The sequence below is a fragment of the Saccopteryx leptura genome, chromosome 1, assembly GCF_036850995.1.
Source record: "Saccopteryx leptura isolate mSacLep1 chromosome 1, mSacLep1_pri_phased_curated, whole genome shotgun sequence".
NCBI lineage: Eukaryota > Metazoa > Chordata > Mammalia > Chiroptera > Emballonuridae > Saccopteryx > Saccopteryx leptura.
Genome location: NC_089503.1, coordinates 185,282,584 through 185,426,762, shown reverse-complemented (window position 1 = coordinate 185,426,762; position 144,179 = coordinate 185,282,584). Strand labels below are relative to the sequence as shown.

Genomic DNA, 144,179 nt, shown 5'->3' with positions numbered 1-144,179 from the left:
GCTCAAATCCAGAATACATAAAGAACTCCAACAGGGAGAGACAAGATGGTGCTGGAGTAGGCGGACGTACCAACTTCCACCTCCCAGAACCAAAGTGGATTACAAACTAATTTTAAGAACCATCATCTGGAAAAACCAACTTTGGACTAAACTAAGAGGACTCTTCAACCAAGGAACACTGAAGAAGCCACACTGAGACTGGTAGGAAAAGCAGAAACACGGAGAGGGCTGCCCAGATCCCCAGAGTGAACAGAAGCCGGGAGAGACTAGCGTGGCGCGAAGTGAGTTTAGCAGAGAGGGGAGGGTCCTAAGTCCCAGGAAAAAAGACCCAGCCTGCAGCCCCAGAGCCTAGAAGAGGTGTATGGACAGTATTTAGCTGGAAACAAGTCAGGATACTGTTTGTGAGAAAGAGACTGATTTCCCAGACCCAGGATTCTTCTTAAAGGGACCGCGCAGAAAACCTCTCTCACAACCACTCACCTGGGGCTCTGGGGGATGGGGAGAGAGGAGAGGACCGGAGTAGCAGAAAGAGAGTGTAATCGAGGAGGCACAGGGAGAAACAATTTGAGAGACAGCGACCCTAACCACTGGGTTGAGTCATTTTCCAAATCTAAAGTGAATATTTCCCCTGGAACCAGCAATACCAGCAAAGAGAAGCAAGACACCAGCCAAACAAGCTCTCCTGCGGCACCCAGAGCAGAGTTGCTTAGAAAGAGGGAGCTTCTGGGACTACAGTAGTGAGTGTTAGGGTCTGAGCTGCAGCACCCTCACCCATGGACTGAGGGCTCGCTGGAGGGTGGGCGGTGGTGGGACGCAGAAGCGCGGTTCTGTGGGCAAGGGCAGAAGCCAGCTGGTCACCACTGAGGCCCAGGTGTGAGCTCAGTCATGCCTGGCTGGGGAGGAAGGGATGTGCAAAAGTAGTCAAGCCCAGCTGCAGGCCGCCTGTAATCCAGCCTGTGGGGGAAGGGTGGGAACCACGAAAGGGGCGGAGACCTGCCCTTGAGCAAGGGTGCAGGAGCACAGCCCTGCCCCACCTGCGAAACTGAGGCTTATGGCCTGACTTGGGAGCCCAAAGCCCAGAACAGACGGAGTACTGCTACTCAGCGTGGGCAGGCAGTCCCGCCTGGCCTGTGGAGCCAAGGCTTGCAGCTGTCCCACGAGCGAGCGGGCTCCTCCTACAGGGGCGGGGTGAAAGCCCGGAATCAGGTGGAGACCCACAGCAGAGCAGAGGTGATCACCTCTGTCCTCAGGGCTGAGCATAACACTACCCACGGAGGTGGGGCAAAGGCCAAGTCCACCGAGGCTTGTATACCCCAGCACGTGATCACAGCCACTCCAGTGAAGGAGAGGGGGAAACCACAGTAACAGCCCTAGGGGGCAGGCACTGGAAACGTCCATACCTGAACGCCCTAGGCAGCAACAGCAGAGGGTGTAGTGGGCCTGCAGACAGACCACATCTAGGGAACACAGAGGATACACCCAGTGGACTCCAGAGGCCAAAACCTTCCTTTACACGGACAAAATGAGAAAGCAGAGAAATGCAACACAAATGAATCAAGATAAATCCCCAGAAAAGGACCTGAATGAGTCAGATATAACCAAATTACCAGATGCAGAGTTTAAAATAGCAATTGTTAGGATATTCAAAGATATTAGAACAACCATAGATGGCCATTACGAAAACCTAAATAAAGAGATAGCAAATATAAAAAGGACATTGAAATAATAAAAAAGAATCAGTCAGAAATGACAAATACAATATCAGAAATGAAGAACACAATGGAAGTAATTAAAAGCAGGATGGATGAAGCTGAGAATAGAATCAGCGAATTAGAGGACAAGATAAATAAAGGCATGGAAGCAGAGCAGAAAAAAGAAAAGAGACTCAAAAAGTCTGAGAAAACTCTAAGAGAGCTCTGTGACAACATGAAGAGAAATAACATCCGTATCATAGGGGTTCCTGAAGAAGAAGAGAAAGAACAAGGGATAGAGACTTTGTTCAAACATATCATAGCTGAAAACTTCCCTCAATTAAGGCAGGAAAACATCTCACAAGTTCAAGAAGCACAGAGAACTCCATTAAAGAGAAACCCAAAGAAATCTACACCAAGACACATCATAATTAAAATATCAAAGCTAAGTGATAAAGAGAAAATATTAAAAGCTGCTAGAAAAAAAAGACTATCACCTACAAAGGAGCCCCCATAAGGATGACTTCTGACTTCTCAACAGAAACACTTGAGGCCAGAAGGGAATGGCAAGAAATATTCAAAGTAATACAGAACAAGAACCTACAACCAAGACTACTTTATCCAGCAAGGCTATCGTTTAAAATTGAAGGAGAAATAAAAAGCATTCCAGACAAAAAAACCTCAAGGAATTCACTATAAACAAACCAAGGCTGCAAGAAATACTAAGGGGCCTGTTATAAACAGATCAAAGGAGAAAAAGAATATAGCAAGAGAGAAATACAGTTTTAAAGAATAAAATGGCAATAAACAATTACATATCAATAATAACCTTAAACATAAATGGATTAAATGATCCGATCAAAAGACATAGGGTAGCTGCATGGATAAGAAAACAGGATCCATACATATGCTGTCTACAAGAGACACACCTTAAAACAAAAGATGCACATAGACTGAAGATAAAAGGATGGAAAAAAATATTTCACGGAAATGGAAATGAAAAAAAAGCTGGGGTAGCAATACTTATATCAGACAAAATGGACTTTAAAACAAAGACTATAGTAAGAGATAAAGAAGGTCACTACGTAATGATAAAGGGAACAATCCAACAGGAAGATATAACCGTTATAAATATCTACACACCTAATATAGGAGCACCTAAATATATAAAGCAGACTTTGATGGATTTAAAGGGCAAGATCAACAGGAATACTATAATAGTAGGGGATTTCAATACCCCACTAACATCACTAGATAGATCCTCAAGAAAGAAAATTAACAAAGAAACAGCAGACTTAAAGGACATACTAGATCAACTCGATTTAATAGATATTTTCAGAACCTTTCACCCTAAAGCAGCAGAATATACATTCTTTTCAAGTGCTCATGGTACATTCTCTAGGATAGAATACACGTTAGAGCACGAAAAAGGCCTCAACAAATTTAAGAAGATTGAAATCATATCGAGCACTTTCTCTGATCACAATGGCATGAAACTAGAAATCAACCACAACAGAAAAATTAAAAAATACTCAAACACTTGGAAACTAAATAGCATGTTATTAAATAATGAATGGGTTAACAATGAGATCAAAGAAGAAATTAAAAATTTCCTAGAAACAAATGATAACGAGTATACATCAACTCAAAATTTATGGGACACAGCAAAAGCAGTCCTGAGAGGAAAGTTCATAGCATTACAGGCATACCTCAAGAAACTAGAAAAAGCTCAAATAAACAACTTGACCCTGCATTTAAAAGAATTAGAAAAACAACAGCAAGTAAAGCCCAGAGCTAGTAGAAGGAAGGAAATAATAAAGATCAGAGCAGAAATAAATGACATAGAGGCTAAAGAAACAATACAGAGGATCAATGAAACCAGGAGCTGGTTCTTTGAAAAGGTAAACAAGATCGATGAACCTTTAACCAGATTCAGGAAGAAAAAAAGAGAGAAGACTCAAATAAATAAAATTAGAAATGAGAGTGGAGAAATAACAACTGACACAACAGAAATACAAAATATTGTAAGAAAATACTATTTAGAACTGTACGCCAAAAAACTAAACAACCTAGATGAAATGGACAAATTCCGTGAAACATATTATCTTCCAAATATTAATCTAGAAGAATCAGAAAACTTAAACAACTGATTACAACAAATGAGACTGAAACAGTTATCAAAAAATTCCTAAAAAAGAAAAGTCCTGGGCCTGATGGCTTCATAAGTGAATTCTACCAAATATTCAAAGAAGAACTAACTCTTATCCTTCTCAAGCTATTTCAAAAAATTCAAGAGGAAGGAAGACTTCCAAGCTCCTTTTATGAGGCGAGTATAATTCTGATTCCAAAACCAGGCAAAGACAACACAAAGAAAGAAAATTATAGGCCAATATCCCTGATGAATTTAGATGCTAAAATCCTCAACAAAATATTAGCAAATCGGATCCAGCAATATATGAAAAAAATCATACACCATGATCAAGTGAGATTTATTCTTGGGAGGCAAGGCTGGTACAATATTCGCAAATCAATCAATGTGATTCATCACATAAACAAAAGGAAGGAGAAAAACCACATGATAATTTCAATAGATGCAGAAAAAGCATTTGATAAAATCCAGCACCCATTCATGATCAAAACTCTCAGCAAAGTGGGAATTCAGGGAACAAACCTCAACATGATAAAGGCCATCTATGACAAACCCACAGCCAACATCACACTCAAATGGCAAAAATTAAAAGCAATCCCTTAAGATCAGAAACAAGGCAGGGATGCACCCTTTCACCACTCTTATTCATCATAGTCCTGGAAGTCCTAGCCACAGCAATCAGACAAGAAGAAGAAATAAAAGGCATCCAAATTGGAAAAGAAGTAAAACTATCATTATTTGCAGATGATATGATACTGTATATAGAAAACACTAAAGTCTCAGTCAAAAAACTACTAGACCTGATAAATGAATTCAGCAAGGTGGCAGAATATAAAATTAATACTCAGAAATCAGAGGCATTTTTATACACTAACAATGAACTGTCAGAAAGAGAAATTAAGGAAGCAACCCCCTTTTCCATTGCAACCAAAAAAACAAAGTACCTAGGAATGAATTTAACCAGGGAGATTAAAGACTTGTACTCGGAAAATTATAAAACATTGACAAAAAAAATCAGGGAAGATACAAACAAGTGGAAGCATATACCGTGCTCATGGTTAGGAAGAATAAACATCATTAAAATGTCTATATTACCCAAAGCAATTTATAAATTCAATGCAATACCGATTAAAATACCAATGACATATTTCAAAGATATAGAACACATATTCCAAAACTTTATATGGAACCAAAAGAGAACACGAATAGCCTCAGCAATCTTGAAAGGGAATAATAAAGCAGGAGGTATCACACTTCTGGATATCAAGTTATACTACAAGTCCATTGTACTCAAAACAGCCTGGTACTGGCATAAGAACAGGCATATAGATCAATGGAACAGAACAGAGAACCCAGAAATAAACCCACAGCTCTATGGACAACTGATATTTGACAAAGGAGGTAAGATCATACAATGAAGTAAAGACAGCCTTTTTAATAAATGGTGTTGGGAAAATTGGACAGCTACCTGCAAAGAAATGAAACTAGACCACCAACTTACACCATTCACAAAAATAAACTCAAAATGGATAAAAGACTTAAATGTAAGCCGTGAAACCATAAGTATCTTAGAAGAAAACATAGACAGTAAGCTCTCCGACATCTCTCCCAGCAATATATTTGCTGATTTATCTCCATGGGCAAGTGAAATAAAAGACAGGATAAACAAATGGGACTATATCAAACTAAAAAGCTTCTGCACAGCTAAAGACAATCAGAATAAAAAGACAAACTACACAATGGGAGAATATATTTGACAACACATCTGATAAGGAGTTAATACCAAAATTTATAAAGAACTTGTAAAAATACCAGGAGGACAAACAATCCAATCAAAAAATGGGTGAAAGAAATGAATAGACACTTCTCCAAAGAGGACATACAGATGGCCAATAAGCATATGAAAAAATGTTCAACATCACTAATCATTAGAGAAATGTAAGTTAAAACCACAATGAAATATCACCTCACACCAGTCAGAATGGCGCTCATCAACAAAACAACACAGAATAAGTGCTGGCGAGGATGTGGAGAAAAGGGAACCCTCCTGCACTGCTGGTGGGAATTCAGACTGGTGCAGCCACTGTGGAAAACAGTATGGAGATTTCTCAAGAAATTAAAAATCGAACTGCCTTTTGACCCAGTTATACTATTTTTAGGAATATATCCCAAGAACACCATAGCACTGTTTGAAAAGAAGAAATGTACCCCCATTTATGGCAGCATTGTTCACAATAGCGAAGATCTGGAAACAGCCCAAGTGTCCATCAGGGGACGAGTGGATTAAAAAGCTTTGGTACATATATACTATGGAATACTACTCAGCCATAAGAAAGGGTGACATTGGATCATTTACAACAACATGGATGGACCTTGATAACATTATACTGAGTGAAATAAGTAAATCAGAAAAAACTAAGAACTGTATGATTCCATACAGAGGTGGGACATAAAAATGAGATCAATGAAATAAAAGTTGGTTTTGCATCTCAAAAAAAAAAAAGAAAAAAAAAGAACTCCTACAATTCAACAACAAAAAACAAACAATGAACAGATATTTCTCTTAAGAAGTAAATGTAATGGTCAACAAGTATATAAAAAGATGCTTAACATCACTTATCATAGGGAGATGCAAATTAGAAATCATGAAGAGATACCATTTCATTACAATTAGGATGGCTATTATATATAGTTTTTAAAAAAGAAAATAATAAGTATTAGTGAGGTTGTGGAGAAACTGAAACTCTGTGCATTGTTAGTGGGGATGTAAAATGGCGCAGCCACTATAGAAAACAATACGAGCGTTCTCAAATAATTAAAAATATAATTACCACAGAAGCCAGTGATTCTACTTTTGTTAATACATAGAGATAATTGAAAGCACAGATTTGAACAGATATTTGCACATCTATGTCCAAAAAGCAGAAGCAACCCAAGGGGCCATCAATGTATGAATGGGTGACCAAATGTCGTATATATACGAAATGAAATATTACTCAGCCTTAAAAAGGAAGAAAATTCTGACACCTGCCACAACACGGATGAACCTTGAAACATTATTCTGAGTGGAACAGGCCAGTCACAAAAGGACAAATACTGTATGATTCCACTAATATGAGGTACACAGAGGAGTCAAATTCAGAGACTGAGAGTAGAATGGTGTTGCCAGGGGCTAGGGGAAGAGTAAAATGGGGAATTATAGTTTAATGGAGACAGAGTTTAAGTATTGCAAAGACTCCTGTGGATGGGTGGATGGTGTTAACGTTGCACAACCATATGAATGTGCTTAATGCTACTGAATTGTATACTTAAAAAGTGATTAATTTTAGTACAGGGGGATAGACTGTAGTCCAGTTTCATTCTTTTGCATGTGGCTTTCCAGTTTTCCCAGCACCATTTATTGAAGAGGCTTTCTTTTCTCCATTGTGTGTTTTTGTCCCCTTTATCAAAATTGCTCAGCAAGAGAAACTGATAACAAAATATACAGACAGCCAACTAAATGGGAAATGATATTTTCAAACAACAGCTCAGATAAGGGCCTAATATCCAAAATATACAAAGAACTCATAAAACTCAACAGTAAACAAACAAAGAATCCAATAAAAAAATGGGAAGAGGACATGAACAGACACTTGGAAGAAATACAAATGGCCAACAGATATATGAAAAGATGCTCATCTTCGTTAGTTATTAGAGAAATGCAAATCAAAACTGCAATGATATACCACCTCACACCTGTTAGATTAGCTATTATTAACAAGACAGGTAATAGCAAATGTTGGAGAGGCTGTAGAGAAAAAGGAACCCTCATCCACTGTTGGTGGGAATGTAAAGTAGTACAACCATTATGGAAGAAAGTATGGTGGTTCCTCAAAAAACTGAAAATAGAATTACCTTATGACCCAGCAATCCCTCTACTGGGTATATACCCCAAAAACTCAGAAACATTGATACGTAAAGACACAATGCAGCCCCATGTTCATTGCAGCATTGTTCACAGTGGCCAGGACATGGAAACAACCAAAGAGCCCATCAATGGATGACTGGATAAAGAAGAAGTGGCACATATACACTATGGAATACTACTCAGCCATAAGAAATGATGACATCGGATCATTTGCAGCAAAATGGTGGGATCTTGATAACATTATATGAGGTGAAGTAAGTAAATCAGAAAAAACCAGGAACTGCATTATTCCATACGTAGGTGGGACTTAAAGGTGAAACTAAGAGACATTGATAAGAGTATGGTGGTTACGGGGGGAGGGGGGAGAGGGCGAGGGAAAGGGGGAGGGGGAGGGGCACAAAGAAAACTAGATAGAAGGTGACAGAGGACAATGTGACTTTGGGTGATGGGTATGCAACATAAGTGAACAACAAGATAACCTGGAGTTGTTATCTTTGAATATATGTATCCTGATTTACTGATGTCGCCCCATTAAAAATAAAATTATTAAAAAAAAAAGTGATTAAGATGGCAAATGTTATATTTTGTGTATTTTACTACAACTTAAGAATGTATTAAAGTAGCCTGACCAGGGGGTGGCACAGTGGATATAGCATTGGACTGGGACATGGAGGACCCAAGTTTGAAACCCTGAGGTCACTGGCTTGAGCATGGGCTCATCCGGCTTGAGCATGGGCTCACCAGCTTGAGCGCAGGGTCACTGGCTTGAGCATGGGATCATAGACATGATCCCATGGTCTCTGGCTTGAGCCCAAGGTTGCTGGCTTGAGTAAGGGGTCACTCGGTCTGCTGTAGCGCACCCGTCAAGGCACATATGAGAAAGCAATTAACGAACAACTAAGGTGCCTCAACAAAAAAGTGATGCTTCTCATTTCTCTCCCTTCCTGTCTGTCTGTCCCTCTCTCTGTCAAAAAAAAAAAAAGGCATTAAAGTATATTATCAAATTTAAAAAAGCAAGAGGCAGGTAATACATAAAGGTAGTATAATCTCATGTTTAACCTAAACCAGAACCCACATGTGCACACGTGCCTGCATGTATGTTGGTGCCGACAGGCGTGGTACAGAAGGACACAGTGGCTTACCCACTGCGACTGGAAGAAGAGGGGAGAGGCTAGCCAAACCATCTTCTTTGAACATACCGGTATTGTTAAAATCATCCCAGTGCCGATTTCCATTTTCACACTGAAAGGAAGTAGAGGATAATGCGTACCCACTCCTGCTGCTATGACTGGCACAGGCAAATCATAGTTGAATAAGAGGAAGGACAACATCAGAAAGTCGATGTAACTCCGATGACTGGGCAGCAGAACCACCGGATGCTCCTGGATGGCTCGTTGTAGCTTTAAAATAAATAAATGCGACTGTTGAACAATTTTAATTTTCATATTATTAAGATCATATCTCAAATCATAACACAGAGGAATGTGTGTGTGTGTGTTTAGAGAAACACTAACACTGTTTTTCTGCCTCCCCTACTACAAACATGATACTTATTTTCAGAGTTCTAGCTAAACAATCTCACATAAATCAAAATGTGAAAAATGGGAAATTTATGGATCACAAGGATAACAGTGATGATCACTAATGTATGTTAGTTGGGCACCATATTAAGCGTTTTATGTGCTAACCATTTTTTACACTTTGTTTAATACCACATATTTATGACTAGCCATAGCTTGTCTGTGACACGATCACGTAGCTAATACATGGAGGAGCTGGGAACAGAACTGAAGTCAGTCTGAATTAAACAGTCAGCTGTGAACTGCTGTGCCAGACTCACTGTCCACAGTGAGAGAGAACAAGCTTCTCTCGTGGAGATGAAAAACAAAATCTATGAATTTTAGGACAAATGGGAGGAATAGTATTGCTAGGGTAATGGGTGCCATGGAGCTGGGAAGGCTGCGTTTGAGCTTCAGAAACGTTCCTAAGGCTGTTAACCTCAGCAGTGTTCACTGGTATCAACGTGTATCTGTTTTTCTGAAATCTACGTATGACTAATGGAGGCAAGGTCATTTGAGATCAGCTGAGACACGGCCAGCCAACATGCCCTGGCCCCAGCACTGTGTCAAACATCCTTTGCCACAGATCCAGAGAGTAAGTCAGCAATCTAAAAACAGTCACAGGAGGAGAAAGTTGAGTAAAAAGTCTTCATAGGAAAGTTTTTACTTAGAGGAAAAAGCAAACTATTAAGGAATTAGAAAAATCACCATTTGGCAATTGTTATAGTAACAACTGATTCAGGCAAAAATTAGTGAATGTAAAAATAGTGAAGGAAATTACTATGAAAAACAGAACACTTACTCATTCTCCAAGTATCTCTCCACAAGATACCCATTAATTACCCAGGGAAAATAGTAACTTGACAGTGAAGAAAGCTGGTGAATACCCAATACTGTTGTGTAACCAACTGATGCAAGTGACCCGCAGTGGGACAACAGATACCTTGGGGCCCTGATCTGAGAAGGTCACATGTCATTTCTGAGGTGCGCTGGCCAGGAGGACACAGCCAAGTCTAATACTGAGAAAACATCACTCTCCAGGCGTCCCCAAACTGCGGCCCCCTGAGGCAATTTATCCAGCCCCCACTGCACTTCTGGAAGGGGCACCTCTTTCACTGGTGGTCAGTGAGAGGACCACTGTATTTGGCAGCCCTCCAATGGTCTGAGGGACGGTGAACTGGCCCCCTGTGTAAAAAGTTTGGAGACCCCTGCTCTAACCCTAAGTAAGGTACGCTGAAAAAGCTGGCCTGTTTTCTTCAAAAATGAAATTGTCCCAGGATCCAGATTAAAGGTCCACAGTGACATGGAAGCTGACAGTGACATGTGATGTGGGGTTTCCTTTTGCTGTACAAGATATAATGGGGACCACCATGAGATATGGGCAAGGCTGTATTGTTAGTGCTGCATCCATATTACTTTGCTTACTTTGACAACTGTACCATAAAAGAAGGTCCTGTTTATAGAAAGGACACATGGGAACACTGAGGAGAGGATAAAGGACATGTGGGGAACCAGGTGGAGGAGCACACACAGAATGACTTGTGTTACTTGTGTAGTTTGTGAACACCCGACATGAGCTTAGTCTGTGAGTCTCACCTCAGTAAGTTAGTCTGAAGTCTGTAGGTCTGAAAGTCGAAGGAGAAAGCAGCACCCTGCAGAGAGGCAGAGTCTCTCCTGCCAGACGGTGCCCAGTGACTAGGCCTGCCAATTTAGTGCAGGGGAAAGTCTTGAAGCTGACCAAATAGTGAGGGACTGAAGAAGAAACTTTTTTAACAAGCAATACTCACTTTCTGAATACCTTCTTCATTTACACACACTTTTGAGAAAATTTGTTTAAATATTTTGCTCAGGGCAAAAGCAAAAAATCGGATGGCTCCCAGACGTAGTTTGTGGCTCATTTCATCCAAGATCTCGCCAGCTTCCTCTCGGAGGGCGTCCTCGGACTGGAGTGTTTCCTTGGAAAGCTGAAAGGAACAAGAAAATGGGGATACATTTCTGGAAAGAAAAAAAAAGCCAGAGTTCTTTTTACTCAAATCAGTTCCCAATGACACGTTCTAAGTGGGCCAATATTGTGGAACTCAAAAAATGGTATGTGGGTCCTGGTTTGTTGGTTCAGTGGTCAAGTGTTGGCCTGGCGCGTGGATGTCTCTGGTTCGATTCCCACTCAGGGCATACAAGAGAGGTGACCATCTGCTTCTCCACCCCTCCCCCCCTCTTTTTTCCCCTCCTGCAACCATGGCTTGATTGGAGTGAGCTAGCTTTGGGTGCTGAGGATGGCTTCATGGCCTCTACCTCAGGTACTAAAAAGAGCTCCGTTGCTGAGCAACAGAGCAATGCCCCAGATGGGCAGAGCATCATCCCCTGGTGGGCATACGAGGTGGATCCTGGTCAGGGTTTATGCGGGAGTTTGTCTCTGCCTCCCCTCCTCTCACTGAATAAAAAAAAAAAGTGTATGTGTTCTCCTTAATTTAAGTAAACATAGTTTATTTCCCAACAAAACAAAAGTAGATAAATTATTCTGTTTAGACAAGTTTAAAGACTAGAAATTCAGAGAACCGGCTTTGCAGGACAGCATTTTGGACCTAGGAGAACACCGTTCCTTGCCATCTTATGTGTTAGTAAGCCGCCAGTAGCCAGCACCCCTGAACACAGGCAGTGGGACCTTTCAGTGGACGGTCGCAGCACTGCAACCGCCTGCTCAATGTCATTGCCAGACAAGGTAAAAAAACAAGACTACACTGCAACACTATCAGACTACATCAGATATATAAGACACCGGTACAAAATCCCCAAACAAGCAAAGAATAATTAGTGAAATCAACAACCTCACAAGGGAACTCTCAATAAAGCCAAATTTAAACTTTTTAACTTTCCCCAAACAAGCACTTTGAATAGAAGTGAAATCTCTGTTTTACTTAACATTTACCCAGAATGCTCTGCTTTAGGAAGAGGCACAGGTCAGAGGATGGGATGCTAGATCCCCAAATCTCCTGACTACATGCCATGACAAAGTAGCTTATCTTTTCCCCAATACTAAGGTGCAATGAATATAACATGAAATTAGCCATTTTTTTAAACTTTCTTTTTTTAAAAATTTTTATTTTTATTTATTCATTTTAGAGAGGAGAGAGAGAGAGAGACAGAGAGACAGAGAGAGAAAGGGGGGAGGAGCTGGAAGCATCAACTCCCATACGTGCCTTGACCAGGCAATCTCAGGGTTTCAAACCGGCGACCTCAGCATTTCCAGGTTGACGCTTTATCCCACTGTGCCTCCACAGGTCAGGTGAAATTAGCCATTTTAAAGTCAGCTATCAGTGGCAGTTGGGACATTCACCAATGTTGTGCAATCATCCTCCAACTCACTCCATAGCTTATCTTTTTGAGGGCACAAATCAACACTCACAAGTGTGGATCTAGGATAAACTGTTTCCTTTTAACCTGTATTCCTCTATTTTTCTCTGAAAGAGTAACATGGCAAGAAAGGTTTAGTACCCAGTCAGGAGAACCCATACTGAATATAAAGGGACTGAAGATGCAATGACTATAGAAATATTAGCTAAAAGATTTAAATAAGAGAGAGAAGAGGGAGAAAAACAAAACACTCTCCCAAGCGGGAAAACCTTGGGACTTGCTTTTTTACAACCATCTTGTTTTTTAAAATTATGATAAAAAATATACACAAAATTTACATTTTAAAGTGTACAGTGCAAGTGGCCTTGGACCTGTTTATTGAATACAGTGAGAAGTCAATTGGGAAAGAAAAGCTGATGATGGAGAGGAAGGTGAGGACGACCATCAGAGGTCTGTCTAAAACTGAACTCAGCTTCCCCCACTCCTCTAAGTTCCCTTGCTCAGAGAATGGCTGAATCATCCTTGCTCCTTTCCTTCACCTAATAATGTTTACTTTGCTCTGACTGGTGGTGGCACAGTGGATAGAGTGTTGACCCTGGACACTGAGGTTCCGGGTTCAAAACCCAGAGGTTGCCAGCTTGAGCACGAGATCACTGACATGATCCCAAGGTTGCTGACTTGAGCAAGGGGTCACTGACTCAGCTTGAGCACCCCCCCCCCCCTCTGCCCCACCACTTCAAGGCACATATAAGCAGCAATCAGTGAATAACTAAAGTGAAGGAACTATGAGTTGATGCTTCTTATCCCTCTACTCCTCTCTCTCTTTCTAAAAAAAATGTCTACTTTACCTCTCAAAGTTCTTTTCTATTTTTTTTTGTTTAAAGATTTTATTTATTGATTTTAAAGAGAGGAGAGAGAGACGGGGGGAGGAGCAGGAAGCATCAATTCCCACATGTGCCTTGGCCGAGCAAGCATGGAGTTTTGAACCAGTGACCTGAGTTTTCCAGGTTGACACCTTTTCTACTGCACCACCACGGGTCAGTCTTTTCCTCCCTCCCTCCCTCCCTCCCTCCCTCCCTCCCTCCCTCCCTCCCTCCCTCCCTCCCTCCCTCCCTCTCCCCCTTCTTCCCTCTCCCCTCCCTTTCCTTCCCTTCCCTTCTCTCTCTCTTCCTTCCTCCCTCCCTCCCTCCCTCTCTTTCTTTTTTTACAGAGACAGGGAGAGTCAGAGAGAGAAATAGGGATAGACAGACAGGAATGGAGAGAGATGAAAATCATTAATCATCAGTTTTTCTTTGTGGCACTTTTTTAGTTGTTCATTGATTACTTTCTCATATGTGCCTTGACCGTGGGCTTTCAGCAGACCACCGTGGGCTTTCAGCAGACCGAGTAACCCCTTGCTCAAGCCAGCGACCTTGGGTCCAAGCTGGTGAGCTTTTGCTCAAACCAGATGAGCCCACGCTCAGGCTGGCGACCTTGGGGTCTCGAACCTGGGTCTTCTACATCCCAGTCTGACGCTCTATCCACTGTGCCATTGCCTGGTCAAGCTCTTTATTTTTTATAAAAAAAAAACTTTTATTCATTTTTGATCAGGGAAAGGATAATTTCAGTGTTGACTTCTCACCTAATCATGAACTTGGACTTATAGGATTCACTATCATAAAAACACTGCGCCTATTGACTTTGACAATATAACTTAAAATATAAATATCCTTTCTGTTCCCTAGGGCTGTATATTTAAAGAATAAACAGATCTCTTGCAATAGCCAACACTGGTACTCGGCCTAAGTGTAAGATCAATATTGGAAAACAGGAGCAAAATAAGGCCAAGAGCATTGCAACTTGATAGCCCAGCAAGGACAAACATCACTGGAACAAAGCTGCAGGCACCAGATAAAACAGGCAGGTTCATCAGCCTAAAAGTTTGCACTTTAAGGTGAGGCCAACTATTCCACCTGTGACTATGTATGCTAATCCTACAGGTTTACATGGAACCGTTAAAGCAAAACTTAAGCCTGACCTGTGGTGGTACAGTGGATAAAGTGCTGACCTGGAATGCTGAGGCCGCCAGTTCGAAGCCCCTGGCTAACCTAGTCAAGGAACATACGGGAAGCAACTATTATAAGCTGATGCTTCTCACTCCTGCCCCCTCTTTTCTCTCTCCTCTCTCTCTAAAATAAATAAATAAAATCTTTAAAAAAACAAACCACCATTAAATCCAATAACTACACTTAATATAAAATTCAAAGCTTAGATTTACCCAGGAAATCCTCCAAAATCTAGGGGTAACACTGCCTCTTTTTAATGCGCCAGGAAGATGTAATGATGTGACTTGCATTAACAGAAGACTTAGAGCATACTGTTTTGACACTATTCCTTCCCAAGTCTGAATATGGCTATACTTAGCTACTCAGCTCAGCCATGGCCTACGTTAAAAAATGAAATACCAACAGAATACAACTAATTTACTCAGCTACTACTTCAAATACCTTAATCTAACTGTTGTTCTATTTTCAACAACCCCAAATTTACCTGCCACAATCCTTGTGTGATAATGTAACTATTTCTGATACTCTCAAACAGTAGCTCCTGGCAGTTTAACAGTGCTTTCCCTAGGGTATATATGGACTTTTGATCAAGGGAACAATTAAAGTCACAGTATTATGATTAATCAAAAGTCTTTCTAAGAGACCACTAGTAAGTTAGAAATATTGGGTTGGGGAATAAGTTCGTAGCGTTTTTACCAAAGACTTTTATTTAAACAAAAAACAATAATTATATCAATAAGTTAATCAATTATATATTCGCCGTTGCTGTTTACAACCTCTTCCCACCTCTCGACCAATTTGTTGATGCCGTTCCACCAAAAATCGCCTGGTCTGGTGTCAAAGAAGTTGTTGAGCCAGTTTTTAAGGACCTCTTTGTTATCGAAGGTAATGCCCTTCATATGGTTTGACAGGGAGCGGAAAAGATGGTAATCGGTCGGTGCAAGGTCCGGAGAATACGGCGGATGCTGAAGGACCTCCCATTCGAGATCTTGGAGTGCGGCTTTGACGACTTGTGCAACATGGGGCCTGGCGTTGTCGTGAAGGAGTATGGTTTGACCATGTCGATCAGGTCTTTTCAGTGGAATAGCCTCATTCACGCGGTGTAGCTGGGCAATGTAGAGTTCCTTGTTGACCGTGGCATTCTTTTCGAGCATTTCCCAGTTCTTCATCGAATTCAGAAGGCCTTCCACTGAGGCACGTGTCATCAATGTCAAAGTCGCCATTTTTGAACTTTGCAAACCATTTTCGTGCTGTAGACTCGCTTATGACACCTTCTCCATACACGTCGCAAATGTCCCGGGCTGCTTCGGCAGCTTTTTGACCTCGATGAAAAGCAAAGAAGAGCAGGTGTCGAAAATGTTGATTTTTGCCTCCTGGGTATTCCATTTCTAAGCCTCAAAACTAATAAAAAATTAAATAACTCAAAAATACAATTAACATAGTTTTGTAGAGCAGAAAGAGTTTTATCGAACGAATACTTACCCTTTGCCAAACAGCAAACAAATCGTTGTAAAATAAAATATAAAAACGCTACGAACTTATTCCCCAACCCAATATTTAGCAAATCCTAACAAATGGTTTTCCAGAAACAGAAACAAAGCAAAATCTCTTCTATTCATAAGAGGAGCTACAGACATGCTTTGTGCCGTTGAAGGGGTACTTTTCTTCAGATTGTAATCCTTAGAGCATGCATGGTCTACTAGAAAGCTTCCACTAATCACAACACTGACTCCAACATGGAGACTTCCATGACAACATCTCCAGATACACAGAGAGGAAAGACATTTCTCAGCACTGTAGGAAAAGGCTCAGTGAACAGGAAAATGAAGACTGGGAGCACAGAGGACAGCTAACAAAAATGGGGAACAGGATGACACTGTGGCTCGTCAGAAGGCCCATAGTTTCCCACAATGGACCAATATACTCCTTAAAAATAAACTGCTTTAATTGTTGCTTAAAATTACACTTTTACAGAGCTATTTATACCTGATACAGAAAAATAATCACAAGGAGAAGCACTTATTTGATGTTTAATATGAAATCATACAAATAAAATTTGTATAAACACACCGAATCATTACACAGATAGCAAAAGACAAAGTAAAAACAAAGAAAACTAACTGGCAGCTATATTCAATTGTACAAAGTTCTGTCTTGCACACTAGTCTTTTACAAAATAATCATCTTAGAGCAACAGAACCAATCTTCAATGTCATCTGGCAAGATGGGTTACTTTAGTAAGCTCCTCCTGTTTTCTCCAATGGCTAGTAATTGTTTTGGTGATTGCCCCTAGAGACAACCTTGCTGTAAGGACTCTGTTGGCCCCTGTAAGCCTGCATATCCCTCTCCACATGTAGTTCCCATAGTTATACACTCTAGTTTTGATCACCACCATAGGAACTATTGTAATGTCCATACCCTTGATCGTAATAATATTAGCTATTGAATGCTCAGTTCCCATTATGACCCTGACCTCTGCCCCGACCCCTAGGACCACCTCCTCCTCCTTTTGGTTGTTGTTGTTGCTGCAACTTTAATTTCACACTTCCCAAAACTAACCTGATAGATCAGCTTTCTAACAATTCCTTTACTAGTTTCTCATCTATACACGTGATAAAACAAAAACCTCTTCATTTGTTTTTATATCCATGGGAAGCTCAATATTTTCAATCTCTCCAAAGCCTCCAAAATATTCTTTAATTTGTTCTTCAGAAATATCTGGGTTCGACCCACCCACAAAAACCTTTGGGGGGCCTTCCCTTTTAAAGCTTTGGCCCTTTGGGGGTCTTATCAACACTAGCAGCATCTTTGAAAAGTACAAATCCAAATCTTGATTTTCTGGTGACCAGGTCTGTTTTTTGTTTTTGTTTTTTGTTTTTTTTTGTTTTTTTCATTTTTCTGAAGCTGGAAACGGGGAGAGACAGACAGACTCCCGCATGCGCCCGACCGGGATCCACCCGGCACGCCCACCATGGGGCGACGCTCTGCCCACCAGGGGGCGATGCTCTGCCCCTCCGGGGCGTCGCCATATTGCGACCAGAGCCACTCTAGCGCCTGGGGCAGAGGCCACAGAGCCATCCCCAGCGCCCGGGCCATCTTTGCTCCAATGGAGCCTTGGCTGCGGGAGGGGAAGAGAGAGACAGAGAGGAAAGTGCGGCGGAGGGGTGGAGAAGCAAATGGGCGCTTCTCCCGTGTGCCCTGGCCGGGAATCGAACCCGGGTCCTCCGCATGCTAGGCAGACGCTCTACCGCTGAGCCAACCGGCCAGGGCCCCAGGTCTGTTTTAATTGGGCAGTCTACAACTTCCCTAAGTCGACACAAATATTCAGTTAGATCTTTCTTGCTTATATCCCACTCAAGCCTCCTAAAAACATTTTACTGTCAACCTGCTGATTCTTGCTTGCCTTGGTCCTGGATCCCTCTGCTATGCACAGTGGACTCCTACTAGTGATTCTGTATCATAACTGATTGTACAACTGCCACCATTCCCTAGGAGATTATACACTTAAGAGGTCAGGAACTCTGCTTAACTTGCTCACTGCTAGATGCCCAGTGTCTAGCACACATTATGGCTATGACAAACATTTGATAAGTGTGCTGAATACAGCTAAACCTAAAAAAATACTTTAAAGACAGCAAAATAAACTTGTAGAATCAAGAAGAGAAAGAACTTGTTGACAATGAGCAAATCTGGCTGTAGTAGAATAGGGAGTCACTTACCTGTTTAATGACATAGTAAATCTCTTCAGAATTGAGAACACTATATTTAATATCACTTGGCTTGCATGGAATAAGTCCCTTATACAGAAGAGGTGTATAGCATTTCATTGCAAATTTCAAGTCACTGACATGCCTCCTTTCCTCTAAAGTATCTTCAAATTCGTCCCACTTTTTAAGCTCCTTCTGTGGAGAAGAATGAAAGTAATGCACATATTGTAAAATAAATTAGGACAGATTAGGGCTATACTTGTAACACTTCATTCTTACCAAAATTTTTATTCTCTGACATATGAACAAGAGCAGAGTAATCTGATGTTAGATGTTCATAGACCATGAAAAAAATTTAATTAGGAACAATAAATTGATATTAAACTATCCTAATATTTTACTTTTATATTTTTGAATGCTTTGTAAAGCCAAGACCCCTTTTGAAAAGTTAACAAATAGAAAAGGTGAGACATTAAGGTGCAGAATAACCTGATCAATTTTACAAGGTTTCATCATCACATTGATAAATTTGTTTTGTCTGCTTCTTCCACTTAGCTTTAAAAATTAAATTAAAGCATACCTTAGAAACTTAAAATGATGCCAAATCAAATAAAACTACATGGGTGCAAACAAAAGGAAAATTCACTCAAGAAAAATGTGCTTCTACCAAAGCTACTATTAGGCAGTCTACTAGTTGTGATTATTCTTTTTTAACTGATTGCTTTTAGAAAGACAAGAGAGAGGAGGAGGGGAGGAAGAGAGAGAGAGAGAGAGAGATGGAAAGAGAGAAAAGAAGAGAGAGGTATTCATCTGTTATTCCACTTAGTTGTACACTCACTGTGTGCCCTGACTGGGGATCAAACCTGCAACCTTGGCATTTCTGGATGACACTCTAACCGACTGGGTTACCCGGCCAGGGCAGTAATTACTTTTTTATTTCAACTCACTGCAATTCAGCTTCTATCTACCAGCTCCTGAAAGTGCCGTTTATTAAGCTACCAATAACTTCTGCACTGTTAATTCTTAAGATTTTTTTTTTTAAAGACTTTATTTATTCAATTTTCAGAGAGGAGAGAGAGAGAGAGAGGAGGAACAGGAAGCATCAACTTCCTATATATGCCTTGACCAGGCAAGCCCAGGGTTTCGAACCGGCGACCTCAGTGTTCCAGATCGAGGCTTTATCCCACTGTGCCATCACAGGTCAGGCTGCACTGTTAATTCTTAAAAGGTTTTTTGATTATAAAAGTTGTGATAGTAATAATAGCTAACATGAATAGTTGCTTACTAAATGTCAGGCACTATTCTAAGAACTCATCATCCCATTAAGGAACAATCCTATTTTTAAGTGCTATATGTATTTTTAAAAGGAACAATCCTCCCAACAAATCTATGAAAGCTATGAAGCAGTTTTTTTTTTTTTTAAAGTTTTATTTTGCAAGTGTGTGTGATTCTTTTTTTTTTTTTTTTTTTTTTTTTTAATTTTTTATTTATTCATTTCAGAGAGGAGAGGCAGAGAGGAGAGAGAGACAGAGAGAGAGAAGGGGGGAGGAGCTGGAAGCATCAACTCCCATATGTGCCTTGACCAGGCAAGCCCAGGGTTTCGAACCAGCGACCTCAGCATTTCCAGGTCGACGCTTTATCCACTGCGCCACCACAGGTCAGGCTATGAAGCAGTTTTGATCGTTACCGTCATTGTACAACGGGGAAACCAAGGCAGAGAGAAGTGAAATAACTCACGCAAGGTGCACAGCTTGCAAAGGGTAGAGACAAGCTTTAAACTCAAGCCTAATGACTTCACAGACCTTATTCCTACTCACTACACCATTTATCACTCATAATTACAGAATAGTTGGAAACATGAAAACATGTAAGCAAGTAAAAATTACCCACAATTTTATACCCCAGGAATAATTACTTAAAAATATATTTTTTCCCCATTAATTTGAGAGAGAGAGAAAAGCATCAACTCATTTCACTTAGTTGTTCCATTTAGTTGTGCACTCATTGATTGCTTCTTATATGTGCCCTGACCGGGGGGTCAAACCTGAAACCTCTAGTGTGCAGAGTCAACGCTTTATCCACTGAACCACCTGGCCAGGGCTGGGTACAACCACTCTTAACACCTGTTTCCTTATTTTTTTCATTCATAGTTGTAGAAATACATTTTTTTTTTGCATGTGACAGAAACAGAGAGAGAGAGAGACAGAGAGGGACAGACAAGAAGAGAGAGATGAGAAGCATCAATTCCTCATTGCAGCACCTTAGTTGTTCACTGATTGCTTTCTCATATGTGCCTTGACCCAGGGGCCACAGCAGACCGAGTGACCCCTTGCTCAAGCCAGTGACCTTGGGCTCAAGCTGCTGGTGAGCTGTGCTCAAACCAGATGACCCCGTGCTCAAGCCGGCAACCTTGGGGTTTTGAACTTGGGTCCTCTGAGTCCCAGTCTGACGCTCCATCCATTGCGCCACCACCTGGTCAGGCAGAAATACATATTTTTAAAGTTCAAAACATGGATTATACCAAATATAGTTTATTTTGCCTGTAGAATTATATTGAATATTTCCCTGTATTAAATATTTTTTTAACACTTTTTAAAATTAAAGAAAAAAAATTTTTTAATTGAGACTGGGGGGATACCAAAATGGACTCCCATATGCGCCCTGACCGGGATCTACTCAGCAACCCTGTCTGGGGCTGATGCTCTGCCCATCTGGGGCTGCTCCCAACTGAGCTATTTTTAGCACCTGAGTGGAGGCTCCACAGAGCCATCCTCAGTGCCTGGGGTCTGTGTGCTCAAATCAATTGAGCCATAGCTGTGGAAGGGGAAGCAAGAGAGAGAGACACACACACACACACACACACACACACACACACACACAAAGGAGGGGTGGAGAAGCAGATGGGTGCTTCTCCTGTGTATCCTGACCAAGAATCGAACCCAGGACATCCACATGCCAGGTTGATTTTCTACCACTGAGCCAACTGGCCAGGGCCTGTTCATAAACATTTTGGCAGCTACATAATCACCTTTATGTTCCCTAACTTTTTAAAGTAATTTTTTCTTGATTACAAAAGAGATATATGTTCGTTATAAAATTTTGGGAGATACAGTAAAGCACAAAAAAGAAAATTAAAATTGCCCCTCCTCCTGTGACCCAGAGGCCATTTTGGTGCACAGTGTTTCTCTGCTTGTAGACATGTCCCTCCCCACCACACGTACATCTTATTTGCCACCTGAGTTTTTGCTTACTGCCATAACCCCTTGTCATTTAAATTTCTTCCACATCATTATTTTAATGTTGGATATTTGAATTATTTTCCATTCATCACTATTATAAAAAAGTGCATCAAATGCTATCATTTCTTTTGAATTTAATCATTAAGCCCTGGCCTCTTTTAAGTCTTCATTCTCCTAGACCTATCTCGACGGCATGACACCTCTCTCAAGCGCTCCCTCCCGTTCCAACCTCCAATCATCCTAAATTTTTCCTGTTTTAGTAGGTTTTCAATTCAAGACTGTCTCCTTTTGTAGCAGAAAACCCAGCCTATTTCTCCAATCCAGATTTCTAACTTGGGGAAAAATTTCTCCCAAAACTACAAACATGTCATTGTCACCTCCACTTCCTTTATTATGTTAACATCCTCAAACCTCTCCTTCACTCCACACGTGCTGAGTACTGCCACCTACTCAACTGGTTTAAAATGCTACTTGCTTCTGTTTCTGATATCTTTTGCCCTGGCCTCTTCTCTCATCTGAGCTCCTCATGTACATATTTAGTTGCAAATACATCACACTTGGCCTTTCTAAAACTGAACTCATTTTTCTTTTGCACTATCCTACAACCTGATTATTTCCCTGAAATCTTAATCAACTGCCATGCTATCCACACAGCATTTCTATCATTCTAGACCCTCCTCCCCCACCGTTTACCTTTCAAAAATCCAGTCCATCCAACCCTGTTATTGTGGCCTTCGAGACTGTATCACAACAGCCTCCTTACTTGGCCTTCGAGACTGTATCACAAGTCTCCTTACTTGTCTTCTAGCCTGGTTTGCCGTCCATCATGCTGCCAGGTCCTCTACTGAACATATAATTCTGACCACATTGGTCCCTGTTTGTGAAGTACTTAAATGACTCCCCACCTTCAGAATAAGATCTACGCCAGTTCTCATGTCATCTGAGAACCTCTATGATGTAGCCTCTCCTTTCCTCTCCAGACTCATTCCCCATGCCATGTTACATAGTTCACTGAACAGCAAGTGATTTGCACTCACCCAACATAATTCATTACCGACATGCCTCTGGGCCTTTGCACATGCTCTTCTCACTGTCTGGAATTTCTTTCTGTGCCTCTGTCATCTTGCTTTAGGCATCATGGTTTGGTGTAAACTTTACTTGCATTCCTCAGGTGGAATTACTGTCTTACTCATTAGGACTTTTTTTTTACCTACTACATATGCCTACTATGGTATGCATCCCGTAGCATTGTAATCATTTGCACAACTGTCTCCTGCTCAAATGCAATTATTTGAGGACAGGACAGTTTGCACCCTCCTTGTATTTCCAACATTGAGCTATGTTTGGAATATACATATTTGGTCATTGGTCTAACTGAGTGACTAAATGCTGTAGTAACAGAAAAGAAATACAGATTGTTAAACTGAGACCAGGATTAGGCATGAGTATAAATAAAAGCAAAGAACACTTATCAATTTTTTATAAAATAGTAGCATGTGAAAAAAAATAGCATGTGAAATACACAAATGTGAACCTTTTAATGCCCACATATACAAAGTACAGAGAATATATAAGAGAAAAATCTAACTGCTGGTGTTCTGGCATAAAACTGTAGTCCTAACATATCACACACTCGTTTAGAAGGCTGCAGAACCTTCTCGAATTTCATATTTCTCATTAATAAAATAATATACAGTTATATAGGCTCAGACTTGGTAGAATGTAACAAACTACCATTATAAATGATATGTTTTTTGGAGATAAAAGGAAGCTTAGAAATATCTCATTTAGTGATCCTGAGGGTGGGAAGAAAAAGGATCAGAATCAGCTGGCGATTATCTATCTATCAAGCCAGAGAGGGAGTCCAAAAGGAGGGATAAAAACCCAAGGGAGAGCTGCAGGCATGCATATTTTGAAAAGTTTGTCCAATAACATCTACAATCTTTTCTTGGTTCTGTTACCTGCAGGATTGCATCCACAATTCTAGCACAGGAACCCACCCCACCCTGCTTAGCCTTCCCTTTGTTCCAACAGTCCAACTATACAAAGACATGCAGCTCGCTAAACAAGCTGCTACCTCTAAGAGTAACTCTCATTGTCAAATATTTATATTTGAACACCTATTATATGCTTGGCATTCTGGTATGTGTTGGGTTATAGTGGTGATTAAGATGAATTCAGCCTGTATTTTGAGTAACCAGGTGCACGGTGGTACCAGTTATGAGATAAGGCATTTACGAATGGCCTGTCTTGCTGTTCATCTGGGAAATACTTAGTCTTCAACTACAGCTCCTGTTCACCTACTCTGTGTACCATTTTCTGAATCTCCCCCAAACCCAGACTGAACTGGTCATCTTCTCCTTTCAGTTCTTCCAGAACCTTCAATACATTTCCATGACAGCACCTAAAGGAGTCATTAAACTGGTATGTAGTGTCTTCCCTACGAGATGGTGAACTTCTTGTCTGGGTAGGTAATGTGTCTTACACATTTTTGTATTCTCAGTTCCCAGTAGGAACTCCATCATTGCAGAATGAAAAGATAAATTACTGAGTGAAACCACTTTTAAACCCTGTTAATGGTTTCCCAATATTCACAGGCTAAAGTTCAAACTTCTGCTCATCTGGCCCTAACACAATGTCCAATCCAATGGTTTTTAACCCAGGTTGCACAATTAAATAACCTGGGACACTTAAAATGCTGATACCCAGGCCCCCTAGAGATTCTTGATTTGGTCTGTGAGTGGTACTTGGGAATCAGAATTATTTCTGAAAGTACTACAAGTGATTCCTACACACAGGTTGATTATTAATTAATTGTACTTCTTTATAACATGCTGGGGAAGTATTTACCATGATACAATTAATATATTTACACGCTACTCACCCAGGAGCACCATACAGAGGAGCCCAAGTAAGAAGACTTAGGTGAAGTCTTCCCTCCTGTTGTTGTCGTCCCTATCTTAATGACCTTATCCAGACCTCTCCTTGCACTGCCTTTTCTAGGACTCTGTAGAGTCCATTCATTCACCAGATGACTGAGAGCCTGCGATGTACCACACTGTTCTACAGGCTGAGAATACAGCATGAACAAGGTGGACAAGGAAGGCGCTCTGAGGGAGCTTACATTCCCTAAGGAAAGACGGACAACAAATAAACAAGGCACGTTCACCTGGGGATTCCACCACTGGTAGCGTGCTGGTAAACCTTGGACTATGGGAGAGCCCTCCCACCACACAGAAGTCTAGCTACTAGTACAACCTCACTGAACACAGGGTTGGGGAGAGATGCACAAAGCCTATTATACATGCTTCCCACCTTACAGTATGATAAATAGACATACAGAACCTCAAAATCATAGATAATAGTAAACTTTAGTAAAATAATTAAGAAGTGCTGAGTTCTGAGTATATATTACCTTTGTTTTTAGCAGGATTTATTTAATCGCAAATTTATAACTTCACCTTAGATTCTGGGGGCGGGTATTTTTCTGAAGCTGGAAACGGGGAGGCAGTCAGACAGACTCCTGCATGCGCCCGACTGGGATCCACCCGGCACGCCCACCAGGGGGCGATGCTCTGCCCATCCGGGGCATCACTCTGTTGTGACCAGAGCCATTCTAGCGCCTGAGGCAGAGGCCATGGAGCCATCCTCAGCGCCCGGGCCAACTTTGCTCCAATGGAGTCTTGGCTGCGGGAGGGGAAGAGAGAGACAGAGAGGAAGAAGAGGGGGAGGGGTGGAGAAGCAGATGGGCGCTTCTCCTGTGTGCCCTGGCCGGGAATCGAACCCGGGGCTTCTGCACGCCAGGCCGACGCTCTACCACAGAGCCAACCAGCCAGGGCCTTCACCTTTGATTTTTAAATAATGGCTGTGTTTCAACAATGGGCTTATAAACTTCAGGAAAATTTAACAATCAGCTTTGACACCAAGTACAAGACTGCTGTAGCCAGCACTGGAAAGATAGAGTCACTAATGAGAAAGAGTTAGTGATGCGCTACTTCAGATTGAACAGTTGGCGAAGGCTTCTCTGAGGTGGGGATACTTGTGCTGGGATCTCAGCAATGCTGGGAAAACATCGCATGTCACCCAGAGAGAACTGCGAGCACTCTGAGGGAAGAACACACTTACTGTCTGAGATACCGCAGAGCACTGTGACTGAAGCTCAATAAAGATGAGCAAAATCAGAGGTTGCAGTTGCTTGAGTATGTGCTGTTGCAGCATGTTGTAAAGAGTCAAGATTTTTTATCTTATTTATTGATTTAAGTGAGTGAGTGAGAGAGAGGCACACACAGACAAACATGGATTTGTTGTTCTACTTATTTATGTATTAATTGGTTGATTCTTCTATGTGCCCTGACTGGGAATTGAGCCCTCAACCATGGCATATTGAGTACTATGCTCTAACAAACTGAGCTACCTGGCCAGGGCCCCCTGTCTTCTTTTCATTCTGTGGTCTCATTGAAAGATGTCAAGCAGACTTGTGGCTTTGGATACAACCTACTTGCTGATGGTTGTCAAGACCACATATATAGACCAGACCTTCCTTTTTTGCTCTGCTACCATATTTCTAACTCTATTGAATGTCTCCTAAGCTGCTTATGCTGTATTTAGTCCATACATAACAATCCATAACAATTAAAAATCATTACCTCTGCCTCTCACATCGCAGACTGAACACAACCCTAATTAGGACGTCACTCTGACTAAACCTGCTTCTCTCCCGTATTTCCTGTTTGCGAAACAGGGATCCAGGTGGACAAGGAAGGCGCTCTGAGGGAGCTTACATTCCCTAAGGAAAGACAGACAAATAAACAAGGCACGTTCACCTGGGGATTCCACCACTGGTAGCGTGCTGGTAAACCTTGGGATCATCATCTACCCAGTTGCCAAATTACAGACACCAGGAGTCACTTCAGACTGCCTCCTTTTCTGTAGCCAACACAATCAGCTGTTCTAAATATCCCACAAACTCCCTCTATCCCACTCTTCTCCCCAGACTCACTGCCACTGCCTTACTCCACACTGGCTTCCCTTCTCTGGATTACTACAAAGACAACCTGATCAATCTCCACGATCATGGCATCAAATTCCCTCCCCAAACAGATTCCACAGTGTCTACTTAAGTAGAGTAAAAGAGATTATTCATACAAACAATAATATCAGACACCAAGCAGTTCTCTTAGACTTTCAATGTACAAATATGATCATCCTTAAACAACACCCTATAAAGTTAAGATTTTACCCTTAAGAGTGTATAAACATGATAAAATAAAATTCCTTCAGGAAATATAATCTGCCTACTTCCTTAGTTTCATTTCTCACGTCCCCTCTATTCTACCCTTACATGCAAGGGAGTAGTTTTCTTACACAGGTGCCTAGAACAGTCTTCCACTCCCTCATGTTCTATTTACATCTCAAAACTCAGCTCAGGTTTCACCTTCTCTTCGAGTCCCCAAACATATCAGGTGCTCCTTTTCATTACTCCCACAACTTCCTACTCTGCATGCTTTAACCACTGCCCTTATCTCATGCCACTGTAATTATTTACTTTTATGATTTCCTTTGAAGTCATGGGCTGGATCTTTAACTTCTCTATCCTGGACATTGAGAATAATGGCTAAGAACACTGTATATGCATTGCTGCAATGTCTGTTAAAAAGAGCAGTATTTAAAATATCTCAATACCACTCTCAGATTAGATGGAGCATTGCACAACCATACTGTGGCTGAGGAAACAAGGACAGCCTCAAATAGTAAGAAAAAATTCAGGTTATGATGAGAGTAAAAACTGTGTTCATAAGAAGTATGCAGCATCATCAGAATAGAAAAAGCTCATATACAACTTCACATGAGAAGTTGACAAATCTTAGCAATAAAGAATCATTGGTGAATGAGGAAGTAAAATACCAACTCTTTCCTTTAATACACATAGAAAAGTGTACTTAAGTCACAGACCTACTGCATACCAGAGTAGCACAGCAACCGTTTCCTACATTCCTTACATACTGCCTCTGAAGTAGCAGAGTTAGGGGGTCTCACCCCACAGTTTCACCACAGAACTGTGGGGTGAGAAGGCCCACGAGGAGACAGGTTAAAGCGATAAGCCTTACAGAAGGGGACAGTTAACAGCAATTAAGTGCTCTTGACTGCAACAAAATGGAAAATTCCTCATATTCCAAAGAATACTGATTTCTCAATCTGAAGGGAGCCACAGATACACACATATCCTCTTTTGAAACTGGTTTTTTTTTAAATTTACCTTGCTATTTTTGTTTTTCCTGTTTTGACCTTCCTGCACAAATGAACATTACATTTAAGTCCGAAACTGACACCAACCGCTAGGACATGCATGGTAGCATACTTTTAAAATACATTATTCTATTTCCTCCTAAAGTAGATAAAAATTAATCTAGTGGTTAAAAAAGAAAAGTTCAGTTACCCAAGGATTGTGCAACCCTGAGAGCTACAAAGCTCTCATGAAAATTGTGAGTGGTCAACAAACCTTTCGTTGGCAAAAAAAAGGAGGGGTTAAAATCAGGAGAGAGGCCCTGGCCGGTTGGCTCAGTGGTAGAGCGTCGGCCTGGCGTGCAGAAGTCCCGGGTTCGATTCCCGGCCAGGACACACAGGAGACGCGCCCATCTGCTTCTCCACCCCTCCCCCTCTCCTTCCTCTCTGTCTCTCTCTTTCCCTCCCGCAGCCGAGGCTCCATTGGAGCAAAGATGGCCCGGGCGCTGGGGATGGCTCCTTGGCCTCTGCCCCAGGCGGCTAAAGTGGCTCTGGTCGCGACAGAGCGACGTCCCGGAGGGGCAGAGCATCGCTGCCTGGTGGGCGTGCCGGGTGGATCCCAGTCGGACGCATGTGGGAGTCTGTCTGACTGTCTCTCCACGTTTCCAGCTTCAGAAAAAAAAAAAAAAGATGGTCCGGGTGCTGGGGATGGCTCCTTGGCCTCTGCCCCAGGCGCTGGAGTGGGTCTGGTTGCAACAGAGCGACCCCCCCCCCCCCCGAGGGGCAGAGCATCGCCCCCTGGTGGGCGTGGGGATCCCGGTCGGGCACATGAGGGAGTCTGTCGGACTGCTTCAGAAAAATACAAAAAAAAAAAAAAAAAAAAAAAAAAAATCAGGAGAGAGAGAGAGGCGGCCCGGGGTGAAGAGGGGAGTTGGAGAGAGTCTAGGTGGCGTTGTCTTCCAAAGTGACTTGTAGGAAAAGTACAATGTCGGATGGAAGTCAAAAACAGGCACTAAAAATGCCCAGAAGTTCCAAATCTTACTAGATTAAAGAGACTTTAGACGTAGAAAATTAATGCCCACAAGTGAGCTCAATACTTTTCTGCCAGGGACGCAGGAGCAGCACAGGGCGGGGTGGGAGCCCCGGGCCAGTACCCCGCGCCGGGAGGGCCCGCAGGTTTCTCAGGTTTGCCCAGAGGGAGCCACACGCCCTGCAGGAGAGGCTGAGCCTCCGGTTCTCATACTTCATCCAGCGCCGGGCAGAGGCTTACTAAGGCCCGGCGCTGAGTGGAGAGAAAGGGAAGGCACGAGCGAAAAGGAACTGGAGAACCAGCACTGGGAGAAACTTCTAAAAGCACACACATTTACACACTGCGATGCACTGTTGCCTTGGAAACCAGGCCACCCACTCCACCCCTCCTCGGAGCAGACGGGACGCACTCTCTCCACCCGGAGGAAAACGGGACAGGGAGAAAGGGGTCCCCGCTCGGGCCCCGGACTCCGCTTCCCTGGGCGCCTACCGAGTAAAGGAGCACGACAGCCCCGGGACTGGCGGAGCCGACGGAAAAATAGGAGCTTGATTGACCGGAGGAGTCCATGCTGCGGCTGCCGTCCCGGGCGGGGCTGGGATGCTTTGCTAGGCGGCGGTGGTGTGGCGGCGGGGGGCGGTTCTTCCGCGCAGGGCGGTCCGACCTCGCCCAGGGCGACGGTACCTCTCCCTGCAACCGTTCCCCGGGATCCCGGGCGCCGCCATCTTGGCCAGGACGGAAGCCGCGCCGGGACCGAGGCGCGCGCAGCCCGGCGGACCCGGAAGCGAGGGTGCCGCGCGCTGCGGGTGGTTTCGCGGAGCCCGACCGCGATGGCGCGGGACCCGGGACTGGGGTCCTCCTCGCTCCCCTCTTCCCAGCTGCTGGACGCTGTGCTCCAGATCCTCTACGACTTCGGTGAGTGCGGGGCCTCGGAGCCACGTGGAGCCGAGCGTCTGCGTTCAGGCTGCAGGCTCCTGCAAGCCTAGCACAGCTCAGCTCGCCCACCCTGGTCCCGTGCTGGATCCAGCTCACACCTCCGTCTGCCCTCTTTCTCCTGTCTCATGGTGTTCTTCGTGAATCAAACGTCCCACCTCTTCCTTAGGGACCAACTTAAGTTGGTGTCGAAAGCACCGGGGCTTTCAGACTTAACGGGGGTGATGGCGCGCGGACCTGGTGCTCTCAGAAAAGTCCACCTTTGCTTTTCCGGACCCCTGGGGAGCCCCCATCCGGCCACTCCCCACACCTGCTGACCCTCGTACGTTAGTACCACCTTGTCATGTTGGTGCCTCATCCTTCAGTAGGTTCCCTCGCCCTCCTGGATTCAGAGAGCGTTTTCACGTGAAGCTTTTCACAACCTTTTCTTCCCTAAGTCTGCCGACCTATGCTTTCTTTGATCTTGATGGAGAGGAGGGAGGAAAATAATACTGACCATTGTAATTTGGCAACTGCCTGACATGTCACTAGACAGTTCCACACACTCTGAAGAACTTGCCCCACCATGAAGGAAGGTGATATCCTTATTTTTGCACAAAAGGTAATCTTTAGTTTCTTTTTTTTTTTTAAGTCTTTATTTTTTATTTATTTATTTATTTATTACAGAGACAGAGAGTGAGTCAGAGCGAGGGATAGACAGGGACAGACAGACAGGAACGGAGAGAGATGAGAAGCATCAATCATTCGTTTTTCATTGCATTTGCAACACCTTAGTTGTTCATTGTTTGCTTTCTCATATGTGCCTTGACCACAGGCTTTCAGCAGACCAAGTAACCCCTTGTTGGACCCAGCGACCTTGGTTTCAAGCTGGTAGACTTTTGCTCAAACCAGATGAGCCCACGCTCAAGCTGGCGACCTCGGGGTCTCGAACCTGGGTCCTCTGTATCCCAGTCCGACGCTCTATCCACTGCGCCACCGCCTGGTCAGGCTAATCTTTAGTTTCTTAATGTCTTTAAGAACCAAACATATTCCTTAAATTTGTAGCCCGAGGTTGCAAAAACTATTTTACTTTGGAGCCATTGCTCAACATTCTAAGCTCAGTTAAACAGTAAAAAAGTAAGTATCGAGAACTTACCATATACTACTCTATGCTTTTCATATTTTTACTCATTTAATTTTCACAACAACCCTACAAAGTAGATTTTGTCATTAATCCCAGTACTACAAATGTAGAAAGAAGCACTAGAGACTTTAAAACTTTCTGAAGCTTTTATAGCTAGGAACCTGCAGAGCATGGGTTCCAGTCTCTAGACAGTCTAGCTCCAGTCCCTGTACCTGTATTGACTTTGTACTGTGGACAGAGCATCTCTGCCCTTGGGAATATTGGAGGACAGAGGAGACTTAGTCTTGACCTTGAGAAGCTTAAAATCTAGAGGAAAAAACTAATCTGCAAAATCCTAGGTATAGTTTATGTCAACAGGCTGGAAATGACCCGAAGGCATAGGCTGTTAAATGCTCATCTTTATATCCCTAACTCCAAAGTGTAGTTGGCTCTTAATAGTGTTTATTGACTAAAAAACTAAGCAAGTAGAAGCAAACATAAATGGTCAGCTGATATTTAGAGAGCTCTATAGTATTTGTACTGTTAGGTGAGTAGTGAAGCCAGAGTTCTTGTCAGAACCCTCAGTGAGTGATTAGTGTTGGAACAGATGAAACAAAGAAGATAAATGGGGATTGAGAAGAAAATAAAGGCCCTGGCCAGTTGGCTTAATGGTAGAGCATTGACTGGGCATGTAGAAGTCCTAGGTTCGATTCCTTATCAGGGCTCACAGGAGAGGTGACCATCTGTTTTCCCCTTGCCCCCTCCCCTCCTATCTCTCTTCATCTTCCACAGCCATCACTTGATTGATTTGAGCATATTGGTCCTGGGCGCTGAGAATGGCTCCAAGGATCCTCTGCCTCAGGCACTAAAAATAGCTGGGTTATGAGCATGGCCTCTGGTGGGGAGAGCATCGGCCCCAGATGGGGGTTGCCAGGTGGATTCCAGTTGGGGTGAATGTGGAAGTCTTTCTATCTCTCCTTCTCTCACTTAAAATAAAAAATAAATAAAATAAAATAAAGGAATTCAAATTAGCCAATTGTCTTAGGTTCATTTTAATTCATAACTGAAAGAAGATAGAAAAACTATAATACTTACCTGTAACTTAAAAAAGAAACACTGGATGCCATTTTTAGTACAAAGCATGAGCCAACTAGGATTACCAGACAGGGACTATTGCCTGATGACACTCACCCCCCCTCCCTGAAATTAGAAGTGGGGAGGCCATCAGACAGACTCTCATATGTGCCCAGCCAGGATCCACCCAGTATGCCCAATGGGGGATGATGATCTGCCCTTCTGGGGTGTTGCTCCTTTGTGGCTGGAGCCATTCTAGTGCCTGAGGCGGAGGCCATGGAGCCGTCCTCAGCGCCTGGGTCAACTTTGCTCCAATGGAGCCTTGGCTGCAGGAAGGGAAGAGAGAGACAGAGGAAGGAGAGAGGGAAGGGTGGAGAAGCAGATGGGCGCTTCTGTGTGCCCTAACCGGGAATTGAACCCGGGACTTCCACACGCCAGGCCAACGCTCTATCGCTGAGCCAACTGGCCAGGGTTGATGACACTTTAATAAAGACCAGGTTGAGGACTAAAATAACTATGCTAATAAAAGTCAAAGACATAAATATAGTTATTTAGGAAAAGACACTCTGCATTTTGGATTCCATAAATTGTGCAAATATAACCCTCTTTGAAGAAAAACAAACCATTTTTTCTTTGTGTCTAGCTGGGTGTTTCTAGCTGTGGCACCTGTATACATGCATTAGTTTGATTTGATATGCCATAGGTGGTAGCTAAAACCACATATTTTTATTTTTTTTCTTGTGTTTGAGCAAACAGGAGAGACAGAAGATGAAGTAGAACAGAAATGGATCAAAAAGAAAAGGGAAACCAAGAAGAGAGCTGTGGGGACTCCAGTGGCATTGGGGGCAGAGCCAGCTCCCCCTCCTGGTCCTCTTGTAAGAGGCCAGAAAAAGAGTGCTTCGAGTTTCTTCTCCGAGCTCAGAGAAGAGCTGCAGTGTACCCCCGCTGTGACCCCCACTGATGATTTTCCTGCAGGACCACAAGTTTCTTGTGCTGCTGTGGCTCCCTCTCCCCTGAAGAAGATGGAGCGAGTAGAAGTGGTGGAATTCCACAGCAGAAATAAGAAAAGGAAAAAGCCAGATCAAGACGAAAACACAAAGGTAATGTGTTGCTTATCTTATATGTAGTGGACAAAAACCCTGATATTGTAGTGTTAGGCGGATATTTTTATAGACTATGTCAGGGGTCCCCAGGACCACCCTCAGGCTCCATGATTTGCTAAAAGCTCTCACAGGACTCAGGACTCAACACTCGGCACATAGGCACTATCACAGTATCACAGTTATGATTTATTATAGCAAAAGGATACAGAGTAGAATAGGCAAAAGGAAGAGGTGCCTGGGGCAAAGTCTGGAGGAAACCGGGTGCATGTCCAGGGGTCCCCTCCCTAGGGAGCTGCATGGGACGTGCATACTTTCCCCAGCAGTTATGTGTGAAAGCACATGGGAAGTGGTATCAAGTAGGGAGCTCACCCTACCTGGGTGTCCAGGTTTTTATTGAGGGTCAGTCATGTAACTGACCCAAGTTATATTCTAGACTCCAGAGAAAAAGCAAGTATTCACCATAAATCACATTGTTAGTACCATAGTCCTCCCTTATTTGTGGTTTTGCTTTCTGTGATTTCAATTTCTCAAGATCAACTGATTCAGAAATATTAAATGGAAAATTTCAGAAATAAACGATGCATAATTTTTAAATCACATACCATTCTGAGGAGTGGGATGAAATCTCACCCTGTCCCTCACTGTCCTGCCTGGGACATGAATCACCCCTCTGTTACTTAGTAGCCATCTTGGTTATCAGAGAGATGCATTCAACATAACATTTATTACAGTATATTGTTATAACTGTCCTGTTGTTAGTCTCCTGCTGTGCCTAATTTATAAATGAAACTTTATCATAGGCATGTTTGTATAGGACAAAGCATAGTTTACATAGGGTTCCTTACTATCTAGTTTCAGGCATCTGCTAGGGGACTTGGAATGTATTTCCTGCGGATAAATAGGGATGACTACATTAACTAATTTGGTACAAATTTAGGTCAAGCCACAGGTTGTTATGAAGAAACAACCTTATCAGACAGAATAGTCTGATTGCCTCCTCCCCAGGATCCAGCCAAAGTCCAGTCATTAAAATAGGACTTTCTTGGGAGTGTGCAGGTTTTGGTACCTAAGCCTGCTGAGTTGATTCTTTCTTGCTCACAAGCCTTCTGCTGGATAGTGCTCGGAGAAAACTCATTCAAAAATTCATTTTGGCCTCAGTTCCAGTCACTCGGACATAGCATTGGACAGAATAGACAAAACTCCTTGCTCTCAAGGAACTTACATTCTGATGAAAAGCAGTTTGATATTACTGAGCAGCAGTTTCTCTCAGACTCAATTTGTAAGCTCAAAATTCAGTCCATGAGAGAGAGATGGTTGCTCATCCAGCCTTTTTCACAGGGATATAATAATGGTTTTGCCAAATTCATTGCTAAAATCCAGAAACTTCATTTCTATAGCATTTCCCATGTCCTGTACACTTTTGTCTGTCATAGAAGAGGATTCTATATATTAGTTTCCTATAGTTACTGTATAGATCTTCTCTCCCCAGATAGTTAGTGCTGGAAGCCAGAAGTTCAGAATAAGGTGTGCCTGGGCTGTAATCCCCTCTAAAAGGGAGAATTCTTTGCTTCTTCCAGCTTCTGGTGGCTCCTGGCATTTTCAGCTTGTGGCTGTGTAACTCTAAACTCTGCTTCGCTGACTTGTGGTGGCGCAGTGGATAAAGCGTCGACCTGGAAATGCTGAGGTCGCCGGTTCAAAACCCTGGGCTTGCCTGGTCAAGGCACATATGGGAGTTGATGCTTCCAGCTCCTCCCCCCTTCTCTCTCTCCCTCTCTCTCCTCTCTAAAAATGAATAAATAAACTCTGCTTCTGTCTTCACACCTTTTACCCTTTCTTTTTTTTTTTTTTTGTATTTTTCTGAAGCTGGAAACGGGGAGGCAGTCAGACAGACTCCCGCATGCACCCGACTGGGATCCACCCAGCATGCCCACCAAGGGGCGATGCTCTGCCCATCTGGGGCGTCGCTCTGCTGCAACCAGAGCCATTCTAGTGCCTGGGGCAGATGCCAAGGAGCCATCCCCAGCGCCCAGGCCATCTTTTGCTCCAATGGAGCCTCGGCTGTGGGAGGGGAAGAGAGAGACAGAGAGGAAGGAGAGGGGGAGGGGTGGAGAAGCAAATGGGCGCTTCTCCTGTGTGCCCTGGCCGGGAATCGAACCCAGGACTTCCGCACGCCAGGCCAACGCTCTACCACTGAGCCAACCGGCCAGGGCCCCTTTTACACTTTCTAATTGTCTTAACTGACAAATGAGTTTTCTAATCATGTCCCATTAAATCAAGTACAGTATTTACTATAGAAGTAGTTTGATAGGAAATATTAGGTGAGCAATCAATCACTTATTCCTGCCTTCTTCCTTGTGTATCTGAGTCTCAAATCTCCCTCTGCCTTCCTTTTAGGACACTTATATCATTGGATTTAGAGCCCATCTTAAATTGAGGAAGGATCTTTTTTTTCTCTTTTTCTTTTTTTTTGCTTTTTTTAAAGATTTTATTCAATTTTCAGAGAGGAGAGAGAGGGAAAGGAGAGAGAGAGAGAAGGGGGAGGAACAGGAAGCATCAACTCCCATATGTGCCTTGACCAGGTAAGCCTGGGGTTTTGAACCGGCGACCTCAGTGTTCCAAATCTATGCTTTATCCCACTGTGCCACCACAGGTCAGGCTTTTTTTTTCCCTCTTAAGTAAGAAGCAGGGAGACAGAGAGACTGATTCTCACATATGCCCCAACTGGATCCACCCGGAAAGCCCCCTGCCAGGTTATGTTCTGCCTATCTGGGGCCATTGTTCCATTGGTCGGCAACTGAGCTATTTTAGTTCTTGAAGCGAGGCCATGAAGCCATCCTCAGCACCTGAGGCCAACTTGCTCCAACCAAGCCATAGCTGTGGGAAGGGAAGAGAGAGGGAGAGAAGGGAGTGGGGGAGGGATTGAGAAGCAGATGGTCACCTTTCCTGTATGCTCTGACCGGGAATTGAAGCTAGGACTTCCACATGCTGGGCCAACCCTCTACCACTGAGCCAACTGGCCAGGGCCAAGGAAGGATCTCATCATGAGATCCTTAATTATATTACAAAGACCCTTTTTCCAAATAAGGTCACATTTACAGGTTCTAGGTATAGTAAGGTACCAAAAAAGCTGAAAAATAATATTGATATTCTAGGAGGAAAGGTCAGGCTTTCCTGTCTTGTCCTTCCTTTGGGGAGGGGAGGGAGAAGAATGTGGAAGTTTCTGGCTTGCAAGAACAATGGGTCATTTAGTTTTAAATCTAAAATAAAGGTTAACTGAGAAACTTCTCTTTCAGTGGGAGACAGCATTTATATACCACCCTACATTGATTGTAGTTCCTCCCCCGTCCTGGAATATTGAGAGCAACATACCTCTAGGCAAAGGAGGGAAGATGAACCCTAAAATATTTGTAAACATCTTTGATTGTGTTACCTTGAACATCTTAATGTTTCTGTGTATCCCCTGAACAAATGTTGTAAGCTTGTGCCATAATGTCATGCTCTCTCTCACCCATTTGTGATCAAGGGTATATAACTAGCCCCTGAAATGTTTTAGGCTTGCACACGATTTGGGTTTGCAATTGCCACATGTCAGTCATATGCGGCCAGCATATTTAATAAATCTCCTCCTTTAATAAAATCCTTCAAAATTCATCTGGACTTGGTGTGTCTACGTGAACCCGTGGACTTGAGTTACGGGTACTTTACAACATAGGGATTAGAACATGGACATATCTTTTTGGAGACCACAACTTAGCTGACTGCCAAGAGAATTTAGGCTCTGGTCTGGTCTTTATGAACATATGAACACATGCAGGTGCCCACTGTTTACCACGTCTTTTGTATGGTTTAAAAAACCACGTGTCATCTTTTCTGCATTTCAGGCAGCACTTTGTGTCAAGCTCAGTGGCCTCTCCTTCTCAGCAATTATCAGTGCATTCTGTAGTCGTATCTACCTTTATTTGAGGGTTCCAGGTCAGCTTTCCACCTCTTACACTCCAGATACTGAGGCACTGGCACTGTTACAGGCAGGCCGAGATATGGATTTCCTTGGCTCTTAGGCCAGCCAGAGCCCCCAAGCTGGCCAACCAGGGAGTTTCCAAGGTTAGCATTAGCACAGCGTCCCATACAAATGTTAGAATTTTCTCTGTGTGCTGCTGCTTTGCCATATACAGTGGTACCTGAGATACGAATTTAATTTGTTCTGTAACCGAGCTCATAAGTCAGTCGACTTGTGTATCAGACTGCCGATACTGGACCTGTGCGGCAACGCGCCAGCTAGCGGCAGCTTCCTGAATCACAATTTGTATCTCAGAATTTCACTCGGATCTCGAACAAAAATATGGACCGAGTCGCAGCTCATATCTTAAAAAATTTGTATGTTGGTCTGTTCATATCTCAAGGTACCACTGTAATTCTGCATTTGGAGAATTTAACAAAACTTGTTTCCTCAAAGTCTAGGTCTTCACTTTCCTCTTACACTCACTTATTTCTTTTCTTCCTTTTCATTGAATTTATTGGGTTGTTTATAATTAACAGATTTCAGGTGCACAATTCTACAACATATCATCTGTACAGTGCATTGTGTGTTCACTACTCCAAGGCAAGTCTCCATCCATCACCTTTATTTCCCCATACCTTCTCCCACCCTTGCCCTCTCTTCCTATTAGTCACCATACTGATGTCCATGTCCATGAGTTTTTCCTTTTCTTTCCTTTTTTGCTCAATCCACTCCCACAACTCCCTCCCCCAAAAGATGTCAGCCTGCTCTCTATCTATGAGTTTGTCTCTATTTTGCTTGTTAGTTCATTTTATTCATTAGATTCCACGAAGGAATGAAATCATATGGTACTTGTCTTTTTCTGACTGGCTTGTTTCACTTACCATAATGCTGTCCCAGGTCCAGAGATGCTGTTGAAAAGGATAAGATTTCCTTCTTTTTTTATGGCTGCATAGTATTTCATTGTATAAATGTACTATAGCTTTTTCATCTACTCATCAACTAATGGGCACTTGGGCTACTTCCAGATCTTGCCTATTGTAACTAATGCTGCAGTGAACATAGGGATGCATATATTTATTCAAATTAGTGTTTTGGGTTTCTTCAGATAAATTCCCAGAAGTGAAATGACTGGGTCGTATTTCTTTTTCTGGAATGGAAAGTTTTGTTTTTAATAGAAGTGACAAAAAGTTGGCATCAAGTGATCTGTATTTCCCTGTCTCTTAAAAATGTAACGTCTACAGGAGGCTGTTGAAATGTCTTTTTTTTCTACTCCAGATGGGCCGGCCCTTTTTCAGTGTAGTTGGCTGTTCTTGGACCCTCAGCTCATTCTACATTTTGGACTTCCTGATATGAATGGAATTTTTCAGTTTTCCTTGGTGCTCTGCCTTTTCCTCCATTTTACAATTTAAACTTTGAAAAGATATATGTCTGACTAAGGAGACATAACATGGATGCAGTAAAAAACATATGCACATAAAAAGGCTCTAGGATGTTGACAGTGCAGCATGTAAATAAATAAAAATAAATATAATGTTAGTTGTTATGTTATATCCTAGGCATATTATGTTGTATCCAGGGCTAATTAGGATATGTAATGCTATGCTAAGAGTTTGTATTACAAGGTAAAATACAGTTGTGCCCTGGCTCACAAAAGCTTCCAGGGTATTGTAGGACAGTCCAAACAGACATGAAGTCAGCAAAAATATATGATAAAATAATGAAAGTCTCCATTGATCTATCATGGACTCGGCTGGTCATCTTTGGAGAATATTTGAGGATGGAAGAGATATTGACCAGTTGGGCAGCATTCCAGCTGGCCCTGCCTAGACCTGGGAAATGATCTTTTCCCAGAACTTAGGTTTGTGCTAGAAATACTGTTGTTAAAATGCATTGTGTATTGAAACAGGTTTTTATTATGGGGTGATGTGATTTATAATAAACATATATTTGGGTTTGTCCCCATTCTGGCCCAGAACTTCCAAAACCCTTGGACTTCCTAAGTAATGAGAGTGATGAAGGAATCTTTCATGTTAATGAGGTGTCTTTTGGAAAGCAGCTAAGGATGGAGGCTGATTGCCTGGAGAACTAGCCTTGTGATTGGAAGGTTGGAATTTTCAGTCCTGTTTTATTTACCTTCAGGGAGGGGAATGGGCTGGAGACTGGGTTTATTCAGCACTGGCCCATACTTTAATCAGTCATGCCCCTGCAGTGAAGCCTCCATAAAAGCTCGCAAGGACGGTGTTCGGAGAGCATGTAGGGGGCTGGGAGGCCATGCGACGTAGGAAGGCATGGCGGCTTCACGCCCTATGTCTGTCCTGGGCTTCTCTTCCACCTAGCTGTTCTGAGTTTTATCCTTTTATAATAAACCAGTGACCTTTTAGTAAACAGGTTTCCTGAGTTCTGTGAGTTGCATTAGCAAATTAATTGAACCCAGAAAGGGGGTTGGGGGGCTCTCTGAATTGTAGCCAGTTGGTCAAAAGTACACATAGCAACCTGGACTTGTGATTGGCAAGTCTTGTAGGACTGAGCCCTGACACTATGTCTGGATAGATAGTGTCACAATTGACTTGTAGAACACCCAACTAGTGTGGGAGCATTGCTTATGGGACGTGTGGAGAAACCTCCCCCCGAACATCAGAATTGGTGACCAGATCCCCTTCAAATGAGGTTTATTTGGGAACTTGGCCACTATTTGTCTAACATTTTACCCTTTCTGTCTTAACTGACAAATGAGTTTTTTAATCATGTCCCATTTATCAAGTATTGATATTTACTATAGAAGTAGTTTGGTAGGAAATAGTAGGTAAGCAAACACTTATCTATTCATTCATTAATTCCACAAATAACTGGGTGCTTACTATTTGCCAGAACCAGAGATCAATGAATTGATACAGTTCTCTGCCCTCATGGAGTATATTGTTTACAAGTGGGATCAGGCAAACCCCAGGCAATGAATAATATAATGAACCATAATCAGAAACACTCTGCAGGAGACAGGTAGGAGACAGGTCCTGAGAGTAACAGGCAGACCCTCCTGTAGGGGGAGCTGGTGGGAAGTCTCTGAGGAGGTGGCATGAGGCTACCTGCTCTGTTAAAGGGTGCTTGTGATTAGCCGGTGGGTAATTCAGGCAATGGAAGGCCTGTTGCAAGTGCCCTGAGGTGTGGGAAGGCCTGACAGGTCTGGAGGCTGGATGACAGAGGGAGTAGGACAGAGGGGAGAGTGATGAGAACTGTTGGAGAGGCAAGCTGGCCACCCTTGCCAGGTCTCACAGGTGATAGCAAGGCCTTCAGATTTCAGTTTAAAGTACATGAGATGCCACCAAAAGGTTTTAAGCAAGGGCATGATGTGACATATATATTAAAAAGGTCACTCTGGTCCCTGCATAGTAAGTAGATTACAGGTCAGCATTACAAGAGGCATGAAGGGACTGAGTCAGGACAGCACAGTGGTCCAGGCCCAGTAGAGTGGCCTGGGCCTGGGCCTGGGCTTGGGATTTGAGAAGTGAGTGGTGAACCCACTCTTTATTGTGTATTGCAGTGCTGCCAACGAGGGAAGAAATTCCTGTGCTTCTCAGGAAGTGTCACAAACGGTCTAAAGTAGTTTAAAATGATCCGAGTGTTGTTTGGCTCCAGGGCCGTGCCATAACATTGGTTCATCTTGACACAGGTCATTCTGCCCCATTCGAACCTTAGCCTCTTTTTTTTCTTGTATTTTATTTTATTGATTGATTTTAGAGAGAGAGAAGATGGGAGAGAGGGGAGAATAGAGGTTTGTTTTTTCATTTATTTATGCACTCATTGGTTGATTCTTATGTATGTACCCTGACCCTTGGGGATCAAACCCCTGACCTTGGCATATTGGGATGACACTCTAACTCTGAGCTACGTGGCCAGGGTTTGAACCTTAGCCCCTGTTGTGGCCTACATAGAAAAGGGATAAGAAAGGCATAATAGAAATAATAGAACAGTACACTGAGATCAGAGGGGCTCCTGGTGCCCGTGGCCTGGACTGGGGTCCACGTAGACTGCTTCTGAGCAGATAATGGATTGCTAATAATAGCTAGTATTATATTTACTGGGTGCTTACTATGTACTGAAAGTGATGATTATAGTCATTAACTAATTCATTATCTCACGCAAGCCTTGCAATTCATGGGACCTGTCTTCATTTTAAATTATTTGTCTGCATTTAAACAGTAAGCCCACAGTCTCCAATAGTTCCAAAACCTCAGCGCTTTGCAAATCACAAGTTAGTTTTTTTTTTAAGTTTGGTATATACTTATTTGACAACAAAACCTGATGATAAGGATTTTTTTGTTTGTTTTGGCATAAATATTCGTAGATGCTCAGAACTATGAATGTGCTTAATTATGGATTGTTGTCTGGGACCTCACTGGAAGTGTTATATAACAGTGGTTTTCAACTTCTGGTCCATGGACTGGTGCCAGTCCGCCAGAAGTTTCGTGCCAGCCTGTGAAAATTAACCACCTTGATGCTGTATGAAGGTTATAGACCAGCGGTTCTCAACCTGTGGGTCGCGACCCCGGCAGGGGTCAAACGACCAAAACACAGGGGTCGCCTAAAGCCATCGGAAAATACATATTTATTATACAATACATTTTTAAATAAAAGATGTGTTTCCTATGGCTTTAGGCGACCCCTGTGTTTTGGTTGTTCGACCCCCGTCGGGGTCGCGACCCACAGGTTGAGAACGCTGTTATAGATCCAATAATTTTAGACTCTGTAATCTGCATACAACATCAGGGTGGTTAACTCCTTTATGGACCAGCACCAGTCTGTGGACCAGTGGTTGAAAATATTCAGAATATTTACAGTATTAACTTTTGGAAATGTAAAAAGTTCTGAATTTCTGGGTATTCCGGATAAAGAATTGTAGATGTCAAGTCAGTGCAGAGCTCAGGTTCAGGCCCAAAGCTTCCTGGTTTAAAAGCTGGGTACCTAATTACTATACTAGAGAGACAGACTATGGGTTAAGCTGGGTGTCTGTCCTTTGAGTAGTACAAGTGCACTGATCCCAGAACCTTCACGGATGTAAAGGCCTTTTCCCAAGTTATTGCCCCAGGTTCTCACTGCCCTCAAAATCTCTGCATTACCTAGATCACTGCCCAGGGCTCTTCCCTGATGCCCTCCCTTCTCTAGCACTCCCCTTTAACTTTGTTCCACTCCAGTGCCAGATACATGTTGGGAAGAAAGTAATCTAGTTGAAGTAATTTATACTCAATAAGATATGTCAAAAGTTTATCAGAACAGAAGTGAAACCCATGAACCACTGAAGAAGTAGTAAAAGTGTACTGGGCATGCACCAAAAAGACTGCAGTCTGGGAGCACTCAGGCTGAAGCAGAGTGAGACTCAGAGGCATGCTGTTCTAAAGCAGCCTCTAGTGTGGAGGCAGTGACTGCTCTTCACAGTGATTGGTTACAGTGTTAGAAATTTCTTCGTGTGTGTGTGTGTGTGTGTGTGTGTGTGTGTGTATGACAGAGACAGAGCGGGGGACAGATAGGGACAGACAGACAGGAAGGGAGAGAGATGAGAAGCATCAATTCTTCATTGGAGCTCCTTAGTTGTTCATTGATTTCTTTCTCATATGTGCCTTGACCAGGGGGCTACAGCAGACCAAGTGACTCCTTGCTCAAGTCAGCAACGTTGGGCTTCAAGCCAGCGACCTTTGGGCTCAAGCCAGCAACCATGGGGTCATGTCTGTGATCCCACACTCAAGCCAGCGACCCCATGCTCAAACTGGATGAGCCCATGCTCAAGTGGGCGACCTCAGGGCTTTGAACCTGGGTCCTCCTGTCCCTGTCCGATGTTTTATCCACTGCGCCATCTCCTGGTCAGGCTACAGTGTTAGAATTTTCTTTAAGGGGATTGGTTAGTGGTGATCTCATATTAATTCAGGGGAACAAATTTAAGTTTCACTTTGGATTTTCAGGGGCAAAAGCAAGAGTGACCCAAGTCAAGTCAACTTTGCTTGTCTTGCAAAATCAGCTAAGTTAAGCTTTACTTGTATGACTACACTGGTTTTGTCTGCTCAGGGAGTCTTCAAGTCTGATCTCCGTTTGTTTCATTTGAACAGACATGAATACATTTCTTAGTATTCCTAGTACTACTTGCATTTTAAAATGAGGTATTTTAAATTACCAAACTATTCTCTAATTGGACAAGAGTTGGATGGTGTAACTAATGGAATAAAAGGCCTAACCAGTGCTGATCCAGGTTCTGGTGGCAGCCAGCATTCTTTAGCTTAAAGCCACGTCATTCCAATCTCTAGTCCTTCTCTACTATGTGTCTTATGTCCCTCCGCCTCTCTCTTATAGGGACACTTATGATGGCATTTAGGGCCTACCTCTATGTTTCAGGATTATCTCATTTTAAGACCCTTAACTTAATCTTATCTGCAAAGACCTTTTTTCTTTTTTCTTTAATTTTTTTAATTTTTAAAAAATTTTTTCTGAGGTTGGAAACGGGGAGTCAGTCAGACAGACTCCCAATGCGCCCGACCGGAATCCACCCGGCATGCCCACCAGGAGGCGATGCTCTGCCCATCTGGGACATTGCTCTGTTGCAACCAGAGCCGTTCTAGCGCCTGAGGCAGAGGCCACAGAGCCATCCTCAGCGCCTGGGCCAACTTTGCTCCAGTGGAGCCTTGGCTGCGGGAGGGGAAGAGAGAGACAGAGAGGAAGGAGAGGGGGAGGGGTGGAGAAGCTGATGAGCACTTCTCCTGTGTGCCCTGGCCGGGAATTGAACCCAGGACTCCTGCACGCCAGGCTGACGCTCTATCACTGAACCAACCGGCCAAGGCCAAGACCCTTTTTCTAAGTAAGGTAACATTGACACGGATACCTCTTGGGGGTCAAGGAGTAGTACATTTTTTTGGTGGACCACATAAGGTAATAAAATAATTTATCCTATATCATTGTAATAACCCCAGGAGCAGGAGTTGGGAACCTATGGCTTGTGAGCCAGATGTGGTTATTTTGATGGCTGCATCTGGCTCACAGACAAATCTTTAATTAAAAAAATAATGTCAAAAATATAAAACATTCTCATGTATTACAATCCATTCATTTCCTACCGCTCATGTTCATGGCTGCGGGTGGCTGGAGCCAATCACAGCTGTCCTCTGGGACAACACCAAATTTTTATTGGATAATGCGTAACATACATGGGTCGTTGAATGACTCTCACGTAATTACATTTTAAAATACGTGGCGTTCATGGCTCTCTCAGCCAAAAAGGTTCCCGACCTCTGCCCAGGAGGTTAGTACAGGGGTCATTGTGGAGCTAGAAGCTACCATCTGTGGAAGCATTCAGGGACTGATTCACACACCCACCACACAGTATGGAGGACAGACAGGATAAGCTGGATGCAGCTGCTGTTTGGGGAAGGAGGAACCAGGAGACACCTGAACTGCAGTGTGTGGGCACCTCTCAGTGTGGTGGGAGGCAGGGCTCCTGTGCCAGCACAGCCCCCTACTGAGCAGGACTGCAGGATTGCCTTTTCTAGAAAATGCCTAGCCTCTACCGCCTGCTTCCTGGCAGTCCAGACTGGGGCCTGGGACTGAGCCAGGACCTCTGTCCTTGGCCAGACAGTTTGACAGTACAGTTTTCTGGTCAGGTCTGGGTTGACTTGACTTACAGCCAGAGCATATACTGATGTGGAGAGTCACATGTTTTGAATGCACTTTTAGTATCATTATTTTCTATTGGGAATTATAATATCTCCACCATTTCTAGAAAGCTGTTGTTTCTCAAAGAAACATTTAACTCAAGGTTGACTTTTTGTTAGCCCTTAGAATGGACAAGAGAGAAGAAAAGAGAGCTGTTGAAATAAAACCGGGTACCCTCTAACATCCCTGCCCCCGGTTAGCCTTTCCGGAGCCTCTCACCATCTTTTCTTAGTTTCACATCAGTCTTTTCTTAAGCTTTGAGACCCTAATAGTTTTTTCTTCACTTCTCTTCCATTAGGTGTTAATTAGTTGGATTTTGTGCAACATCCTTGTATTATTGTTTGGTATTGAGGCAACTGGGCCAGTGTCAAGGCATTTAAAACAGGTTCACTTAGTTCCGATGGCTTTAGGCGACCCCTGTGTTTTGGTCGTTCGACCCCCGCCGGGGTCGCGACCCACAGGTTGAGAACCGCTGACTTGGTGGTGGATACGTTAATGATGTAGTACCAGATGATCTTAATAAGTTTTTTTTTGTGTTTTTTTTTTTTTGCTGTCTTCTTATTATAATTTTATTTTTTTTAATGGGGTAACATCAATAAATCAGGATACATATATTCAAAGATAACATGTCCAGGTTATCTTGTCGTTCAATTATGTTGCATACCCATCACCCAAAGTCACATTGTCCTTTGTCACCTTCTATCTAGTTTTCTTTGTGCCCCTCCTCCTCCCCCTTTCCCTCGCCCTCTCCCCCCTCCCCCCGTAACCACCACACTTATCAATGTCTCTTAGTCTCACTTTTATGTCCCACCTACGTATGAAATAATGCAGTTCCTGGTTTTTTCTGATTTACTTACTTCACTTCGTATAATGTTATCAAGATCCCACCATTTTGCTGCAAATGATCCGATGTCATCATTTCTTATGGCTGAGTAGTATTCCATAGTGTATATGTGCCACATCTTCTTTATCCAGTCATCTATTGATGGGCTTTTTGGTTGTTTCCATGTCCTGGCCACTGTGAACAATGCTGCAATGAACATGGGGCTGCATGTGTCTTTGCGTATCTATGTTTCTGAGTTTTTGGGGTACATACCCAGTAGAGGGATTGCTGGGTCATAAGATAGTTCTATTTTCAGTTTTTGAGGAACCACCATACTTTCTTCCATAATGGTTGTACTACTTTACATTCCCTCCAACAGTGTATGAGGGTTCCTTTTTCTCCACAGCCTCTCCAACATTTGCTATTACCTGTCTTGTTGATAATAGCTAAGCTAACAGGTGTGAGGTGGTATCTCATTGCAGTTTTGATTTGCATTTCTCTAATAACTAAAGAAGATGAGCATCTTTTCATATATCTGTTAGCCATTTGTATTTTTTCCTGGGAGAAGTGTCTGTTCATGTCCTCTTCCCATTTTTTTATTGGATTGTTTGTTTGTTTGTTGTTGAGTTTTATGAGTTCTTTGTATATTTTGGATATTAGGCCCTTATCTGAGCTGTTGTTTGAAAATATCATTTCCCATTTAGTTGGCTGTCTGTTTATTTTGTTATCAGTTTCTCTTGCTGAGCAAAAACTTCTTAGTCTGATGTAGTCCCATTCATTAATTTTTGCCTTCACTTCTCTTGCCTGTGGAGTCAAGTTCATAAAATGCTCTTTAAAACCCAGGTCCATGAGTTTAGTACCTGTGTCTTCTTCTATGTACTTAATTGTTTCAGGTCTTATGTTTAGATCTTTGATCCATTTTGAGTTAATTTTAGTACAGAGGGACAAACTGTAGTCCAGTTTCATTCTTTTGCATGTGGCTTTCCAGTTTTCCCAGCACCATTTATTGAAGAGGCTATCTTTTCTCCATTGTGTGTTGTTGGTCCCTTTATCAAAAATTATTTGACTATATATATGTGGTTTTATTCTGGACTTTCTATTCTGTTCCATTGGTCTGAGTGTCTATTTTTCTGCCAATACCATGCTGTTTTGATTGTCGTGGCCCTATAATATAGTTTGAAGTCAGGTATTGTAATGCCCCCAGCTTCATTCTTTTTCTTTAGGATTGCTTTGGCTATTCGGGGTTTTTTATAGTTCCATAAAAATCTGATGTTTTTTTGCTCCATTTCTTTAAAAAATGTCATTGGAGGCCCTGGCCAGTTGGCTCAGCGGTGGAGCGTCAGCCTGGCGTGCGGGGTCCCGGGTTCGATTCCCGGCCAGGGCACATAGGAGAAGCGCCCATTTGCTTCTCCACCCCCCACCCCCCCTCCTTTCTCTCTGTCTCTCTCTTCCCCTCCCGCAGCCAAGGCTCCATTGGAGCAAAGATGGCCCGGGTGCTGGGGATGGCTCCTTGGCCTCTTCCCCAGGTGCTAGAGTATGGGTATGCAACATAATTGAACGACAAGATAACCTGGACATGTTATCTTTGAATATATGTATCCTTATTTATTGATGTCACCCCATTAAAAAAAATAAAATTATAATAAGAAGACAGCAAAAACACAAAAAAACTTATTAAGATCATCTGGTACTACATCATTAACATATCTACCACCAAGTCAGCGGTTCTCAACCTGTGGGTCGCTGCAGAGCGACGACCCGGAGGGGCAGAGCATCGCCCCCTGGTGGGCAGAGCGTCGCCCCTGGTGGGTGGATCCTGGTCGGGCGCATGCGGGGAGTCTGTCTGACTGTCTCTCCCCGTTTCCAGCTTCAGAAAAAAAAAAAAAAAAATGTCATTAGAATTTTGATGGGAATTGCATTAAATTTGTATATTGCTTTGGGTAATATGGCCATCTTGATTATATTTATTCTTCCTAACCAAGAACAAGGAATATTCTTCCATCTCATTACGTATATCTTTTTCGATTTCCCTTAACAATGGTTTATAGTTTTCATTATATAAGTCCTTTACATTCTTTGTTATGTTTATTCCTAGGTATTTTATTTTTTTTGTTGCAATCGTGAAGGGGATTATTCTTTTGAGTTCGTTCTCATATGTTTCATTGTTGGCATATAGAAAGGCTATTGACTTCTGTATGTTAATTTTGTATCCTGCGACCTTACTGTATTGGCTTATTGTTTCTAGTAGTCTTTTTGTGGATTCTTTGGGGTTTTCGATGTATACGATCATATCATCTGCAAAAAGTGATACCTTTACTTCTTCTTTTCCGATATGGATGCCTTTTATTTCTTTGTCTTGTCTGATTGCTCTGGCTAGAACCTCTAGTACCACATTAAATAAGAGTGGAGAGAGTGGACAACCCTGTCTTGTTACTGATTTAAGGGGGAAAGCCTTCAGTTCTGTGCCATTTAATATGATGTTAGCTGATGGTTTATCATATATGGCCTTTATCATGTTGAGATATTTTCCTTCTATACCCATTTTGTTGAGAGTCTTAAACATAAAATTGTGTTGTATTTTATCGAAAGCCTTTTCTGCGTCTATTGATAAGATCATGTGGTTTTTGTTCTTTGTTTTGTTGATATAGTGTATTACGTTAACCGTTTTACGTATGTTGAACCATCCTTGAGATTCTGGGATGAATCCCACTTGATCATGATGTATTATTTTTTTAATATGTTGTTGTATTCGATTTGCTAGTATTTTGTTTAGTATTTTAGCATCTGTATTCATTAGAGATATTGGTCTGTAGTTTTCTTTTTTTGTGCCATCCTTGCCTGGTTTTGGTATGAGGGTTATGTTGGCCTCATAAAATGTGTTTGGTAGTATTGCTTCTTCTTCAATTCTTTGGAAGACTTTGAGTAGAAGAGGAACCAAGTCTTCTTTGAATGTTTGATAAAATTCGCTGGTATAGCTGTCTGGGCCTGGACTTTTATTTTGGGGGAGGTTTTTAATGTTTTTTTCTATTTCTTCTCTACTAATAGGTCTGTTTAGGCTTTCTGCTTCTTCTTGACTCAGTCTAGGAAGGTTGTATTGTTCTAAGAAGTTATCCATTTCTTCTAGGTTGTTGAATTTAGTGGCATAAAGTTTTTCATAGTATTCTACAATAATTCTTTGTATATCTACGGTGTCCGTGGTGATTTCTCCTCTTTCATTTTGGATTTTGTTTATATGAGTTCTTTCTCTTTTTTCCTTGGTGAGTCTTGCCAAGGGTTTGTCCATTTTGTTGATCTTTTCAAAGAGCCAGCTCCTTGTTCTATTAATTTTTTCTATAGTTTTTCTGTTCTCTAATTCATTTATTTCTGCTCTGATTTTTATTATCTCCTTTCTTTGGCTAGTTTTGGGTTGTCTTTGTTCTTCTTTTTCCAGTTTCTTTTTTTTTTTTTAAAGAATTCCTGCTACAATTTTCTTTTTATTTATTTATTTTTTATTTATTCATTTTTAATAAGGAGAGGAGAGGGAGAGAGAGAGAGAGAGGAGAGAGAGAGAGAGAGAAGGGGGGGAGGAGCTAGAAGCATCAACTCCCATATGTGCCTTGACCAGGCAAGCCCAGGGTTTCGAACCGGCGACCTCAGCATTTCCAGGTCGACGCTTTATCCACTGCGCCACCACAGGTCAGGCTTTTTCCAGTTTCTTAAGGTGTGAAGTTAAGTGGTTCACTTGGGCTCTCTCTTGTTTGTTCATATATGCCTGAAGTGATATGAACTTCCCTCTTATCACTGCTTTTGCTGCATCCCATAGATTTTGATATGTCGTATTGTCATTTTCATTTGTCTGTATATATCTTTTGATCTCTGCACTTATTTCTTCTTTGACCCATTCATTTTTTAAAAGTATGTTGTTTAGTTTCCACAGTTTTGTGGTTTTTTTTTCTCTTTTTTACAGTTGAATTCTAGTTTCAAGGCGTTATGATCAGAAAATATGCTTGGTACAACTTCGATTTTTCTGAATTTGCTGATGTTGTTTTTGTGGCACAACATATGGTCAATTCTTGAGAAGGATCCATGTACACTGGAGAAAAATGTGTACTCAGTCACTTTGGGATGAAATGTCCTGTAGATGTCTATCATATCCAGGTGCTCTAGTGTTTTTTTTTGTTGTTTTTTTTTTGTATTTTTCTGAAGCTGGAAATGGGGAGAGACAGTCAGACAGACTCCCGCATGCACCCGACCGGGATCCACCCGGCACGCCCACCAGGGGCGACACTCTGCCCACCAGAGAGCGATGCTCTGCCCCTCCGGGGCGTCACTCTGCAGCGACCAGAGCCACTCTAGTGACTGGGGCAGAGGCCAAGGAGCCATCCCCAGCGCCCGGGCCATCTTTGCTCCAATGGAGCCTTGGCTGCGGGAGGGGAAGAGAGAGACAGACAGGAAGGAGGGGGGTGGAGAAGCAAATGGGCGCTTCTCCTATGTGCCCTGGCCGGGAATTGAACCCGGGTCCCCCGTGCGCCAGGCCGATGCTCTACCGCTGAGCCAACCGGCCAGGGTTCTAGTGTTTTGTTTAAGGCCACTATATCTTTGTTGATTCTCTGTTTGGATGACTGATCTAGAGGCATCAGCGGTGTATTGAAGTCTCCAAGTATGATTGTATTTTTGTCAGTTTTTGTTTTAAGGTCAGTAAGTAGCTGTCTTACATATTTTGGTGCTCCTTGGTTTGGTGTATATATATTAAGAATTGTTATGTCTTCTTGATTCAGTGTCCCTTTAGCCATTATGAAATGGCCATTTTTGCCTCTGAGTACTTTTGCTGTCTTGTAATCAGCATTATCACATATAAGTATTGCTACGCCTGCTTTTCTTTGAATGGTATTTGCTTGGAGTATTGTTTTCCAGCCCTTCACTTTGAATTTGTTTTTATCCTTGTTACTTAGATGAGTTTCTTGTAGGCAGCATACAGTTGGATTTTCTTTTTTTTATTTTTTATTTTATTTTATTTTATTTATTCATTTTTAGAGAGGAGAGAGAGACAGACAGAGAGGGATAGAGAGGAGAGACAGAGAGAGAGAGAAGGGGGAGGAGCTGGAAGCATCAACTCCCATAGGTGCCTTGACCAGGCATGTCCAGGGTTTCGATCCGGCGACCTCAGCATTTCCAGGTCAACGCTTTATCCACTGCACCACCACAGGTCAGGCCTGGATTTTCGTTTTTAATCCATTCTGCTACTCTGTGCCTTTTTATTGGTGAGTTTAATCTGTTTACATTTAGTGTAATTATTGACACTTGTGAGTTCCCTATTGCCATTTTATAGATTGCTTTCTCTTAGTTTTGTGTCTTGTTTGATCCTTCTCTTTCATCTTTCTATCTTTTGTTTTTATTTGGTTGTATTCCATACATCTTTCCTCTGTTGCTATCTTTCTTAAATCATGTGCTTCTGTGGTGTTTTTTTCAATGGTGGTTACCTTTAAGTAATGAAAAGGGTTCCTAGCCTTTTCATTGTAGTGCACTATTTTGTGAGTACTTTTGCACTCCATTGTCCTTTGCTACTGGTAATCTCCATCCTCTCCTCCCCCTTTCTTTTTGTTGTTGTCACAGTTTAAATTTGGTTTTATTGTGTTCTTCTTGGAGCTTTTACTTGTGGCTTTGTTTTTTTTTGTTCTTTGTATCTGATTGGAGAACCCCCTTTAGTAATTCCTGGAGTGGGGGTTTTCTGATGATAAATTCCCTCATCTTTTCTGTATCTGTGAATGTTTTTATTTCTCCTTCGTATTTGTAGGATAGCTTTGATGGGTATAGTATTCATGGCTGAAAGTTCCTCTCTTTCAGGACTTTAACTATTGGGGTCCACTCTCTTCTAGCTTGTAGAGTTTCTGTTGAGAAATCGGATGATAATCTAATGGGCCTTCTTTTATATGTTGTATTCTTCTTTTCCCTGGCTGCCTTGAGAATTTTTTCTTTGCCGTTGGCTTGTGCCAATTTCATTATGATGTGCCTTGGAGTAGGTGTGTTGGGGTTAAGAAAACTCGGAGTTCTGTTTGCTTCTTGAATTTGAGGCTTTAGTTCTTTCCACAGGCTTGGGAAGTTCTCATGTATTATTTGTTTGAGTATGTTCTCTATTCCATTTTCTCTCTCTTCTCCCTCTGATATACCTATTATTCTTATGTTATTCTTTTTGATGGAGTCAGATAATTCCTGTAGGGCTATCTCATTTTTTTTTTTTTTTTTTGTATTTTTTCTGAAGCTAGAAACAGGGAGAGACAGTCAGACAGACTCCCACATGCGCCCGACCGGGATCCACCCGGCACGCCCACCATGGGGCGACGCTCTGCCCACCAGGGGGCGATGCTCTGCCCATCCTGGGCGTCGCCATGTTGCGACCAGAGCCGCTCTAGCGCCTGAGGAAGAGGCCACAGAGCCATCCCCAGTGCCTGGGCCATCTTTGCTCCAATGGAGCCTTGGCTGCGGGAGGGGCAGAGAGAGACAGAGAGGAAAGCGCGGCGGAGGGGTGGAGAAGCAAATGGGCGCTTCTCCTGTGTGCCCTGGCCGGGAATCGAACCCGGGTCCTCCGTACGCTAGGCCGACGCTCTATCGCTGAGCCAACCGGCCAGGGCCAGGCTATCTCATTTTTTTTAAATTTTTGAGTCTCTTTCTTCTTTTCTCTGTTGTGCCTCAAATTGCTTGTCTTCTATTTCACTAATCCTACCTTCTATCTGGCCTGTTCTATTAGCTAAGCTTGTTACCTCGTTTTTCAGCTCATGTATTGAATTTTTCATCTTTGTTTGATTTGTTTTTATAGTTTCAGTTTCCTTGGAAATATATTCTTTGTGTTCATTGAGTTGTTTTCTGAGCTCCCTAAATTGCTTTTCTGTGTTTTCTTGTATATCTCTGAGTATTTTTAGGATTTCTATTTTAAATTCTCTGTCATTTAACTCCAAGTTTTTCAATATATTAAATTTTTTCTCCATAGATTTTTCCTCATCTGTGTTACCTCTCTTTCTTTTGTATCCATGATATTCGATTTCCTCTTCCTTAATGGCATCTGAGGGTGGTTTTGTTGATAGTATTAATGAAGTTTAATAAAGAATAAAAAGTTAAAAAAATAAAAAATCAAAGTTTTTTTTAAAAAAATAATTAAATAAAGAAAAATAAAATAAAATAAAAAATTTTTAAAAAAGGAAATTATTCCCCCCCTTCTTTTTTCCTCTCCTCTTCTCTCCCCTCTTTCTTGAGAAAATCTTGTGGTGAACTGTGAATTATTGTATATTGTACTAAAGAGAACAAACAATGCCTGTACTGGAGGGCCTGAATTGGGAGAAGTAATAAAGGGGCAAAAAACAAAAAGCAAATACGGAAAAAATTTGTGTCAAGAATAAAATGATTTACTTATAGGTGTTGGTTGACTAAGAGTTATGATGAGAGGAATAAGAGGGAAACAGGAGAATGGGGGGACAAGTTAATAAATTACTATTGTATTTAGTGGAACAAGAACTAGATAAAATGGAGAACCAGGGATGGGAGCACTGCTAGTGAGTTAAAAAGGTGAAGTAAAAACCCCCCAAAATGCCACAAACATAAGTTTGAGTCCCAGATAAGATAATTTGTTCGTTATTGAGGTTTGAATGAGAGGAGACGTAAAGGAGAAAGGAAGAAACTAATATAGAGGGAGAAAAGAAAGAGAGAGAGAGAAAAAAAGAGGGAACCACTAAAAGAAGAAAAAAGAGGAGAGAGAGAGAGAGAGTTAAGGGTTTTGGAGTGCAACCCTCATAGAGAGAAAGGAAGAGGAAAGAAAAGATAATGGGAGATGTAACACTTATGGGTAGTGTATTTGAAGGAGAGGAGAGAGTAAGACCAGTAGAGAGTTAAACGACCAAATTGGAGGAGGAAAAAAAAAAAAATCAAGGATGAAGATAAGAGAAACAAACGAACAAATATAATAAAATGGGATAGGTTATAAAGTCTGCGGATTATTCTTGATTTTGAGAGGTTATCTTCTTGCTTTTTCTTTTCTCTCCCTCTTCCTGGTCGGTGACTCTGTACCCCGGGTTCTGCCCCTTTGGCACGCTCAGGTAGAGGTTTGCAGTTGATAAGTCTCTATGGCAGTGTCATGTATTGTGCTTCAGTCTCATTGGCAGTCGAGGCTCATTAGCATTTATAGGCTCCGACAGTGAGAGAGTCCATGTTCCTGGAGCCTCTCTCCTAGTCTTTCCTTCCTCAATTAGTAGCCTGATAATCCAGCTATGGGGTTGCTGCTGCCTCTGCCTGATAGTTAGAGGCTCAAAGAGCTGGCCACTCCCCACTCTGTTCCCACTCAGCACAGGGCTCTGGGTAAGGCTCAGTCAGTCAGAGCTGCTAGCATAATCAGGCGGGGCTTCTGCCCACTCAGTGACCTCTGGCTCTGCCACTCTGTCTGGTAACACGGGTGGGCACCCACTCCTGGGGTGCTTGGAGGAAACTCTCGCTCACTATCTGTGCACAGACCAGGATATCAGGCCGGAAGTCTCACACTCTGAGTGAAACCCCCACACACACGGAAAAGTTCCAGCGTTGGAATTGGCTCTCACTCCCTCCCCGTGTGCGGCTCCCTCAGGGCGCTGGGGCGGCTTGAGATTCCGCTTTTGGCCCACACAAAGGCCCTTGACTCTGCCCCTCTGTGGGATAACACGGGCTCCCACTCCTGAGGTGCTGGGAGGAATCTCTTGCCCTCTCTCCGTGCGCGCCGACCAGGATATCAGGCCAGCCGCCTTACCCTCTGAGTAAAACCCCTCCCGCACGGAAAAGTTCCAGTGTTGGAATTAGCCCTCGCTCCCTCCCCATGTGTGGCTCCCTCAGGGTGCTGGGGCGGCCTGGAGATTCCACTTTCGGCCCACACAAAGGCCCCTGACTCTGCCTCTCTGTGGGGTAACACGAGCGCCCACTGCTGAGGCACTCGGAGGAATCTCTCGCCCACTATCTGCATGTGCTGACCAGTAGATCGGGGAAAATGGCTGCCCCGCTTGTCTTTCTTTGTCTGGGTTTGGCGCAAGTCTTAGCTTGTATTGACTGGGTTGCTACAGGCACAGTTTTTCCTCGGCTTGGATCTCCATGCTACAGCCTGGTTTAGCCGTTTGTGCCACGGCCTGGATCTATTCACCCCCTTTTCCCACCTCAGTTTCTATATTCTCAGTTTCCAGTGAAAGCCGCCCTGTTAAGGTTAGTGAGGAAAGCGGAGCATTTCTTACTCCCTATTTCTTTCGGGGTTTCATTATATATTTAGCCAATTTTTCCCTCGACCATACCTTCGGGTGTATTGTGAAACATCTGGAGGCTCCAAGGATAGGTTTTTCTGTTTCTGGTTGAAGATCTTGTTGAGTTTTGGGGGAGATTTATCGGTATCGCTTCCTACCGCGCCATTACGCTGACGTCATCTCTCAGGCTCCAGTAAGTTTTTTTTTTTTTTTTACTTTTCAGACCAAAACTGGTATCCTTGAAAAATATGCAGATATACAAGAATTTAACTTAGAAAAGGTAAGTGTTTTGAAACTTAATATTTTCATCTTGATACTACCAAAAAAGATAAATATGCTGATATGTCCAGGAATTGGGAAAATGATTAAGCATATCACTGCATTCAATTGCTTAAATGTCATGCAGTCATTTGAAACACAGTGATTCTGTGACTACAACCTGGTGATAGAGTGGTATGTAGGAAAAGGAGGCAGGCATATACTGGTATTCTGTGGTTGTAACTAGGTCTTAAAATGCATAAGAAAGGCAAGAGGAAGAAATTCAACTGCTATTAGTAGGTGTTGGTGACTTTTTCTCTTTCTACAATATCTTTTTATTCAGTGAGAGGAAGGGGAGGCAGAGAGCCAGCAAGTCCACTAGGGGGCGATGCTGTGTCCATCCCAGCCTTGCTCTGTTGCTTGGCAGCTGAGCTCTTCTTAGTGCCTGAGGCTGAAGCCAGGGAACCATCCTCAGTGCCTGGGGCCAACTCGCTCCAGTTGAGCCATGGCTACCAGAGGAGAAGAGACAGAGAGAGAATGAAGAGGGGGAGGGGTCAAGAAGCAGATAGTCACTTCTCCTGTGTGCACTGATTGGAAATTGAACCCGGGACATTTACACACGAGGTTGATGCTCTGCCACTGAACCAACCGGCCAGGGCATCTATAATATCTTTGTAATTAAACAAACACTGATCTGTGATAAATGGTTTCTAAGTGTGAATAGGTGTGTTTGGAGAGGAATTTGTGAGGTGAAATTATTGCTTCTTGGGTTGCAGCCTGTTCTAGAGAGTCCCGAAGTGCTGCAGGCTCTGCATTTACTCCTGTTCTGTCACTCACCTGTACAAAACTGTCTTGCTTCAGGTGTCCAAGTTAAACATGGGAGTGGTGCTTGTGACATTATGTGACATTTTAGGAGATGGCATGTTGCTCCTTAAACCATCACAGAATCCTTGCTGGCTGTGGCCATTCAGGGCATGAGAACAAACAGCATTTGGTGCACAGCACGTCATATCTGAAGTGCATTGCTGCTGGGTGTGCCTTTCCTCTTTGGAGTTTTTGGAGTGCACTTACTTGGGTCTGATTCTGCTCTGTGTCCCCAGGCTCGGCTGGAGGTGCACCGGTTTGGGATCACAGGTTACGGAAAAGGAAAGGAAAGAGTCCTGGAACTGGAACGCGCAGTGATGCTGGGTGCTCAGGTGAGGGGCTGCTCAGCCTCCTGTCACTGGACAGGACACAGCAAGCCAGGCAAGAGATGCTGGGAAATTTGTGCAAAATAAAAATTGATGATATGTGTTCCTTTTCTTCCATTGCAGCCTCCCAAAAAGAATTATATGAATTATAAGGTTTTGCAGGAGCAGATCAAAGAAAAAAAGGCGGCAAAGGAAGAAAAGAAGAGAATGGTAGGTGGAATGGCCCTTTCTTCATTAACACTGGAGCAGAAAGATGGTGGCAGTTTGTCACAGTGGAATGCTTGGCCCAGCCACTTGGAAAGATCTGGGATAAATGGTCAAAATCTCTCCACTTATTTAGGTCAGCAGCATTTTATTAATTCAGCTAAGTCATCTGGCATATTTACATGAATAGTTTGCTTGAAGTAGCAAACTCCTGTTCAGATAATGTCAGCTGCTTGGATTGTTTTCCTGTACCCAATCCCTTTTTTGTGTGTTTTACATCATACAGTGCACAAGGGCTTATGCACACCTCAGGAGGGACGGGTATCACTCCCTCTCACCTGAAGTGGAAGATTGGACATTTTTATTGCTGGTCTCCTCTGGAAAGGTCTTTCACATTCTTGGAAGAGTTTTAGGATGGAACTTAGAGTCTGTTATCTGAACATGTCCACTCAAAAAAGCATTAATCTTTTTTTTTGACAGAGAGAGAAAAAAAAAACAGGAAAGACAGGGTGAGAAGCATCAACGCATAGTTGCTTTTGCTTTAGTTGTGCATTGATTCCTTCTTGTATGTGCCTTGACCATGCCAGACCAGTGTCCCCTTGCTTAAGCCAGTGATCTTTGGGTTTAAGCCGGCGAGCTTTGGGGTCATGTAGACAGTCCCCTGCTCAAGCCAGCGAATATGCACTGACAAGTCCATGCTCAGAGCCAGTGACCTTGAGGTTTCAAACCAGCGACCTCAGTGTTCCAGGTGGATACTTGATCCACTGCGCCACTGGTCAGGCAACTCAAAAAAATATTAAATAGTGTCTCAGTGGTTTTTGATCACAGACCTCTTGCCTTTTTCCAAACCTTCATATCCATTACTGATACATATATTATCTTAAATTCTGAAAGCAGGCCCAGGACACAGATATTTTCAAGAAAAAGAAGAGGAAAGGGCAGGAAGACAGGTGAGTGACATCATCTGATACTAGGGAGGAATGACATGGATAAACCTATTAACTAGTTCTGAAATAATACCTTGAGTTTATATGGTGTTTCTAGCCTGTTAGAATGCTTTGTTGTCTTATTTTGCTAGTCAAGCCCTTCAAGGGGAAGATAGGATTTAGTAAATTGCCCAGCATCAAACAGCAACCTCAGAACTGAATTGAGAACCTTCTCAATCTTCCATTTTCAAAGACCAGAAACTACAAGTGACCAGTGGAAAAGCTAAGATTGACATTTCCAATGAAAGACTTCTGTTCCCTGCTGACACGACAAAACAGTCTGGGTCTGTGGTTCTGTGATTTGACATACCACATGAGACAGAGCACTGTGATTTGAGTAATAGAATATTGATTTCGTTGCCTTATATGTGTTTCTTAGCTTTTGTGCAAGTGCCTTTTCCTCCAGCTTGAGTTACTATTTCAAAATGAGCTTGCACATGTTGTCTGGTCCTTGTTCTGGCCATATATATGTCTGTCTGCTGGGACCCGCTGTGTGCCAGGCACATAGGTATCTTAGGTGTTGGGAATACAGCTGTGACCTCACTGAGGTCATCTTCACTCTGAAGGACCTTACATTGTAGTGAGGGAAACACACCAAAACATATGATCAGATAAGAAGGGGGATGTCAGGTTTTGGCAAGCTCTGTGAAGAGGTTGAAACAAAGCATTATGAAAGAAAATCACTGGGGGTAGACAGATGGCATTCTAAGGAGGTGAGGTGAGAACTGAATGAAGAAGAGGGGGCAGTCTGGAAAGATCTGGTAGCAGAGCATTTCATGGAGAAGAAACCAGTGTAAAGGCCCTGGGGCAGGAAGGCAGTCAGCACATTTTAGTTTCCACAGGAAGACCGTGGTACTGCCATAGGGCAGGGCTGTGCATGGGGGCGGGGTTTGCAGGAGCAGACCATGCAGGCCGGCTGATTGGTGGTGGTGCTGTGATCCTTCTTTATAAGCTTAACTCTAGTATCTTTCGCTCACTTTAACTGTAGGAAGTCCAAAAAGAAGAAATCAGCTCCTGGTATTTTGTCAAGTGGACGGATTGGGCAGATTGGAAAATTCAAAAATGGGACATTGATTCTGAGCCAAGTTGATATTAAGAAAATAAATTCTTCTCTAGTGGCTGAATGAAGTGCTTTATGAACTGAAGGCATAGGGACGTGCCTTTGTACTGAGATGGGACCGTACAGGACTTCTAGACTATTCTTATTTATTTCTTGTTCCACAGACTGCTTTTTTAGGGAAAAAATAAACTAGAAATTATAAGTCTGGTTGCTCATGTCTTTTTGATGGTGACAACCACGCTGGGCCTACCGCAGGGTGACTAACGTGAACCTGTTGAGGAGTGAGCTGCCAGCTGGGTTCACCAGGGTTCCACTCTCTGATTCAGTGCGTTTGCCCGTAATAAGATTTGTCATAAATTGATTGATTTATATGCACTTATAATTAGCTTTAAATTACCATTTAATTTTCTAAAAATGATTTAATGCTGCTATATCATGAAAACTAAGAATGAGATCATTTGTCAGTTATTTTGTGGGGAAAGCAGTTTCAATTTTCAGTCTCGAGTATATAAAATCTACTTTATAAGAAGTTACATAAATAAAATACAACTTCTGTGGTATATATGACTATGATGATTAAATAATACAACGCCTGAATTTGGCTCATATCTAAGTACCTACACGTAAGAGAATGTTTCCTCCTTCAAAGTGATCCCCTTGGGCAGCTGAAAGTAAGTTTTTTGATGGTATTCTCCTTGCTGAAAGTGTCTGGAACTTCTCGAAGTTTATGGCATATTTTTTTTAAAAAGTCTTCAATGCTGGCAAACCATTTTGACTATTTTTTAGTTGCCAAAAAATTCAGATCCAAACCTAGTAAATAATAAAGTTTTGGTCATGACAGAGGGGTATGAATGGCTGGCTTTTTTACATGAGTTACAGGCTGACTCAGAAGGCACTGTCAAGTGAGCTCAGAAAATGTTTTAAATGGAAGCAAAATTAGAATTAGGGTTTTACTCCCCAGGTTTATTTCAAAAGGCAGTATTCATTAGGGTGTGTTTTGATAGTGTTTAAGAGTAGTTTTTTAAAAAAGATATAGAAGATCCCAAAATGACAAAGCACTAGGGACATTCTCAGGAGCTAGAAATGACCTTTGCCATTAGAGAGGGTTGGCTGAGCTCCCTTTGTTTTTCAACAGAGGGCCAGGGGACGAAGGTGCTCCACTTCCGTCCTGGCCTGCCATAAGCTATTATGACTCATACAACTGAGCACTTGGCCAGATTCTGGACCAGAACCCCAGGCTAGTCTATTCTGGAAAAGCATGCAAATCCCAAGTGTAAATCACTGGTTATGGTTTCCCCTTTTAATTTACTGAGTGACTGTTTAAAAAACAGTTTTTCTGACCACAGGGTACTCTAGGAACACTCTGAAGTTTAGGGGCTGAAAGAAAGCACCTGTACTTTCAAGACCAATGACAAAGCTTTAAACCATGCTTTCCATTCCCTTTTGATAATGTTTCCTCCAGCAAGGTTAGCAGCCAAGAGAATGACAATGAAGAAGTCAGTGAAGGCAGATGGTTATGACTGAAACGCTGGCAGCAGCCACTGAAGGAGGATACCCACCTTTAGAGTGGTGGAAAGGGTTTTCTTGCTGTCTTAATCCCACTGTTCCCCTAGGTAGGGGTTCTTCCCAGTCATGGACACACCTGCATGGGTCAGTCCTTACCCCACACAATGCTACTGCTTACAGTCACTCCCAGGGACCCTCCAGGAGCTTGTGATGCCTGTCCCTGCAGCTCGGCCCTGTGGACCTGGAAAGCCTGCTTCCCAAAGGGAGGGACAGAACACAGCATGTGTCCCCCTGAACCAAGGGCATTGCTTGGGTAAACAGCCACCACCTTGCAAGAGTGATTATCTGACCATCAAGAGGAGACAAGGCTGCTGTCACCCAGAGAGGCAGAGAGGAACCTGTGCCCAGATTGCCCACTCAGGCACCCCTTGCCCCATTTTCATGGTAAATAGACAATCACAGCTGTCTTGGACTGAGGGGGGCCTGGGAGCTGAGGCCCAGAGCCCCCAGGTGGAGGACCAGAGTCATGGGGAGCTGAGGCGCTAGGGGAGGCCAGGGCTCCAGAGTGACAGAAGAGGCAGTGACCATAGCTCTATACCAGCCACAGTGGAAGAAATGCGGCTTGTCCCCCTAAAGGTCCTCATTGAAGCTCCTCCACTGGAATTCTGGAAAAGTGCTCCCCAAACCCGAGTGAAGCACAGATCTGTGGCACAGGGGCGACTGGTGGACATTGTGATGTCCCTTCATGTCCCCTTTCAGGCTGCTGAAAGTGCCGAGGCCACAGCCTTCAGCCCTTAGTCCACTTTAGGGACCACCTCACCCCTCTGGGGGTGGCCCAGTCAATGAATGATTGATGTGAGGGCACTGAAGCGCAGTCTTCACAGCCCCGCTCGGGACAGCTGCAGAGCCTGGGGCCTTCACTTGGTCTGCATTACAGCCAACATCTCCCTGGCCCAATTCTGCTTCCTTCTCTTGACTTCAAGAGCTCCCACTAATGAATTTCCTGCTCTTTAATGAGTGGGGCTGCAACTGTCCCCACCCACTAAACTGTGATCTGCAGGAACTGAGAGTGAGAGGCTGGGTCTTGGGCTGTTGGGGGGTCCACGAAATGGTTGCTCTTGAGAGTCATAATTTGAGGAAGGCAACAGGGATGGGTTTTGGGTCAGACAAGCACACTTGTTTGTGCGGTTGAAGAGGCTGATTAGGCACCCAATACTCTTGGATTAGTTAGGAAACAAATCTCAGTTTCCACTTCTCCATGATCAGTTTTTATGCATGAATTTATCAACCATATGTTAACTGTTGTCAATTTCCAGCCTTATCACCTCTTGCAGAAATGAATTTCACACGTGCTGCTGTCTGAGATAGTACTTTAGAACTTTGTCATGTGTAATCCCCTCAATGTTTCTTGGCATGTACCACGTTGAGCCTGGCGCCTGACAACACACAGGCCCTCTGGGCCAGGGTGGGGTGGCCACCTCTCATGCAGTCTCTGCTCTGTCTGGCTAGCAGTCAGACCTGTCGCCCAGCAGACATTACAGACCATACCTTGTTTTTTAGTTGTTGGCAGTGTCAAAAGAATTTATTTCAAATCTGCTTGAGACAGTGGTAAAACTCAGGTTATCCAAAAGGCAATACACAAAGTTCAACCAACCCCCAAAGACCAGGAAACACAGTGTTTGCAATCCATAAAATACAAAGGCTGGTGGATACTGATACAAAAATTAGAAAAAGTACTCCCCTCTTCCCCCTCCATGGTTGCAGTGGAACATGAACACCAAAGGGACCGAAGGCTGCCACCAAACAGCAACAACTAGTGACAAAGTGGATGTGATGGGGGAAGGGGAAGGGAGAAAGGCAGGAAAATGGAAGTGCTGTCTACAGCCAAAACAAGGAAACAAAGCTTCTCTTTACTTTTTAAATTCCTTTGCCAACGTTAAACAAACATCTCTCATGCTAAATACAACAGTTTAGTGTGAAAGCAGGAATTCTGCGTCATGCATTTAACATTTTCTGCTCTGCTCACTCTACCCTTGCTCCTGGTGCTGAGGACGGCTGGTTCCCAGGAGTGGGAGGTGGGAAGGCCTTCCCCAGGCAGGACTCACTTAGGAAGCACTGCCATGTTCCTGTTTGCACGGCTGAAAGCCGTCTCTATTTCAAACCCAAAGTTTGTTTTAGACTCTCAGAGCCTCCTCAGCACCCAGCCTGGTCATCAGTACCTCGCTTGCCCAGGAGGCCCAGGGTCCTCCCCAGGACTAGTGCCCCAATGAGCAAAGCCCTGTGAAAGAGGACCAGCACCTCCAGACAAGCCTCCCCTGCAGGTCTCACCCCCCAGCTCCTCCTCCTGACTGAAGTCAATGTCATTCATTGGAAAAGCCAGGAACCCACCTTAGTGGACAGCACAGGTGAGTTCCCAGCATGGTACTGAGTGAGCACCATCCCCTTTCACCTGTTTTTGTGCCCAACCAGCCTTCCAGACTACGGTTCAGGTGCAGCTCATCATACTCTGCTGCTCTCTCTCAGATCTATGGAAACAAAGGAGACACTCTATGGGTGGGGGACCTCTTAGATACCAGAACTAAAGGTAACTAAGGAGTCAGAAAAGGGAGGGGTCATCTCTTTTTATATTTGAAAGGAACTTTGGCACACAGGTGCCGTTAGGACTAACAATGAGAATGCCAGTATGTGGCCTGCTTATGGCATCTTTGCAGAGTGCACAGGCCTCATGGGAATGGGAACATTTGGGGTGTTGCTTTCTTTGTTCATAGGAATCTTGTTTTAAATGTCAATTTTGCTCCATAAGGCTAGGCAGCTGTGTAATAAATACAGTCATTGGAGGCTTGGATAGAGGACACCAGTCAGAGGACAGACACTCTGAATAGTCATGCCATGGTCTTGAGTCATTGAATGTGAACCATTAGCCCTAGACTCAATAGATGACAGTCTACCTTTTTTTTTTTTTTAATTTAAAAAATATTATTCTATAATCCTCACAATACATTAGAGGAGGTAGGTTAGTATGACTAGTCCCATTTTCAGGTGGGGATACCGAGGCACAGAAAGATTTAAGAGATTTGCCCCCCCCCCCCACATAACCTGGACCAATATCAAAGCCAGGTTAAAAGATGAGTTTCTGAGGGCTGAACTTAGTGTCTGATTGATATACCCCGCCCCAAACCTACTCCTGTTTATTTTACATTGAACATTCAAGCTGCCAGGATCCTCTCCAAGGAGGAACCACCAGGAACGGGATGCATGTGAATGGCCACAGGCTTAGTATTCCTGCAGGACAGTCTTGAGATGCCCCAGGATCAATCTAATGGTATCTCATTCAGTTTTTAACCAATTAAAGGCCACAAACCCATTAAGAAATTTCTGTCGCTTTCAGTCAACAGAGGTCAAGGAATGGGGTTGGGGACTGGGGCATCTTCAGTGGCTACAAAATGAGGCCGAACAGGTTGGCTTCTGTGTCCAGCTGACCCCATCTTCCCTACTTGCCCCACCTGGTCAGACACTGTAGATCTATGGAAAAGCCTGGGCTTGGGCTCCCATGTAACACTTAAGTAAATGGGCACACCCCCATATCCTCTCTCACTCTGCATGTCGATATATGACAAACCACTATCATTACCCAGTGGTTCTCAACCAGGGTGTCCTCTAGGGGACACTTAGTTTTCACAACTAACTTGGGGGTTGTACTGGCATCTAGAGGGTGGAGGCCAGGGACACCACTAAACCCCCTCCTATGCACAGGACAGCCACACCACAGAGCGTTACCCACTCCAAATGTCAACAGTGTTGAGGCTGAGAAACCCTGGCACCATCCACATGCCTTATCATTGTGCATTTTGGTATTTGCATGCTGAGTCCCCTGAGGATCTGCGCCACCCTCGGCATCTCACAGCCAGCAGGTGGCCATGGGCCGGCAGCAGCTTCCTCTGTGAGCTGTCTGCTCACCTGTGCAGAAACACGCCTTCACAGGGGGCCAAGGTTTACACGTGCAGTTAAGATTAAGGCTGAGATGCAGACATCCCTGGAAAAAGGACACGCAGGTCCTGCATTCTGTTGCTTTCCTGAGAGTGCTCTGGGCGGTGGAGGGTAGGGGCCCCAAGAGCAAGGATGGACAGGCCTGTGCCCACAGCTCTCGGTGAACTCCACAGTGTGGCCCAGGCTCTCCCTGGAGTGCCCAAGGGTGCTGTCACAACAACAGACTACACACAGGGCTGAAGACTCAGCCTAGAGTTATATACAGTTTGCAGGTCAGTTCTTTTGTGGTCAGGATCAATAATGTCGGCTTGGATTGGAATCACTACACCAGTTAGAAAGAGGGAAAGAGGGACTGGGTAATGTCTTACCTTGCTTTGAATTCAGAGCTAGGAGGCTATGTGGTGAGATGCTACTGGAAACACTTTAAACAGGTTAATTCTAAAAGGAAAGGTATGGACTTGGACCGCACTCACTCACTGGCAAAGAACGAACTGCAGAGGAACTAAGTAACAAAGGTTATTTACAAGGCAGGGAACCTGGCATTTTAAATTATTTTGAATTCCCTTCTCACTGAAACTGCTTGATAGATGGACACCAAGTTATTCCTCAGCCAGCCCACAAAATATTTTTATGTACAAAAATGTCACCACATTGTAAAGGAGCAGGAAATTCAATGGCCAATGGAGTAGCCATGAGCCATGGCTTCTACTCCAATTCCCAGGGCCTCTTGGGAGGGTGACATAAGGCCATGAGGAGCTGATGAGTTCCTGCTTCATGTTGCTGATTTCCCAAAACACAGGCATGTGGCATGGACCTGCCCTCTCTCTTAGGTCCATTCTTGTCCCTGAAAGGTGTTTTGCGCTGAAGACAAAAGAGGTGGCTGTGGGCATCCCTTCAAGGTCCTTGGTATCAGCCATATTGCTTCTGAGGGAGTCAGAGAAGGTAGTATCACGCCAGCTCTGGCACCCACTGGACCTCCTGACTGCTGGCTGTGGGGGTGGGCCAGGGTAATTTGGTAGCTTCTCTCTGAATTTCAGGTAATTTCCTTTCCAAAGAGGTCACTGGAAGTTGTCAAATGTTCTTTTTCCCTTTCCACATCACCCTGGGACCTGGGTGCTGGCTCTCGGAGGATGATGCCGAGTCCAGGCTCCTCTTCAATGATGTGGACCCAGGGCTGCCTGGTGACCTTGGCTTTGATGATTCTGGGAGCTCCTCAGCCTTTCATCTGGATTCCACTGCAAAAAGCCACCTCTGCCAGGCAGCCCTGCCTGCCTTCCCACTTTGCTCTTATTCCTGGTGCACTGGCCTTGTTTTCTGAAAAGACATCTCCCAAAGCTTCACTGGCTTCACTGGCCCCAGGAAGCCAGAGCTCCTCTGTGCCCCACTCTCCAAGCTGAGTCTACCCAGAGCTATGGTGGAGGAGTGAAACTAAGGAGTGTGGCAGCAGAGGAGAGAGGCAGCTGTGCAGATGAGGACCCATGCCACCCCGGGGTGGCCCTGGTTGAGGCTTAAACACAGCACCAAACAGCTCCTGAAACCATCAGGCAGCTGGCCCTGCTGGCCACACCTGTGGACACAGCCAGACAAGGCAGCCTGGCAGTCTAGGAGTGGGGCTCGAGGTAGGATCATCGGATCTGCTGATAGTGGGTAGTCGGGTCTGCACAGCGTTGGCCGGGTCACTCAGAAAGCAAGTGCGGTGTTTAAACAAGCAGCTAGAACCAAGTAAACACAGTTGGTGCCGGTTTACAGGCTAAGTTTTATAAAAATCCAATCCAGCATATAAACAAATTACTCCTCAACCTCCAAAATAAAATGCTTGATAAAATATATCTCTTGTAAAAAGAAGAAAGGTTTACTTCCAGGTGGAGATGGAGGTGGCAGGTGACAAGAAGAAGGGAGGGAGGAGGAGAAAGGCGCTCTGGGGACAGGACCAGATTCTGGGATGAGCTCTTTTTTTGAGATGGACATGACTTGACATGGGTCTCAAGGGAGAAGGTTAGTGTTCCCAGCATGGAGGGGAAGGCTCCCTAGAGCCCCACCCAGCCATGAGGCCTCAGCACACCCAGGCTCATGCTGGGAAGCTGGGAGACAAGGAACACAGTATTGCTGTCTACTTCCTTCCTCTGCAGATGTCCTGCCTGACCAGACAGAGTAGGACCTCCCTGCCATTGGGGTCACTTCTTACTTTCATGATGTTTTCATGATGACAGATGGGTCTCAAAGCAAAGGTGGACTGGCTCTGAGAGGCTTTCCTGGAGTTTCCCATCTAATGTGCCATGAGTCTGTACAGCTAAGTGGAGCAGCTCAGACAGGTTTTCAGGTAACCTCTTGGGGAGACAGTTCCAGAAAAGCCATCACCAACTGGAGACTCGTCACAGTCATTCAAATTGAAATTCCTGTGCTTTCTTCTGTGTTTAATAACTAAGAACCGAGTGAATTAATTTTAGCAGACTACTGTGTGTGTGTGTGTGTGTGTGTGCGTGTGAGAGAGAGAGAGAGAGACAGAGACAGAGACAGAGAGAGAGATGGTTGACGAATGAAGGACCTAAGGAAACCATTCTAGAAGGTTCTTAAGAATTCAATGAGAGAGGCAAAGATCAAATGAATGATGTGCCCTTTCTATGGATCCTGTATTAGGTCTTCAAGTAGCAGAACATACTGAAGGCTCCAGGACCAAAAAGCTAAAGAACTTTTCCTGGCAAAGATGGGAACCTGCAACGTTGGAATTCTGAAGAAGTGATGTCCCAGCAAGGGGTGGACACTTGGGACATGGAAGTCTAAAGGGTTTCCTGTCGCCTGCTTTCAGGATGCCAATCACCAAGTTTGCCTTCTCCTCAACATCTACCCTCTCCCCCAAATGCAAGCTTTGAAAACAGATGGCAGGAAACCAAACTGTAAACCCTGAAGACTTTCTCACTCCCTTGAGAAGGGTCCTTTGTGAGTGTTTGAAGCGTCCAGGTGGGACAAAGCGGGACACACACGCATGCTCTCCACTGATGGCGGCCTCAGCAGGCCCAGCTCACAGACTCGTTCTCCATCCCCCAAAGAACGCGTGTCTCTAAGATACTCAGTGGCTTCTGGGTCGCACTGTGACATGCTCATCTGCCCACAGGTCTGTTGGACTTAGTGAGGGATGGCAAGCTTCTCCCAGACGCCCAGGCGGGGCTGGAACTGGAGGCTAGTTGCCTGACAGCTTTGGCCGCCCCAGGTTTGTTGGCACTTCCAGTCCTGTGTGCAGGGTGACCTGGAAATGAAGGCAGGGTCAGTGAGTGTGGAGAGGCTGCCACGCAAGCCCAGAGTGCCCCAGACAGCACAGCAGCTACATGCTATGCTCTGCTTGCTGGGGTCCCCACAGGCGGCAGCTCCTCGGCATTATGGGTCTGCTGTTTATGGTGCCACTCAGATCACCAATGTAAGATCCACGAGCTGGCGCCGGGAGCTGGTCTGCACCTCTCTGCTCATAATGGGAACTACCCAGCTGCCTGGGTCCCACTCTGCCCTCGTAGCCAGGAGCCTGGGCAAGGCTGGTGCTCAGTGGGTGTACCAGCTGTCTGTTTGTTTATATGTTCTTCTTGTGGCCCTCTTCCCTCTCCTGCATCTATGCCATTAACCCTGTGGAGTACCAGCCCATGTTTCAGGCTGCCTCAAAGCCCTTTTGTAAGTGAGTGGACACACAAGTCAATCAGCAAGTGGCTGATGTAGACCATCTGTAGTCAGGGCCATAAGCACCAGAGAGCAGGCCTCTGTCCCCCTCCCCCTACTTCCTTGGGGAGGAGGACCCTGCTGGAGACAAAGGGTGGCACCTCCACGCACCGTTCCTCTCTCACATCCTCTGTGGGGGCTCCTGAGACATCAGCACTCCCTTAGGACTGGGCCCAGCCCTGAGCTCTACAAAGGACGCATTTCCTGCCTGCTTCCTGAGGGGACCAGAGATGGCAGGGGGAACAGGATGGGACTCACAGCATCTTAGGAGTGGTGAACCCCCAACTCTCCTCTGAGGAATAAAACAGGACAGCTCAGTGACGGCTTGGCATCCTCACTCCAAGGCACATACCTGGCCATTGGGGTCCGGATTGCTTTCCCAGCAAATGAGGTCACTTTGTCTTTCTTACTCTATCCTCCTGCCCTGATCCCACCCACTGTTTTCTCCAAGCTGCTGCCTTAGTGCCTCTGCTCATTTCAAAGTGAACAAGTAAGAATTGATCATGCCATAGAGGACAGCCTCCAAGGAATGCCCAAGGTGAGCTGCAATGTAGTTGGCTTCTCTACAAGGCTGCTTTGCCCAAGTGCCCTTCCAAGGTTCCCAGAACAGCAGGGGAGCAGCCAGGCAGTCTCTGGCCTGGGGGTAGGCATGGGGGCGAGGTACCTGCACATTGCGGTTGAGGCTAAGGGCTGGCATGAAGACTCCGTCCACGTGGCTGAAGGCCGTGGGGCCCTGCTGCTGCCCGTTGATGAAGAAGGTCAAAGTGTGCTTATTCAAGTCCAGCAGCACTCCCACGGTGGCCCCCTTGCAAACACCGCCTTCTGTCCTAGGGGAGAGAGAAGCCCCAGGAGGGCCCATCACCACACCTAGCCTGGGATGTAGGTGATATCTCAGGAAAATCACTTAAAGGATGCTTGGTTCCCATTGGGATACTCTCACCTAAAAAATACAGCCCCCTTGATGGTACAGGGGACTGTTCTGGGCTTAGGATCCTTCTCTTGAAGTGTACTCACCTGTTATGGGGCCACACAGGAAGACCTTACTCTCCAGGTAAAGCTCTTTACCCTAGAGGAACCAGGTTATTTAGCCCTTTCTTTCTTGATAGTATCTGAGACCTGGACACCAGGGGTTTGGGGTTCTAACTAGTGGGTCCCACAAGAAAACATGGGTAGGGAGCATGGCTGAGGAGGGCTATTTTCCTGCCAAGGGAAAGAACTGAGTCGGTGCCCTCTTTAGTTTTAGTTGAGTGAGGGTGCTGAGATCATGAAGGGCCCCACACACTTCAGCCTGTCTCCCTGGAAACATCCTGGGATTCTTGTGAGGAAGCCCATGGCAGGAGACCTGTGCTGAATCTGGAATCAAGTCCCCATCTGAGTCACCATCCCACAGGTGATCAACTGTGATAAATGTTGGTGATCGTACACTTCATGGTGGTGGAAATTCATACCTACGGAGCCTGGAAGAAGCTTTAATCAGGTGATCAGCACTCTCCGGGGGTCTTGGCTGACCTGCCTCCTCCATGAGCTGACTCCCTTTCCCTGTGCTTGGGGATGAGGGCTTAACCTTGACCAAGGCTGCTCTGTCTGGTAAGAAAACCATCTTTGTCTTTTCCTGATTGGGAATGCGCCCATCAGTGGGAGGCTGAGGATGGGGCGAAGAACAAGAAAAGTTGTGAGGAGGGCTCACCTGAGGGGTGTTTTCCCAGAGGGCCCCAGAGCTGGGTCCTACAGGTGTGAAAACAGAACTAGAACAATGCCATGGGTGCTATTCGCACACAGACCACCCAGGTGTCGGTTGGGACCTGTCTGAGGATCAGGAATGTGATTCCCACCCAAGCGCAGCCTCAGCCCAAGGCACGTGGATGCACCCATCACCAACTTCCATCAGCGGGCTCCTCCGCCTGCCCCACCATGCACACAGAGCCAGGTCAGGATCTGTAATTAGCTCAGTGACTTTGGCCACAGTTAACCTTTCTAAGCCCAGGTCTCATTATCTGTACAATGGGGGTAACAACAGGACTTCAGTGAGGACTCAGCAGGATTCTGTAAATCAAGTGGTTCCCACGCGTCTGGTGCAAGTAAGGGCTCTGCAAACACTCCCTGCCCATACTCCCATCAGCAGACAGTGTATCTGGGTGCTGCTTTGGCTTAAGCAAGCAGAAATGGAGCTGGTGGGCCTGGACTCTGTCTACTTTATGGTCTTTGTGCAGGAGGCTACTCAGCCTGCAATGCCCAGGTGCCCAGGCAGAGGATGCAGAGGGACAGAGTGGTCTCTCTCCCCCACGCCTCTGGAAAGACAGGTCACTCTGCCAGTGAAAAGGCAGGTGAAAGGGGGTCTGGTTGGCTTCCAGCGCCCCTAGGGATTTCAGGCAAGTCTCTGTCCCAGACCAGGACCCCTAGGGCCAAATGCAGGAGCTGCAGGCAGACCCAGAGCACAGAGAACCCAGTCATTCGGCTCCTTGAGGCTCCTTGCCTGTCCTGATTGTGAAGGCGACCCTTAGCAGACCAAAAGGAGACCCACAGCAAGGAGGTGGCTGTCTGTTTGCTCATATGTTCTTCTTGTGGCCCTCTTCCCTCTCCTGCATCTATACCATTAATCCTGTGGAGTACCAGCCCATATTTCAGCCCTTTTGTAAGTGAGTGGACACACAAGTCAATCAGCAAGTGGCTGATGTAGACCATCCGTAGTCAGGGCCATAAGCACCAGAGAGCAGGCCTCTGTCCCCGTCCCCCTACTCCCTTGGGGAGGAGGACCTTGCTGGAGACAAAGGGTGGCACCTCCACGCACCATTCCTCTCTCACATCCTCTGTGGGGGCTCCTGAGACATCAGCCATAGCTGATGGTGGCCATAGCTCTCCATTTCTGGGTCTTTGGCCAATGCTGGCTTTTGAGGATTTTCCATCCCCCCACCTTGTACACACAAAACATGTGTGGGGGTGGGGGAGAAGAAGAGAAAGAGAATGCTGAGCTATGATGGGACACAGCCTTTGCTGTGTCTGACCAAGGTGCCCACAAGTCCCTGGAAGAGCCCAGACATCAGGGTATCCACAGGCAGAGCTGTACTGGGGGTGCCCTTATAGTATTCAGCTGTGAGCCCTCCAACAGTGCCTGCCCCTCCCAGGCCTGCCCTGTTGGGGTCTGCTGCCCAGGTGTAAGGCCCACTAGAGGCAGGGCAGTGAGAAGGGTCAATCCAGGTAGACAATTGCATGGTAATAACAATTGCATGCTCCCTCTGCAGAGACCTGGCCGCAGCCCGAGTCCATCGGCTTTGCAGGGGTTGAAGCCTGGGCTGACGGCATGCATAGGCAAGTGGAGCAGAATCAGGGAGAGAACCACAGCTGAGGACCCTGGGGAAACTGGGCGTGTATCTTGCTGAAGAGCCTAGAAACCTGTTTGTTGCTTATGTTCATTTGGACTATGGTCACTTCTACCTGGTTAGAGTCAAAGCCACTAGGAAATTGGACACCAACATGGCTGAAAACACATTCTTGATGCCCAAACTTGGGAATGGCAGAAGGGACACGGATCCACAGGACCCTCATTCCCAAACACCCGCATGTGAGGAGGGCAGGGCAAGGGGCCCACGGCGCACCTGTTGGTATGGGAGTTACAGTGCATGAACCAGCTGCGGTTGTTGTCCACATACATGGCCCAGGCCTTGTCGTCCTTGCCCAGCATCATGTCCTTGACCACGCTGGCCCTGGCCACCCCGAAGGCGGGGTCCGGGTGGTTGTCATACCGGTCCACATGCAGCTCCCAGTAGTGCACGCCTTTGGAGAATGCTGCTGTGCCCAGCACCACCCGGTCGTCATAGCTGCTGCAGGTGGCTGTCTGGTTGTCATTGGATAAAATGATGTCTCGGTGCCCAGAGTTGGGGTCAAAGGTGAACCAGGCCACTGGAGAGGAAGGAGACAAGAACAGGTCACCAGATGGAATTTGCTAGCAGTCTCTTACCTGGGCTCAGAGACACAGGCTTACTTGTGTCTTTTAGGAAATGGCACACAGCACCACATGTTCCTCCCTGAGTGATTTGCACATGCACATACCACCCACACACATACATGCACTCTCTGGTGATCTATGTTCACCCACATTCCTGATTCCACAAACCCAACTTGCCAAGAAACCTGGACATTTGGGCATCCAAGCCCCGCATCTAAATGCATTTCCAGAGTCTGGGTTTCTGACACTGTTTCACATGTTCACTGTTTCACATGTTCACTGTTGTGAGTTAGGAGGAAGTGAGCATTCACACCCCACCTGGTGGCTGGGAGATTTGAGACACAGAGAGGAAGTGATGTAACCAAGTCACAAAGCTCCATTCTTCTGTTTCTCAGCCCATCCAGTGGCACCCCCTTCTGCTCTCCCTCTAGTTGTGGGAAGTGGCCCTTCCTCTAAAATTATGGCCACAGCGCACAGGATGGGGACTGCCTGTCTTCAGGCCAGGAACTCCCGGGAAGAGAGCTGAGTGAAACTTCTAGTTTATAAAATGTTTCTGCAGGTCACACCATTTTGAGGCAAGCATCACAGTGATGCCCTTGAAAACAGCGTCTGCTCCTGTCCTCTCTCCTCCCTGTCCCGGGGATGGTCCGGGCTCATCCTGTTTTCCTTGGCAAGCAGAGGATGCGCTGGGTTAAACGACGACAATAATACCAGATGGGCACCATCCTGGAAACCCTGCAGCGGGCAGGTCGGCCTAGTGTAGCGGGACCGACCTCCTCGCAACACTCCTTATCAATGTCATGGCTCCCCACTGAGCGCTCAGCAGGTCACGATGGATGTGGCTGTGCTGCCTGAAACCTGGGAGGGCACAGCTGGGTGTGGGAGCCATCAGATCGGAACTCTGCACTGGGTATTTGGGGAACAGTTTCCCCACTGCAAGGAAGGCTCAGACCCACGAGCTGGCATGTGCCTCCTTGTGTCTGTGTGGCCTTCTCCTCTCTGGGACTGTCCTGCCCACCCTGTGTCCCTTGTAAGACGGACTTTAGTCACCCTGAGCCTCTCAACTGCTAGTGTCCTTTGCCAAACCCAGCAAATGGAGTGAAGGAACGTCTCTGTCTTTCGTGGCTTACGAAGAGGGAGGGGCAGACAAGGAGCAGGTGAGCAGAGCAGGGACAGGGCTGGGGGGCATGTGCTGCCTCACAGCCACCTCATTCCCTTCACCCCCTCACTGCTCCATCTTAAGCAGATGATGGTGGCTCCTGGCCCCTGGGAAAAAATGTGGGTTCCTCCTTTGGAAGCTCACCCACAGTGAGCCTGTGTCTGTCTCTCCCCCGAGAAACCCTGGGGCTCACCGTCAGACGTCTGCAGGACGACAGTTTTACTGTAGGGCCCAACACCGGAGCAGTTGAATGCCTTGACCCTGGCATTGTAGGTGCTGTTGAAATGGAGACCATCGATGGTGCACAGGGTTTCCTTGCCGACATACACCTCCTAAAAGAGAGCCAAGACTGCTCATTAGCACCTCTGTTATCTGCAGAATTTCTCTTAGCAACATGTTGACATTAAACATGTTAGGGTGACGAAGTAAGAATTTGGGTAAGCAGTGGCAGGGCACAGACCATGCTTAAGTTGGGCACTGACCCTCACTGTTGACTGACCAGCCCCTCTGCCTGAGACGCTGTGGAGTGTGATGAGGTCCTCAAGAGGCAGGGAGGGACCATAGGCCCGCAGTCTTCAGGACACAGCCAGACCATGTCCTGCCTCTGCTGAGGCCAGCCCTTTGACATCAATGTCTCCAGGGGGATAGAGGTGCAGACACCTCCCCTTCCTTCTTGGATGGAGCAATAAAAGATGATTGGTTTCCAATAGGAATTTAAGTTAGAAAAACGATCTAATTATCTAAATAAACAAAATAACCAATAGTTTAAAAAAAAAGAATCATCACCCATGATGAGAAAAGGCAGAGGAAGGGCGTGACCAAGCAAAGGCAGGTTCAAGTTGATTTGGGCTGGAACCACCCAGGGGGTGCTCCAGGCCTCCCCATATTCTCCTACCCCCGAGGTTGAAATCTTCCACTCCTTGTCCCTTTGCTCCCCTGCCCACCCTCTAGCTTTTTTCTAGGCCTCCTGGGTGAGTAGACATTGCTGCATCAGACGCTGAAGATTATTTTCTCGGGATTGACTTTGTTCCCCGTTCACTTCACACTTACCCTGGTCCTATTCATGTACCCTTTGCATCTCTTCTCTGTCTCTGCACTCTGCCTGGTTGTTTAGGGGCTTACTCTTCACTTGTTATTCCAAGTTATTAACAATAGCTTCTCAGGGACAGAAGAAAGCAGGAGCTCTGAGAAGACGCAGAGTCAAATCTCAAGGTAAGTTCTATTAGGGGGCCTGGGTTGGGACACCATCCCAGGGTATCATTCTTGTGGTATTTCATCCCTGGGGTCATGTGTTTCAGAAAGTTCCAATAGCCATTTATCAAATATCTTCCACATGCACCTTGGTGGGTAAAATAGTGAACAGATAATGTGAAGCGGATATGTGGGAGGGTGTTGAAGAATAGATATGGCTGAACTGCTGGGGTCAACTTGGAGGTAGGTATGTGCAAGGTAGTAACTTTTCTGAGCTCATCTCCAGCTCAGCCCTGTGTCAGTCTTCACAGAAAAGCCATCTTGGATTTTCTCTGTGGCTGCCACCTCTGCCTGCTGGTCCCACCCTGACCTGCCCATCATCTGGCGAGCCCAGACCCCCTCTGACCTGATTTTCTTGGAACACAGAAAACTTATTTCTGCCTCTGGACCTTTGCACACACCCCGGCCTTCTGTCCTTAGGGCCAGTACCCTCTCTGGTGGCTTCAGGGCTAAGGACAGCCTCTTGGGCTGCTCCAGGGGTTGGGGCAGTGAATACCACTCCCGGCTCACGTGTTAGAACCCACTAAAACCAGCAGCAGGGCTCACCCGGAACTGCCCCCCATCCCCGTCGTCCAGCTCCAGGATGTAGCCATCTACAGGGCTGTGGGTGAAGGGCGGCATCCTCCAGGCCAGCGTGACGCTGTTGTTGCGGGTGCAGCACTTCTCCAGCTGCAGTAGGGGGATGGGCGGCACTGTGACAGGACCAGAGAGTTTAGAGCACAGCCCCTCCTCAGGGTACCGGGACACCCATGCCACCCCCTTCCCCAGGGGCCGGCTCCCAGAAGGACATGTGGCTGATTTCCCTCCTTGGCCATCCTGAGGCTACTCCTGGGTCTAGACTCAAGGTGGGCAAATGAGGGCAGGCACAGAGTGACCAGGAATCTCAGAGGCCATGGCAGGAGCCTCCATCCCTCTAAAGAAGAGAGGTCCTCTCTCCCACCCACTGACAATCATGGTTTCAATTGTTGTACTGTGAGGAGCCCCTGGGAATTCCAGCAGAGCCTCTGTCCACTGCCTCCCAGCCCAGCACAGGCCCACAGGGAACCTCCGGGCCAGCGTGCAGCTTGGGAAGTGCTTGGGCTCTGGGAGGGCTGTAAAATGCAAAGACACATTGCCTTTGGCTGGGAGCATTTTAAAGGCCCAGGGAACTTGACCCAGGATGGAGGGGCAATCCTGGATATCGAACAGTAAACCCATGGAAGTAGGAATTTGAATCAAACGTTTTTTTAAGGTGAGATTGGGAGAATGAATTTGTTCTAAAGCTATGTTCAGGCTCAAGAGATTTCAGAAATAAATGTAGTCCACACTGACATTTTTTTTTTCACACTGACACTTTTTAAAGGGAAAAATAGCAACATCCATTTTGGAAAAACTACAGATTTCAATTTGGTGCCAAATTCCAGGTTTTAGAGGACAGTTTAGCTGGATGCAACCCCTGCCTGTTTACAGAATCAGTAGCCTTCCTGTTTACCAGCACAGAAGACCCCTCTCTCGGTCCCTAGGCACTGCTAATCATTCTCCCACTTCTTCTGTGGACCTCACTGCCCCATCCATCCAGAGCTCTGGAGAAGCTCTAAGCCTCCTCCTTCAGCAGCCCAACACTCCAGAGCCACCCTCTTTCTGTCCCCACCCTGCCAGACTCCTCCTGCTTTTCAGCACCACATCTCATTTACAACTGGGGCACCTGGCTTTCCCAAACCTCCCCTGGGTGCAAGCTGAGTGTGGGGTGAGCATGGAGATGTGCAAGAACCTGGTCTTTTCTTTAGTTTAAAAATGGTCACATATTTTGCAGGCAAGGATTTTCCTGAGTTCACAGATTCTGTAGGTGTGGCACTCAGCCCTTTGATATTTTGGCTTAAAAACACCTAAACAGCTTTATTCCTTCTCTTGAAGGTACCCTTGGTGTCTCTGGAGAAGCAGCTTTTAGAACAGGATTCTGGGGCTGGCTAATTTCGTAACCTGGGAAAGGTATGCAAAGTTTACTAAAGCCTTAGCCTCTGTCCCCCATGGTTCTCTGAACTCACCTCTTACTGCCCTCCCTCATTCTGTCTTCCCCTCTGACCTACTTGCTCTTCTTGGAATACAGAAAACATTCCTGCCTCAGGGCCTTGGCACTTGCCATCCTCCTGCCACCTGGAATGTTCTTTCCTATTTTGCATCTCTCTACTCATTCTCCCCTCAACATATTCCCACATCCCCTTCCATAAAAGCATTTGCCACTATCAGACAATATATTATAGATTTGTTTGTGTGTAGCTTGCTTTCTTCTCTAGAATATCCGCTCACTCTTGTAAGGGAGTTTGCAGGGCTGTTCACAGCTGTGTCCTCAGCATGAAGAATAGTGCCTGGCTCATGTGGGCACTCACTGAGTGTCTCTGAATGAACAGATAATCCTTTCCTACAAGTGGGAACACTTGGGCTCACACCACAGCATTATCTGTCCTAGGTCACCTGGCTAGCAGATGGCTGAGCTGAGACTTGAGCCAGGTCAGTGACTTGGACATCTTCCCCTCTTACACTGTCTCCCTCCCAGTATCACAATCTTCTGGTGGCACTAAGTTGCTCCCTTAGAGGGGACACCATTCCCAAAAGAGGCACTGACTGAACTGGGCCAGTCCCGGCTCACCCCTACATTTCATCTGAATGAAGTCCAGTTGGTGGATGGCCTGCAGCAGCGGCTCACTGTCCAAGCTCAGGTTAAACTCAGCAGACACCTTTGGCTCCAGGGCGCCTTTGACCCACTGCTCCTGGGATACCTGGACACGCTTGATTAGGGCATCCGAGATCTTAAAGGGAGCACAGAGGTTAAGGGTTTTGATTTGCAAAGGACAAATTTATGCAGCAGATGATGAGGGAGGAGTTGGAGCTTTGTTCTTGTCATCAGGGACAAGCAGGAGTTGTACTCAGCTAGTGCTCAAGTCATGGACGAGAGGGAATGACCTCTGCCCATGTGACATGGGCAAATGCAAATGCACTGTGTTGTTGAAATCATATTTTAAAAGCTCAGTCATGTTCAATGTAAAGTGCACTGGTGGCTCTGGCCGATGAATCAGTGGATAACTTCGGCCTGGCCTATGGATATCCGGGTTTGATTACTGGTCAGGGTACACATGAGAAGCAACCATCTGCTTCTCTCCTTCTCCCTCTCCCCCTTCTCTCCCTCTTCCTCTCCCACAGCCAGCGGTTTGATTGGTTTCAGAATCAGCCCTGGGTGCTGCAGATAGCTTGGTTGGTCCAAGCATGTCAGCCTCAGGTACTAAGAATAACTTGATACTCAAGCATCAACCCCAGATGGGGTTTCCAGTTAGATCCCAGTTGGGAAACATGTGAGAGTCTGCCTATCTCCCCTCCTCTCACCTAAAGTAACTAACTAACTAACTAAATAAATAAAGTGTGCTGGCTAGTGAAAGAAATTAGGCCAAACCTTCTTGTGAAACAAATGACACTTTTTTTTCTATTTTTTTATTCAGTGAGAAGAGGGGAGGCAGAGACAGACTATACATGTGCCCCAACCGAGATCTACTCGGCAAGCCCATTAGGGGGCAATGCTCTGCCCATCTGGGCCGTTGCTCCATTACTCAGCAACCAAGCTCTTCCTAGTGCCTGAGGCAGAGGCCATGGAGCCATTCTCAGAGCCCAGGGAAAATTGCTCCAATTGAGCCATGGCTGTAGGAAGGGAAGAGGGAGGGAGGGGGGGGGAGAAGTAAGAGGGGGAGGGATGAAGAAACAGATGGGTGCTTCTCCTATGTGCCCTGACTGGGAATCGAATCCGGGACATCCATACACCAGGCCGATACTCCACCACTGAGTCAACCAGCCAGGGCCCAAATGACACTTTTTAAATATACAAAAGCATTCTTCATCCTACCCCTTTTGCCTGATCTAGTACTTTGCAAAGTGAGACAGAGTAGTAGTTTCTCACAGGGTCTGAAGAACATCTCCCATATGCCTAGAATTTGGAAGCTTACTCCTGCCCCCCACCATGTGTCCTCCAAGCTGTTTTGCAGCTTCTGCACCAAACTCTCTGTGCATCACACTCCCAGCCCAGATCTCCGTGGCTGGATAGTCCTGCCCATTCAGACATTTGCAAGTGTCCCCTTAGAGCCATGTACCCATCTTGGAGATTAAGAGAGGGTATTTATCATTTTCTCTATAGACAGTGGGCTGAGCTCCTCTCTGAATCACTGCCTTGTGCCTGGGAGATGCTCATGACTGAGTCAGCCTGGCAGCAGTCATCTGTCCAGGCCTGTAGGGCTCTGCACCTTGAGGCGACAAGCTACGTAGATTCTACTAACTCACTTCTTTCCAGCTCACTTGGCAAAGACTGGCCTTTCCTACTTGTGGGCAAAATGTTGCTTTGGGATCTCTGGACATCAAAGCATAAAAGCATGGCATTTGGGCCCTAAAGACGATGACACTTGACCTGCTCCTTTAACAAGGACATAGAACCAAGGCCACAGCTGGTGAGAAGGAGAGCCAACATGAGAACTTAGGTCTTCTGCTACTCTAGAGCGAAGAAGAATCTACTCAACTCTAGGCCATTGGAACGGACCTTTCTAAAATTTAGGCTAGTTTGGGAGTGGCGGTGGAAGTGGAGGAAGGCTGCTAAGCCTGGTGTCCTGGGGAGCTGCTCACCTGCAAGAACCCAGCGGGGTCGTTCTCCTTGATCACCTCCAGGCAGTACTCCATCAGCCCCGTGGACTGGCGCAGCTTCAGTGTGCAGTGATTGATCTGGTCCCAAACCATCTGCGATGAAAGAATCCCATCAGAGGAAGAGCAGCCAGGCTGCGGTGAGAGTCACAGAAATAGTATGGAGAAAGACCTGGGGGAAGTGGCACTGGTCTAAACTGCTAAGCAATCTCTCTTCTCACCACCGTGCTTCTGAGCTCCATGTACCCTCATTACTGGGAGTAAATGGACCCACCTCCCAATATGTGGGGCCACAACACCCAACAGACTAAACTTCCTACACTCTGGAGGGAAGAGCAGAGGAAGTGCCTAATCTGAAACTCTGTAACTTCTCGTCTCTCTTCTCCCTTGATCTTGGGTAACTCAATGGGCTCTGTTGCTTTGCTGGTAAACCATGGACCATCCCCAACACTCATTCTTTCTTTCCTTGAAAATAATATTTTCTGATTCATTGGGAAATGTCTATAAAACAGATTGAGCCCTGGGACAATGAAGAAGTCATTTTTCAAAGCTGCATGCTCACATGCTCACAGGGCACCTGCCTGGACCAGGAGCCCAGTGCTGTCTGAGGGGAAATCTTCCCCACCTTTGGTGGATGAGGTTGTGTTATTATTACTGATTATTGAGTACACAACACATCAGAGACAGCCTGAGAAAGGGGGCAGAGCTGGAGACCCAAGCAGAGCTGTAGAAGACAACCCTGCACCAATATAAATGGCAGTTAACTGCAGAGCAAAGGTTACTTGGAGACAAGAGATCTTGGAGTGTGTTGGCCATGGGGAGACACTGGCCTAGGTTACTTGAATGCAAGTATGCAGGATTCTTGGAGGAATGCCTCCAAGAACCAGATGTTCTTTATGATTGATAAGCTCTGGGACTCTGACTCTTCTTGTGTCCTTGTTCATGAAAGAAACAATAGATGTGCAGGGTTGGGGATGAAATGGATGGGAAAAAAGGCTTGTGTAACTTTCTAGTTTTATCTGCTGAGCTATGGCTTTTGGAACTCAATAAATATGCAGTGGCACAGTTTCTCGGGGCTGGATCCGCCTAAGAGCTTCAGCCCTCTGCCCATTAACTTGTATCTGGTGTGTCTTTTGCCTCGCGAGTCCGAACCGTAAAGAAATTTGTAACACAGAGCAAGGTCTCATCTCCATCAGTGGTCATTTGTGCTCTGCAAGATGAGAACAGGAGTCCCTTTGGTGGAACACAGAACTTAGAGAAGATGGGGAAGACTGGACCTCTGATTTGATATCAGCGGGATTCAGGGCTTCTGACTCTGGCTTTGGAGGGAGAGCATGTGCGTAGACGGGCTTCAGGGAGTCACGTGAGTGTAAGTAGGCCCAGGAGCAGCCTGCTCATTCCTTCCTTGTTTTTCATTCATTCATTCATTCATTCATTCACTCACTTACCCAATATTGACCTAATGTTTACTGTGAGCGTGCTCCACCCACGGTAGGCGCAGAGGCTGCAATGAGCATTGGGTGCGTCTATGTCCCAGGTCCCTACCTTCAACTTGTGCTCCCTCTCTTTAGTGACCTTGGTGAGCAGCTTGGCTTTCTGCCGAGTTAAAGCGTCAACCAGTGCATCACACTGGGCGACCAGGCAGGCTTCGTAGTCCAGTCCATTTTCCTGGGGAAGCAGAGAGCGTTAGGAGACGGCATGCCAGAATGGGATGAGTGCTAGACACAGAGACGCATGTCAGGGAAGCTGTTCTGGCCTTGTTCTTGTTTTTATAAGATTGGAAACAGTGTAATTATGAGTTAGGGGAAGGGAACCATGAGTCTCGGCACATCTCTATGGTGGCATATTCCTTAATTATTCAAATGTTGTTCAGAGGGATTTTTAAATATTATAGAAAATCCTCATGAGAGGAAGAAAAGCAGGTTACAAGTTGTATACTGTGAAATCCCATCATATTGCATGTGTGTGTGTGTCTAAAGCAATGGAATAGCGTGGTCACCTCAGGTGCTGAAATATTGGTGACTTTTTCTTTGTTCTGGTTATTATTCTCTACTTTTCACAATTTTGGTAACATATTATTTTGTTTTTTATAGTTAAAAACCAGTAAAACAAACAAACAAATATCATGCTCCTCCTATAGGGTCTCTTTCTCATTCTAAGTCTCTAAGATCCGCATGAGTTCAGACCTCTTGTTATGGGCTAGATTGTGTACCCCACATTCCTATATTGAAGTCCTAACCCCAGTACCTCAGAATGTGACTGTATTTGGAAACAGGGCCTTTAAAAAGGTAATTAGGTTAAAATGAGGTCACTAGGTTTGGTCCTAATCCATTGTGACTGGTGTCCTTGTAAGATGAGGAGACTGGGACACAGGCTCACACAGAAGACCACATGAAGACACAGGGAGAAGATGGCTGTCTACATGCCAAGGAGATAGACCTCAGAAAAGAAACTTAAACCTGTTGACCCCTTGATCTTGAACTTCTAGCCTTCAAAACTGTGAGACAACACATTTCTGTCTGTGGTCCTTTGTTATAGCAGCCCCACCAAACTAGTGTATCTCATGTCTCTGAAACATTGGAAACATGACTTGAAATGCGTTGTGGCTGAATTTTCACTTTATTTGTTAGGCAGGATGGCTTTATGGACCAATCAAGGGTTCGGTGCCCTTGGGCCCTTTCCTCCAACCTGACGCTGGACTACTTCACAGGTTCACTATGTGTATGTTCCTCCACGTGTACATTTACACGAAGCACATGTGTGCGCACTCTTCCTTACAGATGAAGCTCCTGAGGCCAGAAGCGGTGCCTTATTGAACTGTGTCTGGCTCAGAATGTGGCACTGCCTGAAGGCTCATATACACTTATTTAGTAAATGATGCATTTACTTTCTGATGCGTTGATTACGTGAGTACCCAACACTGTATACAGACAGCACGCAGGAAGACATGGCCATGCAGGGGACTGCATGACTTCTTTCCAGATTTTTCTATGATCCCCTGTCACTGAGTGAATGCAAAATCTCCTTCCAGCCATCAGAGGTTGCATGGTGTTGGAGTGAATGTGTGGTATCTGCCACGTCTGAGGCTGGGCAGTGGGACAGCAAACCAACTTATGCGCACCACTGAAAACCCACCCATACTGTCCTTCCTTCCTGATGCTTCTCATGACTTGCTATACCCACTGCCCTCCCACTGCTGCAGCTGTGCTCACCTGGATCTGCTGCAGAATGTTCTTCAGCTGAACCAGAAACTCCTTCGCTTCTTTTGCCTTGTCGGAAACTCCACTTAAGGCTTGAGACAGTTGGGCCTAAAAAGGTATCACAGGTTGAAAAGGGGAAGGAGGCGTTAAAGGCACATGGTATGCACTTCATCGTAGACTGGTGTTTATGGAGGATAGAGCCGACCCTGCCCATACACCGTTCTCATTTATGAAGGGACAGAGGTGGACTTGTGGTGCCTATGACATGTGCTCACTTTCCAGCACAGGTTGAGTATTGACTGACCTCCTCTCTTCTGTCTGGACCCCAAAGCTGCAGAGAGGCCAGGAGTGCTTGGCTGATTGGCTTGGGCTCATGGGCTGGTCTTGATGTTTGCAGAACCCAGGACAAGAGCCCTTGGTTTGGGTTGGTCTCCTGTCTTCCCAGGGCAGCGCTATCCATTCTCAGTAGGGCTCTCAGATGCTTATATATGGACAGCCCAGGTCCCAGCCAAGCTCTACCCAACCCATGCCCACACAGTTGCCTTTGGTCTGGGGGTGGGGGGTGAGAAAGAGCCCTACAGACCCTAGAGATGGGCTAGAGCCATATGGCTGGGAATCCTGAAGCATCATCTAAAAGGGGTACAGGCTCCTGGTGGCAGCCCCCTAGCCCTAGATTCTCCCCACCTGCAGAGAGGGGTACAGACACAGGTGGTTGGGACCCAAATGTGAAACGGCCAGCTGAGGCCAAATCTATGGCCTTTAGCATCAAGTTTCTTTTTAACAAACCACACATACAGTCAAATTTGTCTTCAAAATTTAGCTATTTTTGGCTGAGTAGCTCAGAGTGTTGTCATGATATGCCAGGGTTGTGCTTTCAATCCCCAATCAGGGCACATACAGGAATCAACAAATGAGTGCATAAGTGGAACAAGGAATCAATGTTTTTCTTTCTCTCTCAAATTAATCCAAAAAATCGATGTTAGATTTTAAAAAAACCTAGCTATTGAGTAGAGTGATAATCTTGCTTTTTAACATAACTCTCATTTTTCATAGTCAAAATCTGAGGATGGGTTAAAACAGGGTCAGAAAGGCCATGGTCATGCCCTGTCTCTCTCCCCTCTACTCCCTGTTTTCTTTAGGCCTTTGCTCAAGGTCACCTTGTGGGTGAGGCCTCTCCTCACCCTGCTTTGTCCTTTTCAGAACGTCCACCCCCAGCTCACAGAGGCTCGCTGTCGGTCTCCCTGCCTGGAACGTAAGCTCCTGGAACAGGGGCCTGCCTGGATTGCTCACACTCAGGAAGACCACCGGCACACAGTAGCATTAAACACAATTTGTTGAATGAATGAATCGGTGAATGTGATTCTTTACTATATCAGTGGTTCTCAAAGTGTGGTCCCTGGGCCAGCAGCATAAATATCACCTGGGGATTTGCTAAAAATGCAAATCTCTGGCCTCATCCCAGGCCTACAGATCAGAAACTGGGGGGTGAAGCTCAGGGATCTGTCTTTTAACAGCATTCCAGAAGTCCTACTGAGTCTGAGATCCACTGGACTGTACAAACACAGCCTCACCAAACCTCTCTAAAGAAGAAAGCCAATGAAACCATGGAGTGGATGAGAAGACAGGGAGATATATAGGAAGAGAAGGAGAGAAGGAAGGGGCCTCAGGCCTGAGGAGCACCAACATTCAAGGTGAGGTCAAGGTAGGTTTGGGCTCATCCTGCTTAGAGAGAGGTGCGAGCCTCGGACAGCAGCTCCGGTCACTCAGATGTCACTCCTTGGAGAAGCTTTTCCATTCTCCACTGGCTTCACCATCCCTACTCCCACCGAGTGGATTTGGTCACCGCCCTCCATAGCTCACCCAGGGTGTCGCATTCCCTATTGTCATGATCTATGCAGAAAAATATCCAGTAGAGCTCAGGGGAATGATATGTGTCCTATATCTGCTCTGACCAGCATGGTGGCCACCAGCCATAAGTGGCTACTGAGCACTCGGAAGCTGGCATGTAATGCAGGAGCTAGACTTTTTATTTTATTTAATAGTTTAAGTTTCAACCACCACATGTGCCCTGCGGCCACTGTTCTGGACAGAATGGATCTTTGCATCCATACCTTAGAGGTGTAAAGGTCCAGGGATAGCTAGTCCATCCCAGGTACCGTGTTTCCCCATGTATAAGATGCACCCTTTCCCAAAAAAATTTGGGGTCTAAAAACTGAGTGTGTCTTATTCAATGGCTGAAGGTTTTTTAACTTGCATTTCCTGCTTTTTTGTGCTTGTTGAAGAGTTGTATAAATTTTATGATGAATAAAACTTGAGTTCAATAACATTATGTAATACATTGTTTTCAAATTTTAGGACCCGCCCAGATGATCCTCAGTTGTCTGGGGTGTAGGTTTCAAAAAAAAAAAAATTTCAGGCCCCAAAATTAAGGTGCATCTTATACATGAGAGCGTCTTATACATGGGGAAATACAGTAGGTGCTCTTGGAAGGACAGTGGGATGTCAGCACAGTTCATAGGTCCCTAGGGGAATCTTTACCAACAGGGTTTTCCAAATTGAAGTTCATCAGTGTCCAGAAAAGAGCTGCACCTGTCTCCCCGAACATCCCCCAGAACAAGGGGCCCACTGAGGCTGCACCAATTTCCACCCCAAGGAGGGACCACCTCCCACTGACCTCCAGTCCTTCACAATGGCGACTTTGTCTTCTCTTTGCATGGCTAGCCAGTGGTGTTGGCACAAAGCAGGGGCTCAAAAAAATGCTCCCTGGCTGACTGAAAAGTAGAATGATTGCTTGACTTGGGGTGCAGCTGAGGTAGGACAGATCCCAGTAGACCCATTGAGATGGGTTAGTGAGCCAAGACAAGTGGGTTAGGGAAACTGAGACAGTTATATGACCAAGCAGTTTACAGCCACCTGTAAATTGCAAAATCCTGTCTTCCCCAACTAAGGACTTAAGAGTAAATGGTTTACACTTCTCCTTCCCAACCAGAGGGTAAACACCTTAAATCACCCTACCCAGGGAGATAGATAGTAGAAATCGGATGAAGTCAGGGCTATAACTCTCATTTTGGCCCATCGGCATAAAACCATGAATAGTCTATTGAGATCCTCCCTTAAAATACCTGCCTTTAGAAAAAAGATAAGAACCTCAAGACAAAGACCCGGCATGGGCTCTCTCTGTACAGGCCCACGCCTTCCTTCCCTCTCGGGTGTGCATCTTTACTTTTCTCTTCTAAACTCTAAGGGACTCCATGAGACTTGCAACCAGGGGAGCAGTGGGCAGTGGCAGCTTGTCCCAGGCTCACCCCCTGAACCTCTCTCTGAGGCCCCCTTTTCTCTGACTTTCCAGTGAGCTAACAGCAGCCCCGCAGTGGCTCACCTCTTTTCTCTAACATTTCTTAAGAGCCAAAGCAGAGCACTGCCTAGGCTCTTCTGTTGTTCCTTCTACCCTAAGCCCTTCCTTGTTTCACTGTTCCCAGCTTAAATATACATATTCTCAAAATCTCCTGGACTCACGTTGTGAAATCTTTTCTGCATCAAGTCAAGAGCCCACACACTACTGGCTGACTCGAGGCAGACCGGCTCTTGGCCCAGTCTCTTTCTAGTGACACTATTACCACCGCTAGCAGCCTTTGCCTGCAAGAAGCCCAGAGAAGCTGTGTTAGTGAGGGTCTTCCAGCCTCCCCCGGCCCTGGGAGCCAGCACAGCCCTGTCCCAGCCAGCGCAGGCTCTCCTTGGCCCAGCTCACTCAGGCCTGCTGACCAAGAAATGTGAATGGATCATTTTATCTCTGTAGATGTTGATTATACAAAACTTTTGGGAAAGAAAGAAATATTCAGAAGTTAATTGGTTGTTTTTTCTTTTGATTTAGTGGATTTTAATACAAGTGAAAATGTTGTATTTTATGTCTTCTTATTTTTTTAAAGTTATAATTACATTCCTATACAGTATCTGAGTTTAGATGGACAGCTTAAACATACAAGTATTTCCATGTTGGGTCAAACCAACTGCCTGCCCATCCCAGCACCATGTCTTTGCTGGCTGTCTTAAGGAATAGCTTTAGGGACACAGGGCAGTTTTCTGCACTATTCGCCCATCTGCATGGCTAGAATGTGTTATGATGCATGAACAATGAGGGCCCTGGGCTCTTGTGGTTCAAATCCTGGCTCTGTCACTCACCATCTGTGTGTCTTGGGAAGATATTCCATCTCTTTGTTCTGTAGTGTCCTCCCCTATAGAATGGAATGACAATAATGATCTCCACCTTGTAAGAGTTCTTACTATTATGCTTAGTAATATAACTCAAGCATGCCTGAAATCCTCTTCAATTACTCACACTGGGTTTATCATATGTGAATTGTTATACACTGAATGTTTGTGTACTGCTCATCCATATGTTGAAGCCTTAAATTCAGTGGTGAGAGTCAAATACTTTAAAAACTGGTTCTCTGATCTAATGACCATTTTAAGTATAAAAAATGGTATACCAAAAGGTAGTTTATTATTCATGCATTTAATACTTAAATAAGAACAGTAAAAGAGGTACATAAAACTAGATTATGTTATAAGAAAGTTTTAAAATAATAATGAAAAAGTATTAAATAATACCTGACAAGAAACAATAAAATTGTTACTTAAGATATTTCCATATTGCTTCTTGATTGGCATCCTCACTTGCAATTTTTTTTACCTATGGACGGAATGAACACTACTATGGGTGCTTAGAATACGCTGTTGCACAGATGAACATTAAAAAAGAGTAAGGAATATAGATTTGTAATTTCCACATTGGGCGGCTTTCCAGTCGCCCACCTTAGAGGGAACCCTGATTACAAGTGCTGTTTTAACAACTGGTTCGCTGAATTCAATGAAAAAATAAATATCGGTTCAGCCAAACCAGTGTGAACTGGTTGAATCCCACCACTGCTTAAATATCAATTCAATGGTATCTGAGATGGGGCCTTTGAGAGGTAATTAGGTCATGAACTTGAAGCTCCCATGATGCCCTTATAAGAAGAGACAGAGAGATCACACCCACCAAGAAAAAGTCATATGAGGACACAATGAGAAGGTGCCTATCTGCAAGGCAGGAAAAGAACCCTAAGGAGGAACTGAGTTGACTAGCACCTTGACCTTGGACTTCCAGCCTCTGCAACTGTGAGAAATAGATCTCTGTGGTATTTTGTTACAGCAGCCCAGAATAAGATGCAAATTTCTCTCTAAATTACCCACCTAGTGCCTACTTACATTTTCAATTCATGTGGCTTCAGAGAGAATTCTCATGTTTGCCATGGTCATTGTGGAGAAGCCCTAAGTTGTCTCATTTTATTAAAACAAATTTTTGACAAATGTATCTATTGATTTTACAGAGAGAGAGAGAAACATCAATTTGTTGTTCCACTTATTTATGCATCCATTGATTGATTCTTGTATGTGCCTTGACCAGGGATGGAACCCACAAGCTTTGCCTATTGGGATGATACTCTAACCAACTGAGCTACCCAGCCATGGCCTAAGTTACCTCCTTTTAAACATGGTTCTTGTTCTCTAATGTCTGGATTTCCCAATAGATGTGCAAAAAGTTAGACACCAAGGATCTAGACAGGGTTCAGTCCAACCTCTCCTTTTATACACAAAGAACTGAGCTTCTAGTAAAATTTAAACACAAAGGAGTAGACAAATGTATTCATACATTACTATTAAATGGTTTAATGTACACAAGCATGGGTACCATACCTGACACACAATAAACATTTATTAGATATTTCTTTCTCTGAAATTGCCTAAGATCATATAGCCAATTAGAGGCATTTCTTTTTTTTTTATAGATTTTATTTATTGACTTTATAGAAAGAAAGTCAGGGTAGCAAGAAATATCAACTCATAATTGCTCCACTTAAGTTGTTCATTGATTGCTTGTCATATGTGCCTTGACTGAGCAAGCCCAGGGTTTCGAACTGGCAACTTCAGCATTCCAGGTTGACACTTTATCCACTGTGCCACCATAGGCCAGGCGAGGACATTCTTATTTGAATATAAAAGGCCTAGAAACCAGATACCTCTCTCAAGAAAACTATTGTCCATTGGCTTGAAGGAGGTAGAGGATAAGACCAAGTAACTCTAATGTCTATTTGAATGCTGCTGACACTGTCTGTTAATGTCTGGGGAACATTTTCACATAAGCCAGTTGATCTTTTCTTTTGGCATTACAGACTCCACCACTAAGTGAGAAAAAAATAAGGTCCCCAGTAGAACTGTCAGACCAGGTCAATTGGAGTACAGGGCAGGCTTTGGGATTCAATGCTGCTCACATGTATTGGTGGGGGAATGTCCTATTACTTGCTAAAGTTCACCACTTGAAGGCCACTCCAGAAAACTGAATCCTGCATAGCCAAAATTCTCTCTCAAGCACAGCTCTGACTGTCATCTCCTCAGTAGCCAACATGTACCCCCCTCTCCACTGAATCAAGGTCCAGCCCCATAGCTTGGTGTCCAAGGCCCGCTCCAGGCTTACCTCCCAATGTTTTCCATGTGGGTTCCACCCTTTGGTCACACTAGACTCAGCACCCTTGACTTTCCTCCTCCCTGCCTTGGCCCTGCAGTTCCCTTGGCCTTCTCTGTTCTCCCACTCCTGCTGTGGCTTTGCCTATGAACTTCTCAGCCATCTGCAAGGACCCTTTCAAATCCCACCCCCTCCTGAGGCTTTTGCTACTCTTCCAAGATGGAGTGTGCTCCTTGATCTCCTCCTAGGACATATCTCACCAGCTTTGAGACAGGTGGCCCAGCAGAGGAGTCTTCACTTCCCATCTTGTTGCCCGACCCCCAGTGTCCTGCAAGCTGGTCTCACGTGTCTGTGTGAGCAGCAGCGCCTTATACATGGAAATTGTCCCTTACATATCTGTGCCAGTGAGTTAGTTTTGTTCTAGATTTTGTCTGACTAGCTCCCCCGAGCTATTCAAGTCTCAGTCCTCCCACATGCTCAGCATAATTAAAATGGCCCTGTGGCCACTCTGAACCCACCATTTCTAGGGCATAGAGTCTCATATGCTACCGGGTACTGGCAGACTGACCCTACATTGTGGGCTGTGATGCTTTTCACAACTTCTGAGTGTTAACTGTTTCTAGTTAACTACCACCACTGATCCGGTCCAAGTTTAGTCCCACTAGACGGAGCTCCTGATATTCTGGCCCTGCCTCTGCCTAAAGCCCAGAGGTTCCTCCACTCAGTCCTGCTCTCTGCTATCCTGAGCAACTGGTCAACCTGGAAACTCCCTGCCCCAGAACAGCTCCCTTCACCGGCCAGTAAAGGGCAGCTTTGTTTTCTAGTCCTCCCTGATTGCCAGCCATAGGCTCCAAGGGCCCAGTAACCAAAATAAATTTAACTGTTCTTGTGGTCAGCCTAAATTGAGGCTTGGAACATGGTGGTGGGCTGTGACTGTCCTACTATTGAAGCAGCTGCAGACATGGCTAGAGACTGGAGAACAGAGCAGTGCTCACTGGGGACAGCCTCCAGGGAGAGGAAGAGGCAGGGCCAGTTCAGGGAGGCCCTGGAGTGGGGAGGAGACTGGACCTCTGAGGAGTCCTGAGAGGTTGACTGGATCAGACCGCCCTCCATGAGGTAGTAGCAGCCAGGCCTTCCTGATTCCCCAACCCCAAAGGATCCCTCCTTCCAGGTCACAGAGCCTTTGCTCTGGAGTGCGAATGATTGATGCCAATGCGCATAGTGGAGGGGAAAGCCCTGGGGTAGAAGTTACTTAGGGAAAGAGGAGACCAGAATCTGTTATGAGGAGAGCATTCATGGGTGGCAAGTCCCTTCTATGTTGGACGGTGGTCACAGGCTGAGGGGACTCCCTGCCCCCAGAAGCAGAAAGGGTTTTTAGCAGGAGAGCTCTGATCCAAGAGTGACCCCCGCAGTTTCTTTCTCCAAGGGGATATGGCCCAGATTTGGGGAACCCCTGAGACAGAACAGCTCAGAGGACCAATTCTGTCCTTGGCGCCCTGACCCAGTAGGGAGGTTCTGGCCCCTGACCCAAAAGGGAGGAGAGGGGGATTTGAGCAGGACTTTCCACATGCCACTTATGACATGGATGGACTGTGAGAACATTATACTAAGTGAAATAAGTAAATCAGAAAAGGCTAAGAACTATATGATTTCACACATAGGTGGGATATAAAACTGAGATTCATGGACATAGAGAAAAGTGAAGTGGCATTTAACACCCAGGGTGAGGGGGAGAACAAAGAGGAACAAATTTATGATGACAGTGATTTAACTTTAGATGATGAGCATATAGCACAATCAACAGTTCAAATGTTATGGAAGTGTTTACCTGAAACCTATGTACTCTTATTGATCAATGTCACCCCATTAAATTTAATTTCTAAATTAAAAAGAAATTGAGCAAAGGGACAAAGAGACCCAGAAGGACGGGCATTTGTTCCAGAGTCCACTAATCAGACTCCGGCTGTTAGACAAGCACTGCAGCTCCAGTGCTTAGCACTCGGGAAAGCCTTTGGAACCAGAATGCCTGGATTTAAACCCTGGCTCACACACTCTCTGACCTTGGCCAAAGCATCTAATCTCTTTTTGCCCTCATTTTCGTCAGCCATAAAATTGGAAATAATGGTGCTAGTTACCTTATAGTGTCATTGTGGGGTAGAATTAGTTAGTACATGTTAAGTGCTGAGGACAGTACCCAGCACACATACAATGATGAATATGTGTTCATTGTTGCTATAAGCCCAAGCCTGACTCTCAAAGCTCTCACTGATTCTGAGTGCTTAGAAAAAAAATAGTATTTTTCCAATACATGCTCTTCAATTCAAGCTAACGTGACTTGGGTTCTTTTGTTCCCAACAAAAAACTCTAACTGATAGCGTGATTAGGAAGATAACACACACAAAGATAGCTGTTATATACATAATTAGCAAGGTGCTGCACCAGGATGAATGTGATCCCTATGGAGATGGTGTTGGCGAGAGGCCTCTTCTTGACCACAACTCAGCTTCAGGCTTCAACTCCCAAAATGCTGACAGCTGAGCTCTAGGCATGCAGGGAGCAGCTAGCTTGTCAGCAGTGATCTCCAAGCTGTCAATACTAATTATGTCAGAGCCACCAACCCAAATTCCTTGGTTGGGACTTAATGTTGAGGTTGAAAAAAGAAGAGGCAGGGCTGTGACCTGGAAGTGACAACCATCATTTGATATACCTATGGGCACATGGTTGCTTCTGGTTTCAGTAAGAGGGTTAGTTAGTGCCAAATGATCCTCAAGAGATCCCATGTGCAGGGACCAGACCCAGAATAATTGGAAAATTCTTGCCCCCTGGGACTTGCACTTGTCAGTTCCTGTGGAAGTCAGGGGCAGCAGCTGGTATCACCTTCGAGACTTAAACCACCTTAGGACAATCTGCTCGCTACTCTGCACCTCTATGGCTTTATGCTGCCAGTCATCTGATGGATGTGCCCTCCCCCTGGCTTTGTCACTACCATTATCATTTGACACTCAGCTCTACTGTCACCACCTCATACTGTCTTGCCTGCCCTTCTCCTCTTGAGTCTGGAGGAGAAGCTGCTTTGGGGGACACCCTTCCTTCTAGCACCCAACGCCTCATTATCTTGTACTCTCATCATGGGTTTACATTTTCTTCTGATAAATTGTGTGGCCTTAGACTAGGATGGAGACTCTGTTTGCTTCATCTTTGCTTGAGCTACTAGAGCAGAATCAATATGTATTTATTGAATAAACAAATTAGTTATTTGTTTCTTGAACAATGTGACTGGGAAGTTTATAAAATGAATCAAAATTTAGAAGCAAAGACATGAGCTCCAGTTTCGCTTTATGTCTGACAGACACATAATATAATATCAGCATGGTCATGCAAGTTCACGCCTTCCATTTTGGAACAACTTACTATAAAAAAGATTATATGGCTGCATTTAACACTAACCATGTAGAGATACTATGAGAATATGCCTGTGATATATGTGAAATATCTCAAACTATCACTTTTAAACTTGCTCAGGAAGTACTAGTTTTATTTTTTTTTTTTAAATGTTTTTCCATTGAGGGAAAGAGAGAGAAAATGGGGGAGGGGAGGAGAAGCATCAACTCATTCCCCTTAGTTGTATACTCATTGGCTGCTTCTTGTATGTGCCCTGACTGGGGAACAAACCCGTGACCTTGGTGTTCTGGTAAAGTACTTTATCCACTGAACCACCTGGCCAGGTGCTAGTTTTATTTCTACCATAGCAAAATAAATGGATTTTAGGTAAAATGAAAGTATCCAGGAAAAGATTAGGATAGAGAAAAGAAGTTGAAAGGAAACGCATAAAGGACAGTCAGTAGGCACCTGTGGACAGCATACCCTGTTCCAGCAGTTGGATATGTGACAAGGAACGCCTATCTCGCTATAGTTCAGGAGACCACGGAAGAAAGTCTTGATTAAAAATAAAAATCAAGTTAGAAAAGAAATCCAACAATAGGTCTAGCAGAGGACACTGATAGGTTTAAAAAGTGTTTCCAGGACCTGGCCAGTTGGCTTAGTCGTAGAGCATTGGCCTGGCATATGGAAGTCCTGGTTTGGATCCTGGCCAGGGCACACAGGAGAAGTAACCATCTGCTTCTCCACACCTTCCCCTCCCTTTCTTTGTCTTTATTCCTCTCCCACAGCCATGGCTCAAATGGTTTGAGCAAGTTGGCCCCAAGAACTGAGGATGGCTCCATGACCTTGCTTCAGACACTGAAATGCCGAGCATTTGGAGCAGTGGCCGGAAGTGGGCAGAGCATCGTCCTGTAGGGGGCTTGCTAGGTGGATCTTGATCAGGGTGCTTGTGGGAGTCTGTCTCTCTGCTTCCCCACCTCTCACTTAACAAAAAAATAATAATAATAAAAAATTTTAAAAAGTGTTTCTGCATTTTTCTGTAACCAAAAGAAAGGACAGAAAGATTTTGACCTATAACCAGGGCAAGGCTTGAAAAGAGAGGCAAGGCAGCAGATGGAAAGTGTGGTTTATCAGACAGCTTAGGCTGGTTACGCTGCAGCAACAGGCACCCCTGCAACTCAGATGCTTCAAACAATGAAGATTTGCATCTTGCTCAATTGAATGCCTACTGCAGGTCACTGGTAGTGCGATTTCACAGCCTCTGCATTTCAGAATCCGGGCTGAAGGAGCCTCGCACATATGAGACACCCTCAGAGCAGAGGAAAAGGAGCTATAGTCAAAGCACACACTGGCCTTTCAAGCTTCACCTGGAATGTAATATCACTTCCTCTCATTTCATTGGCCCAAGCCAGTCACATGGCCCAGTCTTGTATAAATGGGGCAAGAAGTGTTATCTCTTCTACAAGTAGAGCAGAAAGTATTGTGAACAAATAAAATCTAGCAAAATTGTTTCTGGAGTGAGACTGATTATGGTTTTCCTTTACTAGTCAGGTGCTCTGGGCAAGCTCTTACTCTTCTATGGAATCTATATACTAGGGATATTATACTACCTACTTCTCAGCTGTGACAATTAAAATGAAATCTATTACAACATAGGATTTTTTTTTCTTTTTTCCCCTGGATCATCCAACCCCTCCTCTTCCCATTGTTTTCTTCCTCCACCATCCATGCTGTCAACTTAAGTGCAATGGCTCTGGCCAGGAGCCTCTAATCTGACTGAGGGTAAGAGAGCATTTGAGAGAGGTGGGCAGGGAAGGAAGATGAACACACGGGGAGAAATGCAGCCGTTCAGTATTGCTCCTTAAAGACAAGATCCTGGTTTTATAGATTCAGGGAGGGGTTACAAAGAAATCCCTGATGTGTTTTAATCTTTGCAGAGGACTTTATCCTAAAGGGATCAAGAGGATAAGCACGCAAAGATGTAGTTACAAGAATGGTTATTGCAGTTTTAAAAATGGTAAAAATTTATAAATGATCTAAATGCTCAGCAACAGTGATTAAATAAGTAATACTTTATTCACATAACTGAATACTTAGCATCTGTTAAGATAATGTCTTTGTATATTTATTGACATAAAACAATCTCCATGATAGATCATTCAGTGGAAAGAAAATAAATATATATACCAAAAAGTACATATAAGAATGGCTCATTAAAAATTTTATTTCATTAGAGGATTGTTCTGAAGCACAGAGGTTGCCAGTTCGATCCCCGGTCAGGGCACATACAGGAACAGATTGATGTTCCTGTCTGTCTGTCTGTCTCTCTCTCTCTCCTTTTCTTTCTCTCTAAAATCAATAAAATAAACATTAAAAAATTTAATTTTGAAATGATATAAATAAGTGCCTTATGCATATATACCAACTATTAAACTAATTAAATTATATCTGTGTATCATATGCATATAAGGTGAATTTTCATATTTTTTTGCATCTACTCTGTATTGCCTGATTGGTTGTTTTTTTATGTGTGACAGAGACAGAGTCAGAGAGATAGACAGGGACAGACAGACAGGAAGGGAGAGAGATGAGAAGCATCAATTCTTCACTGCAGCATCTTAGTTGTTCATTGATTGCTTTCTCATAAGTGCCTTGACTGGGGGGGCTACAGCAGACCGAGTGAACCCTTGCTCAAGCCAGTGACCTTGGGCTCAAGCTGGTGAGCCTTGCTCAAACCAGATGAGCCCTCGCTCAAGACGACGACCTCAGGGTCTCGAACCAGGGTCCTCCGCATCCCAGTCCGACACTCTATCCACTGCGCCACCACCTGGTCAGGCTTGTCTGATTTTTTTAAACAATGACTATTATTCTCTTATAGTTAGAAAAAATTGATAGTTATTTTCATTAAAAAAAAAATTTACATGTTGGCTTAACAGAATAGCTTAGTTGGTTTATAATGGTCCTCAAACTTTCTGAAGTCGGGGCGCATTTAAAATCCTACAAATAATTGTAGGAGCACTATATACAAATTTCTGAGAAATATGTTATAATAATTAAGTCGAATATTAAAGAAAAAATATAAAGTCCAAGCGTGTTTTTATGGTAATTAAATGAAATAAATACAACAAAATTAAATTTACTCTGACATTAAAAAACATTTTTATGTTACATTTTTTGAGTTATGCTTTTTAGAATTCATAAAAAAGGGATTAAAAAAATAAAAAAACAACAAAAAAGTTATCTTTTTATATATATAGATACATTCTTAGTAAGATTTAGTAAATTCAGCAGGTCCGAATGCGTTGTTTTTTTGTTCTTGTGTTTATGAGAAACACGAACCTGATGCGTCCTAGCGATTTCTTCAATGTTTGGGCATATATTTGAAAGGCAAACTCTCATTTCCTCATCAATACATTGAAGAATTCCTCTCTTTTTACTCTTAATTGTGTTGAGGGTAGAAAATCCTAATTCATATAAATAGGATGTTGAAAATTGTAGTAAAATATTCAAAGCTTTTTTAGAGATTGCCACATAATCTTCTTTTATAGAAATCCAAAAGGCTTTAAGAGACAATTCCTTACATTTCATCATCAATCCACGATCAATGGATATAGCTGTCAGTTCTTCTGTTAATGTTAAACCAAAATCACTTGAAGCTTCCATGAATGGGTTTCTAACCCAATCGTATTGTTCAGTGTTAAGTGATGGAAAATGCTATCAATTAAATTCTGCCCATCAGCCTTCAAGTCCTGTTTTATTTACTCTTAACTTTTGCTCACTTCCAGAATTGGATTCTTAAATATCATACTTCTTTTTGAGAAATCTATTCATTTTATTTGGGTGTATTTATCTAAAAATAATATAATGATGTGTTAATAATAAATATAATAATGATGTGTTAACAAAAAGAGTGGTATTTTTGTAATTTTACACCAAACAAAGGATAGAAGAAACTTGCCTCCAGTCTTTCCAGGGAACATGGGGGGTAGTGTACACAATCCAGTACCACAGCTTAACAGCCTTTTGCAACCTAATCAGGCAAGTGAGGTGGTGGGTTGGGCAGACTGTCAGCTTACAGCCAGTTTCCCACACCTCTGTCCCCCAAAAATCTAAACTCCAAAAACCCTGTTGGTTTTTTGGTCCCCAACAGGCACATATTTCTCTGGAATACCATAGGGCGCACTTAGAAATCTTCTAGGGCGCATACTTTGAGAACCACTGGTTTAAAGCATCTCCTAAATAAGCCAAGGTCATGGGTTTGATCTCCAGTCAGGGTATATACAAGAATCAACCAGTTCCCTTATCCACTATGACTGATGTTTGTATAAGTGGAACAACAAATTGTTTTTTTTTTCTCTCTCTCCCTTCCTATCTCTCTCCCTAAAATCAATCAATAAAAAAAATTTTTAAACCAAAGATGTCATATCTATTTTTAAAAAGTTTATAGGTTGCTAAGATCTCTTTTGAAATCTGCATCCATGAGCAGCAAGGAATTTTGCAACTTGAACCCAACAGCCACACTGTTCTTTCTCCAAATGACCTCTGATCAGGACATTTAACCATCAGTGTCCCAATGCAATGATAATATTTCTTATTGTAACCCTGGAGGGCTAATACTTCAACATAATTACTTTTGGTGATTGTCACGAGGGCTCAAGAGAAAGTGACAGGGATGAGGAGACTCCCTTTGAAACCGTCCATCTCTCCTCTGTCCCTTCTCTTACTCTTCATCCAGTCTCAGGACCCTAGTCATCCAGCCACCCACCTGACATCCCAAAGCCCTTCCATCACCTCGCAGCCCCCTTCTTCCCAATTCACATCTGGAATCTGTACTCCACACCTCTCATGAGCCTAATGTCTGCAGGTGTCAGAAGGAAGGCAACTCAATCTAGCTGAATATTTTCACAGGGTGCTAGGAAACATTTGGCTTAACCTTCATGGGTTAGTAACTTTTAATTATCTTTCAATTTCCAGTTTTTTTCTTGTTTCATTTCCCCACTCAGGTCCATTATTAATGTTACTGTGTGTCATGAACAGTGTCTCATAAAAACCCTGTATTGACGTCCTAATCTTCAGTACCTCAGAATGTTAACATATTTGGATATAGATTCCTTGCAGCTGTGATTAGTTACAATGAGGTCATAGTGCAATAGGGTGGGTCCCTCATCCACTATGACTTATGTTCTTATATTAAAAGGAGAAATTTGGGCCCTGGCCGGTTGGCTCAGCGGTAGAGCGTCGGCCTAGCGTGCGGAGGACCCGGGTTCGATTCCCGGCCAGGGCACACAGGAGAAGCGCCCATTTGCTTCTCCACCCCTCCGCCGCGCTTTCCTCTCTGTCTCTCTCTTCCCCTCCCGCAGCCAAGGCTCCATTGGAGCAAAGATGGCCCGGGCGCTGGGGATGGCTCCTCGGCCTCTGCCCCAGGCGCTAGAGTGGCTCTGGTCACAATATGGCGCACGCCCAGGATGGGCAGAGCATCGCCCCCTGGTGGGCAGAGCGCCGCCCCATGGTGGGCGTGCCGGGCGGATCCCGGTCGGGCGCATGCGGGAGTCTGTCTGACTGTCTCTCCCTGTTTCCAGCTTCAGAAAAATGAAAAAAAAAAAAAAAAAAAAAAAAAAAAAAGGAGAAATTTGGACACAGACACAAACAGGGAGAAGGCCAACATGAAAAGTGAAGTATATAACCACACAAAGAGTCACCCAAAGCTGGGAGAGAGGCCTGGATTGATGTTTCCCTGGAGCCCACAGAGGGAACATGGCCCACTGACATCTTGAGCTCCAACTGCTGCCTCCAGAGTTGTGAGAAAATACATTTTGGTGGTTTTAAGTGATCGAGTTTGTGATAATTGTCATTGCAGCTCTAGTAAACTAATACGTTCTCCACAGTTTCTCTCCTATTCTAATATACGTTCTTCATATATTTTCACTAAATGGAATCATATTACAAATGATCTTTCTCCACATCATATATATATATATGGTATTGGTTCCTTTAAAGAAGGGGGAGGTAACCAACTTCCTTGTAGCTGCAGGAAAGAGGTCAGGGACCACACTGAGGCTGAGAAGTGTTAAAAAACTTATCCAAAGACAGTTCCAAACCGAATCCAGATCTTTCTATTTCAATTCAGGTCCTTCCTATTATATCAGCCAATAATTGACCAGAAGGTTGGTTCAGGAAATCCTGGCATAGATCTCTCTAGCACTCATTCAATGTAACATGGTGGAGTGGCCCCCCACAAAAGGACAGATGCTTCTCTCCACAAGAGAGCCCTGAACAATCTCAGATGCTGAAATGGTCCCTTCTTGCACCCATGCTTGGCCTTGATAAAATAAGGATGATGATGATAGTGGCTTTCTTTTACTGAGCACTTACTATGTGGTGTGCATTGCCCTATGTTCTTTCTTTTATTTCTTATTTTTGACAGAGACAGAGAGAGAGTCAGAGAGAGGGCCTGCTAGGGACAGGCAGACAGGAAGGGAGAGAGATGAGAAGCATCAATTTTTCATTATGGCATCTTAGTTGTTCATTGATTGCTTTTTCATATGTGCCTTGACCTGGGGAGGGCGGCTATAGCAGAGCAAGTGACCCCTTGCTCAAGCCAGTGAACTTGGGCTCAAGCCAGCGACCTTGGGCTCAAGCCAGTGATCTTGGGCTCAAGCTAGCGACCATGGGGTCACATCTATGATCCTACGCTCAAGCTGGTGAGCCCACAGGTTTTGAACCTGGGTCCTCTGAGTCCCGGTCCAACACTCTATCCACTGTGCCACTGCCTGGTCAGGCTGTTCTATGTTCTTAACATAGACATAAATCCTCATCCTGCATAATCTCATTTACTACAAGGTCATCCCATGGCCAGTGATAGAGTTTTAGGATTGTTGTCTCTGAAACAAGTTTTCTTACTCCCTGCATTCTCCTGCCTCCATAGCACTAATAATTTCAGTGCTGTGTCAGTCTAGTAAACTTATACTCGATCTATTCTCTGAACAAGATGAAGAAGTTCTAACGTCTGGGAGAAGTTGCGCCAATAAGCCCAACTATCTTCTGTCATCCCTCCAGATCCCCAGGCTGTTTCTGACAGCACTACCACACATGATGAGGAGGGGAGGAGTGTCATGCTATTTAGTGTGGATGGCTCTTCACTAAAAGGCCCAGGAAAATGCCTAATTCTTTCTCTCCTCATTTTTCATACAGTTCCCCATCCTGCAGGAATCTCTTTGTTTTCACAATTCACCACAAAGTTACAGGGACTGCACTGAACTAATTATTTATGGAATTGATGTTGCAATACATTTTGGTGTTCAGTCACCACTCATTTATCAAATAAATGTTCCTCGTGACCTACTGGGTGCCAGCTGCTCTGATGGGTACCGGGAGTGCAGAGATAAGTAAGACACAGTCCTTGCTGTCAAGATGTTCAAAGTACAGTGTTATTTATGCATGTGATGTATAAAGTCATTTATATGAAGACACTATGAGTCTCTGTTAGTTATATCATTAACAGGTGTAAATAAGAAAAGCCTAATCAAGTGGGATTTTATTTTTAAAGCAGCCTGGAGTATTAGAACACGTGTTCATGGAGACTCTGAGAAGACTCAAAATGCAGAAAAGTATAATTGAGCACAGCAAGATCATGTTTGTACGAGGAAAAGCCAGAGACCAGAGAGTAATTCAGATCATAGTCCGATGGTACCTAACAAACCTGGGATAGGATATCGGGTGCATGGCCTCGTGGACCAGAATCTTGATTTTGCTGACATACAATGTAAGGTGAGGTTCTTTAGATCCAGTAACTAAAAGTGCCTCTTCGTTAGGATCAGACCAACTCCAGTCACTGGTAATGATCATAGAAGCTTTTTTGTGACAATCATTTGTGATGAGAATTAGTCTTAGAGTTTTCTCTCCATGGTCAAATTTTTATTTTTATTTTATTTATTTATTTATTGATTGATTGATTGATTGATTGATTGTATTTTTCTGAAGCTGGAAACTGGAAGAGACAGTCAGACAGACTCCCGCATGCGCCCGACCGGGATCCACCCGGCACGCCCACCAGGGGCGACGCTCTGCCCACCAGGGGGCGATGCTCTGCCCCTCCCGGGCGTCGCTCTGCAGCAACCAGAGCCACTGTAGCACCTGGGGCAGAGGCCAAGGAGCCATCCCCAGCGCCCGGGCCATCTTTGCTCCAATGGAGCCTTGGCTGCGGGAGGGGAAGAGAGAGACAGAGAGGAAGGGGGGGTGGAGAAGCAAATGGGCGCCTCTCCTATGTGCCCTGGCCGGGAATCGAACCCCGGTCCCCCGCTCGCCAGGCCGACGCTCTACCGCTGAGCCAACCGGCCAGGGCCTCCATGGTCAAATTTTGAAAAAAGAACTTTTCTTTTTTTGTTTGGACATCTGCTTCCTTTTCACTCTCCAAATCCTTTCCATCCTTTGAAACGTGACTCAGCTCCCACGTCCTCTGTGCAGCCATCCCCAGTGCCCGTGGTCATCTGGCCTCTACTTGGTGCTTATGATCACTTAAGGCTGCTTCCACACTACTGAACTTCTTTCTTTCTTGTGTGTAAGTGGAGCGATGAGCCCTCTTGTCCATCTAACAGAACTAAGGCTGATGACCAATCCCAAACTGGCTTCTTAATCAACCTTTTCCAAATCCCTTTCACCGTTCCTCTCATGAGTCTATTTTCTCATCCAGTTTCCTGATTTCTATTTTGCTCCTTCCTTCCCTTAATTTAGCGAAGTATATCTAGGTATTCTAAAAGTTTTGGCTACCAAGTTTTACCAGCAAACAGATTAAGTATAACAACCTGGGGAAATGATGAAAATTTACAAGAATCTTCAAAAGGATTATAGCCAGGCTATTTCTGGTCTTCATTGAAATTTAAATGAAGCTAACAGTTAATCTTCCTTAGCATTTCAAACTAGATGTCCCTTCTGGACTCTATTTATCCTGTCATCTTTCACCACTGTCCCCAGATCCAGCAGGTTTTCTTTAAGTTGCAGGTGCTGAAGGATGTGTAACTCAAGTTACCTCATTTTTATCAGAAGTGCCATCATATTTCTCAGTGTCCCTCTGTTTCATCTGAATTAGTATGTGTGTATCCCTGGCACTTGGCCAGCAGATAATAAGCTCTTTGAATGAAGGAACTAGATTTTAAACAAGTTTCTGAACTCCTCAGTCAATGCTGTGCACTCATCTCTTCTTTCTTTTCCGACTAATAAAACTCCTGTCATTCATAACCTCAGCTCCAACATCTCTTCAATCTCCCCCTGCACTCTTTCCCATTCCCCCTTCCCAGTATCCAGGCAGAATTAACTGTCTTCCCCTTCTTGTTCCCTTATTAATATTCACAGTACAAATATAGTATTTATTCCATATTTTTATGAGTGGTCTATACATTAGGCTCTTTGTAAAAGTGTCCCTCTCCTCCAGTTGGCTGTGAGCTCCCCTGTGGTCTGTTTCATGTGTATCCACAATCCCCAGCACAGCCCATGGTTACAGTAAGTACCCAACAAATGCTTACTCAATGGAATGTTTTGACCAGATAAGACAGAGAGCCATGGGCTGATGTTTGCACTTTATGCGCTAGAGGACACGCCAGCAAACTCAGGCATGAAAGCCACCTTCACTGTACAGCTTTAACTGGTACTATCCTTGGCCCCACCACTGACATTCTGTCATCATCATTATCTTCTTCTTCATCATCATCATCTTCATCATCATCATCATGACTCTCAGCAAACCTTAAAGGAGCAAGAGGCCTTATAGTTGACAATGCAGGTGACCCTGAGGCTTGTGCACCCCAACTGAAACAAGAACTTTTTTAGAATCAGATGAGCCCAGGAGTTACCTCCAATGTGCCTGAGGCAAAGATCACTCAAGGAACTATTTGAATGTTCATTTAATCCTTCTGTTGGAAGATATTTTTCAGCAAATCTCTCATGTTTCTGCAAGTCTTGTCATTGAGGCCTCAGTTGCTTTTTGTTCTGGACTGTCCTTCCAAAATGTTTATTTGGACAACAACCTTGGAAGCTAGACACGCTGCCTTCTCACAGAGTGAAGTGCCCATGCTTACTTTATAAAAGATGTAGGCTCCCTAAGTTCAGGGTTCCTCACCTGAAATGAACCCTACTGTGTGTGCAGGTGTCACCTGGCTCTCTTCATGTCACTCAGTGGGACTGAGGCTCAGGGCACTGCCACAGAGCTGGTGGTTTTCTGACTACTACTGCTGCTGTGATCAATACACTGCTCTGTATCTCTGACCCAGGAGGTTCACATCTGCCTGTATGCCTGAGGTTGTGGCAGGTGAGCTGTTAGCTTGCACACAGGCTAGACCCTCTCGTGTTTCCTGACACACATCCCCAGCAGGGTTTTCTTGCTTTTATTATATTCTGACTTCTTACTCTATGCATCTTCATAATCCCGAAAAGATAAGAAGTGTAAAGCCCAACTGGTTAGGCAGGGTTGTTTGTGAAATAAATATTTAGCAGGGATAAGCTGCAAATGCTTACAAAGGAAAGCAATTTGAGAAGCAACAGTCACACCCTCCAAACAAGCTGATAGTAGGTGGCGATATCCTGATGAAGGATATGAACTAGCATGAATGACCCAACTGTGTGCACCAGGCATGGTCATTTCAGAGTCTCTCTATTATATGGGATGGAAAGGGAGCAGTCACATGTCCCAGTTACCTGGAAGGTCCCCATTCCTTGATCTGAACATTTAAAATCAGCATTCAGGTTTTCTAACAGTGACTGAACACAGCTTGGAAGTAGAGGACTATCCTGGGCTGTTAGCTCAGTTGGTTAGAGCATCATTCCCATACATCAATGTTGTGGGTTTGATTCCTGGTTGAGGAGCCACTGAGCCACTTCACCCGCAGGTTAAAGTACCAAAAGCTACAGAATTAATATTAATATTTTGGGAGGCTTGAGAAACATTTTGTTGATTTGGGTTAAGGTGTGCAAAGAAATTGTGAGAATAGTCTCTGTACTGTGTGATTGGCATAGTCAGGATAGCCCTTGGCATTGTATTGTAAATGCAAAAGGGAGGAAAACATGGATCCCCAGACATTCCACCATGCCTGTGGGGAAAAGGGTGAATAGCTTGCCAGGTGCAGGGAGAGAAAAGCCAAAATAAACCTTTTCTCATAGCAATGAGCCATTTTCAGGCATTTGTCCCCACAGAAACTACCTCTCCTATGTAAATGCGTGTGTTTAACACGTGTGACTCAGGACAGAGAGATAGTAGATGAACACTAGATAATATAGGAATGCCTTTTAATATGTAAAGAGACATCTTTCTACCATTGTGTTGGCTTGTAAACTTTGTTTTCCCCAAAAGGATGTATGGCTTGCAAATTGAACGTGGTCCTATCATGTTAAAGAACATATGACTATAACCAATAGTGGTAAGGGGCTCCTAATTGCAATTTTTGCTTCTGTACTTCCCACTTACAAAACTATAAAAACTAAGTAGAACAAAGGGCCGGCGCGCGCTCTCCCTCAGACCACTGTCGGTTTGCCGCCTCTTGGCCAAGCTAGACAATAAAGCTTTGATGTGTAAACGAGGGACCTTGTTCCTGTCTTCAATGTTTCCGGTCCCTCCGAATTAGGCTTAACACTGGTCAAAGCACGTGCAAGAATCAACCAATGATTGCATAAATAAGTGGAACAATAAATCAATGTTTCTTTCTCTCTCTTTCTCCTTTCTAAAATCAATTAATAAATAAAACATAAGAAAATAAACAGAAGACTAATGAGGAGCCACTGTGCCACCTCACCCGCAGGTGTTGTAAAGTACCAAAAGCTACAGAATTAATATTAATATTTTAGGAGGCTCGAAGAACATTTTATTAATTTGGGTTAAGGTGTGCAGAGAAATTGTGAGAAATAGTCTCTGTACTGTGTGATTGGCATGACCAGGATGGCCCTTGGCATTGTATTGTAAATGCAAAGGGGTGAATGGCTAGCCAGGTACAGGGAGAGAAAAGCCAAAATAAACCTTTTCTTATAGCAATGAACCATTTGCGGGCATTTGTCCCCACAGAAACTACCTCTCCTATGTAAATGCATGTGGTTAACACGTGTGACTCTGGACAAAGAGATGGCAGATAAACACTAGATAATATAGGAATGCCTTTTAATATGCAAAGAGACATCTTTCTACCATTGTGTTGACTTGTAAATTTTGTTTTCTCCAAAATAATGTATGGCTTGCAAATTGAACGTGGTCCTATCATGTTAAAGGACATATGACTATAACCAATAGTGGTAAGGGGCTCCTAATTACAATTTTTGCTTCTGTACTTCCCACTTACAAAACTATAAAAACTAAGTAGAACAAAGGGCCCACATGCTCTCCCTCAGATGGAGTTGCCGCCGCTTGGCCAAGCTAGACAATAAAGCTTTGATGTGTAATTGACGGACCTTGTTCGTGTCTTCAATGTTTCGGGTCCCTCCGGATTAGGATTAACACTATCTTAATAAGATTTTCCAGAATTTTTTTTGTTCTCTTTGACTTTAAGTAGACCACTCATTTATTGATTAACTTATTTATTTTAAAAGAGATTTAAGACAATTTGCAAGGGTCTATAGAATTGAAGAGTGCATAATTAACAAAAAAAAGAAATACAAAGGCAGGTCATGGTGGGTAGCCAGGCATCCATGGGGATCCTGAAATATATCTCCCGCAGATAACCCCATGGGGACTGAGCATACAAATTAACTAGAGGGCTTGCCAACATCCAAATCCTGAGTCAGGAGGGTGATGGCCAGTCTCAAGACCGCATGTCCAACAAGATGCCTCTGCTGCTCAGTAGACCACACTTTGAGTCACAAGTTCCTAGTCCAGAGGTCAGTACATTTTCCCCCCATAAAGGACAAGATATTAAATATCTTTGGCTTTGCAAACCACAGATCTCTGTTGCAACCACTCAATTTATCCAAAAGCAACTGTGGCCAAAAACAGCCCCAGGCAGCGAATGAGCATGGCTGTATCCCAGTAAGACTTTATTTAGAAAACAAGGGGGGGGGGGGCACTTGTTGTGGACCCTAAATGGCAAAAAGCCTTTGTAGATTCGAGGCTTATCAAAAGGCTAAGTTCTCCCCCCTCCATCTTTATGTTGGCTATGATGCTGAGTATTTGCACCCACTTCACTTGCTTGTTTAAGTTGCTGGAAGCAATTTACATGTCCTTCCTCTTCCTCTTTGTTCAGATGTTGGTTGATTTCACTTATGTATGATGGGGGAATTCCTATTCATACCTTGGGAAAGTTCCTGTTTTAGCCTGTATGTTTAACTTTGTATCAAGGACTTTCATGATTTGCATATGGCTATATAATAAAGCAAACTGGGGCTATGGGGCACTCGGATATTGCCATCAGCATTTTGAAGAGTCCTCGCAGTCCAATTTTTTCTTAATAAGTCTGTTTCCTTAATTCCGCACAGTTCTTAGGAGCCGCGCTGGTCCGCGGCAGCCACTGTCTGTTGATTTCTACTTAGTCTGTCTCAGAGATCAAGAGATCCCTCTTCTCCAGAACACTCTGTGTGTTGACTGTTGGGAACCGATCAACAGCTGCTGGTTGACACAGTCACAGCAAAAAAGAAGAGGCACAGCTATACTTTCCCCCTAACTTCTTGGGTTCATTTGATTTTTCTTCCCCCCTTTTTCTGGGTGTGTGTGCTATCACTAATGGCACAGGGTTAATAGTCGCACTGTGCTTTCCCTGCAGATTCGCAGTAATTTCTCTGGAAATGAGACAGAGGGTGTGAATTCCACAGAAAGGCCTATAAACCCCCTTGCCTGAGTCCATAGACATAGGAGGCTGGCTATGATACCCCCCAAAAGGGGCTAGGTCTGTAGGAAAACTCCCTTTTAAAAATCATATTAGGAAAAAATAGATTGTGATGTATGAATAGGTAGGAAACAGAGGCTAAACACAAAAGCACCTTTCAGCTTTTACTTAATCCATTACTTTACCTCCCTAGCCTTTTCATATTATAGAAGAACAGAAAAACTTTCCATTCATCTTACATACCTGATCTTCAGGTAGTGGAACGTTATGAGAAAAAGAAAGTTAGAACTTAACTAGTACATGAAAATAGTAGACAAACATAATATTACTAGACAATAGGCCACTAAGTAAAACAAAATCAATAGGGACCTTTTAGAAGCTTGCACCAATATTGTTGCTACTCTCAAGTTATTGTATAACTGTATTTGGAATAGCTTACCACCTGATTTATAGCTTAATGAAATGTACTAACCTTTTCCTGGAATATTTATCCATATTAAAGCAAAAACAACTATTAATCAATGTATTCTGCATACCTTGTGATTATAACTTAGTGTATAAAAAAAAGCTAAATAGCATTAGGCAGAGATGCCTGGCAGATGAGCTAAAGTATTCGGCTCTCTCACTCATTTCGTGCCAACGCCGTCCATTACTGTGGGACCCTTGGATTCTCCTGGGACCCTGCAGTTGACATCCACAGGTAAGGTCCCATCACCCCCTGCCCCCAACTGCAAGCTGAAACTAAAATACCTCTGCATGAAATGACCGCCACAGCACACAGTATAAAATACATTCATCAGTAGGAGAGGGTTCTCCTTTCACAATCTTTAAAGTCCTTGTCAATTCAAAACCCTAATATCTCTATATGTTGTCCTAAAAAAAAGATAAAGGCAAAAAGTTGAAAAAGTCAACTTTCATTTTTATTTATTTTTATTTTTTTTATTTTTTATTTTTTTAATGGGGCGACATCAATAAATCAGGATACATATATTTAAAGATAACAAGTCCAGGTTATCTTGTCTTTCAATTTGTTGCATACCCATCACCCAAAGTCAGATTGTCCTCTGTCACCTTCTATCTAGTTTTCTTTGTGCCCCTCCCCCTCCCCCTTTCCCTCTCCCCCTGTAACCACCACACTCTTATCAATGTCTCTTAGTTTCACTTTTATGTCCCACCTATGTATGGAATAATGCAGTTCCTGTTTTTTTCTTATTTACTTATTTCACTCAGTATAATGTTATCAAGATCCCACTATTTTGCTGTAAATGATCTGATGTCATCATTTCTTATGGCTGAGTAGTATTCCATAGTGTATATGTGCCACATCTTCTTTATCCAGTCATCTATTAACGGGCTTTTTGGTTGTTTCCATTTCCTGGTCACTGTGAACAATGCTGCAATGAACATGGGGCTGCATGTGTCTTTACGTATCAATGCTTCTGAGTTTTTGGGGTATATACCCAGTAGAGGGATTGCTGGGTCATAAGATAGTTCTATTTTCAGTTTTTTGAGGAACCATCATACTTTCTTCCATAATGGTTGTACTACTTTACATTCCCACCAACAGTGTATGAGGGTTCCTTTTTCTCCACAGCCTCTCCAACATTTGCTATTACCTGTCTTGTTAATAATAGCTAATCTAACAGGTGTGAGGTGGTATCTCATTGCAGTTTTGATTTGCATTTCTCTAATAACTAAAGAAGATGAGCATCTTTTCATATATCTGTTGGCCATTTGTACTTCCTCCTGGGAGAAGTGTCTGTTCGTGTCCTCTTCCCATTTTTCTTTTGGATTGTTTGTTTGTTTGTTGTGAGTTTTATGAGTTCTTTGTATATTTTGGATATTAGTCCCTTATCTGAGCTGTTGTTTGAAAATATCATTTCCCATTTAGTTGGCTGTCTGTTTATTTTGTTATCAGTTTCTCTTGCTGAGCAAAAACTTCTTAGTCTGATGTAGTCCCATTCATTAATTTTTGCCTTCACTTCTCTTGCTATTGGAGTCAAATTCATAAAATGCTCTTTAAAACCCAGGTCCATGAGTTGAGTACTTATGTCTTCTTCTATGTACTTTATTGTTTCAGGTCTTATGTTTAGATCTTTGATCCATTTTGAGTTAATTTTAGTACAGGGGGACAAACTGTAGTCCAGTTTCATTCTTTTGCATGGGGCTTTCCAGTTTTCCCAGCACCATTTATTGAAGAGGCTTTCTTTTCTCCATTGTATGTTCTTGGTCCCTTTATCAAAAATTATTTGACTATATATATGTGGTTTTATTTCTGGACTTTCTATTCTGTTCCATTGGTCTGAGTGTCTATTTTTCTGCCAATACCATGCTGTTTTGATTGTCGTGGCCCTATAATATAGTATGAAGTCAGGTATTGTAATGCCCCCAGCTTCATTCTTTTTCTTTAGGATTGCTTTGGCTATTCAGGGTTTTTTATAGTTCCATATAAATCTGATGATTTTTTGCTCTATTTCTTTAAAAAATGTCATTGGAATTTTGATGGGAATTGCATTAAATTTGTATATTGCTTTGAGTAATATGGACATCTTGATTATATTTATTCTTCCTAACCAAGAACAAGGAATATTCTTCCATCTCATTATATCTTTTTCGATTTCTCTTAACAATGGTTTATAGTTTTCATTATATAAGTCCTTTACATTCTTTGTTATGTTTATTCCTAAGTATTTTATTTTTTTGTTGCAATTGTGAAGGCGATTATTCTTTTGAGTTTGTTCTCAGTTGTTTCATTGTTGGCATATAGAAAGGCTATTGACTTCTGTATGTTAATTTTGTATCCTGCGACCTTACTGTATTGGCTTATTGTTTCTAGTAGTCTATTTGTGGATTCTTTGGGGTTTTCAATGTATACGATCATATCATCTGCAAAAAGTGATACCTTTACTTCTTCTTTTCCGATATGAATGCCTTTTATTTCTTTGTCTTGTCTGATTGCTCTGGCTAGAACCTCTAGTACCACATTAAATAAGAGTGGAGAGAGTGGACAACCCTGTCTTGTTACTGATTTAAGGGGGAAAGCCTTCAGTTCTGTGCCATTTAATATGATGTTAGCTGATGGTTTATCATATATGGCCTTTATCATGTTGAGATATTTTCCTTCTATACCCATTTTGTTGAGAGTCTTAAACATAAAATTGTGTTGTATTTTATCGAAAGCCTTTTCTGCATCTATTGATAAGATCATGTGGTTTTTGTTCTTTGTTTTGTTGATATGGTGTATTACGTTAACCGTTTTACGTATGTTGAACCATCCTTGAGATTCTGGATGAATCCCACTTGATCACGATGTATTATTTTTTTAATATGTTGTTGTATTCGATTTGCTAGTATTTTGTTTAGTATTTTAGCATCTGTATTCATTAGAGATATTGGTCTGTAGTTTTCTTTTTTTGTGCCATCCTTGCCTGGTTTTGGTATGAGGATTATGTTGGCCTCATAAAATGTGTTTGGAAGTATTGCTTCTTCTTCAATTCTTTGGAAGACTTTGAGGAGAATAGGAACCAAGTCTTCTTTGAATGTTTGATAAAATTCGCTGGTATAGCTGTCTGGGCCTGGACTTTTATTTTTGGGGAGGTTTTTAATGGTTTTTTCTATTTCTTCTCTACTAGTAGGTCTGTTTAGGCTTTCTGCTTCTTCTTGACTCAGTCTAGGAAGGTTGTATTGTTCTAGGAATTTATCCATTTCTTCTAGATTGTTGAATTTAGTAGCATATAGTTTTTCATAGTATTCTACAATAATTCTTTGTATATCTACGGTGTCCGTGGTGATTTCTCCTCTTTCATTTTGGATTTTGTTTATATGAGTTCTTTCTCTTTTTTCCTTGGTGAGTCTTGCCAAGGGTTTGTCAATTTTGTTGATCTTTTCAAAGAACCAGCTCTTTGTTCTATTAATTTTTTCTATAGTTTTACTGTTCTCTATTTCATTTATTTTTGCTCTGATTTTTATTATCTCCTTTCTTCGACTGGTTTTGGGTTGTCTTTGTTCTTCTTTTTCCAGTTCCTTAAGGTGTGAAGTTAAGTGGTTCACTTGGGCTCTCTCTTGTTTGTTTATATATGCCTGAAGTGATATGAACTTCCCTCTTATCACTGCTTTTGCTGCATCCCATAGATTCTGATATGTTGTATTGTCATTTTCATTAGTCTGTATATATCTTTTGATCTCTGCACTTATTTCTTCTTTGACCCATTCATTTTTTAAAAGTATGTTGTTTAGTTTCCACATTTTTGTGGGATTTTTTTCCTCTTTTTTGCAGTTGAATTCTAGTTTCAAGGCTTTATGATCAGAAAATATGCTTGGTACAACTTCAATTTTTCTGAATTTGCTGATGTTGTTTTTGTGGCCCAACATATGGTCAATTCTTGAGAATGATCCATGTACACTGGAGAAAAATGTATACTCAGTCACTTTGGGATGAAATGTCCTGTAGATGTCTATCATATACAGGTGCTCTAGTGTTTTGTTTAAGGCCACTATATCTTTGTTGATTCTCTGTTTGGATGACCGATCTAGAGCTGTCAGCGGTGTATTGAGGTCTCCAAGTATGATTGTATTTTTGTCAGTTTTTGTTTTAAGGTCAATAAGTAGCTGTCTTATATATTTTGGTGCTCCTTGGTTTGGTGCATATATATTAAGAATTGTTATGTCTTCTTGATTCAGTGTCCCCTTAGCCATTATGAAATGGCCATTTTTGTCTCTGAGTACTTTTGTTGTCTTGTAGTCAGCATTATCAGATATGAGTATTGCTACGCCTGCTTTTTTTGGATGTTATTTGCTTGGAGTATTGTTTTCCAGCCTTTCACTTTGAATTTATTTTTATCCTTGTTACTTAGATGAGTTTCCTGTAGGCAGCATACAGTTGGATTTTCTTATTTAATCCATTCTGCTACTCTGTGTCTTTTTATTAGTGAGTTTAATCCATTTACATTTAGTGTAATTATTGACACTTGTGAGTTCCCTATTGCCATTTTATAGATTGCTTTCTCTTAGTTTTGTGTCTTGTTTGATCGTTCTCTTTCGTTTTTCTATCTTTTGTTTTTATTTGGTTATATTCCATACATCTTTCCTCTGTTGCTATCTTTTTTATCTCATGTGCTTCTGTGGTGGTTTTTTCAATGGTGGTTACCTTTAAGTAATGAAAAGGGTTTCTACCCTGTTCATTGTAGCACACTATTTTGTGAGTACTTTTGCACTCCATCGTCCTTTGCTACTGTTAATCTCCATCCTCTCCCCCCTTTCTTTTTGTTGTTGTTACAGTTTAAATTTGGTTTTATTGTGTTCTTCTTGGAGCTTTTACTTGTGGCTTTGTTTTTTTTTGTTCTTTGTATCTGATTAGAGAACCCTCTTTAGTAATTCCTGGAGTGGGGGTTTTCTGATGATAAATTCCCTCATCTTTTCTGTATCTGTGAATGTTTTTATTTCTCCTTCATATTTGAAGGATAGCTTTGATGGGTATAGTATTCATGGCTGAAAGTTCCTCTCTTTCAGGACTTTAACTATTGGGGTCCACTCTCTTCTAGCTTGTAGAGTTTCTGCTGAGAAATCTGATGATAATCTAATGGGCCTTCCTTTATATGTTGTATTCTTCTTTTCCCTGGCTGCCTTGAGAATTTTTTCTTTGCCATTGGTTTGTGCCAATTTCATTATGATGTGCCTTGGAGTAGGTTTGTTGGGGTTAAGAAAACTCGGAGTTCTGTTTGCTTCATAAATTTGAGGCTTTAGTTCTTTCCACAGGCTTGGGAAGTTCTCATGTATTATTTGTTTGAGTATGTTTTCCATTCCATTTTCTCTCTCTTCTCCCTCTAATATACCTATTATTCTTATGTTATTCTTTCTGATGAAGTCAGATAATTCTTGTAGGGCTATATCATTTTTTAAAATTTTTGAGTCTCTTTTTTCTCTCTGTTGTGCCTCAAGTTGCTTGTCTTCTATTTCACTAAACCTCTCTTCTATTTGGCCTGTTTTGTTAGCTAAGTTTGTTAACTCATTTTTCAGCTCGTGAATTGAGTTTTTCATCTCTATTTGATTTGTTTTTATAGTTTCAATTTCCTTGGACATATATTCTTTGTGTTCATTGAGTTGTTTTCTGAGCTCCCTAAATTGCCTTTCTGTGTTCTGTTGTATATCTCTGAGTATTTTTAGGATTTCTATCTTGAATTCTCTGTCATTTAGCTCCAAGGTTTCCAATATATTAAATTTTTTCTCCATAGATTTTTCCTCATCTATCTGTGTTACCTCTCTTACTTTTGTATCCATGGTATTCGATTTTCTCTTCCTTAATGGCATCTGAGGGTGGTTCTTTTGATATTGTTAATGAGATTTAATAAAGAATAAAAAGTTAAAAAAATAAAAAATCAAAAAAAGTTGTTTTTTTAATTAATAATGAAATAAAGAAAATAAAATAATAAAAAAAATTTAAAAAAATTAAAAAAAAAGGAAATTATTCCCCCCCTCCTTTTTTCCTCTCCTCTCCTCTCCCCTCTTTCTTGAGAAAATCTTGTGGTGAACTGTGAATTATATTGTATTTAATAGAACAAACAATGCCTGTAATGGAGGGCCTGAATTGGGGAAAAGTAATAAAGGGGCAAAATAAATAAATAAATAAATAAAATAAAAATTAAAAAAGGGGGTATGGACCCACAAAAAGAAATAATGAAAAAATTTGGATCAAGAATAAAATGATTTGCTTTTAGGTGTTGGTTGACTAAGAGTTATGATGAGAGGAATAAGAGGGAAACAGGAAAATGGGGGGACAAATTAAAAAATGACTATTGTATTTAGTGGAACAAGAGCTTGATAAAATGGAGAGCCAGGGATGGGAGCACTGCTAGTGAGTTAAAATGTTGAAGTAAAAACCCCCCAAAATGCCACAAACATAATTTTGATTCCCAGATAAGATAATTTGTTCATTATTGAGGTTTGAATGAGAGGAGACGTAAAGGAGAAAGGAAGAAACTAATATAGAGGGAGAAAAGAAAGAGAGAGAGAGAGAAAAAAAGAGGGAACCACTAAAAGAAGAAAAAAGAAAAAAGAGGAGAGAGAGAGAGAGAGAGAGAGTTAAGGGTTTTGGAGTGCAACCCTCATAGAGAGAAAGGAAGAGGAAAGAAAAGATAATGGGAGATGTAACACTTATGGGTAGTGTAGTTTAAGGAGAGGAGAGAGTAAGACCAGTAGAGAGTTAAACTACCAAATTGGAGGAGGAAAAAAAAAAATCAAGGATGAAGATAAGAGAAACAAACGAACAAATATAATAAAATGGGATAGGTTATAAAGTCTGAGGATTATTCTTGATTTTGAGAGGTTATCTTCTTGCTTTTTCTTTTCTCTCCCTCTTCCTGGTCGGTGACTCTGTACCCCGGGTTCTGCCCCTTTGGCACGCTCAGGTAGAGGTTTGCAGTTGATAAGTCTCTATGGTGATGTCATGTATTGTGCTTTAATCACGTTGGCAGTTGAGGATCATTATCATTTATAGGCTCCGACAGTGAGAGAGTCCGTATTCCTGGAGCCTTTCTCTTAGTCTTTCCTTCCTCAATTAGTAGCCTGATAATCCAGCTATGGGGTTGCTGCTGCCTCTGCCTGGATAGTAAGAGGCTCAAAGAGCTGGCCACTCCCCACTCTATTCCCACTCAGCACAGGGCTCTGGGTAAGGCTCAGTCAGTCAGAGCTGCTAGCATAATCAGCTGGGGCTTCTGCCCACTCAAAGACCTCTGGCTCTGCCACTCTGTCCAGTAACATGAGCGGGCACCCACTCCCGGGGCGCTTGGAGGAAACTTTCGTTCACTATCTGCGTGCGCAGACCAGAATGTCAGACCGGAAGTCTCGCCCTCTGAGTGAAACCCCCCCCGCCCTCACTGAAAAGTTCCAGCATTGGAATTGGCTCTCGCTCCGTCCCCATGTGCGGCTTTTTCAAGGCGCTGGGGTAGCCTGAGATTCCGCTTTAGGCCCACACAAAGGCCCCTGACTCTGCCCCTCTGTGGGGTAATACGGGCAGGCACTGCCGAGGCACTCGGAGGAATCTCTCACTCACTATCTGTGCGCGCAGACCAGGATGTCAGACTGAAGTGTCGCCCTCTGAGTGAAACCCCCCGCCCGCACTGAAAAGTTCCAGCGTTGGAATTGGCTCTTGCTCCGTTCCCGTGTGCGGCTTTTTCAAGGCGCTGGGGCAGCCTGAGATTCCGTTTTAGGCCCACACAAAGGCCCCTAACTCTGCCCCTCTGTGGTACAACACGGGTGCACACTCCCAGGGCTTTGGAAGGAATCTCTCGCCCACTATCTGCGCGCGCCGACCAGGAGATCGGGTAAAATGGCTGCCCCACTTGTCTTTCTTTGTCTGGGTTTGGCGCAAGTGTTAGCTGTATTGCCCGGGTTGTCACAGGAACAGTTTTTCCTTGGCTTGGATCTCCGTGCCACAGCCTGGTTCAGCCGTTTGTGCCGCGGCCTGGATCTATTCACCCCCTTTGCCCGCCTTAGTTTCTATATTCTCAGTTTCCAGTGAAAGCCGCCCTGTTTAGGTTAGTGAGGAAGGCGGAGCATTTCTTACTCCCTATTTCCTTCGGGGTTTGGTTATATATTTAGCCAATTTTTCGCTCGATCATACCTTTGGGTGTATTGCGAAACATCTGGAGGCTCCAAGGATAGGTTTTTCTGTTTCTGGTTGAAGATCTTGTTGAGTTTTGGGGGAGATTTATCGGTATTGCTTCCTACCTCGCCATTACTCTGACGTCATCTCCAAAAGTCAACTTTCAAAACTCTAGGCTTTCCCTTAGGGCCTCATGCTCTGAGGTCCAGGATAGATCTCCATGCAGAACAAGGGGTTTATTATAATCAGCAGCAAGTGGTATAATCAGCCACCGAGTTGGGGACTTCAGACCCCCAGTAATACCTTTGTCAGGCTCTTCTCTCTTCCTAACTGCTTTTCCCACCTAACCCCACCAAAAATTGCCTTAGGTGGGCCCTGAAAGCTTGGTCTTCTCATAGGCTTAACAATCATGATAGCAGGCTTGGCCAATACCTGAGCATATCAAACCAGTATTTGCAGGGAGTCAGATAGCTCCCTAGTAGTTAAAAATAAAAAACCTACAGACTTGTGATCGTCTTTTAAAATGTAGTTCTAACAATAATGTAATAAAAATAGCAAACAATAATTACCAGAAACAGGAAATTTCTTATTGTTTACCTCTATGGTCCTTATCTATAGGATTTTAAAAAATTTACATAATTTTGCTGTTAGGAGAAAAATAGTATAAACTTTATGTAAGACAATTTGACAACATTAATCAGATGTCTTAAAGTCAGATAACCTTTGATACAGCAACTCCATATGAAGAAATTTAAGGTAATAAAATAATCAAGAGTATAGGCATAGATTTAATTAGAAAAAAATGTTTGTAACAGCAAAAGACTGAAAACAATCATAAAAATGATGTACCTTAATTGACATGAAGATACTCTATATATCTTTAAAGATTTCATTTGATAATTTTACAGAGAAAGGAGAGGAGTGGGGAGTGAGAAGTATCAACACATAGTTGCTTCACTTTAATTGTTCATTGATTAATTGCTTGTCATATGTGCCTTGATGGGGCAAGCCCAAGGCTTCGAATCAATTACCTGAGTATTCCAGGTCTATGCTTTATTCACTGTGCCACCACAGGCCAGGCAGGAAAGATATTTATATTGTATTATTAAAGAAGAAAGGACAATTACAAAATAAATTAACTATAGAATTTCAGAAGAAAAAACATTAAAATGTTAGAAACATTTTTCTCAGCAAATTGGAATTTGGGGATAATATTTAATACTACATTTCTACACTTGTGAATCTAATTATTAACAATGAATATCATTAATTGTGTTACACAGTCCTATACATATTCAAATAAGTATACTTATGACTATAGCTCTGATGTGATTACATGTTCTGCCTTTGTAATTTATGTGTTACCTCTTTTAATGGAAGAAGACTTTCATCAGAGGCTTTATAGGCTAAAAACTTTCCTTATATCTTCTATGAAATAATTAGGTATGACCAGGGGCCCTTTGTCAGAGCCTCCGAACAGTGGAGCAACCCACAGTCCTGTTTATCCCACAGGCCTCCATTTCTCTCACCCTTGTGAAGTACTGACTCATCAGGAATGTTCATCTTGAGGCATCAGTGAGATTTTGTGCCAACACACCTCTTTTCCAGGGTTCTCAAAGACTTCTCAAAGACTTATCCAGCTTTCGGTACCTCAGTTTTGGAATCAACTTTTGCCCATATTAACTCAGAGTTGACTCATAAGCAGGAGTTACAGACATCATTGACATGTCACACCAAGGAAGAGTGACCCTTTCCTTCTGATTTCAGGAAAACTAGAATTCCATTATCAATAAGCAAAAAGAGAAAAGCTCTCATGGAAGACTTCCCACCTTTGTCTTATCTTTCATAACATACTGTTTCTTCACATCACAAGGTCTTTGAAACAATCTTCTCCTAGGAAAGTCATCTGAAAATATGTTTAGCCAAGACCTAAAGTTTTTATGCTGTTTTTATTTATTATTTTATTTTTTATTTTTCTTAAGTGAGAAGTGGGAAGACAGAGAGCAGACTCCCGCATGTGCCCCTACTGGGATCTACCTGTCAAGCCCCCTGGGGGGCGATACTCTGTCCATCTGGGGCCATTTCTCTGTTGCTCAATAACTGAGCAATTTTAGCACCTGAGGTGAGGTCATAGAGCCATCCTAGGGGCCAGCTTGCTCCAACCAAGCCATGGCTGCAGGAGGGGAAGAGAGAGAGAGGAAGAGAAGGGAGAGGGGGAGGGGTGGAGAAGCAGATGGTGTGCCCTGACAGGGAATTTAACCTGGGACATCCACATGCTGGGCCAATGCTCTACTGCTATGCCAACAGGCCAGGGCCTTTATGCTGTTTTTAAAAGGTGGTAATCAATCTTGTTTTAAGATAGATTTCAATGTTGCTTGCATGTCTCTTTACAAAGTACATGGCAAGGTCAGTCAGGCTGAGGAGCAAGGCTTTGATGAAAGCTTTTCCAGTCATAGAGATGCCAGAGAAGTGTCCTGTTTAATTCCAGATCTGGTCATACAACTGGCTTTATCATGGCTTCTTGGATTTTTAGACCAGAACAACAACAACAAATCCCGGGATTTTACGTTGTACTAAAGAACTTAAACAGCCATGGCAAGAGTGAAATTATTCTAGATTAGCTGTCACAAACAGCCTCCCTCACAGCGCATAATGGTGGTCTAGATGCCTGCCAAACAGTACAGCAGGGCTCCCTCCTCTAGCTTTCCCTTTGATCTCCAGCCCCTGGTTGAGATGCCTCATAACAAGCAGTCAGTTTCCCTGTTGCTGAAGGAGAACAGCAGAACGCCTATTCATTCTTAGAAACTGGTTTTCACAGAAGTGCTGCCTCAGAGCATTCCTTCTGGATTTGGGAGGATATCTTAGTTCCCTGAAGCAGTGGCACAAAATGTAAAACTGAGACATGTTCTGCAGGCAGTAGTCCCCCTTATCCATGGGGGGTACATTCTAACACACCTAGTGGATGCCTGAAATCTCAGATATTACTGAACCTTATATATACTGTTTTTTCCTTATACATACATACCTATAGTAAAGTTTAATTACAAATTAGACACAGAAAGAGATTAACAATAATAACTAATAATAAAATAAAACAATCATAACAGTATTCTGTAATAAAAGTTATGTAAATGTGGAATTATTAAGTAAAATAAGGGTGACTTGAACACAAGCATCGCAATACCTCAACAGTGGATCTGCTACCCCAAGTGGAGCTGCTGCACAAAGGGATGAGTCACAGCCCCAGTGCCGCTGAGCAGGAAGGGGAAAGGTTTCCTCCCACTATTCAGAATGGCATGAAATGTTAGATGAGGATAGGAAAAAATTTAAAATGCATACTTAAAAAAAATTGATTTTAGAGAGAGAGAAAAAGAGAGAAACATTAATTTTGTTATCCGTTTATTTATGTATTCATTGGTTGATTGTTATATGTGCCCTGACCAGAGATGGAACCCATAACCTTGGTGTATTAAGATGATGCTCTAACCAGCTGAGCTATCCAGCCAGGACCAGAGGATAAAAATTTTATAAAAGAGCTGTTAAGACCAAGTCAGGATGACTAATGACTTTCCCTGCATGCTCTTGGTTCTTGAAACCGTAACTTACTATCCAATTCACTTTCCCTTGTAAGAAGCTTAATCTCTTCTAAAGTTGCAAACTCATTTAAATTTATTTTGGTTCCCACTCTTTATTGAGTCTAAAGATTTAAGTGACAACATCTTAAATAAATTCTAGCTATCTAAGCTGAGCAAATTTAACAGCTCATAAAATCTCAATGTGAACTTAAGACTTCTTGTCTTGGTACTTGATCACAGCCTCTTTGCAAAAGATTTCTTTACTTGGAAAATGTCTTTTTACTTGAAAAATGAAATAAGCAAGGTGGCTACACTCCTGTGAAGCAATATACAGCAAAATGTCTTATGAAAGGTAACTAAGTCAAAGCATACATTCCCATTTCTTCAAAGTTATTTTAAGACTCAACATAAAGTGATCAGCACATGCTCTCTCCAGGAAAACAAGTCACTGAGGTCAAATAAGTACTCTTTGCTGCACCCTGTAGCTTTCTACAAGTCTAGTGGTTTTAAGTGTAACAATTCTAAAAATAACATATTGGTTACTGTGGGTCAGGTACTGTGCTAAAGTCTAAACACACAGTATTATACTTACTTCTTACAACAATTATATGGGTTAGATATTATTAGTCAGTGAGTTTAAAATTGTGCCTTAAGCTTATAAAGAGTGAATTACAAGCACTGAGATTTGGATCCAGGTCTGTGTTACTGTACGGCAAGGTTTCTCATCAGAGACACTATTGATAGTTGGGGCTAGATAATTGTTTGGGGGAGGTTTTCTGTGTAGTCTAAGATGCTTAGTAGCTTCCTTGGCCTCTACCCACTAGATTCCAGTAGTACCCCTGAAATATGATAACTCAAAATCTTTCTAGACATTACCAAGTGTCCTGGAGGGGGAGTGAAATTTTCCCCAAATGAGAACCAAGAATTGAGGATTTGATTGCCCTTCTGACCTACTATGCAAATTTCCCTCTCCAAGGTAGATTTTTAAAGCATTCCTTGGTTTTTGTTTTCTAATCTTTTATTTGAAAATGTTAAATTACAATAATAGCTTGCACATTGTAGCAGATGAAATTATGTAGTAACTATGTATAATAAATTTATAACAGGAATAGTCATCCCTTTTCTCATCTGTGTTCCGTTTCTTGTCCACTTCAAGTTGGATAATATGAGTCATGGAAAAACTGCTTTATTTTCTTGTGTCTTTCCTCCTCAATCACAATTTGCATGTTTCCTGCGCAATCTGAAGACCTCCTGCCTCTTTGAGGCATGAGTTTACTGGACAGAGGACACTGAATGATAAATGTCCAAATTTGCAGCGCAGTTGGGGACCTTGAACAAAGGACTCTAATTCTGTCAGGCCTAACTCCTTGACCTTACTGCCAGTTAGTCCAGTTCCTCAGCTCAGACTTTGGACAGGAAATGAAGGTGAATGTTCCTTAGAACTGACTCTACTCTTGCCTTGGAGTCATATCAAGCCCCTGACAGTCACGAATGGGTTCTAGCCCGTAGTCTTTAAGAGGCTGATCCATTCCCAGTTGGGAGATGGCACTCCAGGCAAGTAAGTCCCTGGGGAGAAAGGTGTGTGCAGCCTGCAGATGAAAGTGTGCCTCGCTGTCTGAGTAAGAACTTGCTCTGCAGTTACACATACTCCTACTGACACTGCAGCAGTCCCACTAAGGGAAGGTCTCTGAGGCAAATGATGCTGCCTTCTTCAAAGGGCACACATCCAAATTCTCAAACAAGGTACATGAGGAATTTCATCTTCCTTCTAGCCTGGGAAGCATTTGAGGGGTAGAAAGTGCTGGAGACTAGTTAGAAAGTGGGGAAATTTCTGGAGGAAATAGTGTATCCCTTCCTCAAGAGCTGGGATCAAACCCTTCCTGCCTTCAGAGAAGGTTAAACAAGTGCAAAAGGCATCAGACATTTTCCTACAGGCAGGTGGTAACACTTGAACTTAAAACAAAACAACCCCCCCCCCCACTATTTTTTAGAGGGAGAAAGGGGCCTTGGATGCCATACATAGAGGGACCATCAAGGTGTCTTATTAGTCAACACTAGGCATGAAAGAGTCCTGCTTCTGCATTCTGGATGCCCTTTGTGTAGACTAAAATCTCGAGTGGGGGTACCTCCTACGTCATCTTTCTTTGCCCTTTTCAATCCCTAACACCCAGCTCAGAGTACCTGGAGTTCATTTAAGTGTTTGTCAAATGACTGATGAGGGAATGAATGAATGCATGCATGCATGCATGAATGAATGAATGAATGAGGTAATTGCTGCTTGATCCTCTGGCCGGTTCCCTGCCAATTCTCCAGGAAAGAGGCCAGAACCACGTCTCTACCCCGCGGGCACTCACCTTGTGCTGTTTCCACATGGCACCCAGAGGCTTCACCTCGTGTTTGCCGTGCCGGCCCTCCTCCAGGCACAGGTAGCATACCGGGGTTCGGCAGCTCACACAGTACATGCTATAATTCTCCATTTCGTGTTCTGGGCACGTAGGGAACTTGCGAGCCGCGCTGCCTCCAGTGGTTCCGGACCCAGAGCCCCCAGGACTCTTGCAGCACCCGCCTCCGCTGGGTGCGCCCTGGGCCGCGCCTGGGGACGCAGACGCGGTCTCAGCGGGTGCCGGCGGCGGTGGCGGCGGCTGCACCAAGCGATGCTTAGCGAACGGTCCCCGGGATGGATGGCACTTGAGCTGGCAGGCAGAGCAGTAGAGCACGTCACACTGCTCGCAGAGCGTGGCGGCGGGCTCCGGCGGGGTGCGGTCGCACAACTGGCAAATGGCTACAGTCGGGGCTGCGGACGCCCCCTGCACGGCCCCGCGGCCTTGCTGGTACCTCTGCACGATGGCCTCCAACAGCCGGTTGCGCTGGAAACCGCGCAGACCGCGGTGGTCCAGGGAGGCGCTGCGGTGGCACTGCGGGCACGTTATAGAACTGGAGGACGAGGACAACGAGGAGCAGGCGGCACCCCGGGCCGCGGCGGCCGAGGAGCCGGGCGGCGCGGGCACCATGGGCAGCACGCGAACCCCGTTGGGGGACTTGAGGCTCGGGGTGTAGGAGCCATAACCGCTATCCGTCTCGCTGTACAAGCTCAGCTTGTCCGCGTGGTCCCCGCCACCTCCCGCACCACCGCCCAGGCCGCCAGCTGCGCTCCCGCCACCGCCGCTACCCGCTGGGCCAGCTGCGGTGTCGTGGTCCAGAGTGGGCGCGGCGGCGCCGCCCGCGGGCAGCCCCGGGCCCCGGGAGTGCAGAAGCGGCTGGGGTAGATGCTGCTCACCGTCCGGGGTCTGCACCGCGATGGTACGAGCGCAAGGCAGGCAGACGTTGTGGGAACAGGGCAAAATGATGGGCTCCCGAAACAGGGAACCGCACACAGGGCACTTCAGCTCCTCCTCCATCGCGGCGCGGGCAGGACGAGCTGCTCAGGTCCCGGGGTGCAATGGTCTAAGCTCCAGAGACGGGCGGAGGCGAACAAGCGTGGTTAGCACGGTTGAGATTGGAGGCGGGGACATCACACAGGCATGACCGCTGCACAGCTCGGGGGCACGCTCCTCTCTCTGTCCTGGGGCCACCGCCCTAAAATGACTAGGAGCAAGAGAAGGGAGGGTCCTCACCTTCAGCCCGCGAGGCTCCGGCACCATCGGCTTTAACCTGAGGCCAGAGTCTTGAGCCTGTCCGCTGCCCTCGCAGTGGCCTGCGAGGCACTCCAGATGATGAATCAGCACTAGCGGCTGCAGCGCACGTGTCCTCTCCACAACAGGACTAGCGTCCGGGCTCCCGTTCGGTGGCTTTCCTCCATCAAGCCCTCAGGTCCAGTGGGCAGTTGTCCAGGAGCCCCCTTAAGGCTCTGCCCCGCCCCCAATCGGGGCGATCCGTAGGTGAGCAGGCCGCTTGGCAGTGGGGCTGGGTTCAGCACCTCGAGTAGGCGGACAGCGCCCGGGATCCTAAGGTGGAGCCCCAGCTCGCCGAGAAGGGACCCAAAGGCCGCCACCTGCCGGGTCGCTGCGCTAGTGACTGTCTCGGCGGGGCCATGCCGGCCCCGAGACCTTCATTCGTTTCTCTTCTTGGCGGAGGCTGGTGCGGGCCAAATCCGCCCTGGCCTTTCTCCCTGCGGCCAGAATTGACCTGCTTCTCTGGTTCTTCGCTGCCGTTCCTGCGGTGCCTCTGACCTTGGCCGCGCGACGCTGCAGCCGACGGACGGAGGGCGAGCGCTGGTCTAGCTCGGGGATCTCCCCCCCCCCCCCCGCCTCCCTCCTTCCACAGTAGCCTCCTCCGGCGCGGCGGCTAAGGAGTTGCAATTAACAGAGCAGAGAGTGGTGGGAGTACGGGGTGGGAGGAGAGGCGTCTGTTCAGCGAATAAGGTCTCGCCTCTTGCTGCCAGGGAAATCAAGGGACAATTTTAAGGGTTTCGCAGAGAGGATCATTGTTAATAACAATCTATTATTGGGATCGAGATGGTACCTTGAATTAATACAACGCCCCTCGCCCTGCCATCTCTGCCCTGCCTCTCCCGCGCCTCCACCCACCCCCATAAAAGGGTAATAACGGCAACCTAAAAAGCCAGCTGTTTACAAATGGAAAGGGAGCGTGCTTTGCAGTCGCTTCCTAAATCTGTGATAGAGCAAAAAACGCATGTCACAAAATGTCGGACACTCGAAGTCAAAGGGCGAGGTTTATATTGAACCACAAGCCATTTTGTCTCTTCGTTTCGAACAGAAGCGCCGGTCCGCCGCCGATGTCAGTCGTCCGTGCAGACCAAGCGAGGACACCGTATGGGTTTTATAAAATTCGACTCCCTGGCGAAACGTGACAACGCGCCCCTTTAGGCCCCCAGGCCTCCAAACCCCTGCGCCCGCAACCAGCCCCACCCTGCTGCAGCCAGGCGGGAAGTCTGCAGGCTGGGAGGTTAGTTTTATGAATGGGGAAATCTCCACGTTCTCCACGTTTAGCGACGCCGGAGCGGCGGGAACAGCCTCCCACCCGCAAGGCGATGGCTGGGTGGGTGGGGACAGGCAGAAGGAAGGGCTCACAGCTGGCTCTGCCTACGGAGTTTCAGGATGGCGTGAAACAGACACACATTAGGAAACCATTTGTTTAAAAACGGGATGAATATTGAAGTCACGCCTCCGTCTCTTCTCCGGGTTTCCATTACTCCAAACAAAGACAGAACAGGCACCGCCACGCAGCGCCAGCAAGCTCAGCGTCTGCCGGTCGTGGGAGAGGGAGCAGCGCCGGCTGGCGGGTCGGTAGGAGAAAGCTGCAGTCCTAGTTAAAGCCCGATGCCGAGGGGACAGGGACGTCCCGCAGAGAGACCACTGGGGGAGGGTCATGGCGGTGCACTTGTTTCGGTGCTCTGTAAAGCCTAGAACTCTGGGATCCAGGACTCTGGGTGGGATCCTGGTTCCTTTCCTGAGCAGTCGCCCCTCCCCAAGAGTTTGCTTCTGTTTCCTAGTCCTCTATCCTGTCAAGGGACTATTGCAATTATACTCACCTGTGAGAACTAAAGCACAGATTGCGTATCCTACTTATTGCTTTAAAATCCTATGATTCTTCAGTTCAGTTTTTTTAATTCTTTTTTTAAAATTAATTTTAATGGGGTGACATTATTAAATCAGGGTACATATGTTCAGAGAAAACATCTCCAGGTTATTTTGACATTTAATTATGTTGCATACCCATCACCCAAAGTCTTCCCTCACTTTCTATCTGGTTTAATTTGTGCCCCTCTCCTCACCCCACCCCTCCCTCTCCCCAACCCCCAACCAACACACTCTTGTCCATGTCTCTTAGTCTCATTTTTATGTCCCACCTATGTATGGAATCATACAGTTCTTAGTTTTTTCTGATTTACTTATTTCACTCAGTATAATGTTATCAAGGTCCATCCATGTTGCTGTAAATGATCTGATATCATCATTTCTTATGGCTGAGTAGTATTCCATAGTGTATATGTGCCACATCTTCTTTATCCAGTCATCTATTGAAGGGCTTTTTGGTTGTTTCCATGTCTTGGCCACTGTGAACAATGCTGCAATGAACATGGGGCTGCATGTGTTTTTACGTACCAATGTTTTTGAGTTTTGGGGGTATATGCCCAGTAGAGGGATTGCTGGGTCATATGCTAGTTCTATTTTTAGTTTTTTGAGGAACCACCATACTTTCTTCTATAATGGTGTACTACTTTACATTCCCACCAACAGTGGATGAGGGTTCCTTTTTCTCCACAGCCTCTCCAACACTTGTTATTACCTGTCTTGTTGATAATAGCTAATCTAACAGGTGTGAGATGGTATCTCATTGTAGTTTTGATTTGCATTTCTCTAATAGCTAGTGAAGATGAGCATGTTTTCTTTTTTTATATTTTATTTTATTAATTTTACTAGGGTGACATCAATAAATCAGGGTACATATGTTCAAAGAAAACATGTCCAGGTTATCTTGTCAATCAATTATGTTGCAAACCCATCACCCAAAGTCAGATGGTCTCCGTCACCTTCGATCTAGTTTACTTTGTGCCCCTCCCCCTCCCCCTTTTCTTCTCCCCCATCCCCCCTCCAACCACCACACTCTTATCAATGTCTCTTAGTCTCGATTTTATGTCCCACCTACGTATGGAATAATGCAGTTCTTGGTTTTTTCTGATTTACTTATTTCACTTCGTATAATGTTATCAAGATCCCACCATTTGGTTGTAAATGATCCGATGTCATCATTTCCTATGGCTGAGGAGTATTCCATAGTGTATATGTGCCACATCTTCTTTATCCAGTCTTCTATTGGAGGGCTTTTTGGTTGTTTCCATGACTTGGCCACTGTGAACAGTGCTGCAATGAACATGGGGCTGCATGTGCTTTATGTATCAATGGTTCTGAGTTTTGGGGGTATATACCGAGGGATTGCTGGGTCATAAGGTAGTTCCATTTTCAGTTTTTTGAGGAACCACCATACTTTCTTCCATAATGGTTGTACTATACATTCCCACCAACAGTGAATGAGGGTTCCTTTTTCTCCACAGCCTCTCAAACATTTGCTATTACCTTCTTGTTAATAATAGCTAATCTAACAGGTGTGAGGTGGTATCTCATTGCAGTTTTGATTTGCATTTCTCTAATAACTAACGAAGATGAGCATCTTTTCATATATCTGTTGGCCATTTGTATTTCTTCCTGAGAGAAGTGTCTGTTCATGTCCTCTTCCCATTTTTTTTTATTGGATTGTTTGTTAGTTTTTTGTTGAGTTTAATGAGTTCTTTGTATATTTTGGATATTAGGCCCTTATCTGAGCTGTTGTTTGAAAATATCATTTCCCATTTAGTTGGCTGTCTGTTTATTTTGTTGTCAGTTTCTCTTGCTGAGCAAAAACTTCTTAGTCTGATATAGTCCCATTCATTTATTTTTGCCTTCACTTCCCTTGCCTGTGGGATCAAATTCATAAAATGCTCTTTAAAACCAAGCTCCATGAGTTTAGAACCTATGTCTTCTTCTATGTACTTTATTGTTTCAGGTCTTATATATAGGTCTTTGATCCATTTTGAATTAATTTTAGTACAAGGGGATAAACTGTAGTCGAGTTTCATTCTTTTGCATGTGCCTTTCCAGTTTTCCCAGCACCATTTATTAAAGAGGCTTTCTTTTCTCCATTGTGTGTTGTTGGCCCCTTTATCGAAAATTATTTGACCATATATATGTGGTTTTATTTCTGGACTTTCTATTCTGTTCTATTGGTCTGAATGTCTATTTTTTCTGCCAATACCATGCTGTTTTGATCGTTGTGGCTCTATAATATAGTTTGAAGTCAGGTATTGTAATGCCCCCAGTTTCGTTTTTTTTTCTTTAGGATTGCTTTGGCTATTTGGGGTTTTTTATAGTTCCATATAAATCTGATGATTTTTTGTTCCATTTCTTTAAAAAATGTCATTGGAATTTTGATGGGAATTGCATTGACTTTGTTTATTGCTTTGGGTAATATGGCCATCTTGATTATATTAATTCTTCCTATCCAAGAGCAAGGAATATTCTTCCATCTCATTGTATCTTTTTCAATTTCCCTTAACAATGGTTTGTAGTTTCATTATATAAGTCCTTTACAATCTTTGTTATGTTTATTCCTAGGTATTTTATTTTTTTGTTGCAATCGTGAAGGGGATTATTTTTTGAATTCATTCTCAAATGTTTCATTGTTGGCATATAGAAAAGCTATGGACTTTTGCATATTAATTTTGTATCCTGCAACCTTGCTATATTGGCTTATTGTTTCTAGTAGTCTTTTTGTAGATTCTTTGGGGTTTTCGATGTATACGATCATATCATCTGCAAAAAGTGATACCTTTACTTCTTCTTTTCCGATATGGATGCATTTTATTTCTTTGTCTTGTCTGATTGCTCTGACTAGAACCTCCAGCACTACATTAAATAAGAGTGGAGAGAGTGGACAATCCTGTCTTGTTCCTGATTTAAGGGGGAAAGCGTTCAGTTTTGTGCCATTTAATATGATGTTAGCTGATAGTTTATCATATATGGCCTTTATCATGTTAAGATATTTTCCTTCTATACCCATTTTGTTGAGAGTCTTAAACATAAAATTGTGTTGTATTTTATCGAATGCCTTTTCTGCATCTATTGATAAGATCATGTGGTTTTGTTCTTTGTTTTGTTGATATGCTGTATTATGTTAACCGTTTTACGTATGTTGAACCATCCTTGAGATTCTGGAATGAATCCCACTTGATCATGATGTATTAATTTTTAATATGTTGTTGTATTCGATTAGCTAGTATTTTAGCATCTGTATTCATTAGAGATATTGGTCTGTAGTTTTCTTTTTTTGTGCTGTCCTTGCCCGGTTTCGGTATGAAGGTTACGTTGGCCTCATAAAATGTGTTTGGAAGTATTGCTTCTTCTTCAATTTTTTGGAAGACTTTGAGTAGAATAGGAACCAAGTCTTCTTTGAATGTTTGATAGAATTCACTAGTATAACCGTCTGGGCCTGGACTTTTATTTTTGGGGAGGTTTTTAATAGTTTTTTTTATTTCTTCCCTACTAATTGGTCTGTTTAGACTTTTTGCTTCTTCTTGACTCAGTCTAGGAAGATTGTATTGTTCTAGGAACTTATCCATTTCTTCTAGATTGTTGAATTTAGTGGCATAAAGTTTTTCATAGTATTCTACAATAATTCTTTGTATATCTGTGATGTCTGTGGTGATTTCTCCTCTTTCATTTTGGATTTTGTTTATATGAGTTCTTTTTCTTTTTTCCTTGGTAAGTCTTGCCAAGGGTTTGTCAATTTTGTTGATCTTTTCAAAGAACCAGTTCCTTGTTCTATTAATTTTTTTATAGTTTTTCTGTTCTCTATTTCATTTATTTCTGCTCTGATTTTTATTATCTCCTTTCTTCAGTTGGTTTTGGGTTGTCTTTATTTTTCTTTTTCCAGTTTCTTAAGGTGTGAAGTTAAGTGGTTCACTTGGCTCTCTCTTGTTTGTTCATAAAGGCCTAAAGTGATATGAACTTCCCTCTTATCACTGCTTTTGCTGCATCCCATAGATTCTGATATATCGTATTGTCATTTTGATTTGTCTGTATATATCTTTTGATCTCTGCACTTATTTCTTATTTGACCCATTCATTTTTTTTTGTTTTGTTTTTTTTTGGTTTTTTTTTTTTTTTTTGTATTTTTCTGAAGCTGGAAATGGAGAGAGACAGTCAGACAGACTCCCGCATGTGCCCGACCGGGATCCACCTGGCACGCCCACCAGGGGGCAATGCTCTGCCCACCAGGGGGCAATGCTCTGCCCCTCCGGGGCGTCACTCTGCTGCGAACAGAGCCACTCTAGCGCCTGGGGCAGAGGCCAAGGAGCCAACCCCAGTGCCTGGGCCATCTTTGCTCCAATGGAGCCTCGCTGCGGGAGGGGAAGAGAGAGACAGAGAGGAAGGAGGGGGGGGAGGAGTGGAGAAGCAGATGGGTTCTTCTCCTGTGTGCCCTGACCGGGAATCAAACCCGGGACTTCTGCACACCAGGCCGACACTCTACCACTGAGCAAACGGGCCAGGGCTTGACCCATTCATTTTTTAAAAGTATGTTGTTTAGTTTTCACATTTTTGTGGGGTTTTTTTCCTCTTTTTTGCAGTTGAATTCTAGTTTGAAGGCTTTATGATCAGAAAATATGCTTGGTACAACTTCAATTTTTCTGAATTTGCTGATGTTGTTTTTGTGGCCCAACATATGGTCAATTCTTGAGAATGATCCATGTACGCTAGAGAAAAATGTATACTCTGTCACTTTGGGATGAAATGTCCTGTAGATGTCTATCATATCCAGGTGTTCTAGTGTTTTGTTTAAGGCCACTATATCTTTGTTGATTCTCTGTTTGGATGACCGATCTAGAGCCATCAGCAGTGTATTGAGGTCTCCAAGTATGATTGTATTTTGTCAGTTTTTGTTTTAAGGTCAATAAGTAGCTGTCTTATATATTTTGGTGCTCCTTGGTTTGGTGCATATATATTAAGAATTGTTATGTCTTCTTGATTCAGTGTCCCCTTAATCATTATGAAATGACTATTTTTGTCTTTGAGTACTTTTCCTGTCTTATCGTCAGCATTATCAGATATGAGTATTGCTACGCCTGCTTTTTTTTGGATGTTATTTGCTTGGAGTATTGTTTTCCAGCCTTTCACTTTGAATTTGTTTTTATCCTTGTTGCTTAGATGAGTTTCTTGTAGGCAGCATACAGTTGGATTTTTTTTTTTAATCCATTCTGCTACTCTGTGCCTTTTTATTGGTGAGTTTAATCCATTTACATTTAGTGTAATTATTGACACTTGTGAGTTCCCTAATGCCATTTTATAGATTGCTTTCTGTTAGTTTTGTGTCTTGCTTGATTCTTCTCTTTTGTTTTTCTATTATTTGTTTTTATTTGGTTGTATTCCATACATCTTTCCTCTGGGCTATGTTTTTAAATCATGTGCTTCTGTGGTGGTTTTTTCAATGGTGGTTACCTTTAAGTAATGAAAAGGGTTCCTACCCTGTTCATTGTAGTGCACTATTTTGTGAGTATTTTTGCACTCCATTGTCCTTTGCTACTGTTAATCTCTGTCCTCTCCCCCCCCCTCTTTTTTTTGTTGTTGTCACAAATAAAATTTGGTTTTATTGTGTTCTTGGTGGAGCTTTTACTTGTGGTTTTGTTTTGTTTTGTTCTTTTTATCTGGTTGGAAAACCCCTTTAGTAATTCCTGGAGTGGAGGTTTTCTGAGGATAAAGTCCCTCGTCTTTTCTGAATCTGTGAATGTTTTTATTTCTCCTTTGTATTTGAAGGATAGCTTTGATGGGTACAGTATTCATGGCTGAAAGTTCCTCTCTTTCAGGACTTTAAATATTGGGGTCCACTCTCTTCTAGCTTGTAGAGTTTCTGTTGAGAAATCTGATGATAATTTAATGGGCTTTCCTTTATATGTTGTATCCTTCTTTTCCCTGGCTGCCTTGAGAATTTTCTCTTTGTCATTGGTTTGTGTCAATTTCATTATGATGTGCCTTGGAGTAGGTTTGTTGGGGAGAAAACTCAGAGTTTTGTTTGCTTCTTGAATTTGAGGCTTTAGTTCTTTCCACAGGCTTGGGAAGTTCTCATCTATTATTTGTTTGAATATGTTTTCCATTCCATTTTTTCCTCTCTTCTCCCTCTGATATACCTATTATTCTTATGTTATTCTTTTTGATGGGGTCAGACAATTTCTGTAGGGCTTTCTCTTTTTTTTTTTTAATTTTTGAGTCCCTTTCTTCTTCTCTCTGTTGTGCCTCCAGTTGCTTGTCTTCTATTTCACTAATCCTACCTTCTAACTGGCCTGTTCTATTAGCTAAGCTTGTTACCTCGTTTTTCAGCTTATGAATTGAGTTTTTCATCTCTGCTTGATTTGTTTTTATAGTTTAAATTTCCTTGGACATATATTCTTTGTGTTCATTGAGTTGTTTTCTGAGCTCCTTAAGGTGCCTTTCTGTGTTCTATTGTATATCTCTGAGTATTTTTAGGATTTCTTTTTTAAATTCTCTGTCATTTACATCCAAGGTTTTCTATATATTAAATTTTTTCTCCATAGATTTTTCCTCATCTATCTGTGCTACCTCTCTGTCTTTTGTATCCATGATATTCGATTTCCTTTTCCTTAATGGCATCTGAGGGTAGTTTTGTTGATAGTATTAATGAGAATTAATAAAGAATAAAAAGTTTAAAAAATAATAAAAAAAAAGAATAAAATTTTTTTATCCCCCCCCCCCTTTTTTTCCTCTCCTCTCCTCTCCTCTCCTCCTTGAGAAAATATTGTGGTGAACTGTGAATTATATTGTGCTAAATAGAATAAAAACTACCTATAATGGAGGGCCTGAGGTCAGGAGAAGTGATAAAGGGGCAAAAGAGGGGGTATGTACCCAGAAAATGCAAAAAAGGAAAAAATTTGGGTCAAGAATAAAATGAGTTGCTTTTAGGTGATGGTTGACTAAGAGATATGATGAGAAGAATAAGAGGGAAACAGGAAAAAGGGGAAAAATTAAAAAATTACTATTGTATTTAGTGGAGCAAGAACTAGATAAAATGGAGAGCCAGGGTTGGGAGCACTGCTAGTGAGTTTAAAAAGTGAAGTAAATAACCCCCAAAGTGCCACAAAGAAAAATTTGAGTCCCAGATAAAATAATTTGTTCGTGATTGAGGTTTGAATGAGAGGAAAAGTAAAGGAGAAAAGAAGAAACTAATATAGAGGGAGAAAAAAAAAGAAAGAGGAAAACAAAAAAAGAAGAAAAAAGAATAAAAGGAGAGAGAGAGAGAGTTAAGGGTTTTGGAGTGCAACCCTCATAGAGAGAAAGGAAGAAGAAAGAAAAGATAATGGGAGATGTAACACTTATGGGTAGTGTAGTTCAAGGAGAGGAGAGAGTAAGACCAGCAGAGAATTAAATGACCAAATTGGAAGAGGAAGATAATAATCAAGACAGGAAGATAAGAGAAACAAATGAACAAATATACTAAAATGGGATAGATTATAAAGTCTGTGGATTATTCTTGATTTTGAGAGGTTATCTTCTTGCTTTTTCTTTTCTCTCCCCCTTCCTGGTCAGTGACTCTGAATCCCAGGTTCTGCCCCTGTGGCACGCTTAGGTAGAGGTTTGCAGTTGATAAGTCTCTATGGCTATGTCATCTATTGAGCTTCAGTCTCCTTGGCAGTCGAGGCTCATTAGCATTTGCAGGCTCCGCCAATGAGAGAGTCCGTGTTCCCGGAGCCTCTCTCCTAGTCTTTTCTTCCTGAATTAGTAGCCTGATGATCCAGCTATGGGGTTGCTGCTGTCTCTGTCTTCAAGTTTAGTGTGGAACTTCTGGAGGCTCCAAGGATAGATTTTTCTGTCTCTGGTTGAATATCTTGTTGAATTTTGGGGGAGATTTATCAGTATCACTCCTTACGGCGCTATTTCTCTGACGTCACTCGAGCATCTTTTCATATATCTGTTGGCCATTTGTATTTTTTACTGGGAGAAGTGTCTGTTCATGTCCTCTTCCCATTTTTTTTATTGGATTGTTCGTTTGTTTGATGTTGAGTTTTATGAGTTCTTTGTATATTTTGGATATTAGGCCCTTATCTGAGCTGTTGTTTGAAAATATCATCTCCCATTTAGTTGGCTGTCTGTTTTGTTGTCAGTTTCTCTTGCTGTGCAAAAGCTTCTTAGTCTGATGTAGTACCATTAATTTATCTTTGCCTTCACTTCCCTTGCCTTTGGAGTCAAATTCATAAAATGCTCTTTAAAACCAAGGTCCATGAGTTTAGAACCTATGTCTTCTTCTATGTACTTTATTGTTTCAGGTCTTACATTTAGGTCTTTGATCCATTTTGAATTAATTTTAGTACAAGGGGACAAACTGTAGTCAAGTTTCATTCTTTTGCATGTGCCTTTCCAGTTTTCCCAGCACCATTTGTTGAAGAGGCTTTCCTTTCTCCATTGTGTGTTGTTGGCCCCTTTATCGAAAATTATTTGACCATATATATGTGGTTTTATTTCTGGACTTTCTATTCTGTTCTATTGGTCTGAATGTCTATTTTTCTGCCCATACCATGCTGTTTTGATTGTCCTGGCTCTATAATATAATTTGAAGTCAGGTATTGTAATGTCCTCAGCTTTATTCTTTTTCCTTAGGATTGCTTTGGCTATTCGGGGTTTTTTATAGTTCCATATAAATCTGATGACTTTTTCTTCCATTTCTTTAAAAAATGTCATTGGGATTTTGATGGGAATTGCATTGACTTTGTATATTGCTTTGGGTAATATGGTCATTTTGACTATATTTATTCTTCCTATCAGAGAACAAGAAATATTTTTCCATTTCATTGTATCTTTTTTGATTTCCCTTAACAATGCTTTGTAGTTTTCATTATATAGGTCCTTTACATTCTTTGTTATGTTTATTCCTAGGTATTTTTGTTGTTGTTGTTGCAACCGTAAAGGGGATTATTTTTTTGAGTTCATTTTCTGATGTTTCATTGTTGGCATATAGGAAGGCAATGGACTTTTGTATATTAGTTTTGTATCCTGCGATGTTATTGTATTGGTTTATCGTTTCTAGTAATCATTTTGTGGAGTCTTTGGGGTTTTCGATGTATAGGATCATATCATCTGCAAAAAATGAAACCGTTACTGCTTCTTTTCCAATATGAATGCCTTTTATTTCATTTTCTTGTCTGATTGCTCTGGCTAGAACTTCCAACACCACGTTAAATAAGCGTGGAGAAAGTGGACAACCTGTCTTGTTCATGGGGAAGTCCTCAGTTTTATGCCACTTAATATGATGCTTTATCATAAATAGCCTTTATTATGTTGAGATATTTTTCTTCTATACACATTTTGTTGAGTTTCTTTTTTTTTAATAAATAATTTTTTATTTTAATGGGGTGACCTCAATAAATCAGGGTACATATATTCAAAGAAAAGATTTCCAGGTTATCTTGTCATTTAGTTCTGTTGCATACCCAGCACCCAAAGAGAGATAGTCCTCTGTCACCCTCTATCCAGTTTTCTTTGTACCCCTCCCCCTTCCCCTTCCCCTCTCCCTCCTTCCCTCCTCCCAACCCCTGTAACCACCACACTCCTGTCCATGTCTCTTAGTCTTGCTTTTATGACCCACCAATTTATGGAATCCTGCAGTTCTTGTTTTTTTCTGATTCGCTTATTTCACTCCACATAATGTTATCAAGATTCCACCATTCTGCTGTAAGTGATCCGATGTCATCATTTCTTCTAGCTGAATAGTATACCATGGTGTATATGTGCCACATCTTCTTTATCCAGTCTTCTATTTTTTTTTACAGTGATTAAAAGCCTTTAAGCAAACTCTTTGCCAATACAGCAAGAATCCATAAAAGAGTAGTGTCCTTAACATGCTCACCAAGTCCAAGTTGGCCCCATCACCATGCCAAATCCCTGAAAAATGCAACCCAACCACAGTTCAATCTGTTAGGAGCTGTCACAGGGAGTAGGAGTCCAGGAAAAGTCCACATCCAGGAAAAGTCCTCATGGCACTGGAATTGTCACCATTCTATACTTTGCAGCTCATGTCCAAGTCCCAATGACCGCTGCTTCTAGCTGGTAATGGTTCAGGTAGACTGGAAAAGCCATTTGCAGCATGCGTGGATATGGAGCTTCTGTTCTTCTCTGCCTGGAGAGATGAGACCAGGTTGCCTTTCACTGGAGCTCTGCGATTGTGGCATGGTAAAGAGAACCTTGGGATACACTAAGCTGGGTGGCAAAGGTAAATTCATAATAGAAGTTGGCAAAAGGGGGAATGAGAGCTCTAAATTAAGAGTAGGTCCCACCCTGAAGTATGAGTGGGGAATTGAGGTAGGAGGAATAAAGGAAACACTATATATTAAGCAAAGCAACACAAAATAGGACTATCAACACCCACTACAGAGATCTTTGAGAAAAGAATAAAAAACCTGACTATTCAGGCAAAACATAGTTAAGTGGCCCTTGTGCAAATGAGATCAGTTTACCTGCTTCTTGGAAGAAATACCCTAGGCTCGTCCACAGTGTCGTAGATGGGGCCGACGGCCCTGGGCACCTTCAGCCTTCAGTGGCAAACCCCAGCTTTCTGGGCAAGGTTAGGTCATAGGTGGCTGGAGCAGGGATGGAAGAGACTGAACCCTCCCTTAGAGGAGCGAGGGGGAAGCCTCCCTTCCAGTGTCCCTGTTTCCTCACAGCAAAGGCATGTAAGCCTGGCAGGCTTTAGCTCAATGACCTTCCTTTCCACTATTGAAGCCGGACCCAGATGGCATCCTATGACACCCCTTTGGGGCGTTGGAGCCTTTAAGGGCATATCCTAAAAGCTGGTAGTTCCCCTGATCTCTATTGGGCTTTTTCTTCCTCTAGTTATCTTAAAAGCCATGCTCAGAAGATCTCGCTGAGGGGTTGAGGATCCCCATCCGCCTATATAAATCTTTTCCATATATCTGGAGCTATTTGGAAAAAGACAAAACAGTGTTATTAGCTGGATCTAATAAAGAAGGTAGTAGTTTGCAGGTGAAAAAGATTTGGTGTCTCCTGTTCATCAGCATTCCAAAGAAATGTAAATTTTTTTTTTTAAGTAAAAAACATGATACGGTAGACCCGTAGGAGTTCCAGGATATGACTACCCCCTTTTAAATTTTTTTTAATTGACCTTAAAATGTTTGCTGAGTACACTTTAATAATACCTTAACTTTAAAGATTGTAAGCATGACAAAATACAGTAAATGCTTTTGCTCCATATGCAGGAGCATTTTCAGTTTAGCCACTTTAGGAAATCCAATAATGAACAATGCATACAGACAATGAGCTATAACATGCTTAGCAGCCTCCCTGCTCTGACAAAGGTTACTATAGATCCGGAATATGTATCCACTGTAATGTGGACATATGACTCTTTGCCAAATGAAGGTATATGAGTAACATCCATCTTCCAAAGTTGTCCTGGTAGGGGTCCATGAGGGTTAACTCCAAATGAAGGGGCAGTATAGGACCCCTTGGACAAGATTTCCCAATCTGCCGTGCTGCTTCCCGAGAAAGTTGAAACTGTTTACACCGGCTGCAGCGTTCTGGTGATAAATGTATGAGACTGACTTGCTCAGTCTGTCATGGTTGCTCCATATAATTTTCTTTTGGGTAGCTTGATCACCAAGGGCATTCCTAGGCCCTGGCCGGTTGACTCAGTGGTAGAGCGTTGGCCTGGTGTGCAGGATTCCTGGGTTCGATTCCCAGTCCGAGCACACAGAAGAAGTGCCCATCTACTTCTCCACCCCTTCCCCTCTCCTTCCTCTCTGTCTCTCTCTTCCCCTCCCGCAGCAAAGGCTCCATCGGAGCAAAGCCACCCTGGGCACTAAGGATGGCCCCATGGCTTCTGCCTCAGGTGCTAGAATGGCTCTGGTTGCAACAGAGCAACACCCCAGATGGGCAGATCATTCCCCCCTGGTAGGCATGCCAGGTGGATCCCGGTCAGGCGCATGAGGGAGTCTGTCTGACTGCCTCCCCATTTCCATCTTCAGAAAAATACAAAAAATAAATAAATAAAAGAAAAAATACAACAACAACAACAACAAAAGAAGACTAAAAAAAGGGGGGGCATTCCCTTGTGTTAAAGCTCCAGGGAGCATGGAGTGAGCTTGAGTATGTCCTATGAAACATGGAGCTCTATGTTGACATATAAGTCTTTGAAGAAGGAGGAACTGCTGAAATAGTTCATCAGCATTTGTCCCTAGGACAGCAGTCTTTATAGTGGAAACACCATAAGTAAATATTTGCTGTCTGTCTATACATTAAAGGGGGACTATGGCAAATGCTGAAAAGCCATGATCTTTGTGCCCCTCCCTTCCCCCAACCCCCTCCCTCTCCTCCCCCCACCCTGTAACCCCAACACTGTTGTCCATGTCTCTGAGTCTCATCTTTATGTCCCACCTATGTATGGAATCATATAGTTCTTAGTTTTTTCTGATTTACTTCTTTCGCTCAGTATAATGTTATCAAGGCCCATCCATGTTGTTGTAAAAGATCCTATGTCATCATTTCTTATGGCTGAGTAGTATTCCGTAGTACATATATACCAAAACTTTTTAATCCACTCATCCTCTGATGGACACTTGGACTGTTTCCAGATCTTTGCTATTGTGAACAATGCTGCCATAAACATGGGGGTGCATTTCTTCTTTTCAAACAGTGCTATGGTGTTCTTGGGGTATATTCCTAACACTGGTATAGCTGGTTCAAAAGGCAGTTCGATTTTTAATTTCTTGAGGAATCTCCATACTGTTTTCCACAGTGGCTGCACCAGTCTGCATTCCCACCAGCAGTGCAGGAGGGTTCCCTTTTCTCCACATCCTCGCCAGCACTTATTCTGTGTTGTTTTATTGATGAGCACCATTCTGACTGGTGTGAGGTGATATCTCATTGTGGTTTTAATTTGCAATTCTCTAATCATTAGTGATGTTGAACATTTTTTCATATGCCTATTGGCCATCTGTGTGTCCTCGTTGGAGAAGTGTCTATTCATCTCTTTTGCCCATTTTTGGATTGGATTGTTTGTCTTCCTGGTATTAAGTTTTACAAGTTCTTTATAAATTTTGGTTATTAACCCCTTATCAGACGCAATGTCAAATATATTCTCCCATTGTGTAGTTTGTCTTTTTATTCTGTTCTTATTGTCTTTAGCTGTGCAGAAGCTTTTTAGTTTGATAAAGTCCCATTTGTTTATCCTGTCTTTTATTTCACTTGCCTGTGGAGACAAATCAGCAAATATATTGCTGGGAGAGATGTCAGAGAGCTTACTGCCTATGTTTTCTTCTAAGATGCTTATGGTTTCACGGCTTACATTTAAGTCTTTTATCCATTTTGAGTTTATTTTTGTGAGTGGTGTAAGTTGGTGGTCTAGTTTCATGTTTTTGCAGGTAGCTGTCCAATTTTCCCAACACCATTTGTTGAAGAGGCTATCTTTACTCCATTGTATTTCCTTGCCTCCTTTGTCAAATATCAGTTGTCCATAGAGCTGTGGGTTTATTTCTGGGTTCTCTGTTCTGTTCCATTGATCTATGTGCCTGTTCTTATGCCAGTACCATGCTGTTTTGAGTACAATGGCCTTATAATATAACTTGATATCCGGCAGTGTGATCCCTCCTGCTTTATTCTTCCTTTTCAAGATTGCTGAGGCTATTCATGTTCTCTTTTGGTTCCATATAAAATTTTGGAATATGTGTTCTATATCTTTGAAGTAAGTCATTGGTATTTTAATCGGTATTGCATTGAATTTATAAATTGCTTTGGGTAATATAGCCATTTTAATGATGTTTATTCTTTCTAACCATGAGCATGGTATATGCCTCCACTTATTTGTATCTTCCCTGATTTCTTTTATCAATGTTTTATAATTTTCTGAGTACAAGTCTTTAATCTCCTTGGTTAGATTTATTCCTAGGTACTTTATTTTTTTGGTTGCAATGGTAAAGGGGATTGATTCCTTGATTTCTCTTTCTGACAGTTCATTATTAGCGTATAAAAATGCCTCTGATTTCTGAGTATTGATTTTATATCCTGCCACCTTGCCGAATTCATTTATCAGGTCTATAGTTTTTTGACTGAGACTTTAGGGTTTTCTATATACAATATCATGTCATCTGCAAATAATGATAGTTTTACTTCTTCTTTTCCAATTTGGATGCCTTTTATTTCTTTTTCTTGTCTGATTGCTGTGGCTAGGACTTCCAGAACTATGTTGAATAAGAGTGGTGAAAGGGGGCACCCCTGCCTTGTTCCTGATCTTAAGGGGATTGCTTTTAATTTTTGCCCATTGAGTATGATGTTGGCTGTGGGTTTGTCATAGATGGCCTTTATCATGTTGAGGTATGTTCCCTGTATTCCCACTTTGCTGAGAGTTTTGATCATGAATGGGTGCTGTATTTTATCAAATGCTTTTTCTGCATCTATTGAAATTATCATGTGGTTTTTCTCCTTTCTTTTGTTTATGTGATGAATCACATTGATTGATTTGCGAATATTGTACCAGCCTTGCCTCCCAAGAATAAATCCCACTTGATCATGGTGTATGATTTTTTTCATATATTGCTGGATCTGGTTTGCTAATATTTTGTTGAGGAATTTTGCATCTAAGTTCATCAGGGATATTGGCCTATAATTTTCTTTTTTTGTGTTGTCTTTGCCTGGTTTTGGAATCAGAATTATGCTCGCCTCATAAAAGGAGTTTGGAAGTCTTCCTTCCTCTTGAATTTTTTGAAATAGCTTGAGAAGGATAGGAGTTAGTTCTTCTTTGAATATTTGGTAGAATTCACTTGTGAAACCATCAGGCCCAGGACTTTTCTTTTTTGGGAGTTTTTTGATAGCTGTTTCAATCTCATTTGTTGTAATCGGTCTGTTTAGGTTTTCTGATTCTTCCAGATTGATTTTTGGAAGATTATATGATTCAAGGAATTTGTCCATTTCATCTAGGTTGTCTAGTTTTTTGGCGTACAGTTCTTCATAGTATTTTCTTACAATATTTTGTATTTCTGTTGTGTCAGTTGTTATTTCTCCACTCTCGTTTCTAATTTTATTTATTTGAGTCCTCTCTCTTTTTTTCTTGGTGAGTCTCGTTAAAGGTTCCTCGATCTTGTTTACCTTTTCAAAGAACCAGCTCCTGGTTTCATTGATCCTCTGTATTGTTTCTTTAGCCTCTATGTCATTTATTTCTGCTCTGATCTTTATTATTTCCTTCCTTCTACTAGCTCTGGGCTTTACTTGCTGTTCTTTTTCTAGTTCTTTTAGATGCAGGGTTAAGTTGTTTATTTGAGCTTTTTCTAGCTTCTTGAGGTATGCCTGTAATGCTATAAACTTCCCTCTCAGGACTGCTTTTGCTGTGTCCCATAAATTTTGAGTTGATGTATGCTCATTATCGTTTGTTTCTAGAAATTTTTTAATTTCTTCTTTGATCTCAATGTTAACCCATTCGTTATTTAATAACATGCTATTTAGTTTCCAAGTGTTTAAATGTTTTTCAATTTTTCTATTGTGGTTGATTTCTAGTGTAATGCCATTGTGATCAGAGAAAGTGCTCGATATGATTTCAATCTTCTTAAATTTGTTGAGACCGCTTTTGTGCCCTAACATGTGGTCTATTCTAGGAATGTACCATGAGCGCTTGAAAAGAATGTATATTCAGCTGATTTAGGGTGAAAGGTTCTGAAGATATCTATTAAATCAAGTTGATCTAATATGTCCTTTAAGTCTGCTGTTTCTTTGTTAATTTTCTTTCTTGAGGATCTATCTAATGATGTTAATGGAGTATTGAAATCCCCTACTATTATAGTATTGCTGTTGATCTTGCCCTTTAAGTCCATCAAAGTCTGCTTTATATATTTAGGTGCTCCTATATTAGGTGCGTAGATATTTATAATGGTTATATCTTCCTTTTGGATTGATTTCTTTATCATTATGTAGTGACCTTCTTTAGCTCTAGCTATGGTCTTTGTTTTAAAGTCCATTTTGTCTGATATAAGTATTGCTACCCCAGCTTTTTTTTTCATTTCCATTTGCATGAAATATTTTTTCCATCCTTTTATCTTCAGTCTGTGTGCATCTTTTGATTTAAGATGTGTCTCTTGTAGACAGCATATGTATGGGTCCTGTTTTCTTATCCATGCAGCTACCCTATGTCTCTTGATCGGATCATTTAATCCATTAACATTTAAGGTTATTACTGATATGTAACTGTTTATTGCCATTTTTTTTTCTTTAAAACTGTATTCCTCTTTTGCTATATTCTTTTTTTCCTTTGATCTGTTTACAACAGGTCCCTTAGCATTTCTTGCAGCCTTGGTTTGGTTGCAGTGAATTCCTTGAGTTTTTTTTTTTTTTGGTCTGAATACCTTTTTATTTGTCCTTCAATTTTAAATGATAGCCTTGCTGGATAAAGTAGTCTTGGTTGTAGGTTCTTGTTCTGCATTACTTTGAATATTTCTTGCCATTCCCTTCTGGCCTCAAGCGTTTCTGTTGAGAAGTCAGAAGTCATCCTTATGGGGGCTCCTTTGTAGGTGATAGTCTTTTTTTCTCTAGCAGCTTTTAATATTTTCTCTTTATCATTTAGCTTTGGTATTTTAATTATGATGTGTCTTGGTGTTGGTTTCTTTGGGTTTCTCCTTAATGGAGTTCTCTGTGCTTCCTGAACATGTGAAATGTTTTCCTGCCTTAATTGGGGGAAGTTTTCTGCTATGATTTGTTTGAACAAAGTCTCTGTTTCTTGTTCTTTCTCTTCTTCTTCAGGAACCCCTATGATGCGGATGTTATTTCTCTTCATGTTGTCCCAGAGCTCTCTTAGAGTTTCCTCAGACTGTTTGAGTCTCTTTTCTTTTTTCTGCTCTGCTTCCGTGCCTTTATTTATCGTGTCCTCTAACTCGCTGATTTGATTCTCTGCTTCATCCAGCCTGCTTTTAATTCCTTCCATTGTATTCTTTATTTCAGATATTGTATTTGTCATTTCTGACTGATTCTTTTTTATTATTTCAATGTCCTTTTTTATATTTGTTATCTCTTTATTTAGGTTTTCGTAATGGCCATCTATGGTTTTTCTAATATCTTTGAGCATCCTAACAATCGTTATTTTAAACTCTGCATCTGGTAATTTGGTTATATCTGATTCACTTAGGTCCTTTTCTGGGGATTTCTCTTGGTTTGTGTTGTATTTCTCTGCCTCCGCACTTTCTCTTCACGGGAGTGGCTGTGATCACGCACTCAGGTGCACAAGCGTTGGTGGCCTTGGCCTTTGCCCCGCCCCCGTGTGTGACGCTATGCTCGGTCCTGAGGGCACTGGCGAGCACCTTTGCTCAGCTACGGGTCTCCGCCTGTTTCCAGGCTTTCGCCCTGCCCTTGCAGTAGGAGCCTTCTCGAGGAACGGCTGCTAGCCTTGGCTCTTTCGCCAGGCAGGACTGCGTGTCCAAGCTCAGCTTAGTAGCGGAACTCCGCCTCTTCTGGGCTTTTAGCTCCACCCCCACAGGCGGAGCCAGCTACCAAGTCTGACAGCAAGCCTGGGTTGCATGGGCGGGGCAAGGCTGTGTTCTATTCAAAGCCTGAACAAAGTGCTTCATTAAGCCAAGTTTGATGTGAAGTTGGGGAAAAATTATCTTGTCTCGATTAACTACAGGTTCATTCACAATATTTTGCATCCCTACTTCCAGAGCTTCACATTTTGGCCACTCCTTCTGTGTCTAGTGTTTCTCCCAAGCTCGGCTGTCCCGCAAGCACAGAAAGCAAGGATACTCTGTGAAACCTCTCTGTTGTCCTAGCAGAAAATTTACCATTTTAAGATCCACACAAATGATCCAGTTATGCTCCTCATACTTCAGAAAGTCAAGGACAATTTTTATGTCATCCTTACTAAGTCATTCAATTTGGGTTGGCTAAAGTGCTGAGGGGCTAATGACTGCTTGTCATCAGAAGAAGACCCTTCAGATTATATAACTATTTCCTCATGCATCTTATCAAAATACACTTGATCACCATGTTCACTTTCTTCGTCCTTAGAAGAAATGAAACCATTGAAAACTTGGAGTGTCTCATAGTGTGGGATAGGTCATATTGCTGAAGGAATATTAGGATATGTGATCATATGCCATTTTTTCTTGCCAACACCCTTTGTATGGATCAGACAGAAATAATAGTCACTGCTGTGGTCTTTAGCGTCACGCCAAACCATGGGAATACCAAAAGGCATTTCTTTGCATTTTCCTTTTGTCCAGTCATGAAGCATTTCCTCACAGTTACGACACACAATATGAGGAGCCCAATTCTTGTCTTGATCACCAAGGGGAACTTGAAAATAGGCAATATATGCACGTGTCACAAATGATGAAATATTGCGCCTTTGATGTTGAAGTGTGTAACAGCCACATATATAACAGAAGGTGTCAGAACTATTCTTACAATTACGCTTACTCGAAGAAGCCATGATTCAATCTTAAAACAAAATAAGAGGGGGTTTTTATCAGATAATAATTTTTTACATTTAAAAACAACTACAGTTATGTAAAAGTGATGCTTGTAAAACATTAATTCCTGTGGTTATGTTCAATCCAAGAGTCGTTGCCCTTTAACTTCAATTTAAAAACCAATGCATGCCATTAACTGTAACAAAAAGAAATGAAAATTGCATAAAAACTAGAGCATGCTCCAAAAAACGGATTTCAGATTTGGAATCAATGATGCAGACATATATAGAAACAGTTCTAAAACCTCATGCAACAAAAAAGTGGAAAAAAATTGTAATCCAGTGTTATTTGTTTCTAGGAATTTTTAAATTTCTTCTTTGATCTCATTGTTAATCCATTCATTATTTAATAACATGCTATTTAGTTTCCAAGTGTTTGAGTATTTTTCAGTTTTTCTATTGTGGTTGATTTCTAGTTTCATGCCATTGTCATCAGAGAAAGTGCTTGATATGATTTTAATCTTCTTAAATTTGTTGAGACTGCTTTTGTGCCCTAATATGTGGTCTATCCTAGAGAATGTACCATGAGCACTTGAAGAGAATGTATATTCTGCAGCTTTAGGGTGAAAGGTTCTGAAGATATCTATTAAATCCAGTTATCTAGTGCAGGGGTCGGGAACCTATGGCTTGCGAGCCAGATGTGGCTCTTTTGATGGCTGCATCTGGCTCGCAGACAAATCTTTAATAAAAAAATAATAATAACGTTAAAACTACAAAACATTCTCGTATTACAATCCATTCATTTCCTACCACTCATGTTCATGGTTGTGGGTGGCTGGAGCCAATCACAGCTGTCCTCTGGGACAACACCAAATTTTTATTGGATAATGCGTATTGTACATGGATTGTTGTATGGTTCTCACAAAATTACATTTTAAAATATGTGGCATTCATGGCTCTCTCAGCCAAAAAGGTTTCCAACCCCTGATCTAGTGTGTCTTTAAAGTCTGCTGTTTCTTTGTTAATTTTCTTTCTTGAGATCTAGTGATGTTAGTGGGGTATTGAAATCCCCCTACTATTATAGTATTGCTGTTGATCTCTCCCATTATATCCATCAAAATCTGCTTTATATATTTAGGTGCTCCTATATTAAATGCATAGATATTTAAAATGGTTATATCTTCCTGATGAATTGCTCCCTTTATCATTATGTAGTGACCTTTATCTCTTACTATAGCCTTTGCTTTAACGTCCATTTTGTCTAAGTATTGGTACCCCAGTTTTTTTTCATTTCCATTTGCATGAAATATTTTTTCCCCTTTTACATTCAGTTTATGTGCATCTTTTGTTTTAAGGTGTGTCTCTTGTAGACAGCATATGTATGGGTCCTGTTTTCTTATCCACGCAGCTACCCTATACCTTTTGATTGGATCATTTAATCCATTTACATTTAAAGTTATTATTGATATGTAGTTGTTTATTGCCATTTTATTCTTTAAAGCTGTATTCCTCTTTTGCTATATTTGTTTCCCCTTTTGATCTGTTTACAACAGACCCCTTAATGTTTCTTGCAGCATTGGTTTGGTTATAATAAATTCTTTGAGTGTTTTTTGTCTGGGAAGCTTTTTATTTCTCCTTCAATTTTAAATGATAGCCTTGCTGGATAAAGTTGTCTTGGCTGCAGTCTCTTGTTCTGCATTGCTTTGAATATTTCTTGCCATTCCCTTCTGGCCTCAAGTGTTTCTGTTGAGAAGTTGTATGTCATCCTTATGGGGGCTCCTTTATAGCTGATAGCCTTTTTTTTCTCTAGCAGCTTTTAATATTTTCTCTTTATCTCTTAGCTTTGGTATTTTAATTATGAAGTGTCTTGGTGTGGATTTCTTTGGGTTTCTTTTTAATGGAATTCTGTGTGCTTCTTGAACTTGTGTGACTTGTTCCTGCATCAATATAGGGAAGTTTTCAGCTATGATTGAATTGAACATGGTTTCTATCTCTTGTTTTTTCTCTTCTTCTTCAGAAACCCCTATGATGTGGATGTTATTTCTCTTCATGTCATCACAGAGCTCTCTTAGAGTTTCCTCAGACTTTCTGAGTCTCTTTTCTTTTTGCTGGTCTGCTTCTGTGCCTTCATTTATCTTGTCCTTTAACTTGCTGATTTGATCCTCAGCTTCATCCATCCTGCTTTTAATTCCTTCCATTGTGGTCTATATTTCTGATATTGTATTTGTCATTTCTGACTTATTCTTTTTTATTATTTCAATGTCATTTTTTATATTTGCTGTCTCTTTATTTAGGTGTTTGTTATGTCCATCTATCATTGTTCTAAGATCTTTGAGTATCCTAAAAATTATTATTTTAAACTCTGCATCTGGTAATTTGGTTATATCTGACTTGTTCAAGTCCTTTTCTGGGAATTTCTCTTGATTTATTTGGGTTGCA

The 144,179-nt window shown here is 43.2% G+C and overlaps 3 protein-coding genes across 5 annotated transcripts in view; 1 reads left to right on the top strand and 2 right to left on the bottom strand.

Annotated features, from left to right (window-relative positions):
- Window positions 1–29,631, bottom strand: part of GNPAT (glyceronephosphate O-acyltransferase) — a 42,899-nt gene extending 13,268 nt beyond the window's left edge. Inside the window, exons 1-4 of one of the 2 annotated variants that reach the window (XM_066383086.1) lie at window positions 29,390–29,631; window positions 18,422–18,604; window positions 11,094–11,270; window positions 9,018–9,147 (exon numbers count right to left, since the gene is read on the bottom strand). In XM_066383086.1, coding sequence (XP_066239183.1) covers window positions 9,018–9,147; window positions 11,094–11,270; window positions 18,422–18,604; window positions 29,390–29,467 — 568 coding nt within the window. In that variant the 5' untranslated portion in view covers window positions 29,468–29,631. The remainder of the gene's footprint in view (window positions 1–9,017; window positions 9,148–11,093; window positions 11,271–18,421; window positions 18,605–29,389) is intronic. The other variant, XM_066383075.1, reaches the window with a different exon arrangement.
- Window positions 29,632–29,681: 50 nt separating this feature from the next.
- On the top strand, window positions 29,682–59,341 carry C1H1orf131 (chromosome 1 C1orf131 homolog). Its single transcript, XM_066383099.1, has 7 exons — window positions 29,682–29,812; window positions 32,763–33,106; window positions 55,066–55,122; window positions 56,201–56,296; window positions 56,414–56,500; window positions 57,392–57,444; window positions 58,469–59,341. Exons 1-7 carry the CDS (start codon window positions 29,728–29,730, stop codon window positions 58,605–58,607), a joined length of 861 nt encoding a protein of 286 aa, XP_066239196.1. The 5' UTR covers window positions 29,682–29,727; the 3' UTR covers window positions 58,608–59,341.
- A 7,356-nt stretch (window positions 59,342–66,697) lies between these two features.
- TRIM67 (tripartite motif containing 67) lies at window positions 66,698–121,380 on the bottom strand. 2 transcript variants are annotated; one of them, XM_066383053.1, is made up of 10 exons: window positions 120,140–121,380; window positions 81,951–82,046; window positions 80,284–80,406; window positions 78,724–78,834; window positions 76,715–76,874; window positions 74,635–74,780; window positions 73,031–73,169; window positions 71,329–71,632; window positions 68,400–68,562; window positions 66,698–67,277 (listed from the first exon to the last, which is right to left on the bottom strand). In XM_066383053.1, exons 1-10 carry the CDS (start codon window positions 121,181–121,183, stop codon window positions 67,212–67,214), a joined length of 2,352 nt encoding a protein of 783 aa, XP_066239150.1. In that variant the 5' UTR covers window positions 121,184–121,380; the 3' UTR covers window positions 66,698–67,211. The 2 variants fall into 2 exon arrangements, with proteins under 2 accessions (XP_066239150.1, XP_066239159.1); XM_066383062.1 differs by having other exon boundaries at window positions 76,721–76,874.
- Between the last annotated feature and the right edge of the window lie 22,799 nt (window positions 121,381–144,179).

Excerpts from the sequence above, each read along its gene's own strand:
- C1H1orf131 (XM_066383099.1), top strand. The coding sequence starts at position 29,728 with ATGGCGCGGGACCCGGGACTGGGGTCCTCCTCGCTCCCCTCTTCCCAG. Across the intron at positions 56,501-57,391 it reads AGGAAGAAAAGAAGAGAATG|GCCCAGGACACAGATATTTT; the intron begins GTAGGTGGAATG and ends TTCTGAAAGCAG. Across the intron at positions 57,445-58,468 it reads AGGAAAGGGCAGGAAGACAG|GAAGTCCAAAAAGAAGAAAT; the intron begins GTGAGTGACATC and ends CTTTAACTGTAG.
- TRIM67 (XM_066383053.1), bottom strand. The coding sequence starts at position 121,183 with ATGGAGGAGGAGCTGAAGTGCCCTGTGTGCGGTTCCCTGTTTCGGGAG. Across the intron at positions 80,407-81,950 it reads ACATTCTGCAGCAGATCCAG|GAAAATGGACTGGACTACGA; the intron begins GTGAGCACAGCT and ends CTGCTTCCCCAG. Across the intron at positions 71,633-73,030 it reads CGTCCTGCAGACGTCTGACG|TGGCCTGGTTCACCTTTGAC; the intron begins GTGAGCCCCAGG and ends CTTCCTCTCCAG.